Source organism: Coptis chinensis, chromosome 3 (assembly GCF_015680905.1).
Source record: "Coptis chinensis isolate HL-2020 chromosome 3, ASM1568090v1, whole genome shotgun sequence".
In the NCBI taxonomy this organism is placed as follows: Eukaryota; Viridiplantae; Streptophyta; class Magnoliopsida; order Ranunculales; family Ranunculaceae; genus Coptis; species Coptis chinensis.
In genome coordinates, this window is record NC_141458.1 from 12,104,209 (window position 1) to 12,228,435 (window position 124,227).

The 124,227-nt window shown below is 37.6% G+C and overlaps 1 protein-coding gene and 4 long non-coding RNA genes across 7 annotated transcripts; 3 read left to right on the plus strand and 2 right to left on the minus strand.

Annotated features, from left to right (window-relative positions):
• Nucleotides 1–10,862: 10,862 nt before the first annotated feature.
• LOC147507968 (uncharacterized) lies at nt 10,863–65,339 on the plus strand. Its single transcript, XR_015217845.1, has 4 exons — nt 10,863–11,714; nt 11,835–11,923; nt 12,049–12,147; nt 65,230–65,339. It is a non-coding gene; the product is annotated as an uncharacterized LOC147507968 (long non-coding RNA).
• LOC147507969 (uncharacterized) lies at nt 22,124–25,024 on the plus strand. Of its 2 annotated transcripts, none has more exons than XR_015217844.1 (6): nt 22,124–22,501; nt 22,561–22,630; nt 23,339–23,411; nt 23,532–23,899; nt 24,551–24,714; nt 24,894–25,024. It is a non-coding gene; the product is annotated as an uncharacterized LOC147507969 (long non-coding RNA). The 2 variants fall into 2 exon arrangements; XR_015217843.1 differs by having other exon boundaries at nt 22,127–22,501; nt 22,575–22,630.
• LOC147507970 (uncharacterized) lies at nt 48,016–53,302 on the minus strand. The gene is made up of 6 exons (XM_086599609.1): nt 53,054–53,302; nt 52,883–52,967; nt 52,356–52,592; nt 51,663–51,754; nt 51,052–51,590; nt 48,016–50,889 (listed from the first exon to the last, which is right to left on the minus strand). Exons 1-6 carry the CDS (start codon nt 53,300–53,302, stop codon nt 49,674–49,676), a joined length of 2,418 nt encoding a protein of 805 aa, XP_086455735.1. The 3' UTR covers nt 48,016–49,673.
• A 13,670-nt stretch (nt 65,340–79,009) lies between the features above and the next one.
• On the minus strand, nt 79,010–79,908 carry LOC147507971 (uncharacterized). Its single transcript, XR_015216273.1, has 3 exons — nt 79,550–79,908; nt 79,414–79,464; nt 79,010–79,272 (listed from the first exon to the last, which is right to left on the minus strand). It is a non-coding gene; the product is annotated as an uncharacterized LOC147507971 (long non-coding RNA).
• A 37,601-nt stretch (nt 79,909–117,509) lies between these two features.
• LOC147507972 (uncharacterized) lies at nt 117,510–119,015 on the plus strand. 2 transcript variants are annotated; one of them, XR_015217848.1, is made up of 3 exons: nt 117,510–117,966; nt 118,060–118,148; nt 118,274–119,015. It is a non-coding gene; the product is annotated as an uncharacterized LOC147507972 (long non-coding RNA). The 2 variants fall into 2 exon arrangements; XR_015217847.1 differs by having other exon boundaries at nt 117,510–117,939.
• Nucleotides 119,016–124,227: the final 5,212 nt, after the last annotated feature.

Below are 124,227 nucleotides of genomic sequence, written 5' to 3' on the forward strand. Positions count from 1 at the left end.
ATATCCACCATATTCTCCACAACCATTCACTTTTCCACACTTATTTACTAGAACACCCACTCATTCAAAAATTAAAAAGAAGGTGCATGATAGGTTACATAATAGGGTAATCCGACTTCGTTTTCATTCCACTAGGCTCGTCGTAGAAAAATCTTGGTGCTTGATTGTGTTTGGATATGTTTTTCCGTGATATTTATTTATGGAATGATCCACAACTATTTAGGTTGTTGATATATGATCAACCTGCATGTTCATACATATATTTTAGATAAAGTCTCGAGTATCCGACTATAAACGACTCAATTTCTGTGTTTGGTGCACTTCCTTTTCACTTTAATATATTGGTGAGTGCACCATTAAGGTAACCGGCCCTCCCTATGGAGTGTGTGGTCAGAAGTACGGATCCTAAGTCCACGGTTCACATAGTTCACGTTTTCCACTCTTGCATGTTTTTCTCGGATTTTTTGAGTCATGTTTCTCTATGGTGTGAATTATGTCTTTATTGCTTATTGTTTTTCCTTCTAAAAAAAAATAATAAAAAAAAAAAATAAATAAATAAATAAATAAATAAAATAAAATAAAATAAAATAAAATAAATAAATAAATAAATAAATAAATAAATAAATAAAAAATAAAAAATAAAAATAAACATAGTAATCTAGGAAGTCTCGAATCGACTTTAAAAGACCCCATCTAAAACAAATTTTCTAAGCCGTTGTAAAAAAAATGTTTGGGGGGGGTGTTAAATGTTCCGTACTAAAATGTTTTATGTCCCATTAGAGTTGCTTAGGCCGTTTAATTGTATTACGATTCGGATTGACATAATCTATTAATTTAGAGTTCATTCGTTCGCATAACTTACGTCATGCACGCACTTCGAGGCGTTTTTCACTATCTCGTATGTCACCTGAAGTCGGAATAGAGTGTTTTATGGATCATTGGATAGGAAATTCTCTCCTGATCATTTCTATATCTCATTCGCAAAAATCGGACCGGTAACGAAGCGGGAATTTTGAATTGAAGTTCGCGAAAAAATCGAAAAAAAAATCAAAAATTTCGATTTTGGGCTTGGGCCCAACCAGCTGACCAACCCGCGGCCCGGTGGCGCTTCAGCGCTTTACCTTCTCCGCGAGCAGTTCATCGTTTTCATCTTCCATTCCGCCATTAACAAAGCTCCAAACCTAAACAAAATAAAAATTAAAAAGAAAATACAATAAACCCGCTTCAAAATCAAATCCTAACCCCAAATCTTCTCTAAAACCAAACCACCACAACCCCACCGATTTAAATCACTAAAACCACCGAAATTTACAAATTTTGGTGCTTTAGCGCCACACCACTCCACCACCACCACGCTTTCCGATTCGGTCAATTTAAACCACCACCACCACCACATCATATTTAAACCCTCACTCCATTCCAAACACTAGATGGCTCAACAACAACGCCGAATTATCACCGAAGCAAGTTTTCACCGCCCACCACCGCCCGTTTTACGGTGAGGAAATGGCTAGTAGAGACTGGGGTAGTTTGTGGTACTTTCGACCGAAGCTTTCTACCATGAAGACTTGGTCCGAAATGGTTCTACAACACCGGGGAATCGAGGGGAGTAGGATTTTGTGATGGTAAGGAAAGAAGAGGAGGGAGTTGACTCTTCGATTTGTTAGGTGAGATTCTAGGCATTCCGCCTAGAATCCATCCGGTTACCACTCTGCAGGAGCCCCAGGTTTGACGGGTAGAGCCTCCGATGGCGTGGTATCATCATAGGGAGCTACTGATACAAACTCCCATTATGTTCGCCAGAGGGCATCCACTCGGACCAACCAAATGTTCTGACCCGATGGATTGGTCGAATGTCCTAGGGAAGGACAAAGTCGGTGACATCGGTCTGACACGCCTCCACGTCTTATGGGTACTCCAGGAGCGTAAGTACGATTTCTGTATCTTGGAGTTTTGGCTTGAGCATGATTAGGGGTCGGAAAGTCTTTGGCACCTCTTCCCCGTGTTAATCACCAAGATCATCTTGAAGATGAAAGCAGACTCCGTCGATAGGATTTACATTACCCTGCACCGTAACACGCCGTATCTATAGGAGTGTGTCCAACAAGTTTGGAGGAGGGCTGAGGATAGAGAAAGAAAGAAGAAGAGGATGGTGGAGCCGAGAATGAAGAGGAGGCCGGGGACATCGGGATGCCTCCGGGATGAGGAAGACTTGACCTTTGCTTTGATCACGGATGCCTTCCGAGGTGTTTGGTTACGATCGCGAAACGCATGGCTGTGCTCATAGGGGCATCGTTCACTAAACACTATCTGTCAGACAGACTCCGGACTCGGCGAGCGACTATTCATCACAACCGAGATCCGCACCCGGAGAGGATGAGAGATGGGAACGGCGAGGGAGATGGAAGCCCAAATGCCCGGTTTAGAGTGGATATGCTTGCACGCTTCCCACCTCATACGACTCGCCGAGGACACAACTCTTTAGGCATGAGCGCGTCGACGAAAGACGGCTCGCCTGTTGGACCTTCCGAGCCCGTGAGCCACCACTAGAGAGTGTGCCCTCCGCCACCGATGGCGAGGTGTTTAGAAGTCCGAGGATTGATAGTGGTTGTTGTTTTATTTATTTTTGTTGTTTTTATTGTAATGTAACTTTTATTTTCAAGATTTTGAATTTTGTAGTGAAAGGTACTCGAATGAAATTTTAATATAAGGGTTATTTTCAGTATGTGTGGTTGTTTCATATTGATCCCACCTTCCCAACTTGTTTGGGGTGGTTTTATCAATTCAAGCTTTATTTTTATATATAACCCTAGTGTTAGACTTTATTATGAGTAAAGGTGAAAATATATGCCGTTTTAGGCATATCTATGAGTGAGAATCATTGTAGGATGAAATCTAGATTAAATAGGTACATTCAATCATAAAATCAACCTAAAAGATCTTGGGTTTGAATTAGAATCAAGAAAATGAGTTGTTTCCGTTTTCGGGTTTGGAAATTTTATGATCTCCGGAAACTGCCGTAATTAGTTTTGGCAACTTTCCGACCCATTTTTGCAACTTAAAACCTATATAAACTTGATACAATCTATCCTCACAACTCACACTACACCTAAACTCCATCACGCACCTTTCACACCCGCGATTCCCACGTTTCGTCTCCATTTTTGCAAATCTGCAACTTCGAGGTGCCTCTACCGGCTTCCGACGAAAATTTTACTCAGGGCGGCGCTAGCATCAAAGGCAAAAGCAGCGACTTCATGGCGAAAACACCGGAATTCAAAATACAAAGAGCGCTTCATTCGCCTAGTTGAGTTGATCAATACAATACGACTTCCGTGGACCAGAATTTTCCAGTTTTCGCCGTAGTACCGGTTGTTTTGCAGGCTGTTCCAGAGCGTAGTTTTGAGATGACATCTCTATAATAATACCGAACAGTCTTTTGAAGATTTGTTCCAAAGCACTACTTACGGTGCTTGGTTTCATGAGGTGATCACATCGTTGGTTGGGAACCTCTTATGGTAAGACCGGGTGAACTTTATTCTCCAAAGACTTGCATCTTATTTTTATAATAACTGCATTTTCTTTGAGAGACCGGACGGAGAACAAGTGTTCTCCATCAACATTGACGATGAACCAATGGAAATTACCGTGTTCTTGCTAGCATTTGTTCTTGGACTTGCTATGCCGGCCGAGATACAAGACCCATGGTGCTATTAGATTCGATAATATGCATGTCTACACTTATGAGTTTTTGCCACGAGGCTTATGGGGCATTTTTCAGTATTGAGGACCAAAGGGACTATAACGTTGCCGCTTGGTAGCTGTCCATGAACATAGGAGGCTGTTATGTTTTGGATTATGCTAAACATTTTAGGGGAATGGCGTTTTTCTTCCGTGAATGGCGCCACTTGCAGCGTTTTCCTTGCTTTAGCCACGGGGCCTTGGTTCATGACCTTCCCGGAACTTTGATGTCTAGTTTAGCACGAGCCTATACCATGAGGCATAAGTACCTTCTTATGCTGTTCTAATTTCACGTATTATGCTATGTTTCTTTCCTGTTTTTGTACGCGTTTCACGGATTGGATTAGGGTAGACCGCGGTCGCGACCCACCAATAGTCTTATTCGATCTTTCAGGTCGCAAAAACTTGGCAAAGGGTGGCGGATACAACCTCACCAGGTTGCACCCTACACCCCATCGGACCAAGTGGCACTTAATAGGTTAGCAACCATAGATGATAAATGGCGTGAAGCCCGGCAAATTATCATAGCATGGCGGGGCCGAAGAAGGAGCTCACTTCTTTATAGAAGTAGAGGATGACGAATATGACGAATAACGGCGAAGTGGAGGTAAGTTTTAGTTTACGTTGGTGTGCGCTTATGTCCCAAGCAATTTAATTCTGTTAACCCCATAATGGGTAGAACTTCATTATAGAGTTAGCGTCCGTTTTATTTCCTATATTAGTGCGTTCTAACCTTGTTTTGCGGATGTTTCACGAATTTCACGCAACTTGAATGGTATTTTTCCTACCCTCTTTTATTTAAATGCTTTGAGGACAAAGCATGCTTCTTGTTTGGGGGCATAGAAACGCGTGTAATTAAGACATCTGCTAGGATATAAATATGTATAATATGCATTTGTTTTCTAGTTAAAATTTCAAAATTTAAAAATATAAATAAATAAGTTATGCTATACACTTAGGAATATTAGTATTGTTTCTTTCTCCATGCTCTTAACAATCTAGAAGTCTCCAATGTGAGTGTTAGCGTCGAGAATAATTGTTAGAAACTTAGGTTAATATATAGGTAATAATCTTTACATCTATCTATAAATATATTACATGAGTATCTATGATTGTTAGCGATAAGTTTTGAAATCTAGGCTAGAGTACTTTATTCTACAAATCCTGTGAGAATATAGCCTAAAGCCTTATATGAGTGAAACATTTGAGAAATGACACAAGGGAGAAGTAAAATCGGATAGAAATCACACGTCCACTTGCTTGATCACTAAACCATATCCTAAAGCGAGAATTTAGGCCCTCTTTGGATCGATATAGCCAGAAATTCAAACCTATGAATTATTTTCCGCTAGTCGCCCCACTGAGCCTTTCATTAGCCCTTCCATAAACCACAATTCCTTTACCCTGTTACAAAAACAAAAAAAAATAAATAAATAAATAAATAAATCAACCTACCCAATTTAGAATAAGTCTGAGAATAGAATGATGAAGAAAGAAGAAGAGAAAAACCTGTGTAAACAAAAATTAGTTAGTGCTTCAGAAAATAAAGAAAATAAGTTTCCATCCAAAGAAAAGAAAAATAAAAATAAGAATAAAATAAAAACTCCAAAAATAGAATAAAAGGGAGTCAAAAGCCAAAGAAAAGAAAAAAAAAATATGGCTAAGGATGGAAACAAAGTGTAGAAGCAAAAGTAAATAACAAGGTTTTCTCTAGTTACATAATATGAAGACTCTATTATCTCGGACTTGTCCTTTTGAATATCCATTTCCTTCCTTCTTAAACCATCTCCTAATCCCCTCAGTAACACCTAATAAAGACCTCTAGCTCAATTAGGAATAGGTTAGTGTGATAGTAAGTGGCGGATGTGTTTGATCGACTCAGAACTTCCTCTGTGTGTCATTGAAGATTGTAAGGTAAAGTGTGCCCAATTGTACACCTTGGAGTAGCTTAAACTTGAGGAGTGGAAAAATCGAGAGTGTTGTTTCTTGACTATTATTGTGAGAACCTACTTAAGGGCGCTTATTCCGAAGTTCTCGAAAACAAACCTCGCTAAACATTTTATAGTACTACTCATTGTGTATATGTTTATTGTAGATGATAGATTATTATGCATATATTAGCTTAGGTTTTCTCGACTTGGTTATTCTTATTCAATTACTAGAGAGATGTATAGATAGTTGAGCATGAATAAGGAAACAATAGTTTTATTTTCTTAGTCGTTGTAGTATAGATGAAGTTTGTGAGTACCTTCAATTGGAAAACTCTCACGAGGCTATAACTTCGTCCACTAGGGAATTCCTAGTGGTTTAAGGCCTTGTTGCATATGGTCAATGCAATCGCACTCAAATAAAACGAGTAGTTAGAACTCCATTTTGGTCACTTATTCTAATTTCTCATCTTTGCTTGAGGACAAGCAAAATGTTGTTTGGGGTGGTTTGATAAGAGCCCAAAACTGTAGTTTTAACCCCTTAATAATCATACTTTATTAGACCAATTATGTGAATAATAAGTAAGAGTTAAGACTGATTATGTGTTTTTATGCATTTCGGGCTTCAAAGTCCATTATGTCTTGAAAATGTGCCATTTTAGCGAGATAAAAGGAGCAAAAAAGTCGTGAGAACTTCCAATGCCATATCTTTGGACTCAGACCTCGGATTGAGGCCTACCTTATGTCAAAACGACCGGCTCGGAAAGAGCTTCGCAATGGTCCAAGCCTTGACCCAATCAGAGGAGCAGAAGTGGACGAAAAGTCTGTGGAAGCCAACTGCAGCTGAAGAGGCCTTTTTGGACTGAAAGAATTGGGTTTTGGGCCTAATTCTCTGGCCCAAAACATGGCTCCAAGCCCATGCACGATTTTTGGATCTGAATGTATAAAAACAAAAGCTTAGCTCTTTGTTAATGGCAGTTAGGTTAGGTAGATAGTTAGACCTAGATTAGTTAGCCTCCATTAATTAGTTTTAGAACTTAGTTTAATTAGTTTCAATTCATTGTATTAGATTAAACCTTTGAATCTTGTTCTTCATTTGATTAGATCAATAAAGTAGTATTTTTTATCAATTTCGATTTTTGTCATTTCTATTTCTAGATCTAATTTCAATTCTTGTTCTTATTTCATTTTAGTCATTAATTTAGATTTCATTATTGTTTAATTAAGTAAATTTCAATGCTTTATATTATGTTTAGATTTAATTTAAATGGAAATGATTGCGGAATGATTCAAGGCTAAACCTCCATTAGAGGGGGTTGAGAAGCCTTGATGAAAGCTTGATTCCATTATCGGAGATTGTCGTAATTTCCTTTCCACTCTAAAACGTTTAGTTCACCATGAGAATGGGTTTAATCGTTCACATGCTAATTATTAATTGGTAGAAATGCTATGTGTAATTAGGGATTAGGAAGAACCGATTGTTCACATAGCGATTCAATTCGGATTACTTACGACTTCGCCGCTAGTGGATTAAGTTGAGTTAAGGTGGAATCAATCCCCTCTAACTCCTTAACATCGAATCAACGTAGCATTCCCTTAGTTGTCGGATAGTCGACTAGTTGCATTTAGGTTGGTAGTTGCATCGTAGTCTAATTCCCTTCAGAAAAGCTCTCATTGACTTAAGACCGATTTCTTAGACTTAGAAAACAATCCATGCTAGGGAACTAGGAGTGGAACGAACTTCTTACTCCACTTAGTGCAATTCGCATCGAGAGTAGAAGCTTTGATAATAGAGTGTAAAAGATTAGTTGTTAGTTTACTTACGTTGTGAATTCATCGTTCATTTCGTAGGTAGACTATTACATTTTACTTTTATCATCCTCACTCTTGACACACATTGTCATCTTACAATCTTGGGCACCTATCAGTTTCTATAACCAAAATTGAAGGGTTTTGTTTAAACACTTGTAGTTATGTATAAGATTATAAAGAATATGAAGAAATATAGGCTTATCCTAATATGTTTTTTTTTTATAAAAACATTGATCGAGTGTTCCAACTTTAAGAGGCAATATATTTAAAAGATTCCGAGTGTATGCCCAGGTCTAAAATCTAGTAAGATATTGATTATGAATACTTATTAGGGGGATACAACTTCTTCTATCAAAATCATAGATAAAATATTAACATGTTGGTATTGAACATAGAAAGAGGAGAGCATGTAGTAGCTTCACTGATGTTTACCTTCAGGGCAGTGAGCTCCTTCTCTAATCCTAAAAAATTTGTTTTTAATGACCTAATCTACACCAAACGAAAAACCATGACAGCCCAATCCATCCTTAAGTAAAATCTTTCCATCAACCATTTTTTCTGTAGATCTAAACTTATTCCAAAAATTTTTGATAACAAACATGGGTTTGGGGTGTCGTAGGAGTGATATTGCAACCGCTGCTAATATTAGATACACACTTAAAACCATAATAAGCTTCAAAAGGAAGATGACTAAAAACCTCCATATGGGAGTTTTCACGTGTGACTAGGTGAATATCCATATTAGTATGTTGGGATCGTTCTAGAATCCAACTTCAATTTCTTTTCGTCTATAACTCGGCCTCTCCATCATTTCCTTCCTTCGAGCTCTTATGAGATGCAAAATCCGTGTCTTTATTACCATTATTATAGCATATCTAGGTGGAGGTATCACTTGCATATTTGCCTCCACCATTCGGAATTTTGCAAAAAACAATCTCTAGGTAGAGGCAAATGTGGAGGTATCACTTGTCTAGCCGCATCCGTTGATACAAATTTGTGATTTCGGATGTGGATGTGGATGCGGCGCGGCAGTGACAATGTCGCGTGGGTTTTTTTTTTTTTAATTTTTTTTAATTTGGCGCGACAGTGGGAATGTCGTGTGGGTTTTTTTTTCCACTTTTTTCAACTTGGGGCGACAGTGGTAATATCGCGCGACAATATCAATATCGCGCAAGGTATACCCTATTCCAAATTTGCGACTATTATTTGCCTCCACCTAGAGTTGGTCAAATTTTGCAGATACTTACCTCAAATTTCGGCCTCAAACATGCAGGTGATACTACCACCACCTAGAGATGCTCTTATTGATTTCAAACTAGCCCCTTGGATCTCAAAAAGCAACAATCAAGGCAGACTAGAATAAAGCAAAGGCTTAGCCACTTTAAGCTCCCCACAGTCACTTATATAGACGATTTTAAGAGGTCTGTTCCATATATTACGTGCACTTGATTTGAGCTCTTTCGTCTCTGAAAAACTCAGCCAAATCGTTGAATTGGCGTATCCGATCAGATGGTTTGTAAGTAGGTATAGTAACTATGGTCGTTACGACATCCAAAATCACATTTGCCTCCACCATTCGGAATTTTGCGAAAAACCATCTCTAGGTGGAGGCAAATGTGGAGGTATCACTTGTCTAGCTGCATCCGTAGATGCAAATTTATGATTTTGGATCCGGATGCGGATGCGGCGCGGCAGTGACAATGTTGTGCGCCATTGCCTATGTGGCGTGAGTTTTTTTTTTTTTAATTTGGTGCGACAAAGGGAATGTTGCGTAGGGTTTGTTTGTTTGTTTTTTTTTTCCCAACCTTGGGTGATAGTATCAATGTCGCGCAAGGTAGACCCTATTCTAAATTTATGACTGTTATTTACCTCCACCTAAAATTGGTCAAATTTTGCAGATACTTACTTTAAAATTCGGCCTCAGATATGCAGGTGATACTCTACCACCAGTCACCACCTAGAGATGCTCTTATGATTTCAAACTAGCCTAGTCCCCCCCCCCCGCCCCCTCTTCTCTCTTCTCTCGTTTCTTTTATAACACCCCCCGGCCCATTGTAGACACCCAGGGCCCATTAGAATCATGACCGACCCATTAGAATGAACCGAATTTATGTGTGTATTTGGTGAATATATAAATTAAAAACCCGCTCAAGTAAGTTGATCAGTCTCGTTTGCAGCAAAGGACTTGTAGTAGCCATGGCGACCACTATGTTTTTATGAGCTTCTGTATTCTCAAGCTCGACTTATTTTGCAACTTGAGCGAGCTCAAGAGAGCCAAAAACGATTCGAGCTCTGGGCTGAGTCCAAGTAGCTCTGTTAGTTTACGTAGTAGTGATGCTGTGTGATCCGACTTAGTCGATCTTTAGTGTTTTCAAGCTCATATTTGTTTTTATTTTTAATGATTTGCAAAATCTGTTCGGGCCTTTTCTCGTATTGCAACACGAATGTGGTAGAGTGAGCCAAAGACTAGTTGAGCATTAGTAGCTCGCCTCGTTTACTAGTCCTATCCCCTGTTCTTGTTTAATTATGCGACAGAGGAATTGCGAGTGGTCAATGTCGCAACGTTGATGACATGTCACTTTTTTTTCTTCCCCTCATTGGCAAAATAATAGAATTTTACGGGGATACCTAGTTAGGGATGTCATAGGCCATTTTAATGCCGTCTTTTAGCCTTCGTTCTTGTTTACTTCTATAACTATGGTTTATTTTGATTTTTGCAATCATGTCGGGCCTGTGGCTTAGAAAGGAATAGAAGACCTTTCAAGGGAAAAAGGGAAAAAGGTCTACACTGTTAATTACTTGAAAAAGGACTTCTATTTAAGGAATATTCTTTCTCTGGATAATGGGATGCAGGATGCACATTGAAGAGAAAAATGCTTCATGACAATGTGATATGGGTGTCCTTGTTCTGTAATGGAGAACCAAAAATAAAATTCCACCATAGAAATTCCATTTGCTTACATTGAGAAGTTGATAAGGAGTTTACTTAGAAGAACAAAGTTCTGGTATTACTGCATTAGGTTACATAATGTATGTTTAGAATCACTGGAATCTACTTCTCGAAAGTGTTCACTCTCTTTTACAAGTTCTCCATGTCGCTTTGATGGCTAAGACCTTTCGGAACATGCTCATTCATGTGATGCGTTGAAGCGTGTGGAAGTAAATAGAACAGTTTAAGAACACTGTATCTCCTCATTGTATTGCAAAATGTTTGTTGTGGGGTGGGACATCATCAGATATTAGGATGAAAGGGTTGAGATATGAGAATCTCAACTTGGGGAAGAGACTTATTTCTAACATAGTGTATATGCAAATTTTCTGTTTGCAATATGACTTTCTGTCACAGTAACGAGCGTGGAGTTGACTACAAAATATGTTAGAAATATGTGAATCTTGTTGACATCAAGCTGTTCGGTGAAAACTCCAAGTTTTGGATCGTAACTGTTGTTATGTTTGTTTGTGTATTTTCTAAAATTTCAGAAAGTGTTATTGCTTGTCGGAGGGCTGCTGGTGCGGCTCGGTCCTTGAGATTATGTTTAAATTAGACTTTAGGTTAAAAAAGAAAGTAGGCTGTGGAGTAGAAATAGAAACTGTGGAGTTTATGTTTGAAGGGATTTTTACAGAAACTTTTGTGTCAGCACTTATCTGTATTGATCGGTTTTGGAAGGACCATTTATGGGGAGTATTTTCATGCAGTATTCATCTCTTTTATTTCTATACTATAGTCATGCTTTTTTAATTTGTGCTAGTTACTTTGCAATCAATATATGGGTACTTTTTCCTTATTGTGGAATATATTGATTAATGAAGTTAATTGATTCTGTGTATCGTGTATGTTACTTGATTCTCCATGCTTTTAATTCTGTCGATGTGAGTTTAATATATTAAATCATAGATGTATGTGTCGTAAATAGAAAACCACAATAGTTGAACTGGATCAGACCATTATCTTGGTGTTCCATCACGGGCAACGTCAACCACCACTTTTAGTTGTTCCCCTGGTTTGCAAGGTAGTTATCAAATGGCAAATCTAATTCGTAGTTCAGAAACCGACCAGACAGGTCTCCATTCTATAGTTCGAGGCAATGAAATAGGAACAGATTTGTTACATCCTGTGCAAGGGTGGCTATCTAGTTCGAGTCCAGCAGTTGGGCAGAATATTCAGGCTTCTTCGAATGAACCGATATGCACAATATCTGCTGCTTCAGATCAAGCTTCCACTTTCACAAAGAGGTGTGCTTGTTTTTGGCTTGGCAACTAGTGAGTGTGTGCATTCTCATTTTGTTGTACTTCGAGGATTTTTTTATTCATATACACTTATAAGCATTTCCTGATTAATTTAATTTGTCAAAGATGGGGAGCTTTTACTCAACAACATAGGACTATTGGGAGTTGTTTGTTTATGCCATGGCTTGCAAATGTCTGTCTCTAAATTTTGCGAGGTAAATCTTGGTGACTGCAGACTTTATGAGCTTTCTAAACAGATATATTCTTTAAATAATAGGAGATAATAGTATGTACTTTAACTCAAATGTAGCAGTACGTTACATACTAGAGTTTCTTAAAGCGCTCAGGATTTTGCATTGTTAACCCTGGAGATGCTGTCCGCTTAAAGAGTGGTGAGACTATAGCACAATGGCGCAGGATTTACTTCCCCAAGTATGGGGTACGAAGACTGTATTCTGTACTCTGTAGTAATAGTACTTATATTTGAATACATTTATTGTTCAGTATATCAATTAGTTATATGAAGGCGCATGACATAAATCATCTTATACTTTCTTTTGAACTGGAAGGTGAATCATTTCCTATGATTTGGAGCATGAAAAATGCTGAACAGAATATGAAACTAAGGTGTAACTTTTTTCCCTATTGGATACTTACGCACGACCAGCTGGTTTATTTGCTTTATAATAGTTGTTCTTCTATTCTGTATGGGCCTACATGGTTGTGATGTTTGACATCATTTCTCTTGATTTTTCTGATATTCCAACCGATAAAGGAAATCAATTCAGACATTGACTGTTAGAGAGGGAGTCCAATCTGACACAGACTAGTTCTGCAAGATAGTCCTTGACTGCCATTGGTGGTCAAATTCTACATTTTTTTAACTGTTGATCACACTATCAAAACGTTTTTGAATGTAACATCTCACTACGAAGGATATGACTGTGAAGTCAAATTCTTTGTTGGTGTTCTTCTGAGGGTGATATCTGGTTTGATGTGTTGCAGCCATTGTGATAGCCAGTCCATTAGATCATGTGTGCAGCAAGTTGATCATAATTTCTAATTCTGTTAGTTTGCAATATTGTCAGCTTATATGTAGTATTTTATTTTGTGAGTATATCATTCTCTGAGCGTCTAATTGTTACTGAGTATAACACCCCGGCTTTTATTTGTTTTTCCTATAATAATATTAATATTAATAATAATAATAATAATAATGTAAATAAATAACAGAGATAAGATATCCAGTAGTTTTTGGATAAAAGCCCGTAAGTAAGTAGATAGGTTTAAAACCCTTGTTTTCGGGGAGGTTTTAAAAACCAGAAAATAGGGGTTTCTCACGCAGAGTTTTTAGGGAAAAACAAAACGGGAGTTTTAGAAAAAAAAAAAGAGTTTTACTGAGAGAAAAAAAAAGGGGGTTTGAACAAGAAAGATCGTCCAGTTTCGCGCGACAGTAGACGTTGGGTTTTCGGGGTTTCGCTCTCGGGAAGCTGTTCGGTTTTAAACGGTGAGTAGTCTGACGATCTTTTTAAATATTTGTTTCTGCTACAGTAATGTTGGTTTTTTTTTTATCTGGTAAACTCTGTTAAAGGGTGCCGATTCTGTTAATGGTGTCGACTATGTTAGATACCATTTGGAAACACTGCAGTAAATAACTAGGACGAATTTTTGGCATTTAAACTGTCGAAGTCTGGACATCGGTGGGTAATGGCGTCGCCATCAGCACCAAAGCACCAAACCGTCCTTCCTGTTTTGTGGTTGAAGTATATTTCATTTTTTTGATTTGTGGAAATGTTGAAGTGTTAAATTTGAATGTTATTGATGATGTTTGGTTGTGGTAATGAAGAGTTGGGTATCGAATTGGTGTTTGGGTTGATTGGGTGAGGGGAAGCCTTGAAACAGCCATTAATGGCGTTCGACCAAGACCCCAAACCGTCCCGGATTTGTAATGTGTTGTTTGAATGTTGTTGTTGTTTGGATTTTGTTGAGACATGGTTGTTGGGTTGAGGTGAATATGTTAGGTGGATTGGGTCTTTGGAGAGGAGCCGAAAGCTCCAAAGGTTGTTAATGGCGTGGGATGTGATTTTTTACAATTATAAAGAATCATGAATTGTTAGGATAGGTGTGTAGGGGTTTTTGCGAGGATGAAAACCGCTGGGTTCTTTTTTGTCATGGATGGCCGGTGGTGGCTGTTGTGGTGGTCGGTGGTGGCTGGAAGTTGAATGAGGGAAGGAGATGAACAGTAGCAAAAACGAATTTGGGCTTGGGCCAAAATCGTGTGGGCTAATATCTTTTTACTTTTGGATTTTTATTTTTGGGCCTTAGACTTTGGGTTAAAAGAGTTTGTGGACTCTGACTTTGACTGTTGACCAGAGTGGACTCTGATTTTGACTGTTGACCAGAGTGGACTTTGACTTTGACCAGGGTTGACTTTGATCAGTTGACCCGAAAATTTGACTTTTTCCTAAAATTATGATTTGGTCTAATAGGATAAGTCTATGACTATTAACGTGTTTGACCTTAGGCTAGGACCTTTATAAATATACTTGTGTACGTGTATTTACTGCTTTGTGATTTTTCAGTCTTTTGCGATACACAACGTTATGACATTTATACATTCATGAAATTAATAACGCGTAAACAAAAAATAATTGAATCAAGATATTCCTACGTTCTCTGAAATAATCTATGCAATAAAGTACAATAATGCGTAAACAAAACTTACCGCACCCTTTTAGAATTCTCCACGCCTCAAGTTTTAGAATTGAATTTATGACTGATGAAGTCATATGTTAGGTGGGCATTTATTGAATGTGCCATAAATGGCCCGTTAGTGTTATATAAGGGTATTCATTGAATGTGCCATGAATGACCAGATTGCGGATGGACCTTTAAAAAGAGGAACTAAGGTATTAAATGCTCTTGCGGGTTAGTTGTATTCCTTGAGTGTCTGGGAATGTAGGATTGGGTATTCTTTGAATGTGGCGGAATGACCCGGGCATTCATCGAATGTGCCATGAATGGCCCGTTAGTGATATGATAGGTATTCCTTTGAATGTGGCGGGAATGACCCAAGGTATTCATTGAATGTGCCATGAATGACCGAAGTTTTTGTGCCCAAAAGGTCGCCGCTAAATATGTGTATGAAAAGCCCGAGAGATGGCTATGATATTGTGGTATTCGGGGAGAGAGGCACAGAATGTGTGATTTGGCAAATGTGTGGAGTGCAAATCGTGGAGTAGGTACTAAAGGGTGGGTGTATAAGAAAAGTAATTGATTAATTGATAAGAGAAATTGATTTGATTATGAGAGTGTGTTTGGGCTTACTTTTGAATACATATAGGATATCTACATAGGTTATATACAAGTTCTAACTTTCTTTTGCAGGAGGGTAGGACTTAATAATATTTTGTGCAGGGACGCGGTCCTACCCTTATACAGCAGCGGATATCGGTAAGTGTAATGCAATTATTTAGATATTAAAAAGAGTTATTTGAATGAGTTAATAAAAATGGAAGTTAATAAAATAGAAGTTTTGCTTGGGAAGAAACTATGCCGGTTGAGATGAATGGAACTACCGCCTTTCAAAGTCGAAATGATTAGGTGATGATAGATTTAAAGTGTTAGTTGGATAAGTAAAGTCCGAAAATGTTTATATGTAGTTAGTCTCATCTCATACCAAAGAAATTCCATTTTGTCGACTCATGTTTGCTTTGTTTTGGCAACGTGGGTGTGTTATTGGGAACATAGGTGGAAGGCGGTGGAACCGCTGGCGTGTGGATTGGGATCCGCGTGCACCGGAGCATCCGTTAGTTTTTCTTTTTAGGTCCGATTCTTTATTGGAAGAATGTAATAACGTAGTTTATCTTTTTCATGGCATGAGAACATGGTAGTGAGGAATTTATTTGGAGAGTTTGTTTGATGTTTTATTTGGAAGGATGTTATCTTAATAAAGAAATTGCGGATAATTGTTGGGAATTTTTTGTTATTTAAGTTGATTCTTTTATGACATGGCTGTTAGGGTTTTGTATGTGTAGTATCTCCTGTCATAGTCTGGGTTTTTAAACAAGTGAACCTAGTGATGTTTGAGATTTTCTTTATCTCAAATATTCACTTTGTTATTGTTTAGAAATTCGGGCTGTGACACTGAGAGTTGATATTTTACAATGGCTGATATGCAACTATTTACGTTCTCATGGATTGTCCTTTTTGTAGTAATTTATTTTAAACTCATAGTTTTCTCCCATATTTACATAAATGCTACTTGATTAGGGCCTCAGGACTTGCCGAGTTTGCTTTTTTTCCTAAGGAGGTTTTGACTCCGGCACCAAATTCTCAGGTGAGAAAGCACTGTTTACTCTTTCTTTTGATTCAGGGTGAGGTAACCTTGAGATCCGTTATGTTTAGGCCTCACTTCCAAGAATTAGGGGATGCCCTCTGAGTTTCTTTAGTAGACTACTTCACCGCATGGACAAATGCTCTATGAAGTACACCTTATTGGATTGAAGCCTGTTCTCAAATAACACAAGCCTATGTGCCAATATATGAAGGGCTGAGCCTTGCTACACAGGTCATCCTTGAAGAAGTTTCATAGGAACAGTCCTTGCATCTCTCAAACCTTTAAACTGAGTTCATTACCTGAAAGATCTATGAAAATATGCACTTGTACTCATACTTTACTATCTAGTGTCTTTTCCTCACAATCTTACTTGCAAACATTTTCTTAATTCATTCCATACTCCGTTGAATCAAAATCTATCTTATTATTTACAGTTTTTTAGCTCTCACAAAGTCACCAGTAACATGTAACATATTTCACTTTGGAAGTAGGAGAGAGAGAGAGAGAGAGCAGCAAGGGGTTTCATGAAGGATATATGATTCCTTTTCTTATAAGGCGAAAATGAAATTTTATGATCCTTCATGAAAGCCACTCTTTTGTTGACGAGAATTTGTTGTCAGGAGTCCCTCATATTATATTGTATCAAGAAAAAGAAAAGAAACACTTTTTGTAGATTATGCATGTAAATACCCATTAGAAGAGGAAGAGCTTGGGATAAAAAATTACTCAACTGTTGCAGCTTGTGCAATGATTACAAATTAAACAACAGAATACCTACCTTTTTTAAGAACGCACTAATCTTGAAAGACTGCCAAGTGCAGCTCACTAACATATGTGGCTGCCTCCAGTCTTTTACATTGAACCCAGCAGCGGCCATATGATGTGGGAACCCAGAGTAAAGCGGAGCTCATAAGAAAAGTCTTGACATCACATTGCCACCTTACAATCTTGGGCACCTACTGAGATAACAACCTCAAGATGTTGGTAGGTTCTTGTGATCCATCGACAGATGCTTAGGCCTCACGTCCATGATACAGAACAGTCCCTCACTGCTCCATATTAAACAGCCTTACCTCATGGTTAATGCTCAACAAAGTACACCTTATTGGAACTACAGTTCTTAAATAACACTAGTATACTGTGGAACGATGACGGAACGAGCGAATATCGCCTGAATTTCAGATGGAGAGGAAGTAGAAGAAAATGAATCTGTGGGGATAGGAGAAAGAAGGACTGTTAAAGAATCAGGAGAGAATTAGATTAAGAGAAGGGAAGATAACGAAGAGAAGGAAAATTTTGAAGTCAGATGGACTATTGGAGACACACGATATCCCTCTCCAATACAAGTTCACTGGCTTCGCTCGTTCCGGACAAGACTATCTGCCAATATATGCGTGGCTAAGCGCTTGGTTGAATACATCATCCATGAAGAAGTTCAGCATGAATATCAACGAGAAAGAACAGATTTTATCTTTCATGAACGAATAGAACAACACTCTAGCCAAGATTGCTTACGCCATGCTAAGAAGCAGAAGCCTACCTTGAAATCATCAGCACGATAAAATATACTTTTTCTTACCATTGACTATCTATTGTCTTTTCCTCTTGATCTTGCCTGTGACCATTTTCTGGATTTCTTTCCATGGGCTGATTTCTATAAAACTCCCTTATTCTGTGGTTCTGTGATTTTGCTCCCATATATACCATAATTTTAAGTTGGATTTAGTATAATGCATTTAACCTAATTAACTCGGAAAAACAGAAAATTGTTAGAACAATCATTTTACTGATATTATATCGAGTTACCATTTGACAAGAACAAAGCTAGTGCAGTTAATGTTGGACAGGGAATAACTGAGTTTTCTGGAACTTTTTCCTCTCAAAAGTCCGGCTGAGTGGCGACTCAACTAATGTACTCTACTTGGCTGAACGAAGTTGGACTCACCTCGGCTTTTGATCATTATTTTTGTAGGAATCAACTAATGTGGTGAATGCATTTGGAAGAGGGCACCAAATTGAGCTTCTAAGTGAGTCTGAGGTAAGATGACCTAACCGCTCAACCTCATTTTCAATTGGCCTTGACGACCTACCAACTTTGAATGTGTCTTACTTCCTCAGAGTATGAATAAAAAATGAGTATACCTGTATGAACCAAAACAGTGCACGGAACAATATAAAAGAAGGACTCGAGATCTCTACAACCAGGTACAGAGATCATCTCTGTAACCGTGTTATCTCGCCGTTGATCCGAATCCGAGATGTGTGTGTGTGCCTCGATACCTGTGTGTGTGCTCCAAGATGTGTGTGTGTGTGTGCGCCGAGATACGAGATGTGTGTGTGTGTGGTACAGAGATCAATCTCTGTACCCGGTTATAGAGGACTGCAATGTGTATGTCAAAGTTCTATCGAATGCACATAATGGGTGTCGAAGTCCTATTGAATGTACAGAATGGATACCCTCATCCTCGAGATCATTTGAGTTCTATAGTAGCACCCAGTAATTGTTGAGGAGGAAGAATTCTTTATCTACAATTTTTCCTAATCATCTATGCTAAACCTTTGAGCTCATTCTTGACTCACTCTCAACCATACAACTGAAACTTAATTCTGTAGTCTCTATCCTTCGAACATGATGGTTATGAAATTTGTAAATAATGAGAACTTGTAAGTATTTGACTCTCTAGGTCCTTTTTCTTTTTTCTTCCGTGGTTTTTTGTTTTTCCTCGTTGTTTTCCCATGTGGGATTCACTAGTGTACTAGCAGGGCCTTCTTCATATAATTTGTAGATCATTTTCCTCTATCTCATAAGAAAACTTAGTGAGAGGACACTCATATGTTTCTTTGTTGAACTTAGATTTCTTATTTTTATGCCATAGATAGCATGTTAACTGCGGCATTCAAGGTCGAACGAGTTTAGGATGAAATTCCAATTGTTTATGATAAAAGTTGTACTTAATCACATACTAATAGTAGTTTCTCCATTTTATGTGTGGATTATTTGCATCAGGGCAGCAGGACTTGCCAAGTTGCGCTTTTTTGCCACATGTGGAGATTCTGAGTTGAAAAGCTGCACCAGATTCTCAGCTTATAATGCATTCTACTTTTTGGATGAAAAGGTCAGGCTGCATCGATGTGTTTTCCCTTTCCATCTAGCCCAGTTTAACTCCTCATGGACAAATAAAATAAATTAAGAAAAAGAGAAAACTCGTCAAGACACCTCTGCACCATTTTCCCAACAGTAACCTTTATGGTTTTCAACTTTTTATAGTTCCTGGGAAAATCCTGGTTCAGATTTTTCTTTTCTTTTTTAGGTGGGATAATAAATAGATTGCATTCTCATTTGTTCGATTTATTTCTGGAAATCATTTTTTGAGCAATCAAACTCGCAACTATTTCTGCCAGGAAGATGAATAGAAAATACAGTTGTTCCTTACATCACTTTAGCTTTTACAGTCATGCACAAGCTAACTTTCACCTTTTTTTTTTTTCCTTTTCTTTATTTTGATAAGGCACTAGCTAATCGGGTAAAAATCTTGTTCAGGGTATTAGAATAAGATTATCGTTAGCTTGTTATTACTCACAAATAAAATATAGGACTGATTGGGGAACTGACGGTCTTCTATTAGAGTATCCAGGTCTTGGGTGGCCCTGCCTCAGAAAGGGTCTTAATAAGTGTAGAGATCATTAAGCTATTGGAAAGAATATGTACTTGTTTTCAGTTCGTCTTAAGCTGAGTTCTTTTGACAGGAGTGCCCAATGTATTACTTGTGATTCCTTCACGACCACAATTAAGCCACTCTACTCATCGAAATTGGTTGGCTGCCAAGTCCTTGTTGAGTAAAGAAAGATATAAAAGAAAAATAAAAATAAAAATTCATTTGCAGATCTTAGTTCTGAATAAATTTGGAGGAAAATGCGGAGCATAACTCATTAGAAGGAAGAGAAAGTGTTTAGAGATTTAGATGCAAAAAGAAACGAATTTTTTCACCTTCTGCAATTGCTTACAGTTAGACGAGATTCTCCTTCATTTGTCTGATCTTCCATTGCCAAAAAGCACAATACGATCAGCTTGTCTGAATGTGAAGTTCAGCTCTCTCACATGAATTGCAGCCTCTGGTGTTTTGCTTGGAATCAAGTAGGGGTTTTTGGTATGTTTAAAGCCCAGGTTACACTGAGGATCACATGAATAGTTGACATCAGGTTCTAGTTTAAAGTCTTGGGTGCCTTAGGATGGGTCAGTAATCGCTATCCGTCCCCAGAAGTTTACATAACACAGAGTTCAAGAATCACTCAAGTCTTTCTGCCAATGTATGATGAGTGGTTAGGCCTTGTTAAAGGTTGCCCATTGAAAAGTTTTTCAGCATCACCATTAATGTGAAAGAAAAGATCTCGTATCCTTCAACACTTGAACGAGTTCATGAAGGGAAAGAACAACTTGTTATATGAAACCTTATTATATGAAACCTTTTCTTTATTTTATACAATTTGTCATTTAGCTCCCATGAATAAGTAACATTATTTTCTCACTTGAGCAAAAAAAAACAGAAAAAAACTCTTTGTTAAACTACGACCAGTTTAGTAATATAATACTGATCTTCCATTTGACAAGAACAATGCTACTGCAGTGAATGTTAGGTAACGACTTGACTGAGTTTATTGCTCGCTAATTCGGGCCTGGGTGAAACTTGACTAATGAGTCACTCAGCTGAGCTGAAACCGAGTTAAACTCATCTTGGATTTTGATCCTTTCTCTTGTACCAGCTGAACCAAATAATGTGGCTGATGCAGCTTGGCTGAGGGGTTGGGAATGGGGCATTTAACGAGTTTGACGTAAACTCTTTGTTCCATCTCCATATCAAATATCGATATGCTTCCACTGTAGACACATTGAAGTAGCTCTCCTGCAACTCCGGTTTCCATTGTTTGGCACTCGAACACGTACTGTAGTGTGATTGTTTGTGTTAGGAGTGAGCTTGTGTGTTTGTATGTGTGTATGTTTGTATACGTTGGTGTTCCTTCTAAGTTGGCAGTGTTTAAATAGGAAGGCGCAAATGCTCTTTGTGACAGTATTGATGTTTTCGAGAAAATGTAATCGTGGAGTTCTAAGTTTGGAATCAGAAAAGTCTGTTGTCACGACTATTCATTATTTTGGCTTTCATTGACTCAAGTAAAGAGAGAAAGGTGGTGGGGACGGAACTTAGGAGAGAGAGAGAGAGATTGATTACTTGTGCAGTTCATTGTAGGGAGTGGCAATCACTAGGTTTGCCTCTTAATAAACGTTTTTGAATTTTTCAGAGTAGTTGTGTTATGTTGGAATTTACCACATCACTAAGTACTTGTTGTACTCTTTGGCAATCTATTCGATAAAATCATCGTCTGCGCAAATGTGGTTGGTTCAAGACTTCAAGTGATAGTGAACCTTAAATCTGGTATGTCGGAAAAGCTTAAAAAAGAGCTAATAGCTGATAGAGTCAAGATAAAAATGTTTGTTGATTTCTCTTTATTGTGGTAATTACTCTGTTAAGTCATGCATGTATTGATCGAGGTATTTGTTATTTTGTCATTGTGTGAGTTTTAAACCTTTTGAGCTTAGTATGCAGTTTCTCAGATCCCCAGTCATGGTGTTGTTGCACCATCCGCTGTATTCTCAATTTCTCAGTAGTCTAGTTAATATCATAACCAAGTGGGCTATTAGTTAGAAAATATATATATGGCTGTTTTATGAATATTTGACTATGGCTTTATATAACAGCTATTAGTCTTATTTTAAATGGTGAGTCATCTGGTATCCCTGTCCTTTTTACTATATTTAATTACCAAGTGAAGATTATTATTCTATCTTACACTGAGACAAGTGATTGTCGTTGACAGTATGCGAGTTAAAATGGCCGTTGTGTGGTCTCATTAGCACGTCCTTTTCTTAGTAGACTCATTTGGTATGTATAATATATTTTTAGCCAAACATTATATTTATTTAAACTCAGTTAGCTATGTAAGAACTCCTTAACAGTTAATTATACAGTAATTGTTGAACACAGTTGATTAGTATTCTTGCCCCAGCTTGCAGCCCGAAAAGTTTTACTAAATCTGGCAAAATACTACTAGGTAACTTCATTTAAAACTGGAATCTGTCATCCAACTTCAGATTCTAAACATTAGATTAAGTTTTCCTGGTGGTGACCCTGTCCCTATAGGAGAATCCTTTCGTAAATGTATCCCACTATTCAGTCTTTCTTTTTGTATTTAATTGTATAAGACCAACCTGCTGTTGTAAAAGGCTGTGCGTAAAAGAACCAATCTCAAGCATATGCATGTTCTGTTTTCCGGTTCTGTATATGAATTATTCGTGGAAAAGCATACAGGGAACTATATTGATGAAAACCCTATAATGAAGGTGATAAAGGGGTTAAATGAGACTATTGGTCTGGTTTTGGAGTTCTTGCAAGATGCGAAGGTAAATTTCTTAACAAAGTTTGATTCAAAATATGCAAGTTCTTACTTCTGAAATTACAGTAATTATTTTCTAGGAAGATGGACAAAGAAAAGGAGCTGATCTTCTTGCTTCAGTATGGGTTGTTGGAAGGTCTGCACATGTGCAATCTCTTCTACTACTTTCTATTTATATTCTTCTTCAGTAATGGTTTAAGAATGATATTAAGTACAATTAGAAACTCAAAACCTTGATAATGCACTGCATTCTGCTAATCAGTCGTGCACATTTGTTGCGCAATCTTTCAAGTTTTAGCAGGATTTTCGGTTATTGAATATATAAACAGTACAGATTTAGATGTAATGTGAAGACTAGTTGTTAGAAGAAAGAAAGAATTATATTAAGAACTAGTGTTCTCACATTTCTAGTAACAGTCAAATCCTGATATTTCATCAGAAATTCAAGAGTAACCGACATACTTTGCCAAGCCACTTCTTATTGAACTTAATATATTTGCCATAAGAATAGAATACTATAGATGATCTGTTGGAACATAGAAAGTCTCTCTAAACATTTCAAAATTTATGTGGAAGTTCCTTATTCTTAAACTGCCAATTTTTTGTGTTTATAATTTATTTGATATCTGCAAGAACCAGAGTGTTTCACAGTTTATCATAGTTTTTATGAATCTATGTTAATCATCACCATGACCCGAAGGAACATTCATGAAAGGGACTCAATACGGTGAACCATAGTCTCCAGTCATTTGGAGCGAAAGTCGAGACCCATTTTAATCTAAAGAATGTAGACCTCATCAAATTTATTTTCTTACGTATCCTTAAGATTTTGTCTTTTCACTAGATACATTTCTTGAAGGGCTCCACCATCAGATCCCAGATGGTTTAAGACACAGCTACAACCATAGAATTCTGAGGTATGTCAAAATGAGCTTGTCAACTTAAATCTTGGTTGTCCCCGACATCAACATTATATAGTCCATTTTCTGTAGTCGTTTTGAAGTAATGTTAATTATCTTGTTTATCTTTAAAACTAGGCTGTTTCACATACCTCAATAATGCAAAGGCAGTAATTTGCGTCAATCCTAAAATTACTCTCACAAGCATATTTTCTGAAGCTACTTGGCCGAGTCTCCATTCGTGTGCAAGGAAAAGGTTCAGGAACTTCTCGAGTACATTCTTTCAGTTGAGGGTGAAGATGAATCATGGTTTATTTACTACCTCATTAAGCATACTTGGTTGGTTGGTTATAATTGTGCTTCTACTGTGTAAATACTATATGAAAATTGCTTGATTTGTTAATAGCCCATTCTTCTCTGTATGCTTTATGCTTCCACTCTTGTGCCAAATAACAATGGAGATTGAGGGATGTAGTATCTTGACCTCAAACAAAGGACTCGAACCTGTAAGTATATTTAAGCTAGTCTTTTATAAATCACATCAATATCTAAAGTGCTCGTGTTTCGTTTTTTCTGTCTTTAAGATTATTATAAACCATGCTTGTACTATCAATCTTAGTAAGAATGGTCATGATTGAGAGAGTCTACCCAAGGACTAGATCCTCCAGGCTAAGCTTTAGTTGATTCAGCTTATTTATTTGTGGACCTGAGGCTCTGATCTGGCTATATTCCAAAATGCTAGAAAAAGTCTTGTGAAAAAAAATAAAATAATCTAAATCACAATGAATAAGGTTTAACATGATGAATTTGGTATTTTGACAAAACAGATTCAATTCTCTAAAAAAAGGCTTTTTTGGCTTTGGGGTGTCTAAACTCTAGCCTTTAAGAAGTTTAGATTGTGTTTTTTTTTATTTTGTACCTGTGAGATCGTCTTATGTTCTTATATATATGGAGTGATGGGTTGTGTTCTTTTACTTTTCCTAGGTTGTTCTACACCCCTTCCCCCTTCTCTTTGTAATGTAGGACATCTTAGTCTGCATTTTTTTTTCTTTCAAATAGGCAAGTAAACAATTGCTTGTATAACCCCAATTATGATCTAAGATGAGAAAGTTTTTTTATTTCTTTTTCCTGATCGAGATTTCTTGATATGTATCCAGACTTTATCACGGACCCATCTTTCATCATGATGGCTTCAAGCATTTGCACTCTGATCTTTGACTCAACATCAGAAGAGGCTCTTTTAAGTCGCCCCGACTTCAAACTGAGTACTTTGAATAGTCTTGCTCGGCTCATTGCAAAAGGTTTAAGAACATCTGGGCAGGTAATATGCTCTTCTACTTGTATGCAAATTTTTGTAATCTGTGGTAGCTCGACTCGCTTCTGAATGATCTACTTATCTCCATCTTCTGTGTGCAATTGTGCATCATTAGTCAATAAAATGAGGACTTCTTAACTATTTTTCAATGATCTCACCCGACTAATTTATTTTTAAAAATGCAGGATCAAATGTCAGATGATGCCAAAGCTGAAGGGGATGAAACCTCATAAACCTTAAACAGCGAGTTAAAATTATTATCAGCAATTACTCTCTTTTCAACACTGTTGGTCCAAAAGAAATCCATATTTACATCTCTTGTTGGATGCGTCCTGAACCCTGACATTTAATAAGACGTACTGGCTGCAATCGCACACACGAATGACATCTTACACAGCCTATTTAGTAATATCCTTGCTTCCACCGTATTCCACATGACAAGTTTACGTTAGTAACTCTGAAATGGTAGGGATATTGAAATTTGTTATTCTTTAAAGGTATATATATTCTATACCATACTACCTGGATCATTATGCAAGTTATTGGATATGTAATGGTTAGAGCTTCTAAGGCTGAGTCCAATGGCTCCCTATCCCTTTAAAAGTAGTGTTAAAGTCAATAAAGTAGAGCTAAAGTCAACAAAATAGAGCTAAAGTCAACATATTTTTACTCTATCATTATTTTTACTATGTATATATCTGAAAGGATTTTTCTTTTTATCTTTATTTTACTCTATATATATATATATAGAGAAGAAAAATAGAATAAAAATAAAATATGTTGACTCCAGCTTTCAACTTTATTGACTTTAACACTACTTTTAAAGGAATAGGGAGTCATTGGACTCAGCCTAAGGATCCAATCTCCCCTTTGATGGACACGAGGATATAAGTTACAGATCTTTGAATGTTTATTAATAATAAAAACAACAACCCTGAAAAGGGGGCAGGGAGAGCGAGTTAAGTTCAGCGACGTGAATATTATTTAAATAAGCTCCACTTTGTGATGATTCCTTACTCTTTTTTAGGGTGTTAAACATGTAAGGATTATAAGATGTTGATGTGGATGCGTTTTTACTCTTTCTAGAGTTTTTGACTTTTTTGTTGTTTATGTTATCATTCCAATTCTCTTTATTTTTCTTTTTCTCGTGATCAGTTTATAAGCTACTTGCTTTGGGCAAATTTTGTGGGTTGACCTTCATCGAAGAGATTTCTTTGTGTGTGTTTTTTTGGTAATCATTTGCAATATTATTAATATGAACAAGAGATTACAATAGCATTTTCTTGCTCCAAGATTTGTTGCATGACTTGCATCCATATTGGAGCTATATTAGTTGGTAGTACATACTGAAAATCCCCCTCCAGCACTTTTATAAGCCAAATTGGAGAGTCATTTGTCCAATCATCGGATTGTGGGTTACATGAAGCATAAGTTGCTAGCTTATGTGCTACCGTATTACCACTTCTTTGAACATAGGATATTATTACAGAGTTAAAAAATACAAAAAGACTAGCTGCATCCGAGAGCATTAGTTGTGTTGGCCATGCTATATTGCAGGGCTTGTTTTCCAAGTAATCTATTGCAGCCTTTGCATCCATTTCCACTAGTAGATTGTCGGAGTGATAGTTTGAGCACCATCTAAGGGCTATGAGTAGTCCGCGACATTCTGATTCCTCTATACTTGTTGGCCAGCTGGTACAGCCACAATTTTCCCTTAGTGATCTCTCAGTATATAACCATAGCTTGCTGAATTTTGTTTATCATTAAAACTGGCATCCACATTTAATTTAAGGAACTCAAGTGGGGGTGGTTTCCATTGGGCAGGAAGAGTTAAGTTCTGACAAGTCATTTCCTAATGTTGGTTGTTCTGAGTGTCAAAGAACAAGGAGATGAGCTTACAGATTCTAGTAAGAGATGGTTTATTTTTATGATGCAAGATGTTATTGCACCTTTCCAACCATACATTGGAATAAAGTAATAAACATAACTTAGTCCATATTTCAATCTTTATAGGTCAATATTGTGGAGTTTTAAACCAAAGATCAATCCAACTTTTGGTGGTGTAGTGCTGATAGGCTTCCAATTTAAATAACCATAGTGTATGAAACCATAAAGCTCTTGTGGAAGGGCATACAAGAAGAAGATGATGAACACTTTCTTTTGCATTTCCACACAGTAAACATGACTTATCCTTTATATACATGATGCATGCCAAATGGTCCCTAGTTGGTGTAATGTCATCATAAAACTTCCATGCTAGAAGAGCTTGTCTTGGTAAATTTGAATTTTTCCAGAAAGATAGGGTGGTAGTTGCGTTACCAGTATGACCTATATGCATGCTAAGTTTATGATACATGGATTTTACACTATAGATACATTTTTTGTGAGATTCCAATGAACGTAATCCACCAAATTTCTACAGAAATATACACATTATTTACATTCATGGCGTGTTTATATCAAAGATAGAATGAACAACAACATTTAAGTTTCATGTTCTAAGAACAGATTTATCAATTGTGACATAGAAGTAAAATTTATATCTACATGGTGTGTGTGTCGATTTTTACCATGTGGTAACCCAGGTAACCAAGAATCATTCCAAATATTTATATTGTCACCTGTACCAACATGCCATGCAGAATTATCCTTAATGAGGGGTAGGATGTGCAACATACCTTGCTAGCTAGAACCATAAAGTGCCTTGTCTTTTATTGATCTGTAGCACATTATTATAAGGGAAACACTTACTTTTGAACTGCGAAGCCAGCAAAGAATTTAGGTTAGTCAAGATTTGCCAAAAAATTTAGTGAGATGAGCTAAATTATTCAATTTAGAGTCTCTTATACCAAGACCGCCAGCTCTCTTAGATTGACATATGAAAGACCAAGTTTTGAGATAGCAAGGGTGATTTTTATCATGTTGTTTTCCCCACCAAAAATCTCTCTGGATAGAATTCATCTTTTCCAGAAATAGTCATAGGTAAGAGGAAAGTACTCATGTTATAAACAGGAATGACTGTGGTTATGGACTTAATGAGGACAGTCCTAGCTGCTTGAGAGAGTAACTTGCTCTTCCAATCAGCTATTCTCCTATTCACTTTATTGATAAGATCATTGAAAATTTTAGACTTAGGTTGCCCTAAGAAGAGTTTGGATCCAAAGTATTTTTCCCCTATCTCAATTTTTTTCATATTCAAGATCTTTTGAATGTCCACCACAAGAGAGCTGTGTATGTTCTTGCTAAAATGTACACCAGATTTGTCAAAATTTATTTCTTGTCCAGTTATATTACATAATTCATTAAGAATAACAAGAACCGACTTTGGTTCTCCAATATCACTTCTACAAAAGATGAAAGCATCATCTGCAAAAAGAGTAGATGTGCATGGGTTCACTAGTCTTAGCAATCTTTATTCCATGAATGTTGTTTTCAGCAACATGCTTGTTTATGAGTCTAGAAAGAACTTCCATACATAAGATAAAAAGGATAGGAGACAAGGGATCCCCCTTTCTAACTCCTCGCTTAGATTTGAAGTGACCTTGAGGAGAACCATTTACAAGAACAGAAAATTGGGTGAGGATATACACTTATATACAAGAGAACTCAAATGTGGATCAATACCCAGAGAGTTCAAAATATCAATCAAAATGTTCCAGTTGACTCTATCGAAAGCTTTTGACAAGTCAACTTTGATCGCCATAAGGCCAGAAATGCCTTTTTTCTTTTTCATAGTATGAAAGATTTCATGAGCAAGAATAATGTTATCCGAAATCTGTATGCCAGTGACAAAAGCACTCTGGTAAGGTAAAATGCAAGGAAAGAGAACAGGCTTGAGCCTATTAGCTAAAGTTTTAAAAATGATTTTGTAAGAGAAGTTACATAAGCTAATAGGCCTAAAGTCTTTATTCTTTGTTGGATTTTTAATTTTGGGTATTAGAGCAATGTTTGTGTGGTTGAAATTTTCAAGGCTGTGTGCAGAGCTGAAAAAGTTTGAAACCATATAAAAAATATCATTTTGTAAGAGTTCCCAAGAGTTTTGGTAGAGCAAGGTTGGAAATCCATCAGGCCCTGGGGCCTTTAGGGCTCCCATCCCAAAAAGGATAGATTTGATCTCATCTTTTGTAACAGTTTGGAGAAGAACTTCATTTTCTGTTTGTTTGACTATCTCTGGGAACAAGGAGGTGATAGAGGTAGAATTTACAGCAGTGTCATCATTTAGGAAAATTTTGAAATGAGAAACCAGATGATTTCCAATGAGTTTAGGAGAGGAAACCCAAGAACCATCATCACAACATAACCACTCAGTCCTATTGTATTTCCTGTGTCTTAAGGTCTTTATGTGGAAGTAGTGTGTATTCCTATCACCTTCTTTTATATCAACATCCCTTGATTTTTGTTTCCAAAGATTTTCCTCATATTCAAGAAAGGTTTCAAGACGATTTAAAGAATTTTTTTCATGAGAGATATTTTCAGCAGTAAGAGGCAAATTTTGGTAAAAAACAATTGTTAGACACAAGTCTTTTATTTATTGAAAAATATTTCCAAAAGATGTTTTATTCCATTCCCCGAAGACTTTTTTTTTATATAAAATTAAGCTGTTTTGAGAAGAAAAGATGATTTGGGTGATGGAAATCTTTATGTATGTTGTTCTAAGCAGAGGTAACCACATTTTTGTAATCCACATGTTTTATCCACATAGATTGAAATTTGAAGGGTTTGGGAGATGAGCTTGGGTGGGGATTGGTATCTAGAAGAATGGGGGTGTTGGGACCCTATCCCTATAGCAGCCTTTTATGTACAAGGGTTGTTTATGGGAAGAGAGTGTACCATGTTGTATTAACAAGGGATCTATACAATGAAGTTGTTTTATTGATTTGCTTTAAAAGTGAAACCGCTCGACTTATATAGACTCCATACGTATAATCTCCGAGGATATCTAAGAGTTATCTCTTAAGTTATTCTGATAATGATCTCTTTAAGTTGTTACAGAAAATGGGATCTCTGTGACACTTGTATAAGACCAAGTCTTCCAAGTCTTTGAGCTGTTGTAGATTAACAGACCAGTGTTTTCTGTGCTCTATTACTCCCTTCAAACTTGACGTGGGTTGGAGCCAAAGTCCAAGTTTGCTTTTAAATCCTTTAAAGACAGCTTGAGTCAGAGGTTTCGTGAAAATATTTGCAAGTTGTTTTGCTGAAGGAACAAATCTAGTAACGAGTGTGTCGAGAGCAACTTTCTCACGAACAAAATGATAATCAATAGCTATGTGTTTGGTTCGAGCATGGAACACTGGATTGATTGACATGTGAAGTGCTGAGATATTATCACAGAATAGAACTTGTGGTTTTGACTGGAAAATTCCAAGGTCACGTAGGATGAAAGAAATCCATGTGAGTTCAGCAGTTGTAGATGCCATTGCTCGATATTCGGCTTCCGTGCTGGAACGTGATACGGTAGGCTGCTTCTTAGCACTCCAGGAGATACAATTAGACCCCATAAAGGTACAGAAACCAATGGTAGATCGTCTAGTAAGGGGGCACCCAGCCCAGTCGGCGTCGGAAAAGGCATAGAGATCAAGACTGCTGTGCTTGAGTATGCGCAAACCAGTAGAGATAGTTCCTTTGATGTAACGGAGTATTCTTTTAACCATCTGGAAGTGTGCATTGGTAGGTGCATGCATATGTTGACAAACATTGCTCACAACATAGTTCAAATCAGGTCGTGTCAAGGTGAGATACTGAAGTGTGCCGACAATCTTTCGATACTCGGTAACATCATGATAGAGAGCTTCACCATTTGAAATGAGAGCAGGTTTAGCAGCCATAGGAGTAGATGTCGGTTTGCAGTCAGTCATCTTTGTATTATGAAGCAAGTCCAACATATATTTTGTTTGAGATAGAAAGAGTCCATCTTTGAAATATTGTACTTGTACTCGAGAAAGGCCGAGAGGGCCAAGATCCTTGATGGAGAATTGAGCCCCGAGTTCTGCAACAAATTCATCTAATAAAATATTATTGTCACCAGTGAGTATTATATCATCAACATACCATGATATTAACACCATTGTTGAAAATGAATAATGATGAGTCAGCTGGGCTGTATCTAAAACCATACTCAATGAGATAAGAACTGAATATGTCAAAACAGGCTCGTGGAGCCTGTTTTAAACCATACAACGTTCGTTGGAGCTGACACACATGATTTGGCAATAGTTCATCTACAAAGCCAGGGGGTTGCTCCATGAAAACTGTGGTTTGAAGATGTCCATGTAAAAAAGCATTCTTAACATCAAGTTGCCGGAAATTCCAGCCTTTAACAGTTGCAATGGTGAGAACAGTCCTGATAGTAGCAGGTTTTATTACCGGACTAAATATTTCGAGAAAGTCGACTCCTTCCCTTTGGTTATAGCCTTTCGTTACAAGTCTTGCTTTCATCCGATCCAATGAACCATCAGAATTGAGTTTGGCTCTAAACACCCACCGACAATCAATGACATTCATGTAGAGTTGTCGTGGAACAAGTACCCATGTCTCATTGTGTGAGAGAGCATTCATTTCTTCTAGCATAGCAGAATTCCATCCTGGGTGACTAAGAGCACTTTTTGTGGATTTTGGTGTGGTGGGGATAGGAGGAGTAGTAGCAAGTAATCCATACTTCGGGTTTGGCTGGCGAATGCCGTCTTTCATACGAGTTATCATTAAGTGTGGTTGTGCAGGCCTAGGAAGGGTGGAAGAAGATATGTGTACTGGTCTTGGGGATGTTTAAGTAGTATTAGGTTCATTTGGAGGTGGATTATTTTGAGATGGAATAGGTGGTTCATTTTGATGTGGTATGATAGGCGACTGTTCATTGGGTAGTGAAGGATTGATAGGAGTTGAATTAAATAGCCTAGCAAGTTCTTGGCCAGCAGGTGAGCAAAGTTGAGTGGGAGGATTTTTGGAATGAGTTTCAATAGGATGCAACCAATTCTGAAAATGAGTTGTGTGACTTGTGTCAACGAGTGTATCTTGGGATTGTGTGGGCCTGTGAAGGGAAACCAACACTCATCAAAGACGACATGGCGTGAGATATAAACACATCCATTTTGAGGATTGAGGCACCGATAGCCTTTGTGTTTTAACACTATAACCCATAAATACACAAGGGAGAGATCTTGGTTCTAGTTTATCCTTTGTATATCCTTGTAGATAAGGATAGCATAGACTGCCAAAAGTTCTAAGGAAATCATATGTGGGCGGTTTTTGATGTAGTAGATTATATGGAGTGGCCATGTTAAGAGTTGGGGAAGGCAATCGGTTTATTAGAAATGTGGACGTGTTAAAATCCTCGACCCAATATTTCTTAGGAACTGACGCATGAAACATCATAGCTAAGCCAAGTTCAACAACATGACGGTGTTTATGCTCTGCTACGCTGTTTTGTTCAGGAGTACCTGGGCATGATAGTTGATGAATTATGCCTTCACCACTAAGATGATCAAGGAACTCTTGTTTCGAGAATTCACCCCCATTATCTGACTGAATTTTTTTGATTTTCTTCTCAAATTGTTTTTCCACCATCATTTGGAACAATAGAAATACACTGTAAAAGTCAGACTTTTGCTTGATAGGATAAAACCATGTATATTGCGAAAAATCATCAACAAAGACAACATAATATCGAAAGCCTTGATTAGATAAAACTGGTGTAGCACCCCAAAGGTCACAATGAACTTTAAAGAGTGGTTCAGACTTCAGAAGACCTACTGCCGATGGAACAAATGGGAGTTTGGAGCTTTTACTCATCTCACAGCTCATACATAAGCCAAAAGAACTTTTATTAACTGAAATAGAGTTATTCTTCTTAAGAAAAGCAATGATTCTGGAATGAAGGTGGCCTAGCCGACTGTGCCAAGTACTTTCATCTGTAACTCGAAATCTATTTGAGAAGAAAGCTTTAGCTTTTGCATTGGCTAAAACATATAGTCCTGCTTGTCTACTCCCCGATGCCATCACCTGGTTCGTTTTTCGATCCTTAATCAGAAAACCATTTTTGTCAAACTCAAAATAACACGGATAATCATATGTTAATTGAGAAACAGAGAGCAACTTCTTCTTAATATCAGGTACCACAAGAACATTTTTAATTTGTAGTAAAAAGTTATAAGTGGCATCACCAGTATGTGTGATGGGTAGACGATCTCCATTACCAACCATAACATAATCAAATCCAGTATATGGTTTGTAAATTGCAAATAGTACCTAGATTATCAGTCATGTGTGATGTAGCTCCAGTATCTGGAACCCACTCGCCATCATCAGAGTCATTCATATGGAGAGCAACTAAGGCTTGTGGAACGTTCTCATCTTGAAAACTGTTATCGAATCGGTGCCAACACTTGAGAGCATTGTGTCCTCTTTTGTTACATATTTGACAGAATAAGATAGCAGGTTGAAGCGGGGGGAGGTTGAGCCCGGCGGCGAGTAGGATTCCTTGGTGATGTAAGTTGTGACCTGTTGTTATAGTTAGGCATATTGCTAGTCTGTGTAAAGCCACGACCTCTAGAGCTAAATGATGATGAGTCACGCTCCCATTGAGGTCGAATGTTACGACGTTGCCCCACAAATGCCACATTAGGATTGACATTTTCAGAAAAGATTGACTTATTTCGGAGTTCATGACTTTGCAAAAGTGAAATAAGATCAACATAAGATGGAACTGGAGGTTTTAACATAGCAGTTGCAAAAGATTCATAATCACGACGCCCACATTACATACCACGCATTCTCCTCGCTAACGAACTCATTAGGGACTTAGTCTTTATAGTAAGTCTAAGTGACCGATCCTCGGCTACGGACGGCTCACATGTCCACTTAGCCACTTGGATGGCTCACATGTCCACTTAGCCACTTGGACGGCTCACAGTTCTAGTTAGCCACTTGGGCGGCTCCGCATATGAAGTAGACATCGGGGCGGCCGATCCGATCCACCGAGCGGTCACATGTTGATTAACTTGGTCCTATCTAGTAAGAGTCCTTGTGTTTGTCCGGGACTCTTATTTTTTGTTTCTATAAATAGGACTCTTCACTTAACAAAGAACTACGTTTTTAGAGACTTGATTCGATATACATATTCGGATAATGAGGCAGCCATTAAGGCCTGATCTCATTCTTTATACAACATCTCCCCTTGCAGATTCAATAGTGTGTCTGGGTGAATTCATACCCAAACATAATTGGCGCCGTCTGCGGTTCTTGTTAACGTTCTCTCTTCCACGTATCTCTCTCAATCTTTGTTAATGGCTACTATAACAAGATCTCTAGCGAACAAGCAGGCAAGAGCACAACCATCAGAGGGAAACAATCAACAAAATGTTGAAGTTCGTGTCGATCAAGTTGCATCAAACCAACAAGCTCCACCTTTGTTGCTTCCAAACCAAGGCAGTAGCGGATCTAAATTTCCAAGGTCACGGGCTCCATTATCTTCTCCTCCTAATGATACTAATTAAGCGGATCATCCGGATCGGATCTGAGATCGATCACGGATGCAAATATGGTTGCATCCAAATGATAACGACCACGGTGATGAAGAAATGACTCGAAGCTCTGCTGCAACAAACTTAGAAAGGAAAAGGAGCATAATCGCGGACTTGCGGAAACAAATAGATGAAGGGAAGCAAGTACGGATAGACAACAATGATACCTTGCTTCATCTATTCCATCAAGAATCCCAAGATCGGAGAAAAAACAGCCGATGTATTCCACCGTTTGCAAAGCAATAGCGAAAGATTTCGAACCAGCGATGATGTCCCCGAAAATCGTCCCAAATCAATCCAGCCACGACATATTTCAACCAATTTATTAAAGGCGATTGAGGACTCCCCGATGTCAACGGTCGTAATAGCGGTGATAGACAACATCACAGTCACATACTAGTCGTCGTGATCTCCCCTGCGTGAGTCCGATTCACACCAACAAGCCACCAGCCATACTACCGAGGTAATACAAACCTCATAAGCCAGGATAGCAGCACATTACGGCGGTCAGATCGGAGGATACCACCCAACATTAGAACTCACTTGGGGCATTCGAGCTGTGACCTCAAGCAAGATCTGAATCACGACCTAAGACTTCGACTTGAACGAAAGGAATCGGTGTAGAAGACAACTGGAAGACCGACATAGAGATAACACTCATCATATAGATTACTCTCCAGTGCACCGAGACATTTCAAACTTCCGTCATAGGTCTCGCAGTCCAGAGCACCCAAGGTTTCCAGATATGGGCAACAACTGGGGGCAGACGCATATGACACAAGGTCAAGAAGTTCAACCACAAGTCGTCCGTCGCCAAACAAATGAAGGAATAACATATACTGAGCAGCAGATTAAAGACATCGTTAAAAAGGCAATGAATAATACTGATCTAAAGGAAAAACATTGGAAAGACTTAGCGGTAAATGAAGACATCGTTGGACGTTTTTCCTGGCGTATACAAAATGCAGAACATCAGGAAGGTTTCAAACAGCCAGAATTGCCTAAGTACGATGAAACAGAAGGCGATCCAAACAACCATGTTATGGAGTTCAAAAGCAGGCTAGTTCTTTGGCGTAAGGATGACCCTCTCTTATGCAAACTTTTTCCGGCAACCCTAAAAGGGGAAGCTTTGCGATGGCTATCGGAAGTTCCAGCTAGATCTATCGAATCTTTCCAGGAGTTAGCAGATCAGTTCATGGATCGATTTCAACATAATTGGACTCGGCCCAAAGATGTCAATATCTTGCTAAACACAAAACAACAGAAAGATGAAACACTTGCAAAATTCGTTTTGTCGATTTAAGCCAAATCCAAGCAGGGGTCACAGATGTGCCAGCAATGATGATCATTCATGCATTCAAAGAAGCTCTCCGTTTTGATTCTAACGGAATATATAACTCACTGGTAAGAGATCCTCCCCAGACGAAATCTGACTTGTTCACATGAACGCTACAGTTCATCAATGTTGAAATAGATCTTGGGCGAGACGAGCTTCAAGGGACAAAGATTTTAGAGGAAAAGAATCTATAGATATCAAAAAGCAAAGCGTAAAACAAAGCACAATGGAAACTCAACAACCGGCGGGGATCTTAAAAGACAAACAATTTTCGAGAAGAAATGAAGCTCACTCCACTGAATGCCAAATATGCCTCAATCTATGAGAAGATTAAAAAGTCGCAATCTGCTTTTCCCTCCAATGCCTTTACCCGGGCGTACAAAGTCTACGTGATAAAAATCTATGGTGTCTTTTCCACAATGACTTTGGTCATGAAACCGAACAATGCAGATCCTTACGAGGAAAGATACAAAAGCTAGTAGAGAAGGGACAGCTAGAGGAATTCTTAAGCACTAAAAAGCCAAACGTAATTTGTCAATCTCAAGTTACAACGTCATCAAAGCCGGTCACACCGAATCAACGACGGTCACGCGCGCAAAACAAAAATGTGAGCAAAGAGAAAAGTTGGGATTTTTCGTGAGTTATATCACATAAATAGCTTTGATTTTATTGAAGGAACTTCGCGATAGAAACCATCGAACCAAGCCCACTATGTTTTTAATGAGAGACCTAATTGGCATTCATCACCCTCATTCACGATGCGGTCGTTATCACGGCTTACATTGGTCTATGGCGAAAGTACAAAAATGTCATGATAGACACCGGAAGTTACGCTGAGTGTAATTTTGCAGGTTGTTATAATGACATGAAACTCTCAGAAAATTTGATTGTCACGGATAACAACCCGATAATCGGTTTTGATGGAACAGCAGCAACTCGGCCGGAAGAGTTTCTTTACCGGTCAAACTCATGGATAAAGGCAAATCAACATTGATTTTCTTTTAATGAACGCAAATCTTCCTACAATGCAATTTTAGGTAGGGATTGGCTCCATCAGATGGGTGTTGTTGTCTCTACCTCCACCAAGCAGTGAAATTTCCATCTTTAGACAAAATTTGCAAAATACGAGGAGATCGGATGGCTTCTAGCGTTGTCACGAAAAGAATATTAGATGATTACCGTCAACTGATATGCATGGAAACACAATTTTAAGCAATTCACAAGAAGTCATTCAAGCACAATCCCGCACCACAAATAAACCGTTCCACCATATCGCCAAGTGAAGGACCACCGACTATGGGCACCGCCTCTTAGAAGTTCAAATTGGAGAATCTAGCAAAGAAACAACCTTCATATCAGCCGAAGCTGGAAAAATGAACAAAGGGATATGGTTACTCTACTCAAAAAGAACAAAAGCATTTTTTGCTTGGTCTTTGAGCAAATGCCGTATACACCCAAATGTTGCCCGTCATAAAGCTTGACATTGATACAAGTGTTAAGCCCGTGCATGCGACAAAAGCCCGCATCGTATGGCTCCCCGATAGAAAGCTAAAGGTTAAAGAAGAGATTGATCGTTTACTCTCTCATCGATTTTATTAAGCCCGCTTCATACCCTAGATGGTTGTCCAACGTGGTAGCAGTGCCGAAGAAGAATGGCAAGATGAGAGTATGCATCGACTTCACCAATCTTAACAAAGCATGCCCTATACACCCATTCCCTCTTCCGCGGATATCAGAACTTGTTGATGCCACATCTGGATTTCCACGCTTATCATTTATGGACGCTTCTTCAGGATACTATCAGATCCCGTTGTCTGGTGAAGATCAGGAATTAACATCATTCATAACTGATCAAGGTATTTTTTGCTATCAAGTAATGCCTTTCGGGTTGAAGAATGCTGGCGCCACTTACCAGCAAATGATCAATACTATATTTGGAGACATGCTAGGCAAGATTATGGAAGCATACATTGACGACATGGTTGTTAAATCCAAAATCAGTAGTGATCATCTGATGGATTTACAAGAAGTATTCACAAGAGTGGAAAAGTTTAATATGCGGCTCAATCCTTCAAAATGCTCTTTTGGCTTGATCTCAGGGAAGTTCTTGGGTTACTTGATGACTCGCAGAGGTGTTTCGCCCAAATATGATCAAAACACCAAGTGTTGATGAAAAAGACGAAGAACGTAGAAAAGTAATTAGAAAAATGATGGTGATCGGGGGAATGATGAGACTGTACCTTGCGGTTGCCTACGTACCCAAATTATCAGTGGGATCAAGTCTCAAGAACGTAGTTCTGAATGAAAAATAGTTTGGTATTTATATAGGTAGAGTAAAGAGTCCTTGTAGCTCAAGTAATCTTGTAGCTTGAGTAATTGTGATATACTATAACTTTCAACCGAAATTATCTCTTTGATAAGAAATCGAATCGGACATAAATCAACGCATATTAGTGGCAAGCATATGGCTAAGGTTCACCTTTAGCCACATGAGATAATGGGCCCCGTACATTGATCCATGATATTGTGAATTGGGCTTTAGCCCCGCGGACAAAACGAATAAAGTGGAGACTCTACCAATGGACGCTTTGCCAATGAGGTGGGGTCGAACATCACTTCTTTGGCATGCGAACAAAGTTCATATGGCAAAGAAGAAAAAAAATGAGCGGAATGTATAACGGCGTCGTCGCGAAAAAGAAATAATTGGAAAATTGATTGTCGAAAAAAATAAGTGGAATTATCGGAACTAAATAATGTCAAACTAACGATACGGGACGAATGTAGTTAAATAAAAGATGGCGAAAATGCACGTAAAAAAAAATATGCAATGAAATAAAATTGCAAAAAAAATCGATTGGCGAAAATCGGACCGAACGTCACGCGTAATAATCTGAAAATTTGAATTCGACGATGCGTGCCAACGAAATAGCGATACTTGGATTATACCGTTGAAAATTAAACGTATGGGCGGTTTAGTAATAATAATAATAAAAGGAAGTTAAATCTTAATTGAGTCGAAGTGAAGACTTGCGCCAAGTAAAACCGTCAGATTTCACCCTGAATTAGATAAGAATCGAATCCGTGTTAGATAAGAATCCACCCCGTAAAACTTATCTACTTAAATATTATAAAACCATATTCATAGACCAAACGAAATCTAAGAATATAACAAAGATATTAACAGACGAGACAAAGTTTGCTTGTTTTCATATCAAAGAACCCAAAGAGAGAAAACAAGGTTTGGGTAACGAAGTCTTGAGAGGCTTCAAGCTCGCAAAGCGTGAAAAAGAAGATTTAACGGCGATTGATCTTTTTACGGCGCCCTTTAAATTAGCATGCCTCTCCACGATTTTTTTTTTAGAGTAAGTGCCTCTACGTATCTTTGCTTTTGCGGCCCGAATTCTCAATAGTTTTCTTTGATATGATTTTTGAGCATGTTTTGAATGAGAAAATTTGGCGGTTATCTCAGATAATCCTCCTCCATAACTATTGCATGATTTCATATATTCCTTTTCTCAAAATAATTGGAAATGCAGGGATCCAAACTACCCTGAGTTTGCTTGGGGGCCACCGCACCTTTTTGCTTAGAAATTTGCATGTTTTCGGTTTTTTTCTTGCATGAATCATCAAGCCTTGCAAGGTCTTCTAAGGATCTCGCATTCGATACAGATGTGAAGGATTGCGACTTTCCTTGGTAATGCTCTGACAACCCTTTCTTGAACGGAAGTTGTTGCATGAGAGATGCTTTCACACAAAGGACCACCTTTGATATTATTAATTTGGCTGCAAAGTGATGTCCCACTTTAGACCCAGAGTCATCTGGCAATAAGGCCATACTTCTTTGTGAAGGCTATGGAGGAAACGCCGAGGGAGAAAGATGATGGCGCTTTTTACGCAAAAAAACTTGATGTTAACAAAACATGATACGGTGCACCGACATCATATCAAAGGAAGGGCACCGTAACTGCTATTCTTAAATCTGGCCCGGTACACCCTTGTGGACCAAGTGAACTCAGTCGTTGACCTATCTGACCCAATTCACCCTCGTGGAGTTAGCAAATCCGGTTTTTGAGCAATTTGACCAGTTTTTTTTTTTTTTTTTTTTGGGTAAAACGACCGTACTATCTAACGCGAAATATAATCGAAGAAGAAGAAGATCGATGACGATCGCAGACTTGGGGAGTGGAAAGAAGGTGACGGATATATCGAATATCTGAGGCCGCGGCATAATCTAGCTCAGTATCGAGCAGCTTCAAATTGGATCGGCTAGGATATTAAACTTAAATTATTGAGTTTCAATAAAAATTAAATTTGGCCTGTCGAAGAAGACGAAGAAAACGGAGAAAAGTGCGGAGAATATAACAAAGCGGTGTCGGAAACAGATATGTTAGTATATTTTTTTTTATCAGTTATCGTAAAATTTTGGTTAAGTCTGAAAGAGTGACGAAAAGTTTATTCTTGTCGTCGCAGGTAGAAACGGAGGAATTACGAGCAAAAGATATTGACGAAAAATTTCGAGTGGAAAGATCTCAATGCCTTAGAAAAAAATAAAGAAGCTGAAGAAAGGTTTTGCTCAAGGTGATCGCGCCGCAATGCCGTAGAATAAATAAAGAAGTCGGAGAAAATTTTTGCTCAGAAAAATCGACGAAAAGTTTCTCTCAGAAATATCGGTCCAATGCATTAGAAAAAATAATGAAGCTGACGAAAAGTTTCTTTGAGAAAGAGCGGCGCAATGCCTTAGAAAAAATAATGAATGCGGAAGATAGTTAACCGAAAGTGCTAAGCGAAGCGAATGCAGATTTCGAAGAAGAAAACGAAGATTTAATCGAGCGACCGTAAGATAATTGACAGAGACAATTGATTAGGTAATTGTGTGAATGTAATACCATAGAGCTAAAACTTCTTTTGATGAAAAATAAATAAAAATAAAGTATGCGTTTGCTATTGAATGTTGTTGTTGTGACAGATAACATACCTGTGGAAAACTGACAATGTTGTTGATTTATGTAGTTGAAATGAAATAGAACGAGACGCCCCCAATGCTAACTTTAAGCTTGCAAAATTAGATTGAGCGAAAAATGCACCGACGCAACCCATTTAAACGAAGCGGGATAACTTCATCGATGTTGACATAAGCCGAAAGTAACCGACTAAGCGGCGTAAAATCGTTCAATTTAGGCGATCGAAAATTAAATGTGGTAAGTTCGCCGATTTTGTCGTAGCGATAATATCTTCTAAAAAGCGTAAATAAATAAGTCAACTTAGAGGATCAAAATTAAATGTGGTAATTTTGCCGATTTTGTCCGGAGCGATAATACGACTAAAAAGCGAAGCTGCGTAAAATTCAACTTAGACCCAAGCTAAACCACGGTAACTTCGTCGATTTTGTCGTAACGATAGTAACGAACTAAGTAAGCGTAAAAGCATTCAAACTTAGGCCGACGGCTAAACGTGGTAACTTTGTCGATTTTACCGTCGAACGATAATAATGACTAAGCGAGCATAAAAGCGTTCAACTTAGGCGGATCTAAATTAAACGTGGTAATTTAACGATTTTAATCGTGATAGCGATAGTAACGAACTAAGTGAGCATAAAAGCATTTAACTTAGATTGATGAAATTAAACGTGGTAATTTCGCCAGATTTTGTTGTAGCGATAGTAACGACTAAGCGGTAAAAAGCGTTCAACTTAGACCCATTTAAATTAAATGTGGTAATTTTGCGGATTTTGTTGTAGTGATAGTAACGACTAGCCGAAGCGTAAAAGCGTTCAAAGGACCCATGAAAATTAAACGTGGTAATTTCGCCAGATTTTGTTGTAGTGATAGTAAAGATTAAGCGGCGTAAAACGTTCAACTTAGGACCGACGAAATTAAACGCGGTAATTTCGTCAGATTTTGTCGGAGCGATAGTAACGACTAAGCCCGGCGTAAAAGCGTTCAACTTAGGATCCATGAAATTAAATGTGGTAATTTTGCCGATTTTGTTGTAGTAATAGTAAAGACTAAGCGAGCGTGAAAGCGTGAAACTTAGACTGACGAAATTAAATGTGATAATTTCGTCAGATTTTGTCGGAGCGATAGTAACGACTAAGCGAGCGTAAAAGCGTTCAACTTAGACTGACGAAATTAAACGTGGTAATTTCCCCAGATTTTGTTGTAGCGATAGTAATGAACTAAGCGAGCGTAAAAGCGTTCAAACTTAGACTGACAAAGTTAAACGCGGTAACTTCGTCAGATTTTGTCGTAGCGATAATAACGAACTAAGTAAGCATAAAAGCGTTCAAACTTAGATTGACGAAGCTAAACGCGGTAACTTCGTCAGATTTTGTCGTAGCGATAATAACGAACTAAGCGAGCGTAAAAGCGTTCAAACTTAGACTGACGAAGCTAAACGCGGTAACTTCGTCAGATTTTGTCGTAGCGATAGTAATGAACTAAGCGAGCGTAATAGCGTTCAACTTAGACTGACGAAACTAAACGCGGTAACTTCGTCAGATTATGTCGTAGCGATAATAATGTTGCGATGGAAACATAATTATACCATTATAACTGAACTGAAAGAAAGACTGTATTGATCACCAAATCTTGAAAAGTGCAAAGATAATAACAGAAAAGAAACAATTGAACTGGAAACAGACTAACAAATTTTTGTCCGGTTTTTCGTTCAACTTGTTAATTTTGTCCGCTCACTTAGTAAAATAATTTGTTGCGACGAGCAAGAAATGAACACTGTCAGGGGCTGTCAGAAATAAACCAAAAATGTCAAGGCCCCATTTCGCAAAATGACCAAGGTTTATGGATTGGATGACGCTTAGTCGGTGGGAAGTTGACCCATATCATATATTATGTGTTTGACAAGGCACACACTTCTCGGACAAACGCTTAACATCCTTTGGCATGTATGGCCACCAATACCATTGGGTCATTGCTATGTGAGCGAGACTTCGCCCCCGGGAGTGGTGTTCACATAGTCCTGAATAAATTCCTTCGAGGCCTAGTAAATTGTTCGTTCTGTCCAAACAACGAATGATAGGATTGAGACTTGTGCTGCTGTGATAGAGTTTTTTAGTCATCAGGAATTCCTGAGCATCGTCAGCTGCATGATCGTCGTCGGTAGATACCGAGACATTATCAGTGCCAAGCTCGTTGGAATCATCTTACAGCATAAGTGGTTAATCCAGTGTTGTCATAACAGTGACGACTTGATTTTCCACGGATAAGTATGCAATAGAATCAGGATGCCTTACATCATAACACGGATACTGTACAGTAATGATAGATGTAAAATTTCATGCAATTCGTTGAACGAAGTCTAAATAAACGTCCATTCTATCATTGCGAGCTGCATATTATCATTCAAATTGGCTAACGACTACCTTAGAATAATTAAACATAACTTAGTCGCCCCCAGCTGAAAAGTTGTGCGTATACCACAAATGACGCTTTGGACTTCGGCCATATTATTTGACGCGTCAAATCCCCAATATAGAGACCTCTCAATTATGTCTTCATTCAGCTTCAAGATGACACAAACAAGACCGGAGGCAGACTTAGTATGCAAACTATCGGTGTAAATCTAGCAAGTAGCTGATATATCCGATAAATATTTCAAGTCATCCCTCCCACAGGAGTAATGACAATTAGAGATCGACGTTTTTCCTCATTGAGTAATGCTTTAAGACATAGGAATATCATCAATATGAAAATCAGTCATTAGTGAAACCAAAGTTTGTCTCTGTTTAATTGTATGAGTGTCAGAGACAATATTGTAAACGCTAAGATAACTTTTCCATTCTGCGACTCGATCCGTAGACGTTGCGAAAAAACTTGCGCAGCGGATATTCGACAAGTATAAACTTCGACTATTCCTTCTTTGAAATAAGCTTAAGACATCTGACAGCATGAAACAAGGCCAGTGTAATATTTTCAATACAAGAATGCCTCGAGACATATGACGGATATTATCTGCAACAGATGACGAAGAATTGTCAGAGGCAATAACTTCGTGCTGAATAATTTGGCGTATCGGTGGAATAGTAGCCGGGTCGTATGCAATCGGATGTTGAAAAGGAATAGGAGGGAGTAGTTCGATACCGCCAGGTTGACCTGGAACCGCACATTCACGATGATCGTCAGTAAGTGCATCGAGAACTTAGGTTCGTCGAGTATTCATCATAACTTTTGTAGAACGTGATCTTCGATTTTGCATAAGAACCGCAGACGGCACCAATTATGTTTCGCCCAAATATGATCAAAACACCAAGTGTTGATGAAAAAGACGAAGAACGTAGAAAAGTAATTAGAAAAATGATGGTGATCGGGGGAATGATGAGACTGTACCTTGCGGTTGCCTACGTACCCAAATTATCAGTGGGATCAAGTCTCAAGAACGTAGTTCTGAATGAAAAATAGTTTGGTATTTATATAGGTAGAGTAAAGAGTCCTTGTAGCTCAAGTAATCTTGTAGCTTGAGTAATTGTGATATACTATAACTTTCAACTGATAATTATCTCTTTGATAAGAAACGAATCTGGACATAAATCAACGTACATTAGTGGCAAGCCATATGGCTAAGGTTCAGCCTTTAGCCACATGAGTTAATGGGCCCGTACATTGATCCATGATATTGTGAATTGGGCTTTAGCCCTGTCGATTAAACGAATAAAGTGGAGACTCCTACCAATGGACGTTTGCCACGTAGGTGGGGGTCGAAACAAGAGGCATTGAAGCAAACCCTGAACAAATCAGAGCAATCCTCGATATGCCATCACCAAACAAAAAGAAGGAGATACAACAACTCACTCGGGCCTCGGCAAAGAATAAATCGTTTCATCTCCAAATATTCTCGATAAATGTCGTCCTTTCTTTTCGGGCGTTAAAGACTTCGCCGATGGAATGATGAGTGTGAAAATGCCTTTCAGTCAATTAAAAAATATCTGGTTTCACCTCCCATTTTGGCTAGTCCAAATTCTGGGGGAACTCAGAGGAATTTACTTGGCTGCCACAGACACGGCGGTAAGTGCCGTTTTATTTGTTGATGGCGAAGATGGGCGTCCAATTTTTTTCATTAGCAAAACTCTAACGGGGGCGGAAACTAGATATTCAAGAATTGAGAAAATTGCTCTTGCTTTAGTTCACTCTGCAAGACGCCTTAAGCCGTACTTTCAAGGACGATTGGTCAAGGTATACACTGAGTACCCTATTCGCAAAGTGCTACATAACGCACAAGAGTCGAGTAGACTGGCTGAATGGGAAAGTTACTTGAGTGCATATAGCATTACTTTCGAACCGCGCACTTCGGAAAAAGGTCATGTTCTTGCATCTTTGATGTCGGATTTTCCAATTGATGATATGGTCCCTGAAAATAATCAAGACGAAAGCCCATCCGTTGATGAGGCAACAATTGGGGGCAAGCAGGTATCATCCACATCTATTACCCCGCCTTCGACGCCCGATAGTCTACACGCACGGTTCACATAACAAGTTTGATCCGGCTCGGGTGTGTTTTATTAATCCCGGATGATTCAAGAATTGAAGCGTCGGGCCTCGTTTTGATTTCAAAGCATCTAACAATGTAGCGTAATATGAAGCAGTCCTTTATGCCATGCGCATCAGCTTTAGAATTTCACGCTCGAAAAGCTTCGTGTTTTTACAGACTCTCGATTAGTATCAAGTCAATTTGAAGGCTCTTTTGAAGCACGGGATGATAAGATGGCAACATATCTAGACTTAATCCATAGGCTTGCTCGTCAATTTGATGACATTTCAATCATTCAAAGACCTCGAAACAACATAAGACATGCGAGGCCTTTAGCATATCTCTCTGCAGCAGTCGCTATTGATGGACCAAGAAACGCCGCGATTGACTTCCAAAGAAGACCCAAGTATTGACTTGTCAGTTGAGCAGCTCACTGACATATACATCAACGCGTGCTATTTTTTCACTGCTTCTTCAGAGCCATCACCTTCAAGTATTCATGTTGTGAACACCAGAAAAAGAAAATATGACAATGATGACGTTTTGTTGCCTAACAAATTAAACATTGACTCCTTGCCAGATGGAGGAATGTGTACTGAAGGAAATGACACAGAAATTGTTCAAGGTGACCAGAATGTCGACAAATCAACAGAGGAGCCACACGTCTTTAATCTACCTATGTTAGAAGCACCAACTGAAGACTGGCGAACCCCATTAATTACCTTTCTGAGCATCGGCATCATCCCTTCAAACCCCAAACTCGCTGAAACGGTAAAGCGAGACGCTTGGAAATTTGTAATAGTATCTTCGTCGAATGGTGTTCTACAATTGTACAGAAAAGGACATCCCTTGTCTCCCATGCTCGATGCCTCACCAAAACCGAAAGGTCTACTTGTGTTGCAAGAAATTCATGCAGGCATTTGTGGCAATCACGCTCCGGGTCGAATTTAGCTCATAAAGCAATGACATTACGGGGATATTGGTGGCCTCATATGCGCGACTAGATGCCAAACATATTTCTCGACATCGTTCCTTTGTCGGGCACTACAATATAGGCATCCTACCTGCCACGTAATTACATCCAATTTTTTCTCCATGGCCATTTGCAAAGTGGGGTTTAGACATCATCGGCCCTTTCCCTAGAGCTCCGTGAAATGTGCGTTTCTTCTTTGGTTGCTACTGATTACTTTACTAAGTGGGCGAAGTACAACCTTTAGTGCACATTCAAGCTTCCGATGTCAAGCTTTTTGTGGAAAGATATAGTTTGTCGCTTTTGGCATCCCCGCCGAAGTTAATATCCGATAATGGCAAGCGGTTCGATGCAACCGAAATACACAATTTCGTACAATCTCCGATCGGCAGATAATTTTTCTCGCTCCATATCACCCTCAAGCTAACGGACAAGCTGAAGCAACAAACAAGTCTATCCTAGCTATCCTTAAACGCCGCCTAGAACAAGCTAAGGGGAAATGGACAAGAAACTACCAGCCGTGCTTTGGGCATACGTAACCACTCCAAAACGCCAACCGGTTTGTCCCCATTTAACTTGGCTTATGGTGCGGATGCAGTCTTACCCACTGAAATATTTGCTGAAACGACTCGCACCGCTGCAATTAAAGTCGGTTGTAATGACGAAATGGTGGCTCACTCTAAAGCCAATTTAGATGAAATTCGCGAAGAAAGTATATAGCTCGCCTACTCCACTACCAGCTTCAATGAAAAGACAGTATGACAAGAAACTTTGCCTAAAAGTTTTCCAGGAAGGAGATTTGGTGTTATGCAGAAAACCTAAAATCATCGACATGGGGAAGCTATGTGAAAATTGGGAAGGACCATTTGTGGTTGATCATCCTGCCTCGAAAGGATCATATTTCCTTCGCACCATTTCGGGAACACCTTTCCCTAAACCATGGAATGCACTCCATCTTAGGCGTTTTTATCGTTAGGTTTTGTTTGGTATTTACCATATCAATAAATTAATTGTTTCGTTTTCTAGTTTTCATGGTTCATCAGAAAATGACATCGTACATCTTTTCATGTTTGCTCAACATATCAATGATTAATAAAAGTTCATTTGTTAGCATTCATTTCAATCACCGCTTACACTTCGGGGTATATATTATTACTATTTTTGTTATTATCGAGTTTGCGCTTGCAATACCAAACTCGTGCATTCAAAGTCATGGAGTTTGCGCGCAGCAATACCAAACTCGGCATTCAAAGTCATGGAGTTTGCGTTTGCGATACCAAACTCATGCATTCCAAGACATGGAGTTTGCGTTTGCAATACCAAACTCGTGCATTCAAAGTCATGGAGTTTGCGTTTATGATACCAAACTCGTGCATTCCAAGACATGGAGTTTTCATCCGCATACCAAACTCTATGCATTCAAAGTCATGGAGTTTGCGTTTGATACCAAACTCGGTGCATTCCAAGACATGGAATTTGCGTTTGCGATACCAAATTCTGTGCATTCAAAGTCATGAAGTTTGAAATTACAATACCACACTTTATACATTCATATCATGGAATAAGTAATGCAGTAACAGACTGTATACATTCAAGCCATGAAATTTAGTCTATGATACCAAAAGATATACAATTAACGCCATAAACAGGTTAACATTTCAATGGTTATGCTTGAGTCAAGTAAAAAAGTTATATGAGCATTACGTATTTTATTTACTGATTCAAACAAATCAGTGATAAGATTCCATTTTCGGCATACGTGCAATTGGATATACGCAAAATGACGTCTTAGACTTTTTCAATACATGATCAGTGGAATATCCAAGTTAATTGGCTTATTCATATCAATCTCTCAAACAATATCAACAACAGGAGAGACAATTTTTTTGTAGGTTCTCGTCGAAATTTATAGTTTACCTTAATTTGTTACCTTGAAACCAACAAGAGGTTATTCCGTTATTCAAAAATCTCAAAATGAAAAAACTTCTACGGTTAGATACTGTAAAAGTGCAGAGAACATCAAAATTGATTGATCAACATGTACACAAATCTTCAGTCATAAGCTAATATCACTGGTTTGGAAATGTAAAACTACTGTAAGTTCGCCTCCATTTTGTTGTATTACCCTTGCTTTGGCAACAATCAGCCAATCACGTACTACTTACATAACAAAGCTAAAGGCGAAACGTTACTCTGCCCTTGAACAATGATCGTAGCTCCACAAACTTACCAACAACAACTTTGCTGCCACTACTCCCAGACTGTTCTTTCTGCTTGTTCTCAAACAGATTGATCCGGTCCTGCACACTGAGCCGCCTTGTCGGCTGACTGATCGGAGCTGACTCTGGCAGCGGTTCCTCATCCTTCTTTTTGTTGAACCCATCACTTTCTCGTCTCTCATCCCTCTCACTGCTTGGTTCTTTCAAGGAATCATGTACTGCAGCAACAAATGAATTGGGTTCTTGGCGCATTGATGGTTGATATCGGCCAGCATCTTGATCTTGGCTTGTTTGCTGATCACTCCGCAACTGGTGCTGATACTGATGCTCGGGTTGGGGTTGGAATTGGTTGAACCCATTAGGTCTGACAGAGAAATTTTCTTCATTTGGGTCATCGATGGACATATCTGATTCAGAAGATACCGAGCAGCTCCGTCTTGTCTTCTGACCTTCCATTGGTTCACTAAGTCCGGCCTGTTTTGACTCAGATGGATGAACTTGGCACAAGCTTCATTCAAGCGATGAGCACCAAAACGATCTGCAAAAGATTGGAGTTCTGAAATAGTGTCAATGTTAAAACCAGCAGATGATGCTCGGGCACAAGCTGTAGTCAGATCTTGCCGAACAGCAACAAGTCACACATCAATAGCCCTCAGAAGTTCTTTCTTGGTTATGTCTGCTGAGGTGGAAGCTCCAATTCCATCACCACCTTTTGCACTGGAAATCTGATTTCCTGCTCCCTGAAGATAAATTCTCCTGGCTGCTTCCAATTGAGACATCTCTACATCAAATGTAATGACCAACTCCAATGCCTCAGGTGTACTAACAAACCGCACAAACCTTTCAAGAGTTCCTTTTGTGAACCAAGTACCCTCATTCTGTCGTCTATTCACTTCGAGTTTTATCAACTGAACTTCTTGAGCAACCTGCTCTTCTGCAACTGTTAAATGACTCACAAACGGCTTTAGCAACCCCGACGCTAACTTCTCAGTTTTTCCATCTCCCGAAACAAATAATTCACAACGTGAACGTTTCGGCGACAACTGGAACACTGCATAATCAAGTTGAGTATCTGACCTCATTGTCCAAGGGCAGAATAACCCTTCGACATGTCGGCAGCAGCTTGTTTTGCGTCTTTTGCCACAAGGGCAGAGTAACGTGCAGTCTCAGGCATTTTCATACGCCAATAGTACGTCAGAGCAGCTGGAATAGCTCCAACCATTAGAATAATACGCCAAACGTAATCAGCCTGTGGGACAGTTGAGCCTTTTGGATCGATCAAGTAAGAGGGAGCTGCAAATGCACCGTTAAATGCTGATGATACTATAATTCCAACGATCCTACCGGCTAAAATTCCAAAACCTTGCATGGCAAAGACAGCAGCAATGAATGCACCGCGAGTTTTCTTGTTGGCATACTCAGACATGATTGTAGGTGAATGGTAATCACCACCAATGCCAAATCCAAGCCAAAACCGAAAGGAGCAAAGAGTAGCTATGACACCTTGGAATTAATTGCTTAACATCTGTTGTGATTAATTCAAATTGTCTTTTTTCTAGTGGGTAATGATCAGGACTGTCTGCAACCACATTAACCGCGTCTGGTACAATAAAACTATGTTCTGGTGTATGCTCGACCTCCATGCATTCGAGGAGAAGATTTCTGGTTTTGCTTCTTTTTCCAGTAGGATGTATAACTGTCCGGTTTTGTGGGCGACCTGCATCAATGGAATGGACCTCTTTAGCCTTTGAGAAGATCTCTGATCTCGAATGTGCTCGATTGAGCAAATTACTTCTTGAAGAGGGCTTCTCATATATCGACTCATGCAGTGTTCTATATTTCTGCATCTCAAGCTTCGCTTGTTTTCTCTTTACGTTGGAGATCCTCACTTCCTTCAACAACATTTCTTTTTCTACTGTGTCTAATTTGGATTTCCTCAGCATGGCGGACAGAATCTTATCCTTCTGTTCCGAGTGCTTACGCATCTTTATAACTGCTTGCGATAGCTGTTGAACCATCATGACTGACTCATCCTTTTTCTTAATTACTGAGTCAAGCTCGTGTTTTGCTACTTCAACTTGTCGGAGGGCACGACCCATTTCAGCTTCAAGCTGACGCTGGTTTGAGACAAGCTCGAGGAATGTAGTTTTATGCTTCCAAAGATCAGAGTTATGTTTTTGAGCTTCTTTCTTTATAGTTTCTCTGAACTCCTCTGCAATAGCCTCAGCTCTTTGTGACTTTTCTTCACCTTCTTTTCTCTTAGCCTCTGCTTCCTCCAAGGCCTTATCTTTAGACTGTATCATAAGCTCTTTCTCCTGGACCTTTCCTGTCAAATTCAAAATAATTTCTTCTTTCTTTATTTTTGTAATCTGTAGCTCATTAACGAGGGCACCAAGTTGATGTTTGAGCTGCCTTTTTTCAGTGAACCAGCTCTGTTGCCGTGTTGCATAGATACTTACAACCTTCTCGATTGCTTTTGCATCTTCGCTTCTTTGCTTCTTCAACTCTTCCACTTCTATTCGTGCTTTTTCTAGCCTGTTTAGAAGATCATACCTCCCTTCTGCAACTTCCCTTCTCTGAACTGTCCAGACAAGCAATCCGAGTAGGTTAGCACTTCCTTGAAGCATTTTATCTATTACTTGTGACCATAGTGTCGACTTACTCTAAAAGGGAATAAATCAAACGATACAAACATATACGATCAAATTGTAACAAATAAATAATATATTATTGAAAGGGAAATAAACTAGTAACAGGTAGATGAGTCGATGACTATAACGTAACTACTAAGTCTACGACAAATAGATAACAATTTAAGTCGACTGTTCGTCTTCTTCTTTAGACGGGGTAGAATCTCCTCCTAAATCATCTTCTAAGCCGAGATCTTCAATGGCGTCTTCTATAGCACTAGGAAGAAGTATACTATCATTTTCTTTCAATGGACGAGAATCATATAGCAAAGTATAGTGTTCCAGAGCGTTTTTTAGCACATCACGCGTTCCATTCAGCAAGTCGACATTCTTCTTTGCTGAAGACTCCAGCTGAGCATTTTCAAACGCAAGGGCGAAGCTTTGATTCAATGCAGCTAGCGTACCTTTTTCAACGCGCAATTCTCGCGCAATTTTCTTATAATCTGTATCTTTCACTTTTAATGCTTTCTCCATAGCCATTTTCAAACAACCTTTTTCATGCTCTAAAACAGCCACTCGTTCTTTTAAAACCGACGACTCATTAGTGACTTTGGCAACCTCAGCTGTAGCCTCATCTTTATCGTTCTGAAGCTTCTCTATCATCAGTGGTGATAGACCCCGTTCTTTTTCTTTACCAATCATTATCATTGCTTTAGCAAAACTCTCTTTAGCCTACAAAAATAAATTTATTACTACAATAAACTATGATAAATCCTATAATTTAAAGTGCAATGGAATACTAACCTCTTGCAACTTTTGCATCCCCATATTGCAAAAATCTGAAGTATCACCTATACACATCAAGTTACCAGATAGAGGGTTCTCTCCGTAAGGGGCTGCATCAAATGTTTGTTAACATAATCATCGAAAGCAAATCAAAATCAAGAACTTCAAGAGTTCTTAACGCGATCTATCATGTCTTCTTCCAAAACCAATTGACGGGTGCAAAGCAGCCTTCCATTATTGTGGTGTTTACAGCTTGTGAAGGGGGCAACAACATCTTGCATGAGCTATCAACAATAGCATGAACCTCATTGGCCTGGAAGGTCCACTCCTTGAAGGCTGCAGTTGGGTATCTTCAGTTTCTAAGCTAATTTCTATAACAGGTGAAATTGTAGTTGCTGCATCTTTGTTAGTTGCAACGAGGAATGCTTTAGCAGCACTTTGAGGAGCATTATCTTTACATGCTTTGGGCTCCACAACATCAATAGAACGGCTTTGGGAGAGTGTGGACTCAACGCTACCGCTAATAAAGTTTTCGTCAACTTTTTGTTTGTTCCTTCTACCTTCCTCTTCGGATGCCTTAGTTGACACTTCAGGCGTTTTCCAATCTTCCCAACCATCATCTTGCACTTCATTGGTTAGTTTTCACTTCTTTTGATTTGAGCCCTCTCCAGAATTGAGGCAAGCAATCACTTCTAAGATTCGTTCCATTACTTCGGCGCTTATCTGTCAATTGATCTTTGGATGCAACATATTGCTCTTGATGCGTTTTTGGCCCAGAAAGTTTCTCACGATCATTTTGTCTCTCGCTACGCCAACCCCAATAAGCAACCTCATTAGGCCAAGTTAAATCAAGAATGTGTTCCTCATGCACGGTCACTACTAAATAAAATTGTAAGTTCTCTGCAGCTCGTTTTCCAATCTCAATATTTGGAATAATAGGGCTTTCATCTATAGAGCATCACAAAACGGCATTTAAACATACAAATTTACAACAATCAAATCAATAAAATTCAATGTGAGAATTTAATGCTTGTCGTACCTCGAATTTTATTTGGAACACGTATTCCATGGGGATTCCATGGTCCTCGGAGGAGAAAACAATATTTATCCCAGTCTTTGTAACCTTTCGGTAAGCCTTTAAACTTCTTCTCGGTCTTCCAAATTCACGGTAAAATATGACGACCCATCTGCCTCAATGCGACGTTGCGGTCGCAGCAAAAGAAACAATTCTTCAAAACCAAAGGGACGATTGTAGCTTTTTGCCAAAGCTTTAGCTCGTGCAAATACCAACCATAGCGGCATCCCGATTTGTATTGGTGCAATCTGCCATAAAGACAATAATCGTGCAGCGTCATAATCTAGCGGGATTGTTAAACCTTGGTCCATCTCACGCAAGACACGCTATTTACCATTTCTCCCTCTTCCACAGGATGATTTGTGCGGAAATTTTCAAGTTGCTTGACATCAAAGTTCTTCAGCTGGCAAAGACCCTTAATTCCTTCCGTACCAGTTACGCGAATAATAGATCTTGGCACAGGCGAACGCTCTAACCATCGCCGTCGAATAATTTCACCAGTACATGTTACCATCGTCATTCTCGCATCTTCACGGCTACTTCGGACTTTCACGTCATCTTTATTTCCACTCATAATAACCATTATACGATCGGGTATGTATGTTTTACTTTTGTTACTCTTACTTAACAAAAGTGTACGTACTATATAAATCCTTATTAAATAGATAAGGATTAATCCTTTTCTAAAGCTGCCTCCTGGTAAAATGGGATAAGTGCTCCTAATTCAAGCCTTGAAGTAATCTAGTTTCACAGTCCCTATTAATCAAAACACCAATTTCACTTTAATCCAAATTAATCCTTATCTTTTTAATTATCAAATCATAAGATTTGATATTGATTTTAAGGGGCAAGCTGATTTTAAATGTATTCGGTTTAGAAAAAGGACACAGGATGTACATGGCCGCGGATAATTATGAACACATGCTCCCCTTGCGATAGGTACATTAATTAATGAAACTATGGTCCAGAAATGAGCGATAATGAAACCCAGAACTCGCATAATATCTTTGTCGTAAACATCTCCCCCGGATGTACATGCAATGCATGAAACAAAAACTAGTGCTAATTAGTATTTTTCCTAAATGAATATATGAAACTGCGTGCAAGTTCTGGGTTTAAAGTTCTCATTCGGAGATTAAGCAATAATCCTTAGGCTTAGGCCTCGATTCTATATCAAATATTCCTAATTTTGCTTAAAAAATAATTGATTTCATCCTTTTATCTTAATCATGCCATATATTGTACATGGTCTAAACACTATACCGCTTATTATGGTTCCGTTTCTTTTTCCCCATTTTTTCTTTGCCACATCCAATCAATTCCATATGGCAAAGAGGGGGGCATGTACGTCGTCCACATTCGCATTCCCGCTAACGAACTCATTAGGGACTTAGTCTTTATAGTAAGTCTAAGTGACCGATCCTCGGCTACCGGGCGGCTCACATGTCCACTTAGCCACTTGGATGGCTCACATGTCCACTTAGCCACTTGGACGGCTCCACGGTTCTAGTTAGCCACTTGGACGGCTCCACGATGAAGTAGACATCGGACGGCCCGGTCGATCGAGCCGCGGTCACATGTTCGATTAACTGGGCCCTATCTAGTAAGAGTCCTTGTCTTTGTCGGGACTCTTATTTTCTGCTTCTATAAATAGGACTCTTCACTTAACAAAGAACTACGCTTTTAGAGACTTGATTCTCGATACATATTCGATAATGTGGCAGCCATTAAGGCACGATCTCATTCTTTATACAACATCTCCCCTTGCAGATTCAATAGTGTGTCTGGGTGAATTCATACCCAAACACATACCTTGGTCCAAGAGTATTAAGAAGCCAGAATACCTTTTTATCATCAGAGAGTGGCTTTCCAATGGCATTTAACTGATCACATATAGCCTTGAAGTCCTTGATATAGTCAGATAAAGGTGTTGAATCCTTTTTCTTCTCCTGAAGTTTGAGAAGTAGTTCTAACTCCCTAGCTTGAGAACCTTGAGAAAATGCATTTTGTAATGCAGACCATACATCATGTGATGTTTTCAAACCAACTACGACTCCCAGAGCTTCTTCAAAGATGGTTGCCGTTATCCATGCTTTTACCAATCGATCGGTGCGAGTCCATGCTGCCAAATCTGGATTCGGTATTATATTGGTGTTGTTAGCATCAGTAATCTCAGTATACGGTGGAATTGTATCACCTGTAACAAAACCAAGTAGGTCTTGACTTTCAATCAATGACAAAACTTGTGTTTCCCACAGAAGATAGTTTGTAGAGGAGAGTTTAAGAGAGACGAAATTGGCTACATTGAGATTTGCTGGATACGGATACTTTGGTACTGATGTGTTGGCCATTGGCTGAAATTGTTAAATGAATAAAAAACAGGATCTTACTTACTCGTTGGAGACTATAGAAGCTCTGATACCATAAAGAAATAGATAACAGTAAGTTGTTTTTATTGATTTGCTTTAAGTGAAACTGTTCGACTTATATAGACTCCATCTGAGTAAGCAATCTCGGAGGATATCTAAGAGTTATCTCTTAAGTTATTACAGACAATGATCTCTTAAGTTGTTACAGAAAATGGGATCTGCTGACACTTGTATAAGACCAAGTCTTCCAAGTCTTTGAGATGTTGTAGATTAACAGACCAGTGTGTTCTGTGCTCAATTATCTTTTATATCAACATCCCTTGATTTTTGTTTCCAAAGATTTTCCTCATATTCAAAAAGGGTTTCAAGACGATTTAAAGAATTTTTTTCATGAGAGATATTTTCAGCAGTAGGAGGCAAATTTTGGTAAAAAACAATTGTTAGACGCAAGTCTTTTATTTATTGAAAAATATTTCCAAAAGATGTTTTATTCCATTCCCCGAAGACTTTTTTTTTATATAGAATTAAGCTGTTTTGAGAAGAAAATATGATTTGGGTGATGGAAATCTTTATGTATGTTGTTCTAAGCAGAGGCAACCACATTTTTGTAATCCACATGTTTTATCCACATAGATTGAAATTTGAAGGGTTTGGGAGATGAGCTTGGGTGGGGATTGGTATCTAGAAGAATGGGGCAGTGGTCAGACCCTATCCCTATAGCAGCTTTATGTACAAGGGTTGTTTATGGGAAGAGAGTGTACCATGTTGTATTAACAAGGGATCTATCTAGTCTTTTTTGGATGTTATCAAGGTTAGATCTTTTATTTGACCAGGTGAATGGATAGTCTTTAAAACCAATGTCAATAAGACCCTGTTCATTTATGATTGTGTGTGTTGGTTCTCCATCATTGTATTCATAAGGTTTACCACCCTTTGTATCATTAGAGGAGAGTGCTACGTTTAGATCTCCTATAATTAACAGAGGTAACGAAAAGAGAGAGAGAGCTCTAACCGAATCCTAGCTTCTATATCTAATAGGTTTATAATTTAAGGACTTCCATAGAAAAAACAAGCAATCCAAGGGTGTTGGGATCCTTCATTTATTTGTTTGTGTTCATAGGCACCACTGCATGATGCTCTACGCTTGGAGTCAAATGAGATTTGGCCAATCTATGTGCGCGTTGGAATTGCTGCAATTTTAGTGTTGGTATATATGTAATCTGTTAATTCCTAGTTATTACAGAAGTATTCTTTTAGTAGATGTTGATTTCATCAGATTGTTTGTATGAAACACTCTGATCAGTCTTTATTGCAAGCCTAATATTTTGGTCTCAAGTGCAATACCAATATTGTTTGTGTACTCAATGACTGAGAGACTTCTAGATCTTATGGATAGACAATAACCTTGTCGTGGAATGTTTCCAACTGGCTAGGCCTGGGGGCTGTGAGGGCCTTGCTGGATGAGTTCTAACTCTGATGCAGCAGCATTTTCACTTTCACCACGATGTCAAGTTTTGCATAAGAGGCAATGAGGCACTATGCCTGGCTCATAATATATATTGGAAGACATGTAATTTGTTATGAATTTTATCTTGTATTGATCTATCTATGTCTTTTGCCGTCTAAGCTTAGGTAGAAATAAGTATGAAATTATTAATGGCAATAGTTTATAATCTTACAAATAGGGACACGTTATAGAATTCATGGGAAACTTTTATTGAATGTTTTTGAATCTTAGGAAATAATAGCCATTTGCTACTCTCTCTATGAATCAAAAGGTTCTTATGAAAAAGGTTTTTATCCTTTTCCTAATATATGGTTGATTCTAATAAGTGATGGCTACTCGTTACCTCTGTATTAGTACAAGGCCTTGTTAATCCGTTAAGTGACCTATGTCGCTGTTATATACGAAACGTTGTGAACCCAGGACGTGATAGTTAACTACAAAGTACACACACTCACACAAAAGGTGACAAAACTATGAAGCAATGGTTGGGGACCAATTGAAGAGACTGGTGGCAATAATCCCACCAAGAAAAGAAGTGTAGAATTAAATGTTCAAATACTTAAGTAGAATTTTTGAATTAGTAATAATAACACTTATAATCTAAAATTCTGGTTCGGTGAATTGGAAATGATTAATCAATACTTAAATCGGAAGCATAACTACTTTCTTGTCTGCAACTTATGGTAGATTCTAGCTCAGTATGTAAGCTTTTGTCCATTCTCGACTCCTGTTTCTCCACTTGAACCTGGCAAGCATCATGTAAGTTGTATTTGTAAGTTACAAAGACTGTAATTGAAAGTAAATGATCTGATCTTTTTTTCTTTTCTTTTTTTAAAGTTAAGCTATTACAATCTTTTTTAGGCACATTATTTAATTTAATAGGACAAATATTTAATATTATGAACAAAATTCTAGTTGCGGATCAAAAAGTAAAACTTAATAATACTCAACTTAAGGGCAGCCAACTCCCGTTCAAGGTCTCTAAAATTTGTCCTCAATTGCCAAATTTGAGCGCCTTTGGTGATAGGAATCGGATTAGCAGTGGCCTTACGAGTAAAATCGCTTCAAGATAAAGAGGATTAAGAAACTCCAAATTAGAGTTTTTGAATGTGAACAAGTGAAGGTCTACATAAGTACTGCGGATCGTTCCAGAATCCACCTCTAATTTCTTTTTCTCTTTCTATTTTACAACTCAGCATCCCCGTCTCTTTTTTCACTGTCCCTTTCTCTTCAGCCTTCATCACATGCCTGTTTCCCATAATAATAATAATTTCGACACCCTAGAAACACCAACGTGCCGTTTTATGGAAGCACTTTTGTATCGTTTATGACTAAGCTATTTATATACGGTATGAGATGCAACGTGCTGAACAAGTTTCAAGCCTGCCACTATATATATTAGTAGGTGAAAATCTAGGGGGTAGGGTGTACCCATATGCAGGCCTCTCAGCCACTCATATAGGCAGGGACTCATGTGTTAGAATATATCAGTATTAGAATATGTCAGTATTATAATATGTCTAATATGGAAAGTCTCATGTTTCTAAGTGTGGACATCCATATCTAGTAGTTTCTATTATTATGTTTTTAGTTAAGTATAAGTATCTAACTCTCTGGGTAGAGAACAATCTCTCTCCGGACTCTCTCAACCTTTTAACCCTAATAAATCTCTAGTCTTCTGGTCTTCTTCTTCGGTGTCTTTAATATATCAATATCACAACTCTCCCAAGCATCACCACTAACAACGAATTTAACATGGTATCGGAATGAGGTTCATTGGTATGCTTGGGAGAGGAAACCCTCATCAAAAAAAAAAAAAAAAATCAAAATCGGTTTGTTTTAATTTTCAAAGATAGTATTCAAGTCAAGTTTCAAGAAGAAGAAGGATTTCTCACAAGAAGAAGTTTTATATCTCAATTCAAGTTTCAATTTTTTTTTTTTTTCTGGCGGTTTTATCGTTCATCTAAGATCACTCACGGATTCTTCGCTCACGGAAGTCGCTCATAGTTACTATTCACTTCGCATCGTTCATCGTCATGTTAAAGTAAGTTTTGAGATTTTGCTAGTGTTTAAAGTTTGTTTGAAGAATGCTAGAGAGAGATCCAAGTTTCTCAAGATTGGTTTCTTAGTATTGTTTAAACTTCCGCGAATTGGTATTGATGCCGCCTTACGTCGGTTTCTAGAACATGATCAAGTTGTTTGTTTGAAGTATTATAGGGGCACATGACCTCTATCTCACGATGAATTATTCTTTCCATTTTCCAATCGTTCCGAAGTTCGCGATCATAAAAGTAGCGACTCACCCTCCACCCCTCTATCGTGAGTTGTGTTTGATCGAAGTTCTATTAGAATTTTTTTGTGAATTAGAATATGAAGTATTGTTTTTGAAGTGGGCATTGGTTGGTTGTATAAGTTGGTATTTAGTTTTCTCGGTTTCAAGTTCAAGTCGAAATAGACAAGCCTTTGTATGTTTCAACAGACTTGTATATTCCAACTCGAGAGGGGAATAGGGAGATATGAAGACATTGATAGTATATGAAGGAAGGAGAATATGGAGACGTGATGAGGAAGAGTACTCATGTCTCCATATTCCAACAAGCCTTGACGAACTCTTCATGACAAGGCAATCCACTATTCGATCTTTCAAGATGACATCCCCACTGCGATCTTGATATTCGTAGATCGAGCAAACTGCAAGTATGTTTTGGTGCTTGATCAAGCCTCAACCGCATATATGTTTTGGTAGCGATCAAGCCTCAACCGCAAAAGTATGTTTCGGTGTAGCGGTCGCCTCAACTCCGACGTTATGTTTCTGTGTAGATCAAACCTCAATCATGCGTATGTTTTGTGAGTGCCCATAATAGTATTTTGTTGACATTAACAAAGGATATTGATAGTAGCGACCAAGAAGCGCACATCAAGTCACATTTATTGTTTTCAATTTATATTATGACGCCATAACAACGAATGAAATGAGTAGTAGCCAAGCAAAGACGCGCCACTACACCGGTGTTATGATTTCGGTTGTGGATCGAGATACACCTTCAAGATTCGGGTTAGGTCATTGCCTACACCGACAAGGTTTTAACGCCTCAACAGTTGTTCGAAGTTCTTCAACTCAAGACAGTTCTATGCGAAAGGGGAGCAGTATTCTTATCTTTTGTTTTTTGTAATCCAAGTTGTAATTTACATAGTTTGCGTAATTACAGCTTGAGGGGGAGTGTTAGAATATATCAGTATTAGAATATGTAAGTATTATAATATGTCCAATATGGAAAGTCCTATGTTTCTATAAGTGTGGACATCCATATCTAGTAGTTTATATTATTATGTTTTAGGTTAGTATAAGTATGTAACTCTGGGTAGAGAACAATCTCTCTCAGACTCTCTCAACCTCTTTAATCCTAATAAATCTCTAGTCTTCTTTGGTATTCTTCTTGGTGTCTTTAATATATCAATATCACAATTCTCCTAGCATCACCACTAACACAGAATTTAACATCATGTGTATTGCAAAGTAAAAATATTGTAAACGGCTAGATGTCCTACCCACACGTACAGCAGGATACACCCTAGACGTCCTCTATTAGTAATACCTATATTTCTTCTTCTATTCATATTAGTATTTTGGCAAGAAGGTTGACACGAACTATGAGCGAGTCCTTACCAATTATTATTGTTTTTTTGCTGGAACCTTACCAATTCAATAGTGGAGTAACATATTCTTGTGTTCCACGTGTATTATATTTTCAGGTACAGTGGAAGAAATCATCCGGATCAAAATAATATGGAAAAACAATAATAATTTTAATAAGAATTTGCTGTCAGCTGTACTTGGCCGTAACGTTTGCTACAACAGACGGGCCGACAAAGTCTATCTTGTGTTCCTTTTTTTCCATACTAGTCACTGTGCAGGAGGTACCCACGTGGGGCTATATTGGAGTTTTTTCTACTTTTTTTTATTAATTTATACATTTAAAATTACTACTATCCCCTTAGGTATAAACCTTTCTCCCGACAAAAGGCACCGAAGCCCATACATTTATAAAAAAATTATTTTTAAAATAGCAAAATTACCATTTTACCCCTTTAAAAAACAAAAAAAATTAAAACTACAAAATGACAAAACTACCCCTATGACATAGTGAATCTACTATTCATCGACCCCCACATTTTTCTATACAGTAAAAATATAGATTTCTATATCTTATCGAGAATATGCCAGTATTGAGAATTGACCAAACTCACCTTTCATTGTAGTGCGAAGAGTTATACAAAGGGTATACTTGTGACATGATAGAAGGCTAGCCCTAATCAACAAACCCAAATTCATTAAGGTTCTAGCCATTGATTGGATTTGAACTTGGATCAGATTTAATATACCTCCTATAAATAATCCTATTTCTTCAATTATTATTCGCCGAGAATTGGCTTTGGTCAACTGACACAGAAAAATAAAGTATACCTTTTAGTGATGGCTCAGAGGAAGAACACAGTGGATCTTGTACACCAACAACGTTCTTCCTATGTGTCATCACCAAATTGGTTCTGCTTTTTCAGATACAACAAATGTTCTTAACCGTAGGAAGATAGGATTTTTTTTTCTTTCTCTTTTTTAGATAATCACAAAATTGGTCATTTTTTTAAGGGTTTTTCAATTCTCTTTGTTTTTCTGATTTTGGATTATTTTGTTTTTTCAAATCACAAAAGAATAGACTAGGCTCTACTCGCTTGGGCCTATCTCTTGAATCTCTTGAATAGAGGTCTTGTCTAGTAAACCCTCAAAGTTGCCTGGTGTAGTATATATTTAAAAGATATATTAGGGTTTTTATAACTTTTTGACACTCTTTCTTGAGGTAATACTTTTTTTCTTACAATGCCAACATTAAGAACTAGTTTTGGATTCTGTGGGAAGATTTTTTTCTTTGCGGTTTTGGGGTACTACTCATCTACGTTCATTTCTCTTGGTGTTTCTGAAAAAGGAAAACTCTGGCCAAAGTCTATTTATACTTTGTCTTTGGAAGATGCTTTCAAGCTGTGGTGTGCATATGTTATGGATGGGTTGTTTTTAGGAATGTTTTTGGCTGTTCTGTTGTCATGGAAGTGTTTCGGAATTATTGGCTTTCTGGCAAGAATCTTCATATTTGGAGAAAATGACACTTGGGTGTTTACAACTTTTATAACTGTTATAGTACAAGTTGTTTTGTGATGATTCTGTGTTCTTATATATGTCCTTGTTTTTATGTGGACTAATGTGTGCTATTATGGAGGGATTCGAAAGAGATTTAATTGGTTTTGTTGAAGGTGTCATATCTTCTTACGTGAGTCTTGTTGACATCAATCTGTTCGGTGAAAACTCCAAGTTTTGGATCGTAACTGTTGTTCTATTTGTTTGTGTATTTTCTAAAATTTCAGAAAGTGTTATTGCTCGTCGGAGGGCTCAGGGACGGAGCCAGGATTTTAAGTCAAGGGTGCGAGATTATATGCACACCCCACCCAAAACAAAACAAAAAAAAATAATTAATTTTTTCTGTCAAAAGATCTAAATAATAAAGATCAACAAAATTATACATTTATTTCAATTCACAAAACTAGAGTGCATGTGTTGACTATTAAGAATTTAATATGGACTGATAAAGTTAACTACTTAAGCAGTTAAGATTTTAATTGATACTACTATGTCTATCTATATCTACATAATCTAGTCTACAACAATTCAATAACAAATTGTTAACTTTATATAATGTTATAAGTTTATGTAACATTATATAGACTTATAATGTTATAACATTATCATGTTATATATAATGTTATAATCTTATATAGACTTATAAAATATTAACATTGAAAATAAAAAAATTATCTTGTTTTGTTTTTGTTTTTTTTAAATGAAAATTTTATTGATAATGATAATGAGTTTTACAAATAATCAGGACAAACTTGCAACAAACTGCCGCCGCAATTTTTTTTTTTTTTTTTTTTTTTTTTTTTTTTTTTTTTTTTTTGGGTTGAGCTCGGACAGTTTGTTTAAGAATTGAGAGTAAAATAAAGAAAGGAGAACATACGAGTTTGTTATGGGTGATTAGAATTATACAGACGGACCGGTTAGGGCTTGGGCCTTTGGCTATTTGTTTTAGTCGCATCAACACATCAAACATTCAAAGACACATTTGTCCATCTTTAATGGTTTTGGATTGAAAATAAATTATAAATGATAATTTGGCAAAAAGAGAAGTAAAAAAAAAGTTGGTTTATTGGAATGTTTTTTATTAGTTTTTTTTTCATACTATTTTTTTTGTTGATTATATTTTTACTATGGTTGTGAAAATTGGGAGTGTAATTCCTTATAGTTTGAAGATTTTTCTAGACAATTAGTTATGTGGTAGTGAAGCTTTTCTAATCTCAGTGGAGATTATATTTAAATTAGACTTTATGTTAGAAAAGAAAGTAGGCTGTGGAATAGAAATAGAAACTGTGGAGTTTATGTTTGAAGGGATTTTTACATAAACTTTTGTGTCAGCACTTATATGTATTGGAGGGACCATTTATGGGGAATATTTTCATGCATTATTCATCTCTTTTATTTCTATACTATAGTCATGTTTTTTTAATTTGTGCTAGTTACTTTGCAATCAATATGTGGGCACTTTTTCCTTATTGTGGAATATATTGATTAATGAAGTTAATTGATTCTGTGTATTGTGTATCGTGTATGTTACTTGATTCTCCATCTGTCAATGTGAGTTTAATATACTAAATCATACAAAAATGAGGCTCATCCTCTTGGCTCTAACTCGGTTGTGTATAAACTCCCTCCCATCGACCCATATCACATAACCTCCCTATTATTTAAGTCTCGTTAAATAATCTCTCTGTTTTCCAAAAATGCATAAAATCTAGTATATTTCCCATTTTATCTTATTTCTTTTTTTACTCTTTTGGGATTGAAAATTTTCCGACTATATGTAAATGTATTTTTACGTAGTCATATATATATATATATAAACTATATTTGCATAGTCATTGGAACTATAAAAACTTAAATTTACATAGTAATTTTTGGGATCGAAAATTTTCCAACACTTGACAGAATATATGTAAATGTATTTTAACATAGTCATATATATGTAAAACTATATTTATATAGTCATTGGAGCTATGAAAACTTAAATTTACATAGTAACTTTTGGGATTGAAAATTTTCCCCGACACCATAAGCGAGATATAAATTTAAATTTTCTTATAAAAAAAATTTCATATGAAAATTTAAATTTAAATAGGTTAAGAAGACTGCGTAATTTTATATTGTCATATGTAAATACAAATTTACATAGGATGACGTTAGCCCAATTTGTCTTTAAGCCGAAATTATAAGTAAAGATTGATGACGTCCGATTTTTAGGTCTGTTTTGGCTTTGATGTTATGTTTTAAATAATAAGAAGATTTTATGCATTTGTTCGCTTACAGGGGGTTTTTGTGCAACCATTTAAGTACCAGGGAGATTAAACTCATTGTCTGTTAAATCATAGATGTATGTGTCGTAAATAGAGAACCACAATAGTTGAACTGGATCAGACCATTATCTTGGTGTTCCATCACGGGCAACGTGAACCACCACTTTTAGTTGTTCCCCTGGTTTGCAAGGTAGTTATAAACTTATAAAATGGCAAAAATCTAATTTGTAGTTCAGAAACCGACCAGACAGTTCTCCATTCTATAGTTCGAGGCAATGACATAGGAACAGATTTGTTACATCCTGTGCAAGGGTGGCTATCTAGTTCGAGTCCAGCAGTTGGGCAGAATATTCAGGCTTCTTCGAATGAACCGATATGCACAATATCTGCTGCTTCAGATCAAGCTTCCACTTTCACAAAGAGGTGTGTGCTTGTTTTGGCTTGGCAACAAGCGAGTGTGTGCATTCTCATTTTGTTGTAGTTTGAGAATTTTTTTATTCATATACACTAGTAAGCATTTCCTGATTAATTTAATTTGTCAAAGACGGGGAGCTTTTACTCAACAACATAGGACTACTGGGAGTTGTTGGTTTATGCCATGGCTTGCAAATGTCCGTCTCTAAATTTTGCGAGGTAAATCTTGGTGACTGCGCAGACTTTATGAGCTTTCTAAACAGATATATTCTTTAAATTATAGGAGATAATAGTGTGTACTTTAACTCAAATGTAGCAGTGCGTTACTTACTAGAGTTTCTTACAACCCTGGAGATGTTGTCCGCTTAAAAGTGGTGAGACTATAGCACAATGGCGCAGGATTTACTTCCCCAAGTATGGGGTAAGAAACTGTATTCTGTAGTAATAGTACTTATATTTGAATACATTTATTGTTCAGTATATCAATTAGTTATATGAAAGTTATACATGCTTAGGAAGGCGCATGACATAAATCATCTTATACTTTCTTTTGAACTGGAAGGTGAATCATTTCCTATGATTTGGAGCATGAAAAATGCTGAACAGAATATGAAACTAAGGTGTAACTTTTTTCCCTATTGGATACTTACGCACGACCAGCTGGTTTATTTGCTTTATATTAGTTCTTCTATTCTGTATGGGCCTACATGGTTGTGATGTTTGACATCATTCCTCTTGATTTTTCTGATATTCCAACCGACAAAGGAAAATCTATTCAGACATTGACTGTTAGAGAGGGAGTCCAATCTGACACAGACTAGTTCTGCGAGATTGTACCAACTACCAAAAAAGCAAAGTGGTTCATAACTCGTAAGCCTTAGAAATAAAATGAAACAAAGGATACATAACTCGTAAGCCTTAGAAATAAAATGAAACAAAGGATACATAACTCATTATATTGAGCAGTCATGTAGAGTAGGTCAGCATTTACGTACTACTTCATGAAGTGTGTAATAAATGCTAGGTCCTTGCATATGGCTTACGGTGATGGTTTGGACTGTAGGATATGATCCTTTGCGAAGATCGCTAAGATTTTGTCTTGATCCTTTCTCAGTTTACCTGGATTCTCGAGGATAGAACTTGCCAACCGATGTTGTGCTCTTCTTTTGGCTCTTGAGCATATGAAGAACCAAGGTGGGTTCCTGCAATGGCGTTAACAAAGGTGCTCCAGAGATCACTATTAAGCTGCTGCGAACATTCTTTAATCAATACATGGATGGCAATTATGAGAAGTTAAAAGGTGTGACAGGTAACACAATTACAAGAATGTACTTGGTTGGCCACTTTGCACTATAATGGGAACATTCTCCTTCATTACTGTAACTGTTTGGCTGATCCCTCAATGAAGGTGCAAAAACTCGACACCCTCTTTTGTAACTATATGATGTATTGCATACCGCAGTCCAAGATATCAACTTGTTTTGACTTACACAGGTTACTGATTGTCTTGTCAAACTGATGGATCTGAATAATCTGGTAGTTAGTGAGGATTTGGGACCGTATTCTTGGCGTGTGATACTGTCATGAATATCCTTTTGAAGGTACTCCCATACTGATTTTACGTGGGATTGTTTTTATTTTTTTATTTTTTTCCCCTTCTATAATTTGAAGGGTTAACTAGTATTACCCCCCCAACTAGATGACCCAATTAGGATTTCCCCCTCCCACTAGATGGGAAATTAGGGTCTCCCCCCTAAATACACACAAAAAAAAAAGTCAAAGTGGGTTGACCGAAATTTTTTTGTGTGTATTTAGGGGGGAGACCTTAATTTCCCATCTAGAGGGAATCCTAATTGACTCATCTAGTGGGGGGTAATACTAGTTCACCCTAATTTGAATTCAATGTAGAGAAGGAATTTTCTGGTGATTCCGCGTCCCTCTTTCTTTTAATCCTGCTGTGAATAAATAACTGCGGAAACAACGTTATCCACAATAAATAAATCAATCCTACACAATAATCGATCATTCTCAATAGATAAGACTTCAATACCTTCCAAACAATATCCCAACACTTCTCAATATCAAATAACAAGCATATAAAGTAAAACAATTAATGTAAAAGAAGAGCAAACCACAAGACGAGATATATTGTGGTTCGGCAATTTGCCTACGTCTACACTACGAGTTCCAAACTTTACTAGATGTCCGGAGTAACAGATTACAAATCACTCAATTCACTCACAAAGAATGAACACTCAACTTACAAAGAATTGCTCTCTTATAATTTCTCTCTTTCTTGGTTTTGGAAAAATTAGGTTTCTACAGAAAAAACCTATATTTATACTATTTCAGAAAACTTCCGAAATAAATCAAATTCGTGCTGAAATACGGTGGGGTGCGACCCGCGCTCTCGGCAAGCCAAAGTTGAGTGTAGAGTGCGCTGAAGAGCCTGGAGTTCGACCAAGACATGAGCGTGACCCGCACCCTTGTCCAGGCAAAAAGGAGCGCAAGGTGCGCTCAAGCCTAAATAGAGAAAACCTCGTCTTTTTCTCTACATTCTCCACCTCAGTGAGGTTTTAACACATAAAACCGAGCTGAACATATCCAGCAAGAACACATCTAGTAGGAACACATCCAGCACAGAAGACTCGCAGTCAACTACCCCGAAGGGCCATGCCCACAAAGGGCTCATTCAAGCATGTAGGATTTGGAGCAAGTCCAAACAGTATTGGAACTTAACTCTAGTAACAACATTTGTCAACATATCAGCAGGATTGTCATGGGTGTCCACTTTCTCAAGTGCTACATCACCATCCTCAACGATATCCCATATAAAGTGATAACAGACATCAATATGCTTGGTCCGAGCATGATGAACCTGGTTCTTCGCCAAATGAATAACACTCTGACTATCACAATACAAAGCAACACTTTTCTGCTCAATACCCATATAATCCAGAAGACCTCGAAGCCATATTGCCTCTTTCACTGCCTCTGCCACTGCCATATACTCTATCTCAGTAGTAGATAGAGCAACTGTAGCCTGTAGCATAGACCTCCAACTAACCGGTGCACCATGCATCATAAACACATAACCAGTAGTCGATCGTCATCTATCTAGATCACCTGCGTAATCTGAATCTATATACCTACTAACATAACAAGTGCATCCACCATAAACTAATCTCACATCCAAGGTACCCTTCAAGTACCTTAGTACCCATTTCACTGCCTCCCAATGCTGCTTCCCAGGATTTGCCATATACCTGCTTACAACACTAACTGTCTGTGAAATATATGGGCGTGTGCACACCATAGCATAGATCAAACTGCCCACGACACTTGCATAAGGAACATTAGACATATGCTTTTGTTCCTCCATCGAACTAGGAGAGAACTTAGCTGAAAACCTAAAATGCTCAGCTAAAGGTGTGGAAACCAACTTTGCATTCTCCATATCAAATCGAGAAATTACTTTCTGAAGGTATTTCTTCTGAGATACAACTATCCGTCGCTTCTTCCTATCTCTGTCAATCTCCATGCCCAGTATCTTCTTGGCTCCACCTAAGTCTTTCATCTCAAACTCAGAGCTAAGTTGAGATTTCAACTTGTCTATCTCCACCATGCTTTTGGAAGCAATAAGCATGTCATCCACATAAAGCAGGAGATAGATGAAGTCATTACCACGAAGCCTTCTAAAGTAGACACAGCAGTCATACTTACTTCGGGTGTACTCATGTTACATCATGAACGTGTCAAAGCGCTTGTACCATTGCCTGGGTGATTGCTTTAACCTGTACATTGACCGATTCAATTTGCATACATGATCTTCTTTCTCAACAACGAAAAACCCTTCAGGTTGTCTCATATAGATCTCTTCCTCCAAGTCCCCATGCAAGAAAGCAGTTTTCACGTCAAGTTGCTCTAACTCCAAGTTGAAGTGAGCAACTAAACTCAATAACACACGAATGGAAGTATGTTTGACCACCGGGGAAAATACCTCATTGTAGTCGACTCCTTCCTTCTGTGAGAAACCATTTGCTACTACTCTTGTCTTGTACCCAAGATCTTTGGACTCGGGGAAGGACCTCTTTCTTTCTGAACACCCATTTACTGCCGATAGTCCTTTTGCCCTTTGTCAATAAAACTAGGTCCCATGTGTGATTTTTATCAAGAGACTTCATCTCTTCTTGCATAACAACCAACCAATCTCTGTAATGAGCGTCTTTAACAGCTTCCTTGAAACTATCTGGCTCATCATCTTTGATATTCAGTGCATATGCCACTAAATCCACCTGACCATCGTGTTTCACCGGCTTCTCGTGCCCATACTTGTGCACTTCTTTAACTTGTCTCTTTGGCCTAGGGTCAGCCAATACAAGTTGTGGATGCTCTTAATTGCTCTTCTTCCTATTGCTGTGTGGTTTCATGATTTGGTACCTCATCATGAACCAACCAGTCATCTGCTGCATCAAACAACTCAAGCTCAGTGGCTTGAACTTCTATAGACTCACCATTCTACCCAGCTCTTTCCGGCTTACTGAAAAATTACACGAAAGTCTCATCAAATGTAACATCTCTGCTGACCAAGAACTTGTGGTTTTCTAGACACCACAATCTGTATCCCTTTACCCCATTTGCGAAGCCTAAGAATATGACTTTCTTAGCTCTAGGATCTAGCTTGCTCTCCCTCACATGGTAGTAATAAGTCTATCTAAACACTCGCAAAATACTATAATCAGCTGGGTTACCTGACCACACCTCATAAGGTGTCTTGCAATCTATAGCTGGAACTGGTGACCTATTATACAGGTAACACGCCATGGACACTGCATCTGCCCAATACTCTTTACCTAGACTGGCATTAGACAACAAACATCTCGCTCTTTCAAGCAAGGTTCTATTCATCCTCTCTGCCATTCCATTCTCAAATTGGTGCCCCCCCTAACTGTCCGGTAATCCGAAAATTCCCTATTAGCGCAAAACTCTTGGAAAGGCCCATAGGTATACTTCGGTACCATTGTCGGGCCCGTAGTGTCTTTACCTTCCTATCTGTGTGATTCTCAACCCTTGCCTTCCACAACTTAAATGTCTCAAACACTTCATCTTTCATTTTCATCATATACACCCACACATAGCGGGTATGATCATCTATGAATGAGACATAATAACGGTTATCTCCTTTAGAAGCCACTCTAGAGGGTCCCCAAACATCTGTATGCACATAGTCAAGGATGCCTGTTGTCGTGTGCTTGCTTGATTTGAACTTGACTCTGCACTACTTCCCATAGGCGCAATGCTCACAGAACCCCATACTTGGCTTCTTCAAGTCCTTCAAGATTCATCGCTTGCACAACTCAGACAAACCCTTTTCACTCATATGCCCTAGTCGCATATGCCACATCTTAGTGCATTCAGAATCATTACTACATGCAACCACTACTACATCGCCTATCACCGTACTACCCATCAAATTATACAAGGTTCCATGTCTTTGACCCTTCATAACAGTTTTATAAAGAGCCACTGACAATCTTTAGGACTCCACCTTCACCTACAAACTTGTGGCTTTTGGAATCCAAGGTACCAAGAGAAATAAGGTTTTTCTTTAGCTCAAGAACATGCCTCACATCAGTTAAAGTCCTCACTACACCATCATGCATCTTGATCCGTATAGTTCCAATTCCTACCGTCTTACAAGCAACGTCATTACCCATCAAAATGGAACCACCATCAATGCTCTCATAAGAAGTAAACCACTTTCTATTCGGGCACATATGGTAGGAACATCCGGAATCAAGAATCCACCTTTCGGCCATATAGTCTTGTGTGGACACACAGAGACTCAACTCATCCCCTTCAGAGCCTGAAGCATAACTTGCCTCAATTTTTGCCTTACCTTTCTTCTTACCATCTCTCTTGTTCTTTTTCTTCGGGTGAGGACAATTACTTGCGTAATGTCCCTTTTCATCGCAATTATAGCACTTCACATGTGTCAAAGGCTTCTTTGACTTGGACCTAGACTTCTTATTGCTTGTAGAAGCCTTTTCATACGACCTTTCTCTTGCCACTAGCCCCTGACCTGCATTAATATTATTCTCTACATGAGTCTTCTTCATCAACTCATAAAAAAGAAGAGCACTCTGAACTTCGTCAAGATCAACGTCTTTTCTGTTCATAAATATAGTCATTAGATGTTCATAGCTTTCTGGCAAGGAGAATATTAAACATGCAGCTTGATCCTCATCATCCATCTTCATGCCCACATTCAAATATCCGTTAGGCGCCGACGGAACTCACTAATGTGCTATTGCATTGTTAAACCATCCACCATCATGTACCGATAAAGACGCTTCTTAAGGTACATCTTGTTCGTCATGCTCTTGGTCATATACATAGACTCTAGTTTGAGCCAAATACTGGCAGCGGTATTTTCTCCCATCACACTATACATGACCTCATTAGCAAGACATAACCGGATTGGTGACCAAGCCTGAAGATCGAACTTTTCCTAGTCATCATTACTCATACTCACCGCCTTAGATTTAATCTCCTTTAAAGCCTTGTGCAAACCTTGTTGGATGAGGATGTCCTTTATTTTGACTTGCCAAATCCCAAAGTTATTCTTCCTATTAAACTTCTCTACTTCAAACCTTGCGTTTGACATCTTGGGAGCCATCTTTCAGGTTACACACAATAACCCAAAAAACAATTTTACCTCGAAATTTAATTGAACATCTTGTCTACACAAATTTCGAGCACTAAACTCAAAATCCTAGGTCGTATACCTACGCTCGATCTTTAAGTTTCGATGAACTTTCAACACAACGAGAGCAATGGTAACGAACGCACTAAGAAACAGAGGAATTTAATGTTAGGGGAGATGAAACTGAACCAAATAATGGCTGCCTACGTACCCAAGATCTATTCTCTAGGAATCAAGTTTTAACGTAGTTCCTTATGAAAAATAATGTGGTATTTATATAGGTAGAGTATAAAGTCCTTGTAGCTCAAGTAATCTTGTTGCTTGAGCAATTGTGATAGAATATAACTCTCAACTGATAATTATCTCTTTGATAAGAAATGAATCACGGACATAAATCAATGTACATTAGTGGCAAACCATGTGGCTAAGGTTCACCTTAGACACATGAGTTAATGGGCACTGTACATTGATCCATGATATTAATGCGAATTGGGCTTTAGCCCCTGTTGATTAAATGAATAAAATAGAGACCCTACTAATGGGCGTTTGCCATGTAGGTGGGGTCGAAACAACTACCTCTTTGTCATGCAAACAAAGTTCACATGGCAAAGAAGAGAAAAAAATCAAGGAAAACTTGAAATAATAAAAAAGAGTAAAAGCGGAGTGTATAACAAAGTGTCGTGTGTGAGCGTAAACGATAAGAAAATGGACAACCGGAAAAAATTAGGTGGATTAAGCGGAAATGAAAAAATGTCAAATTGGCGATATCACGAGACACAATGGCGTAGTTAAATAAAAATGGCGAAAATGCACGGATAAAATAAAAGATGCACATAAATAAAATACGGTGAAAAAATATCAAAAAGAAATTGAGTGCGAATCATGTACCAACGCATTTAAGTAACAAAGCGAAAAGTGATGTCGGCGGCGCGTACCAGCCGGAATAGCGATACTAGGATTAGACCGTTGAAAACTGTTGAGAAAAATCCACGAATTATCCGGCGGACGGACATAAATCGGTAATTATTGTGAACGAAATAATTGGAATCCGAAAAATGTACAAGAGTCAAAACGTTGGTCCGAAATATGAACACGAGTAGCTTGATAAATGAGCATAAAGAAAAATAAAAGAAGTGTACAGCACATAAAACTAGGACTCCAAAATTCAATCCGGATTGGATAAAGCTTAGAATTGCGTCACCCATCTTAAGTCGGTTTGTATAATAAAAGAAGCTTAGAATTTTTTTTTGTGTATTGGAGTATGAAGTATTATTTTTTGAAGTAGGCATTGGTTGGTTGTATAAGTTGGTATTTGGTTTTCTCTGTTTCAAGTTCAAGTCAGAATAGACAAGTCTTTGTACGTTCCTACTCAGCCTTGTATATTTTAACTTGAAAGGGGGAATAAGGAGATATAAAGACATTCAGTAGTATATGAGGGAAGGAGAATATGGAGATGTATGAGAAAGAGTATTCATGTCTCCATATTCCAGCATGCCTTGACGAACTCTTCATGACAAGGCATATCTACTATTCGATCTTGATATTCGGTGGCTTGATCAAGCCAAAACTACAAGATTCGGTGCTTGTGATCAAGCCTAAACTGCAAGTATGTTTCAGGTAGCAGTCACGCCTAAACTGTACATATGTTTCAGGTAGTAGTTAAGCCTAAACTGCAAATATGTTTCAGGTAACAGTTATGCCTAAACTACATGTATGTTTTAGGTAGCAGTCACGCCTAAACTGCAAGTATGTTTCAGGTAACAGTTATGCCTAAACTACATGTATGTTTTAGGTAGCAGTCACGCCTAAACTGCACCAGAATTCAGTATTCAGGAGTACCCATAAAAGTATTTTGTTGAAATTAACAGTGATATTGATAGTAGCAGCCAAGAAGTGCACATCAAATCAGTATTAGTGTTTTCAATTTATATTATGACAGCCATAACAGTGAATGGAGTGAGTAGTAGCCAAACAGCGCGCCACTAAATTGGTGTTATGATTTCAGTTTGTGACTGTGATACACTTTCAGTATTCAAGTTAGGTCATTGCCTATACCAACAGTTTCACCTCTAAAACGTCTCAATAGTTGTTCTAGTTTTTCAACTAAAGACAGTTCTATACGAAAGGGGGAGCAATATTCTTATCTTTTGTTTTTTTTTGTAATCCAAGCTGTAATTTGTATAGTTTGCGTAATTACAGCTTGAGGAGGAGTGTTAGAATATGTCAGTATTAAAATATGTCCAATATGGAAAGTCTCATATTTCTATAAGTATGAATATCTATATCCAGTAGTTTCTATTATCATGTTTAATGTTATTATAAGTATGTAACTCTGGACAGAGAACAATACTCTCTCTAAAATATAAGAACTCTCTAACCCTAATCAATCTCTACTCTTCTCTGTTCTTCTTATTGGTTTCTATAATATATCAATGTAATAACTCTCTTAGCATCACCACTAACATATAATTTAACAAGGATGATATAAAAGAACCCAAGATTAGTAATTAGGCTAATATCATACATATAAATGGACTTAATGTTCGAAAAGTATGATAGAAAGTATTGAGTTTACCTGAAACCATTGAATTATTGCAGTTCGAGGAAATGAATAAACAATGGAAAAGGTCCAAGAGTGAGCTAGTTTTAGAGAAGAGACTGCCTTCAAAGCAACGCAATGAAAAGAGGAATTCTGACATGCATAGCGACGTCGTCCTCAAGCTTGCTTTGATGTTTGAACTTTATGGTCATTCCGAGTTCCGACATTCCCCAGTCCTACATGCTACATTGCTAGTGAAACATTTAAGAGTTTTTCTCAAAGCACAACTCGATCAGTTTTCCTGCTATTCTCAACATCATATTTCCTGCTTCCTCACCATAATTCATTGAGATTAAACTTAACAATGCTGGACGCACCGTAAGTCCATAACAATAACTACGCATTCTTTTCTAATATTCTGCTTTTGATTAGGCTGATTTAAACTTGCACCGTACTTAAATCTAAAGACTCAGAGGTGTGTGAAAATGGCACCTAGATGAGCTTATGAAGTGAAAACCAAATGATTAAGGCTTGCCCATAGGACAAAAACCTGCCAAAAGTAGGCTTGGCCGTAGGACAAAATTAAACCTGCCAAAAGTAGGCTTGGCCATAGGACACCAAGCAGAGTTTGTTAGGTCGTATCATGCAACATGAAAATATCGTACGTTTCTCAAATCAAATACTGGTGGCAAAAATATTCCAGACAAGCTCGATCAAAGACCTCAAAACAATAGCATGACTACCAAATTCATGTGGGAGAGCCAACTGATACAATTTCATTCAAGACAATGATACGCCTACTGTTGGAAAACAGGTACTGACTATGTATAAGTATATGGGCGCACGCCCCCTCGCCTTCATTAGCAGAGTTGCTCCAGGAAGTGCGAACATCAGTACTATCCTTCGCAAGAGACCCACGCCCCATAATATGCCTTGGTGAAGGGGTGCATGCGGCATGCCCCTTGTTTCTACTAGGGCAGGGAATCGGGTCGGCTATACCCGAATCCAATCCGACCCGATTACCGAATACATTGGGTTCGGGTGCATTTTCATATCCGTTTATTTATTCGGGTCGGGTTCAGGTATGTTGGGTTCTGATTCGGATATATTTTTTGGGTTTTTTTTTAAATTTTTAGTGTTATCCGATCGGGTCGGTCGGGTTCGAGTCAAATTTGGATATTAAATTTCTGTTTTATTCGGGTTCGGATATTGTCAAACTATTCAGATTCGGATTCAGATATAGCCATATCCGACCCGAACCCGACCCGTTCCCTGCCCTAGTCTCTACACAACCAAAGTTCCAGTTTCTCACAGATATTTCAACATGACTCGGAATATCGGTGTCACCGAAATTCCAATAACTATATCAAGAAAAAGAAAAGAGATATTAGTGAGAGCACTTGTCAAGTCTCAGATTGAGTGATTCACTATTTGTGAGTGATTGAGAGCTCTTCTTGTAATCTTCTTGTTCATCTAGTGAAATCATCGATCTCATCGTGTGGATGTAGACATATTGCCGAACCACCTTAAATCTTTGTGTTGTGGTGTATTCTTCATTACATCTCTTTACTTGTTTATGTTTTGTTAGTTTATAGAGATATTGGGTTGTGCTTGGGTATTGTTAAGAACACTATACCAAAACAAAATATTCTTAATGGCACAAAACCGTTACTAAAAATATTTGTAACGGTTTATTTCCGTAACTGTTTGGGGGTTACTAATATGTTAAGTTATTTACTTACAGTTTTTAACCGTTACAAATTCTTTTTAGTAACGGTTATTCAGCGTCACTAAAATTAATTACTAACGGTTTTCTAAACTCAATCGCATTAAATATTTTAAAAAATAGTAACAGTTTCTTTCAATTTCTAACGGTTTGTACCGTAGCTTAATGAAGATATTAGTAGCGGTTATGAGAAATTAATAGCGCTTTTTAGGTGTAGTATGTGTTGCTAATTGAATCATTTACTAACAGTTTTGCACCCATTTCTAACGTTTTTTCTTACTTTATAAGTGTTATTTAATGAAGAGCTTAGTAACGTTTTTTGCCGTTACAAAACAATTTCATATTAGAAAAAAATTAATTTTCTCGTGCCACCGTTTACCACCTTCACCAATCACCTGCACAAAATGCCCCATTTTTTTGAAAATTCCACAAAAGTTACCAATAAATAAAAAACCTCACAAATACATCCAATCAAGTACGTACTCCTTTATATTACTACAAATCAGTGAAATCACAACCAAAAAGTCATACACATAAAGAACATGTGAATTCGGAAATTTGATGCACAAGAAAATAAACATTTTAGATTTGTCAGAGAACTCATCCTCTTTTTCTTCAACTATCTAGGCCTCCACACTCCATAAATCTTGAGTCCTGAGAATAAAATAAATTAAAATACGTAAGACAGGCAAAATGAAAGAAACATCCATACCTGAATTCAGTGAATGCTAATTTTAAGTCTAATTCCAAATATTACCCAAGACTTCAAAAACTTTTCAGCCAAATGATTTTTTGCAAGACAAAACCTATATGAGTGCATAATGCCATAATCATACTATTTAGTGTTGAAACAGTACCAAATATTCGCTAAAGTGAAAAGTCTATTACAACTAAGAACGTAAAAAAAAACATCCCAGCCAGTAAGGCGTTTGACTACTGACTAGTAATAGTCCCAGTTAACTAATGTAGTAACAACTAAACTTTTTTTATTTGAAGGACCCTGGTAGAACAACAACCAATGCACCTTAAATAGCATTTTAATACCTTACTAGGCCACAACATACCATTGTGTGTAAGCCAGCATAGTACACAATGTTGGCACCTAAACAACATTCCATACGATAACACTTTAATAAACCACAAACAACTTTCACCCAAGTCTTGCACGTTATTTAACTTTGAAGGAAAAAAGAAATAGAGGTGATCCACAAAATGTATAAACATTTGTTCGTTGAAAGCTAAAAAAGGTGTTAATGTTACCGCATCAACAATTCTCTTCACTACATTAATTAGTGGTACCCAAAATTTTCTCTTAACTTTCAAGACCTAAATTAACATCAATAACCATCACTATCTCACCATAGTCAACAAAACAAATAACAAGACTTTTACACACCTTTAGTAGCAGATTCCCAATGTTGAGTGAAAACTATCCAAGGCACCGCCATCCTCCCTCCTTTATCTGGGCATGGGACTAGCATTTCAAACCAATAATATTGATTATCAGCAACAACAAAAGAGGCCCTATTTTGAAGGATCTTTTTTATCTCAATAATATTGATATAATCATGACATCCTCAATAAGCTAGATTACGTTTTCATGACACCCGTTTATCACAATTTTGAATTTTCCTTTTTGAAGGTAGAAATTTGATTTCCTACCAAGCAAAAGTAGTCTAAAAACCCAAAATCAATACCTATGTTACATGGACAAGCCATTTTAAATGACTCGAGACCAAACATAATTCAGGAATGTAGATCACACAAATTCAAAACCAAATTTCATAATCTGAAGACAGAAATATAATTAAAAAATAAAAAACGAGCACAACTAGAAGCAAAAAATCTGCCCATTTTCAGAAAAGACCACCAAAGTACTGGAATTAATAGAAAAAAACATAAATATAAAAAGAAAAAACCGTACCTTTGTTGCAAACCACAGTTATAATACTGAACAAAGAGAAAAATATACATAACCTTCACAGTAATCGAGTAAACGAAAGAAATAGAGAGATTAGTTTACTGAAAAAATTGCCAAATTTAAATGGCAGTGAAACCCTATGTAATAAAAGGAAGACAAAAAGAGGATTACACAGTATTTACGCGACAATGAGAATAGCGGAGAAACATAGTGTACTTGCGGTGGCAATAATACAACGATATTTTGACAGATCGCAGTTCAAGCTTGCATTATTGCATGAACATATTGTTTCTGGACCACATCAAATAAAACTAAATCAACACTATTAATCAACTCCCTTATTAGACTTGTAAAAGGGAATAAATTTCAGCAGTTAAATTTAAAATAATAACCATCGAAAAAGCAATAAAGAAACCCAATAAAAGCTAAATAAAGGAAAATAAAATCAAGAATTAAAAGGATTGAAATTAAGAACTTCTCAATGGTAGTAAAACACTCTAAAAGTTACAAACCAAGTCTTTTCATCATTCAAATTGAGGGGTTCTGCTAATCGACGAACCATTATTTGAAATCCAAAGAGAATTAGAAATAAGAAAAGCTTATAAAAGACTCTAATTCGTTTCAAAATCCTAATACTCTAAAAGCTTAATCGCCAGACCCAAGATTTGGAAGATATCAGCACTTTGTTCTATGTACTTGACTACTCTAATGCAAGACACAAAAGCTTACACAAGAGCAGACATCCATGTACTTCCATGGATCTTCTTTTTCTAGTTTAAACAAATCTCAAGAGTCTTGTACAATGTGGTACCGGTTTTATTAGTTAAAATTATTACAGGAAAAAGATTCAAGCAAAAACAGGTCTTATAAGTATATAACACTTTAAAAAACAACTAACTACTAACTTGAAAGTAGGGGCAATAGATGATGCAACAAACCTTATCAACGACTTGTCCAATATCACATGGGTCATCTTGTCCATTCAGGTCATCACCATTCACCCATACTAATTACAAGATCCACACATTTTGATCCATGTCGATACCAGAGAAATTCTCCCAAGTAATCATATAACGGACCTACAAATAAGTGGAATCATTAGTAAGGAAAACCTCTGGACTGCTTCAAGTACGTAAATAGATTGATACTGCTACTTGCACAGGTCATTCATATAGCGGCATAACCCGACTGGAATTGACTTATAGAATGTATCGACAACATGATCTAGGAACTTAGTTAGATGCAGCGACTTGTCCCATAATAGGCACAAATCAATGATGGAAATACAATGCGGGAGAAACTAATCTGCAAAATTATAGTATAGAAGTCATTGTTTGGAGTCTTCTTGGAAAAATATTCTTGCTCAAAGTTACCAAGTGAAAGAGATTGAAAACTTTGCCCCCAGCAGTACAAAACTTCTCGATTAGCTAAATCGAAGTTTATGAAAATCCATCTGAGACAACACACTTTACTTACTTGAATTGAGCGGACGAGAAAGTGTCCAAGATCGACAAACATTGCTTCCGTTCGATCACGGTTTACTTATAATTACTTGAAGTAGATCTAAGGACAAATGTATAGATAATAAGTAAATAAAGAATGAATGCGAGCCGGATGCAAACTTTCTAAACCGTATTATTGCTTACCTGTAAATCATGTAATACACAATACGACTCCACCAAGAGATACCCATGCGTGCTTATGATTTCGCTGAAAATAGTCTACTATGTATTTTGGATTAAAAGCGCGCAAGATACCAATATCATACTTGAATATGTTGTAGAGACCAATGCCGGCTATAAAGGAACACCACAAGATGATGATTGGGGCAAATGAATAGCCAACTTTATCAGTCCCAAACTGTTCAGCAGAAAAGAGAAGGATCAAGATTACCACAGAGATGCCAACAACAACATCTAAGAAGAAAAAAGTTGGAGAAATGGTTCAGTCAAGTTTCATTAGTTGCAAAGTTACATTACATTCATATAAGACAGTATAAGTTGATATAGTTAGTGCTTGATAATGAGTGGATGCTGCAAGTTTTAGAGTACAAGTACTTTGATCAAGGGACTTTGCTGACTGCTTGATACCACTCACTGCAGAAAGCACTGCACGACAAAGATATAAACTAGTCAAATTCGAACTATAAGCATTTGTATTGGATGAAAATAGCTGGTAGTCTATACAACTTACCCGAGATAGATGGAGTCAAAATTGCATCTCTAATCACCAAGGAACAGTCTAGAATCGTGACAAGCAAGAGCATAACTTGAGCCACTTCACTTTTCTCCAGCTTTTCTTTTATTTTTCGGGCTCTCCTTAACTGGTTTGATGGTGTATCTACAAGGAAAACTAAAGGGCTTGTGCATTAGGCTTTAGTATATTTTAGCATAACAAGGGCAAGGAGACGTGCTCAATGTAGGGTCCTCGAGCTTACAATATGACACATACACATACACCTATTTACTAACCTTCATTATAAGAAATATTTACATACGCCTTCCACAGTTATTAAACTAGGTCAAAATATTTAATCATCAAAATTAAAAAATTAAAAAATTAAAAAGGAAAAAAAATACACTTTAGTGTGAAATATTGCGAACAAAAACACTACATCTTTTCTAGGTTATCTGTATTTAGTGTGAAATAAACATGCATAATTTGTGGTATATATTACTCTGACCTGTTTGAAAAATACTAAACATGTATGATGCCCAATCAATTAGTACCTTTAAACCAAGTTGTGAACTTACCCAACCAGTAAACATTTCCAAGACACATGGTGCATAATGTATATACAGTAAACAAAGCACTTTATTGTATGGTGTAGAAATTAATATATGAAATTAGGGAGTTCCTTCAAATATGCAGGTCTAGTGGGCATTGCACAGTAGCAAATCACAAAGGAATATTGTCAAAGTGCAAAGACTTCATATATAAGTCATAGCAGTGAAGCATTGTTCATGCACGTTCAAAACCTATGCAAACTGATGGTCATATTATCAAAGTATGCCTTCAATAATACCCTCCCTATCATATGCAGCCATGACGGCACAACACTCGACCATTGACCACACCAATCACATGGGTGGTGAGATCTTGTATGATAGCATCATCATTATAAGTAGGGTTGTTTCTTTTTCTGGGGTTGGTGGTCTAAAATACTATCAATAAGGTAATAAAAATACAAAAGAACAAAATAATTAAAAGCATGTGCAAACGAAGAACACAATTATAAGTCATTAAGCTTTTAATGAAAAAACAAAGTTTTCAGAGAAGCATGTTGAGAATTTCAGACATGAACACAGGTACAAGTCATTAATCAATAAAAAACATGTACAAACAAGAACAATAATCAGACCATAAGATGGTAGCTTCAGTCGAAGAACACACAAACCAAAAGTAAAAATCGTACCTTTTGCAGCAACTCGAACCGAACTTGGACTGAATTAGACCAAACAAACCCTACATAGTGGAGTAAAATTGCAAGAGAAAAGTAAGTGTGACTGACCAATTATAAAACCCTAGGTAATTGAACGGAAGAGGAAGGCGTACTTACAGCGGCGGCAGCAAACATCAGTGAGAGATTGAAAGAGATTTGAGAGGCGTTTGATGGAGATTTGAGAGAGATATATTCGAGAGAGAATCAATGAAAGAGAGTTTCTTTCCTTAAGGAGAGTTGTGAATTAGCTAAAAACTTCACTTGAGCGCGAGTATTTTCCTGTTTCCTAAATTCCCAAATTTCTCTTTTTTTTGTTTTTTTTTTTTAAATCGTTCACACTTTAGCGGTATATATATTTAAAAGAAAATAATAGCGAAGACCGTTACAAATTAATTCAATTTTAATAAAAAATCATTGTAACAGTTTATCATCATTCCTCACGGTAATAAAGTGTGAGGAACTCTTTCACGGTAAAAAACTGTTACTAATTAAAAAAAGTAAGCGTTACTGATTTCTAGTTTTGGTGTAGTGGAACATTTGTCTTGATTAAATGTCACACCTTTATGATTGATCTTGTTATTGAACACTCGTTTCTGCTTTGTGGTTATGACAACACCTACAATGACCAAAAAATAGTACTGCAGATGCATTTCTAAGATCACAAGAATGATTTACCACTAGAAAACTAGTACCAAAAAGGTAAAACTACATTTTTTTTTATTCAAATAATGCCTACATTTTCTTGAATTGCATAAACACATGATTTTATCACCCTCGTCTTCCTGATTAAAATGGTAGCAGTAAGTTATCTCTGTAAGAATTTTATGTCCCACATTATAGCATGTGACACGAGCCAAATACTTAACAATAATTAGGCTTTACGTTTTATTAAAATACGGGCTTATTATATTGGCAATTAGAATATATTGTAATATGCATCCAGTCCATCTAGAATACATTGGCAATTAGAAGCGTTCCTATTTAATAAATAATCTAATTATTATGGCTAATTAGAAATCATGGTTAAAATGGGAAACGATCCTCTCTCCCTGCTTTATAAATACACGATATCCCATAAGTGTGTGTGAAAAGTTTTAAGTTACAACACATTAAGAATAGAGAAGGTTTAGAAAGAGAAACATTTTTTCTCCATTTGCAAGCATGAAACTATGGATTTAGGTGTGTGTTTTAATTTATATTATGTTGGTAAAATACCCGTGATTTAAGATCTAAATAATAGTTTACATTTGGTATCGGAATGGGTTATGAATCACGTTTATTTTCCACTAAAATTAAATTTTATCTACTGTTAGCAAGTTGTTTCTCTCTGTTGTACTTACTTTTATGATGTTAATATTAAGTCTGTTTATGATAAAATTGCATATGTCACCGTTATCAGACGTTCTCAAAATCCTGTATTTAGTTTGGTTTTGTATCGATGTCTTACATATTCTGACCAATAAATATTTGTGTTCGTGAACATAAAAACAACTTATAAGAGAAACATTCAACAAATTATGTATAGCTAAGTTTTCATAGCTTTTAGAATATTGATCGTTTTATTAAATCAGTTGCTTGGCTTTCACATTATGAGAATAAGGAATTTAGAAAGCTTCTTCTAATCATGTATAGAAAGCTTTCACGTTATTATATTCTACTATTCTTTTTCGGATTTCGACGAGTCACCGATGGATAGTGCCGAAATTGTAATGTTTAATTTGTTGGGATCCATTAATTATAGTTACAGGATTAATATTTATGGTATCTAAGGTTTCTTAAACCTGAAACTTATTTCCATCTAATTTTGGCGAATCGGTGATATATGGTACGAATTTGATGTACATTTGATATGTTAGAAGTTGTGGGTTTGGTTACTAGTGATTTTCAAGTTTTAATCGCCAATTATGGGTAATAGATCATCCCACTAATGGCTGTTTTTTGGGTAGTCTATGTGTGGTGCTAGATGGGACAAGGATTTCATATCTATTAGAGCATTCCCAATGCAAGCAGCTTTGATCAGCAGCTTGTTACCTCCACATAGGCGCCACATATGACTATTTCCCCTCGATCATAGCTACTTTGTTGGTGAAAAACTATCAGGGGTTGACCAATGCAGATGTGACTTTAAATTTCGGATGGAATGTTCCATTCTGTCTAAATGTTAAAAACGAAAAAATATTGAAAAAATGGTCGGATGGAATGAAACATCTTGTTCGAACTAAAAAAAACCCAAAAAAAAAATCTAAAAAACATGGGGGACGGAATAAAACATTCCGTCCAGAAAAAAAAAATGAAAAATTTCAAAATAACACACGAGACAGAATAAAAGGTTCCGTCCGAAGCTCACAACTCGATAACAATCTCAGTAGTAAGTGCTACTCTGATTATTACGTAGTGAAAAACTACCCTTATTGTCACCCTTGCATTGGGCCCTTGTTTTTCGCTCAACAAAAGTGACAAGTCGTTATTTCCCCTCAAAGCTGCTTGCATTGGGAATGCTCTTAAGGTAGGTTCCTGTTGGCGTTGGTTGACAGGAAGAAGGCGATGATGTCATCATGACATCAACCATAATTAGACTTCTTTTTAGGCTTTAAGTCTTATTTAAGTTTGGGCCTTATTTCTTTCTACTTTTTTTAGACCAGTCCATAAGGACCTAGTCCAAACATAATGATCTATCCAACCCATTAACAGAACTGGGTAAGGATCTAACACAAAACCCGAACTGGATTAATGAACCAACCAATAACTAGCTAGATTGACCCAGACCGGCTTCCTGACCCGAACCAGGCCCAGTTTACAGACCCACATAACTTTGTTTTTGTCATATATAATTCATTTTAAGTCCGAATTTAACGCACAAATAGCCGTTATGTAGGTTTTTACAAATCCCACATTATAGAAAGGCTTAAAATATTATTTGAATTTGTTTGGGAACAACCTTAGGTATATGAATACATGCACTATTTAACGAATAATACATGATGATATTCATTCGATCCTTTTCCGGTGCATATCACGTTTTAATTATACGAACATATTTATGATATTAATGTTGTTACTCATTATAATATTGATGTCAATTAAGAACATGGTATATACACAATCTGTTTTGATAGCCGCCAAAGTGGCCTAAAACCTTAAGATATTGTGAATGTCATATTATTGTTGATGACAAACTTAAATTCATTTTAGATATTTGAAGTCATTTTTTATAACGTTGTCGGATATATCTATATGATTTTTAAGGTTTGTCAAGTTGGATTTATTGACTTAATGAGCTCATGAGCTTGCATGCATTACTTGTTCTTTGTGTTCAATAGCATGCATACGATAGGATGATTATTTATATTATGTTATTAATAACGTTGTCTATTAATTCCCACTTTAATGATGGTTGCAAAGTGAAAATAATTTGAACCCGTTATTAATTAGGTACATTATGATAGTATGTTTGTTTGTTGTTCCGTTGCATATTTATATATATTTCACTATAATTATAAATTTTTTATCAATGTCATTCCATAATTTGGTACTCTCAAATTAACTTTGGAGTTGCCAAAATGGCCCATATTATGATATTGTTAATATCTTATTGTATTATTGTTATTGACATTAAATTGTTGCTATTTATGGTAACAAATAGCGATCCATTAGGATTATCGTGGTGATTCTTTGTCATTTCCGCGAGTTGATATTTGCAAATATTATCGTTTGGTAGTCACCTAGATTACAAATTCTTATTTTCATGGCTCACGTACTGCTTTCCATTATATATACGGTGCACATTGTTAGTATAATCTTTAATCTTTAGTTATCATTCTTCTTCTTAGAAGTACATGAGTATGTAAATAAAACTTTATCTAAAAAATGAATTCAAACTTAGATAAAAATTGTTGTCATCTTCAAAAAGAAATCTAACGATTCATAAATGTCGAGTTTTTGCAATCATCCTTTGCCTAGGTTATTTTATTTATTTTCTTTCTTAATTGAAGTATCAAAGTTCTTAAGGGACGTATAAAGAAGTTGGTGCTCTTATGTAGAAAAGCTCGTCTGAGCTACATTATTTTCAGTATGCATCTCATGTGAGCTTTTGTCCATTCTCAATCTGGCAAGCATCATCAGGTAATTAGTATTTGTAAGTTACAAACAATGCAATTGAGAATGAAGGATCTGAACAAAATTATAGTTGCCGATCAAAAAGTATAACTTAATAATACTCACCTTAAGGGCAGCTAACTCCCGTTCTAGTCCTTGAAAAATAAAGTATACCTTTTAGTGCGTGATGGCTCAGAGGAAGAACACAGTGCATCTTGTACACCAGCAATGTTCTTCCTATGTGTCATCACCAAATTGGTTATGCTTTTTCAGATACAGGAGTTGCAAATGTTCTTAACCGTCGTCAATGAACTCATCAACAAAAATATGACCTTTTGTGACGGCTTGGAGGAGGAAGACAGGTGGCCGTGAATGTCATATCCCAATTTTTCACAGGTTGAATATTCCGGATAAAAGAGCTCGATCCGAATATTCAACAATCTAATAACCCAAGATGTGAGTGGGTTTGACCACAGGAGTCCAAATTAGAACTAAAATATAAAACAGCCTCTGAACATTGCATTCTAAAAAAAAATTGACAGAGTTTCCTTTGTATTTCCAACATTTCATAAATTTAAAACCTGTTATAACTTGAAAATCAAATAATATATTTCCATTTAATATATTAAAATCTCAGCCGTAAACCCAACTACTAAAAGATATACTGATACGTGAAACTGGATACTTAACCATCTCGACAAATGCCAGCTAAATCAAGTAGCCAATCCTCAAATCAAAAGAAAATGACTAATATACGAACAACATCCCAGATACCCGAATACATGTCTTATACAATACAAATATAATCATGAAAACAATAAATCGTTATTCAAACAGAATATAACTTTATCCAATTTCATTCTCCAAGTCTACTTTGGAAACCCGTAGTTTCTTTGTGTATCATAACCACTAGCAATATATAAACATTTAGTACCATTTCGACATATATAAATAGCATGGTATGGTCTCAGTTTAATTTCAACAAAAGAAGTCATTAATGCTATTGAACTACTCACGTGCATCAAGACGTGTTGTTCCTCTTAATTACTTTTCGAGACTCACTAGATAGTTTCTCGTTTAAGTAGAGACATGTAGTTTCTTTCCACGTAAGCATGACATTTTACATCATATATTAAATGTCTAACTATCATAAGCATTGGTTATACCAATAAATACACTAATTACATAATATCTAATATAAAGGCTGCACTTTACTATAAAGTTGCCTACGTATCCAAATCTTTTAATTTAAGGTTTGGAATCAAGCCTTACGTAGCTCTTAAATTAGCTAATACCACAACTCTACAAACAATATAATATACACGACTTCGATTTCATTGATAAACCCAACTCTAAGGTTTATCAAAACAGAGTAGCAAATATGAATTTCTAATTAAAAATAAATAATCAATCACAAACAATACTTGAGCAAATATATATAATTAACCACATCCAAAGTAATTAATCATACAAGCTTATCGTAACTTTTCACACCTAAATAAACCCCTTTATAAAAGGATGCATGGTTATCGGGAACCAACTGTTTTAATTACCCATTCATACTACAAACATATATCAAATAAGCCAAAACAACACCGCATCACCTTTAGCACCCCACAACAACAACCTTGCTTCAAAAATATATATACAATCTTATTATTAAATTCACACATCAAAATCATATGTTTTTAGTCCTAAAATTTTAAAATCAAAATTTGAATTTCACTGTAAATATCGAATTACATACAATTCATGTAGAATCTAAAACCCCCAAGTTCTAGTGTTTAAACAAAATAATAAATCAATCCAATTAAACTTTAACAAACAAAAACAAAATCAACTCACTTTGTTCAGAGATAAAAAACTGTCGCATGTTCGAAAATCGAGAACCAAAACTCATAAAATAATTTTCCATTTACTACTTAACCAATACCAAAATGCTTGTCTTTCCATGCCTCGACTGACATCCCACCGTCGGATATGCCTGAAATCTTATTGGGTATTAGTGTATTACTACCATGTATGATGAATATACAGATCAAATTTGAAGAAAATCTATGGCTGGGTCATCCTTCATCTACGCCTAAACTTATGACTATGCAGTGCAGTTTTCTGGCGTAGTTTATACTACGACCAGTCACACTTATACATGCCTCGACAAATATCCAACCGTTGGATCTATCTATAATTTTGGTATGCCATACTATAGTGTTTTTGGAAGCTATAGATGAAATTGGAGATAATTACGAGTTTAAGAAGGTCTCCATCCAAGAAATACTAAAATACTGCGTTGTATAGATTTTGAGTGTACTATCACTGTTCATCTTCCTCTGTTTTTTTTTTGCTAAAGGGTAATTTTAATTAGAAATGGGAAAATTACATGGAAGTTAAAAAACAGCAAAAAAGAAGAAAGAAGATGCATAAAGCCCAGGTCATTGGAGTGTCTCTAAGAGCTCAATAACAAATAAATCTATAATATGTGGCAGCAGGGTCCTCATGCCTTGTAAGAACTTTCGATCTACTGTTCAACCATTGTTTAGTTACTAAAGCTAGTGCACAACCTTGTCGAGCACATGTGTTTCATCTTCCTCATATAAACCCCTACATTCTAATATGGCTTCCTACTTCTACATTCATATAAACAATAAATATAAGAGCAAAATATCATGTTTCTATGAAAAACCAAAAACCTAATTCACTTTGTTGAAGAAATACGAAACAAATACAATAAAATTAATCTTTTACCTTCCTTTTTCCTTCTTGGTTTATTCTTCTTCTTCATAAATATTTTTTTGTTCTTAGAGGCTAGGGTTTTCAACTTTTCGAAAATAATAAAATAATAAAATCTATTTTCAAATTTAATTAAAACTTAGATATTAAAACATTTTTTCTTGTCATTATGGACCTCCAAAAAGGGCCCAAGGTCCATATACCAACATTGTTTGGGTTTTCTCACTAACGTGGGCTAAAAATACTGGTTTTTAAACATATTACAACAATATATATTTTATTTAAATAATTATATCAATATATAAAATGTGGGTGTTACATTGAATTTTTTCTTTCTCCTTTAGATCATCACAAACTTGGTCATGTTTTTTTAGGGTTGTTCAATTCTCTATTAAAAGTTTGTCAAATTTCTATGAATTAGTTCGATATTATTTGTTTTTCTGATTTTGAATTATTTTTATATTTTGTTTTTTTCAAGTCACAAAAGAATGGACTAGGCCCATTTTAGAAATACTCGCCATCTCTTGAATGGGCCTTGTCTAGTAAACCCAGACCCTCAAAGTTTTTGTTAAAAGCAAACCCGTCTGGTGTAGTATTTAAAAGATGATATTAGAGTTTTTAGAACTTTCAGACACTCTTTCTTTAACTGGAACCGCGCTCGAGGTAATACCACCATCTTTTATCTCATTTTATAACCAGAGTTTATGTGGTCTTGATATGTTTTCCATAATTTGTTTTTTTCACGGATGCCAACATTAAAAACTATTTTTTGATCATGTGGGAAGTTTGTTTTCTTTACCCCTTCTACTTTCGTTTCTCTTGGTGTTCCTATAAAAGAAAAACTCTGGCCAAAGTTTTTTTTATAGTTTGTCTTTGGAAGATGCGTTCTATGTTACTTTTCAGTTGTGGTGTGCATATGCTATGGATGGGTTGTTTTTAGGAGTGTTTTTTGTTATTCTGTTGTCATGGAAGTTTTTGGACATTATTGGTTTTCTAGCTAGAAAGTTTACAATTGGAGAAAATGAGACTTGGGTATTTACAAATGCTATTGCTATTATGTTGTAATGGAAGTCTTTGTACATTATTACTAATATTAAAAAAACACTCAAGACCATAATAATCTCCAAATCAGAGTTTTTGAATGTGAATAAGTGAAGGTCAAGATAAGCACTGTCGGTCTGCCGAATCAATGATTCGTCATGAAACTTTTATTGCAAAAAGTAAAAAAAAAAAAACAAACAAAAACAAAGTAAATTTAGCCATGATCCATAATGCCTTACCATCCTGTATGTTGCTTATGAAGTTATGATTGGGAAGTCCCAACCTCTTACTTGAGATATTGTATTTAATATTGTTGGAAGTATTGAGGCAATTCATTTTCATAACAATCGCAATTCGTGACATCAAATTTTGGGCCTAATATACAACAAATTTTAAGCCTGAGAAACTCCTGGAGTCTTGGAAGCACTATAAAATAGTATGAAGCGCAAGCGTGCTTGAATGACTCTTGAGGACGATCATTCCACATTCACATAGAGGAAAAACAAGACTTCGGGATGAGGTGTTTGTCTAAGGAATTTCATTCTAAAGCCAATATCATTGAAGGTAATCCCAAAGAAATCTAACAAAACCTCTAAGAGCTTGAAGTCAAAAAAATAAAATTTCAAGGTCAAAGGCACTATGCTTTTAAAAGGAGTGGCACCGGGTGATGGAAATTGTTATTTTGTAGTAAACCGACATAGGGCTTTTTCAAAGGATAATAAGAAAGACACTCCATGATCCTCCCCAATGCTAATCTAGTTGAGGGAGATGATATTGTTCTTCTTTGTAAATGTCACAAGTGTTCATAGCACCGGGAAGAGGAACTGGGTTACTAGATTCCGGTGCCACCCGGCCACCGTGTGGTGATGTTGAAGCCTTCTCCAGTTACATACTAGTGAAAGATGAAAAGGTCTATATGGGTGACTCTAGGTCTGTTCCCTGTTGAGGGAACAGGCAAGGTTCTTCCTCGTTAACCTCAGGGGAAAACCCTTTCACTTAGTAATGTTCTTCATGTTCCACCGAGATTAAATTGAATCTGATTTAAATGTCTCACTTGGGAAAAGCCGGGCGTCAAGGTGACTTTTGAGAGTGACAAGTTTGTTCCGACAAAGAATGAGGGTTTTGTTGGTAAAGGTTATTGTAATAAAGTGGTCTTTTCATGTTGAATGTATTCTGACAACATTATTATTAATAAGAATGAATCTCGGGCCGCTTTATTTGCTTGACTCTTTAATATATGGCATGGTAGACTAGGGCATGTGAATGTTCAAGATATGAAAAAGGATGAAAGCATGTGGTTTATTGTCTAATATTTCGATTTTTCTAATGATAAATGTGAAATATGTGGCCGGTGACTAAAGCCACGAAAGAAACCCCTCGTAGAATCGCTGTGTCTAGAGATAAACCGGATTACTAACTCTTTATTCATAATGGATTTGGGTGAATTCAAAAGTACCCCATGTCTAGGGGGAAGTTTTATTATATTACATTCATAGATGACTTCTCTAGGTACACCATGGTATATTTACTTAGACACAAGTAATGGCAAAGCGGAGATGTTTTCAGAGTACAAAGCTGAAGTTGAAAAACCGAGCAAACTGAAAGATTAAGAGACTTGATTCCGATAGGGGTGGAGAATATGAAGTCTAACCCCTTCCGGACTTTTGTGACAAGAATGGCATTATTCATGAGACTACTCCACCATACTCTCCCCGAAGTCCAAATGAGTAGCCGAACGGAAAAATGTAACACTAAAAGAGATGATGAATGCTATGCAGCACAAAGTTCGAGCTTCCCTCTGAACTTGTGGGGGAAGCAATCTATCTCGCCGCCATATCTGAATAGGATACCCAACAAAGAAAACAGGGAATAAGACACCATAAAGTTATGGAAGGTCATGTACCCACGACATACTTAAAATGTGGGGGTGTCTTTGCTAAGTTCTTGTGAGCGAACCTAAAAAGAGAAAAAAATCGACCTAGAACTGGCTGATTGTATGTTCATTGGTTATGCTCATAATAGTGCTGCATATAGATTTTTAGTAGTAAAATCTGATAATAACCTTGTCGATGCTAACACTATTATAGAGAGTAAAAATGCTGATTTCTTTGAGAATTTGTTTCCTTTGAAAATTGGCATTGAGGTTGGTAGCTCTAATGAACAACAATCAATGCGGATCCCGGGAATTTCAACAAGAAATTCGGAAGAGTAAAAGAGACGTGAAATCCACCAATTTTGGTGATGACTTTACACATTTCTTCTTGATGATCCTGCGGACGATAATGAGGCAATCGGTTCTCGAGGATGCACCTTTCCGGAAGGATGCTATACAACGAGCTAGATTCGATTATAGCTAATCACACATGGGAGATAGTTGATCTACCTCCCCTCGCTTAAACCCCTATCGCCACAAGTGGATCTTCAAAAGAAATTGAAACTAGATGGTTCCATTTAAAAATACAAGGCTGGGCTTGTAGTCAAGGGTTCTCTCCCGGAAAAAGACATTGACTATTTTGATACTTATGCTCCGTAACTAGGGATTTCTTCTATAAGAGTTCTATGGCCTCTAAGTCGCTATTCATAATTTATTTATTCATCAAATGGATGTAAAAACTGCATTTTGAATGGTGATCTTGATGAAGAAATATATATGATGCGTAGGAGTATCATTTAGTAGTTAGGAATGAGCATAAAGTATGCAAGTTAGTTAAGTCTTTATATATGGGTTGAACAAGCAAAACAATGGCATGAAAAGTTTGATGTCATGATGTCTAATGATATCCACATAAATGATGCCGATAAATGTATTTACTTCAAATCGTTTGATGTGAATTCATATGTGATTATCTGTCTATATGGGATGACATGTTAATCATGAGTCCCCAGCCTTTGATGTTGTGAGAAACACCAAGATGTTTTTTATCCTCCCAATTTGAAATGAAGGGATTTGGGAGAAGTCGATGTGATTCTTGAATCAAAATCATCAAATGATGATGGCTATCATTTCACAAAGAGCATTATGTTGAGAAGTTTTTGAAGTTTAACTTTTTATGATAGTAAGCCCGTAGCCTACACCTTTACGAGGCAAATAGTGAACTTCCAAAAAATGCTCAACATGGTGTACTTTCGTCTCAGATATGCCCAAATTATCGGTAGTCTCATGTACTTGATGAATCGCGACTAGACCCTGGCTACTGCTTTCGCGCAGTTAGCGTGCTAAGCTGCATACACTCATTGTCCCCTAGTCGTGAACATTGAGAGTGCGTTAGGATTAGCCAAGTAATTTGAGAGGTACAATGAATTACGCATAAGGTTTAGACAAACTCCACCTGTGATGAAGGTTATTGTGATGCAAACCGGATATCCGATTCTCATGATATCAAGTCCACTAGTGGTTATATTTTCACCTAGGTGGAGGTGCCGCTTGAAATCTTCTAAGCGGACCTTGATAGCTCGTTCAACCATGGAGTCCGAGCTTATTGCTTTAGATAAAGCAAGTCTGCTGAAATTTGGCTTAGAAACCTCTTGGCGATCTTCCTATTGGTACAAAACCGCCTCCACCGCATACCTATGCATTTGGACTGTCGGCAATAGCAAAGGCAAAACAAATTGTATAATGGGAAAAGCGGGGGCATATTCGCCCAGACTACCTCTAAAAGCATTCTTTGGAATCTGGAGTTGTGGCTCTAGATTATGTGAGGTCGAGTTAAATTTGGCCGATCCTCGACAAAGCCACTTAACAGAGACAAGTGGTTGATCACGTCCGAGGGATGGGACTTTTACCTTAGATAGGGCGGCTTACACCGGGACAACCCCACCTATGTGGATTGGAGATCCCATGAAGTAGGTTCAAAGGGGAAAAACAAGTCACCTAGTCGCCTGTGGTATGCTATTGTTTCTTTATTTGGGACGCCCCACCCTATGACTAGATAGCATTTTTTTATATACTTTGTATAACTTGAATAGCAATGAGAAAAGGATGAGTTATTTTACTCTTAATGGAATCCATAGTCCATTATTTTTATGAGATAGTGTATTTTAACTACTATGTACACTTGATGGATATCCACCCACGTGAATGTAGAACTGGCCTGGTTCTTATGGGTATTCGTGCAAATACTCTAGAGCATTCCTTAACACACGTGTAGCCTTGAACCAAAAGCATAAACACCGCTGAAACAGGCATATAATGAAGGAGCAATGGGTGCATGTCCTCTATTTTACTACAAGGAATGTTGGTTCAAAAGATTTTTAATCCACCACTTTCACGCATTATAAGACATGTTACCCTACGGATCGGGTTCAAGCCCGAAAAGCACCCTCAATATCTTATGCATTGTTTTTCTCGATTCTCTCGGCATTTTGTAAACCCGTTTCTTTTGTAATATCCTATTCCAAAATAGTAATGGGACTATAAATATTTTGAAATACCGGGATTGTTGAATCTTCGTGTGTATTTCAAATACTTGTGTGTCATTTTAGTCCCACATTGGTGAACCACCACTAGGTAGTGAGGTATTTGAGGTGAACCTCTAGCATAAAGGCGTGCCCTTTAGGTACAAATGCTTTTGTGTTAGGAGGGAGGACTCACCCAAAGCCACCTGCGCTGCTCCCATCCAGACCGAGTTGAAGTCGACGGGCTTGGGGCTTGTTATCTCTAGTGGGTAGTGGTTTACCTATTCCCTAAACTGATTTTTTAGTGTTGCAGCAAGTTTCGGTTTGCTTGAGTTCTACTCCAAGTTGGTTTTGTGAAACCGACTTTGTGAGGTTTCCTTCTCCCATCTGGTAACCGGATCACACCTCTATATAAACACTCACTGCTGTGTCTATAGAGGGGATCACAGAACAGAGAGAGAGAGAGGACGCAGAGAGATAGAACTTGTGTGCTGCTGCTGCTATATCGACTAAGATAGAAGTCGCGGCAAGTTTTTGCTATAGAACCAAATAAACGTAAACTTCGTCGCGGCGCTATCCATTCATCTCACCATACCCGAATCAGAGAAACAGATAAGTCTATCATTGCTTTCTTTATTCTCTTCTTCCTCTGTCGGCCCATATATTATATTAGCTTCTAGAGGGTAGTCTATTCTATAGTGCAAAGTTAGGCTAACATAACCATTGAATCCTGTGGAGGAAGACATGCTGCCGCCTTTACGCACCATTGGAAGTGGGCTTTTCCTTAAGGACGAATCAATCCGCCCTTGGTTATTACCGTTATTCCTCGTCCTTGTTTTCTATAAGTTTCTTTTATCTGCATACAACAATCTTAAGGAAAGAACAAGATGTCTACACCTGCTGACACCCGATCAAAGAAACTAATTAAGAGTCATGGAAGTAACTTCGTCTATGACGAGATCTTTTGCACCTATTCTGAATGCTTTCGCCGTTACCTAATGTGTCAAAGATTGAATCCTTCAACGGTTCACACTTCAAGAGATGGAGAGAAAGGGTGTTCACAGCCCTAGATGTACTCAACTATGCAAAGTATCTCAATCGACATACAAAGACCTACTTAGTATTCTAATGATTTGAAAGAAATCAAGGTTGCTTAACTCAATGGGAATAAGGTATGTCGTCATGCTATTTTGAGTACCTTGTCCACGAGATTTTGATATTTATTGTTCAAATAAGAATGCACATGATATTTGGGAGAGTTTGAACAAGAAATACATAATAGAGGATCTTTGTACTTTCGAAATATGCTATTAAGGGAATTTTCTAAAGTTCCATACGGAGAGGATAGAGATGTAACGCCTCAAATCCATGATTTTCATGTGCTGATTAATGATTTGAAAACTGAGGGTATTAATTTACCCGAATCCTTTGTTGCCGGATGTTTGATTGAGAAACTCCCCGAAGTCTTGGAAACACTATAAAAATAAGATGAAGCATAAAGCGCAAGCGAATGACTCTTGAGGATGTGATCATTCACATTCACATAGAGGAAAAAGAACAAGACTTCGGATGAGGTGTTGTCTAAGGAATTTCATTCTAAAGCCAATATCATTGAAGGTAATCCCATGGAAATCTAACAAAACCTCCAAGAAGCGTGGTCCAAAAAATAAAATTTTTTAAGGTCAAAAGGCACTTCTTTTTAAAAGGAGTGGTACCGCAATGGAAATTGTTATGTTTGTAAAGTAAACCCGACATAGGGGCTTTTCGGTCACGCACACAAGAAAGACACCATGATCCTCCCAATGCTAATCTAGTTGAGGAGATGATATTGTTGTTTCGCCGTCGTGTCACAAGTGTTCATAGCCATCGAAAGAGGAACCGGGTACTAGATTCGTGCCACCCGCCAATGCATGTGGTGATGTTGAAGCCTTCTCGTTACATACTAGTGAAAGATGAAAAGGTCTATATGGGTGACTCTAGGTCCGTTCTCGCTGAGGGAACAGTAAAGGTTCTTCCTAAAGAGTTAACTGGGGAAAACCCTTTCACTTAGTAATGTTCTTCATGTTCCCGAGATTATCACGAATCTGATTTTAAAATCTCTCTTGGGAAAAGCTAAATCCAAGGTGACTTTTGAGAGTGACAAGTTTGTTCCGACAAAGAATGAGGGTTTTGTTGGTAAAGGTTATTGTAATAAACAAGGGTCTTTTCATGTTGAATGTACTTGACAACATTATTATTAATAAGAATGAATCCGCTTATTTGCTTGACTCTTTTTAATATATGGCATGGTAGACTAGGACATGTGAATGTTCAAGATATGAAAAGGATGAAAGCATGTGGTTTATTGTCTAATATTTCTGATTTTTCTAATGATAAATGTGAAATATGTGCCGAGACTAAAGCCACGAAGAAACCTCCCCGTAAAGCGTGTCTAGAGATAAAAGCGGATTACTAACTCTTATTCATAAGTTTGGGTGAATTCAGAAGTACCATGTCTAGAGGGGGAAGTTTTATTATATTACATTCATAGATGACTTCTCTAGGTACACCATGGTATATTTACTTGAACACAAGCATGAAGCCGGTGAGATGTTTCTCAAGTACAAAGTCAAGTTGAAAACCGGCTTAATCAAAGATTAAGAGACTTCGGCCCTGATAGGGGTGGAGAATATGAAGTCTAACCCCTTCCGGGACTTTTTGTGACAAGAATGGCATTATTCATGAGACTACTCCACCATACTCCCCGAGTCTAATGGAGTAATAACGGAAAAAACAGAACACTAAAAGAGATGATGAATGCTATGCTTGGTTCGAGCTTCCACTCGAACTTGTGGGGAAGCAATCCTATCTATACCATATACTGAGAATAGGATACCCAACAAGAAAAACAGGGAATAAGACACCATATGAGTTATGGAAAGGTCATGTACCTACCCGACATACTTAAAAATGTGGGGGTGTCTTTTGCTAAGGTTCTTGTGAACCAAACCTAAAAAGAGAAAAAATGGGACCTAGAAATCATTGATTGTATGTTCATTGGTTATGCTCATAATAGTGTCGCATATAGATTTTTAGTAGTAAAATCTGATAATAACCTTGTCGATGCTAACACTATTATAGAGAGTAAAAATGCCGATTTCTTTGAGAATTTGTTTCCCTTTGAAAATTGGCATTGAGAGGTTGGTAGCTCCTAATGAACAACAATCAATGTATCCTGAAATTCTCAACAAAGAAATTCAGGAAGAGTAAAAGAGACGAAATCCACCAATTTTGGTGATGACTTTTACACATTTCTTCTTGATGATGATCCCGCGGATAATAATGAGGCAATCGGGTTCTCGAGATGCACCTTTAAGAAGGATGCTATACACTTCGAGCTAGATTCGATTATAGCTAATCACACATGGGAGATAGTTGATCTACCTCCCGGCTTAAACCTATAATGCTACAAGTGGATCTTCAAAAAGAAATTGAAACTAGATGGTTCCATTGAGAAATACAAGCTAGGCTTGTAGTCAAGGGTTCTCCCCGAAAAAAGGCATTGACTATTTTGATACTTATGCTCCCTGTAACTAGGATTTCTTCTATAAGAGTTCTATCGGCTCTAGCTGTTATTCATAATTTATTTATTCATCAAATGGATGTAAAACCGCATTTTTGAATGGTGATCTTGATGAAGAAATATATATGATGCGGCTGAAAGAGTACGATAGTAGTAGGAATGAGCATAAAGTACGCAAGTTAGTTAAGTCTTTATATGGGTTGAAACAAAGCGCGAAAACAATGGCATGAAAAGTTTGACGATGTCATGATGTCTAATGGATATCACATAAATGATGCCGATAAATGTATTTACTTCAAATCGTTTGATGTGAATTCATATGTGATTATCTCCGCTATATGTGGATGACATGTTAATCATGAGTCCTAGCCTTGATGTTGTGAGAAACACCAAGATGTTTTATCCTCCCAATTTGAAATGAAGGATTTAGGAGAAGGCGATGTGATTCTTGGAATCAAAATCATCGAAAAACGATGGCTATCTGACGCTTTCAAGAGCATTATGTTGAGAAGTTTTTGAAGAAGTTTAACTTTTATGATAGTAAGCCTCTGCAGGTCGCACACCTTATGAGGCAAATAGTGAACTTCGAAAAATGCTCTCAACATGGTGTACTTCAGTCTCTGATATATGCCCAAATTATTGGTAGTCTCATGTACTTGATGAATTGCACTAGACGACATTCTTTTCATGCAGTTAGCGAGCTACAGATACACTCATTGTCCCTAGTCGGGAACATTGGAGTCGCGTTAGAGATTAGCCAAATACTTGAGAGGTACAATGAATTACGCATAAGGGTTTGAACAAACTCCACCGTGATAGAGGTTATTGGATGCAAACCGGATATCTGGATTCTCATGATATCAAGTCCACTAGTGGTTATATTTTCACCCCAGGTGGAGGTCGATTATGGAAATCTTCTAGAGACCTTGATAGCTCGTTGACCATGGAGTCCGGAGCTTATTGCTTTAGATAAAGCAAGTCGCCGAAATTTGGAAATTGGCTTAGAAACCTCTTGGCGATCTTCCTATTGGTACAAAACCGCCCTCACCGCATTCTATGCATCAGGGACACCGTGTCGCCAATAGCAAAGGCAAAGAGCAAATTGTATAATGGGAAAAGCGGCATATTCGTCCCCCGAGACTACGCCTATAAAGCATTTCTTTGGAATCACGGAGTTGTGGCTCTGGATTATGTGAGTCGTCGAGTTAAATTTGGCGATCCTCACAAAGCCACTTAACAAGACAAGTGGTTGATATATCCGTCGGGGATGGGACTTTGCCTTAGATAGAGGGCGACATGCAAGAACCCCACCTATGTGATTGGAGATCCCACATGAAGGAGGTTCAAAGGGAAAAACAAGTCACCTAGTCGCCCGGTATGCTATTGTCTTTATTTGAGACGCCCCACCCTATGACTAGATAGCATTTTTGTATACTTTGTATAACTTGAATAGCAATGAAAAAGGATGAGTTATTTTACTCTTAATGGAATCCATAGTCCATTATTTTTATGAGATAGTGTATTTTAACCGCTATGTACACTTGATGGATATCCACCTACGTGAATGTAGAAACTGGGTCGGTTCTTATGGGTATTCAGGGCAATACTCTAGAGCATTCACTTAACACGTAAAGCATGAGGGCCAAAAAGCAACACCGCTTGACAGGGCATATAATGAAGAAAGCAATGTGGGTGCATGTCCTCTATTTTACTACAAAGGAATGTTGGTTCAAAGATTTTTTTAATCCACCACTTTCCGCATTATTATAAGACATGTTACCCTATGACCGTTCAAAGCCAAAAAGCACCGATATCTTATGCATTGTTTTTCGATTCTCTCCGGCATTTTGTAACCCATTTCTTTTGTAATATCCTATTCCAAAATAGTGGGGACTATAAGTATTTTGAAATAGTGGGGGATTGTTGGAATCTTCATGTGTATTTCAAATACTTGTGTGTTATTTAGTCCCACATTGGTGAACCACCACTAGGTAGTGAGGTATTTGGGGTGAACCTCTAGCATAAGCGGCCACCTTAGGTACAAACGCTTTGTGTTAGGAGGGAGGACTCACCCAAAGCCATTACACGCTGCGCCCACCGCACCGGTTTGAAGTGGTCGACGTGGGCTTGGGCTTGTTGTTGTCTAGTGGGTAGTGGTTTACCTATTCCCTAAACTGATTTTTTAGTGTTGCAGCAAGTTTCGGTTTGCTTGAGTTCTACTCCAAGTTGGTTTTGTGAAACCGACTTTGTGAGGTTTCCTTCTCCCATCTGGTAACCGGATCACACCTCTATATAAACACTCACTGCTGTGTCTATAGAGGGGATCACAGAACAGAGAGAGAGAGAGGACGCAGAGAGATAGAACTTGTGTGCTGCTGCTGCTATATCGACTAAGATAGAAGTCGTGCAAGCTGCTGCTATAGAACCAGCGAAACAGAAACAGAACTCGTGCAGACTATCCATTCATCTCACCATACCCGAATCAGAGAAACAGATAAGTCTATCATTGCTTTCTTTATTCTCTTCTTCCTGTCAGCCGCCAGAGAGAGTTATATTGCTGTTCTAGAGGGTAGTCTATTCTAGTGCAAAGTTAAGACTGCTGCTTAACCATTGAATCCTGTGAGGAAAGGCGCCACCGTTGCCTTTCTCGCACCATTGGAAGGGCGAAATCTTTCCTTAAGGACAGCCTAATCCGCGCCTTGGTTATTACCTGTTATTCTGTCCTTGTCTTCTATAAGTTTCTTTTATCTGCATACAACAATCTTAAGGAAAGAACAAGATGTCTACACCTGTTGACACCACGCCGATCAAAGAAACTAATTACGGAGTCATGGAAGTAACCGCCTATGGGAGATCTTTTGCACCTATTCTGATGCTGCAACTTACCTAATGTGTCAAAGATTGAATCCTTCAACGGTTCACACTTCAAGAGATGGAGGAGAAAGGGTGTTCACAAACCTGGATGTACTGCTAACTATGCAAAGTATCTCATCGATACAAAGACCCATGGAGGGTTCTAATGATTTTGAAAGAAATCAAAGGCGCTGGCTCAATGGGAATAAGGTATGTCGTCATGCTATTTTGAGTACCTTGTCCAATGAGATTTTTGATATTTATTGTTCAAATAAGAATGCACATGATATTTGGGAGAGTTTGAACAAGAAATACATAATAGAGGATGCTGGTACTTCAAAATATGCTATTATCGAATTTTCTAAAGTTCCATATGAGAGAGGATAGAGATGTAACGTCTCAAATCCATGATTTTCATGTGCTGATTAATGATTTGAAAACTGAGGGTATTAATTTACCCGAATCCTTTGTTGCTGGATGTTTGATTGAGAAACTCCCCGAGTCTTGGAAACACTATAAAAATAGTATGAAGCATAAAGCGTAAGCGTAATGACTTCTTGAGGATGTGATCATTCACATTCACATAGAGGAAAAAAGAACAAGACTCGGGATGAGGTGTTGTCTAAGGAATTTCATTCTAAAAGCCAATATCATTGAAGGTAATCCCATAAAATCTAACAAAACCTCTAAGAAGCGTGGTCCAAAAAAATAAGAATTTCAAGGTCAAAGGCACTTCTTTTAAAGGAGTGGTACCGCAATGGAAATTGTTATGTTTGTGGTAAACCTGGACATAGGGGCTTTTCGGTCGGACCAAGAAAGACAATCGATGATCCTCCCAATGCTAATCTAGTTGAGGAGATGATATTGTTGTCGCCTGTCGTGTCACAAGTGTTTCATAGCCACCGGGAAGAGGAACCGGTACTAGATTCGGGTGCCACCCGCCACGTATGTGGTGATGTTGAAGCCTTCCAGATTACATACTAGTGAAAGATGAAAAGGTCTATATGGGTGACTCTAGGTCTGTTCTGCTGAGGGAACAGTGAGGTTCTTCTCGGTTAACCGGGGAAAACCCTTTCACTTAGTAATGTTCTTCATGTTCCGAGATTAGGTCCGAATCTGATTTCTGTCTCTTGGGAAAGTCAAGGCGTCAAGGTGACTTTTGAGTGACAAGTTTGTTCGACAAAGAATGAGGGTTTTGTTGGTAAAGGTTATTGTAATAACAAAGGTCTTTTTCATGTTGAATGTACTTGACAACATTATTATTAATAAGAATGAATCATACCTTATTTGCTTGACTCTTTTAATATATGGCATGGTAGACTAGGACATGTGAATGTTCATTATATGAAAAGGATGAAAGCATGTGGTTTATTGTCTAATATTTCTGATTTTTCTAATGATAAATGTGAAATATGTCTTTGAGACTAAAGCCACGAAGAAACCCCCCTAGTAGAATGTGTCTAGAGATAAAACCGGATTACTAACTCTTATTCATACAGTTTGGGTGAATCTGAAGTACCATGTCTCTAGAGGAAGTTTTATTATATTACATTCATAGATGACTTCTCTAGGTACACCATGGTATATTTACTTAGACACAAGCATGAGGGCGGTGAGATGTTTCTCAAGTACAAAGTCGGTTGAAAACCAAATTAATCTGTAAGATTAAGAGACTTGGTCCGATAGGGGGTGGAGAATATGAGTCTAACCCTTCCAGGACTTTACAATGACAAGAATGGCATTATTCATGAGACTACTCCACCATACTCTCCTGAGTCTAATGGAGTAGCCGAACGGAAAAAAAACAACACTAAAAGAGATGATGAATGCTATGCTTGTAAGTTACGGAGCTTCCCTCAACTTGGGGGGAAGCAATCCTATCTGCTTGCCATATCAGAATAGGATACCCAACAAGAAAACAGGGAATAAGACACCATATGAGTTATGGAAAGGTCATGTACCTACCCGACATACTTAAAAATGTGGGCTCTTGCTAAGGTTCTTGTGAACGAACCTAAAAAAGAAAAAATGGGACCTAGAATTTGTTGATTGTATGTTCATTGGTTATGCTCATAATAGTCTTTAGCATATAGATTTTTAGTAGTAAAATCGATAATAACCTTGTCGATGCTAACACTATTATAGAGAGTAAAAATGCTTGATTTCTTTGAGAATTTGTTTCCTTTGAAAATTGGCATTGAGAGGTTGGTAGCTCCTAATGAACAACAATCAACGATCCTCAAATTTCTGAACAAGAAATTGGAAGAGTAAAAAAGACGGAAATCCACCAATTTTGGTGATGACTTTTACATTTCTTCTTGATGATGATGATCCCATGGCGATAAATGAGGCAATCGAGTTCATGAGATGCACCTTTTACGGAAGGATGCTATACACTTCGAGCTAGATTCGATTATAGCTAATCACACATGGGAGATAGTTGATCTACCTCACGGCTTAAACCTATAACGTTACAAGTGGATCTTCAAAAAAGAAATTGAAACTAGATGGTTCCATTGAGAAATACAAGGCTAGAGCTTGTAGTCAAGGGGTTCTCCCAAAAAGGCATTGACTATTTTGATACTTATGCTCCACGTAACTAGGATTTCTTCTATAAGAGTTCTAATGGCTCTAGCTGCTATTCATAATTTATTTATTCATCAAATGGATGTAAAAACTGCATTTTTGAATGGTGATCTTGATGAAGAAATATATATGATGCGACTGAGAGCATCTGATAGTACGGGAATGAGCATAAAGTATGCAAGTTAGTTAAGTCTTTATATACTGGTTGAAACAAAACCAAAACAATGGCATGAAAAGTTTGGCGGTCATGATGTCTAATGGATATCACATAAATGATCTTTGATAAATGTATTTACTTCAAATCGTTTGATGTGAATTCATATGTGATTATCTGTCTATATGTGGATGACATGTTAATCATGAGTCCTAGCCTTGATGTTGTAGAAACACCAAGATGTTTTATCCTCCCAATTTGAAATGAAGGATTTGGGAGAAGTGATGTGATTCTTGGAATCAAAATCATCGAAAACGATGATGGCTATACAACTTTCCACAAGAGCATTATGTTGAGAAGTTTTTGAAGAAGTTTAACTTTTATGATAGTAAGCCCGTGTCGACACCTTATGAGGCAAATAGTGAACTTGAAAAATGCTCAACATGGTGTACTTCGATCCTAGAGATATGCCCAAATTATTGGTAGTCTCATGTACTTGATGAATTGCACTAGACGACATTGCTTATGCGATTAGAAGCGGCTAAGCAGATACACTCATTGTCCTAGTCGGGAACATTGGAGTCGTTAGAGATTAGCCAAGTACTTGCGAGAGGTACAATGAATTACGCATAAGGTTTAGACAAACTCCACTGTGATAGAGGGTTATTGTGATGCAACCGGATATCGATTCTCATGATATCAAGTCCACTAGTGGTTATATTTTCACCTAGGTGGAGGTGCGTCGCGCTTGAAATCTTCTAAAGCGGACCTTGATAGCTCGTTCAACCATGGAGTCCGAAGCTTATTTACTTTTAGATAAAGCAAGTCTTGGTTTGAGTGGCTTAGAAACCTCTTGGCGATCTTCCTATTGGTACAAAAAAACCTCCAAATTGTACCATGCATTGTATTTGTCGGGCCCCATAGCAAAGGCAAAGAACAAATTGTATAATGGGAAAAGCGGGCATATTAGATGCGAGACTACGATCTATAAAGCATTCTTGGAATCTGGAGTTGTGGCTCTAGATTATGTGAGGTCGAGTTAAATTTGGCCGATCCTCGACAAAGCAAAGCCACTTAACAGGAGACAAGTGGTTGATCGTCGAGGGGATGGGACTTTTGCCTTAGATAGAGAGGCGACACTCGCGGCAACCCCACCTATGTGATTGGAGATCCCATGAAGTAGGTTCAAAGGGAAAAACAAGTCACCTAGTCGCTCGGTATGCTATTGTCTTTTATTTGAGGCGTCCCCACCCTATGACTAGATAGCATTTTTGTATACTTTGTATAACTTGAATAGCAATGAGAAAAAGGATGAGTTATTTTACTCTTAATGGAATCCATAGTCCATTATTTTTTATGAGATAGTGTATTTTAACTGCTATGTACACTTGATGGATATCCACCCTACGTGAATGTAGAACTGGGTGGGTTCTTATGGGTATTCAGGCAAATACTCTAGAGCATTCACTTAACACGAAGGTAAGCCTTGAGGGCCAAAAAGCAACAAATACCGCTTGAAACAAGCATATAATGAAGGAGCAATGTGGGTGCATGTCCTCTATTTTACTCTGAGGGAATGTTGGTTCAAAAATTTTTTAATCCACCACTTTCCGTGTTATTATAAGACATGTTACCCTATGGTACCAAAGCCCTAAAAGCACCAATTATCTTATGCATTGTTTTTTCGATTCTCTCTGGCATTTTGTAAACCCATTTCTTTTGTAATATCCTATTCCAAAATAGTGGGGGACTATAAGTATTTTGAAATAGTGGGGGATTGTTGGAATCTTCATGTGTATTTCAAATACTTGTGTGTTGTTTAGTCCCACATTGGTGAACCACCACTAGGTAGTGAGGTATTTGAGGTGAACCTCTAGCATAAGGGCGTGCCCTTAGGGTACAAATGCTTTTGTGTTAGGAGGGAGGACTCACCCAAAGCCACACACGCGCGCGCCCGCCCGCACCGAGCCGAGTCGTGACGTGGGCTTGGGCTTGTTGTCTAGTGGGTAGTGGTTTACCTATTCCCTAAACTGATTTTTTAGTGTTGCAGCAAGTTTCGGTTTGCTTGAGTTCTACTCCAAGTTGGTTTTGTGAAACCGACTTTGTGAGGTTTCCTTCTCCCATCTGGTAACCGGATCACACCTCTATATAAACACTCACCGCGTGGTTTGGGGGATCACGAGAATCCAGAGAGAGATAGAACTTGCGTGTCTTTCTTTGCTATATCGACTAAGATAGAAGTTCAGTGCAAGTTGCTGCTATAGAACCAATGTAAAGCAAAGAGGAACTCGTCGAAAATCTATCCATTCATCTCCATTCATACCCGAATCGGAAAACGGATAAGTCTCATTTGCTTTCTTTATTCTCTTCTTCTGTCAAGCCGCCCGAGAGAGAGTTATATTCTTTGTTCTAGAGGGTAGTCTATTCTAGTGCAAAGTTAGATCTACTGTTAACCATTGAATCCTGTGAGGAAGACGCCATCGCCGCCTTTTTTACCATTGGAAGGGGCTTAAATCTTTCCTTAAGGACCCACTAATCCGCGCCTTTTATTACCTTGATACATCCTTGTCTTCTATAAGTTTCTTTTATCTGCATACAACAATCTTAAGGAAAGAACAAGATGTCTACACCTGTTGACACCCACGCCCGATCAAAGAAACTAATTCTGGTCATGGAAGTAACCGCGATACATGAGAGATCTTGCACCTATTCGAATGCTGCGCATGACTTACCTAATGTGTCAAAAAGAGATTGAATCCTTCAACGGTTCCACACTTCAAAGAGATGGAAGAAAGGGTGTTCACAGCCCTAGATGTACTCAACTATGCAAAGTATCTCATCGTCCCAAAGACCCATGGAGGGTTCTAATGATTTGAAAGAAATCAAACCTAACTCAATGGGAATAAGGTATGTCGTCATCTATTTTGAGTACCTTGTCCAATGAGATTTTTGATATTTATTGTTCAAATAAGAATGCACATGATATTTGGGAGAGTTTGAACAAGAAATACATAATAGAGGATCTTTGGTACTTTCGGAAATATGCTATTGAAATTTTCTAAAGTTCCATATGAGAGGGATAGAGATGTAACGTCTCAAATCCATGATTTTCATGTCTTTGATTAATGATTTGAAAACCGAGGGTATTAATTTACCCGAATCCTTTGTTGGATGTTTGATTGAGAAACTCCCCGAAGTCTTGGAAACACTATAAAAATAGTATGAAGCATAAAAGTAAGCGGATGACTCTTGAGGATGTGATCATTCACATTCACATAGAGGAAAAGAACAAGACTTCGGGATGAGGTGTTGTCTAAGGAATTTCATTCTAAAGCCAATATCATTGAAAGGTAATCCCAAAGAAATCTAACAAAACCTCTAAGAAGCGAAGTCCAAAAAAAAATAAAATTTCAAGGTCAAAGGCACTTCTTTTAAAAGGAGTGGTGCTTGCAATGGAAATTGTTATGTTTGTGGTAAACTGGACATAGGGCTTTTCGGTCTGCTTAGACACAAGAAAGACACCGATGATCCTCCCAATGCTAATCTAGTTGAGGGAGATGATATTGTTCTTTTTTGTCGTGTCACAAGTGTTCATAGCCAGGGGAAGAGGAACTGGGTACTAGATTCTGGTGCCACCCGCCACGTATGTGGTGATGTTGAAGCCTTCTCAGATTACATACTAGTGAAAGATGAAAAGGTCTATATGGGTGACTCTAGGTCTGTTCCTGTTGAGGGAACAGGCAAGGTTCTTCTGAAGTTAACTTCAGGGAAAACCCTTTCACTTAGTAATGTTCTTCATGTTCCCGAGATTTAGTGAGAATCTGATTTAATGTCTCTACTGGGAAAGTCAAGGCCAAGGTGACTTTTGAGAGTGACAAGTTTGTTCTGACAAAGAATGAGGGTTTTGTTGGTAAAGGTTATTGTAATAACAGTGGTCTTTTCATGTTGAATGTACTTGACAACATTATTATTAATAAGAATGAAATGCATACGCTTATTTGCTTGACTCTTTTAATATATGGCATGGTAGACTAGGACATGTGAATGTTCAGTATATGAAAAGGATGAAAGCATGTGGTTTATTGTCTAATATTTCTGATTTTTCTAATGATAAATGTGAAATATGTCTTTGAGACTAAAACCCCACGAAGAAACCACCGTAGAAGCGTGTCTAGAGATAAAAAGCTGGATTACTAACTCTTATTCATAATGCAGTTTGGGTGAATTGAAGTACCATGTCTAGAGGGGAAGTTTTATTATATTACATTCATAGATGACTTCTCTAGGTACACCATGGTATATTTACTTAGACACAAGCATGAAGGGGTGAGATGTTTCTCAAGTACAAAGTTGAAGTTGAAAACCAAATTTTTAGCTGTAAGATTAAGAGACTTGGTCTGATAGGGGTGGAGAATATGAGTCTAACCCCCTTCCGGGACTTTTGTGACAAGAATGGCATTATTCATGAGACTACTCCACCATACTCTCCCGAGTCTAATGGAGTAGCCCGAACGGAAAAAAACAGAACACTAAAAGAGATGATGAATGCTATGCTTGTAAGTTAAGAGCTTCCACTGAACTTGTGGGGGAAGCAATCCTATCTGCTTGCCATATCTGAGAATAGGATACCCAACAAAAAAACAGGGGAATAAGACACCATATGAGTTATGGAAAGGTCATGTACCTACCACGACATACTTAAAATGTGGGGGTGTCTTGCTAAGGTTCTTGTGAGCGAACCTAAAAAGAGAAAATTGGGACCTAGAATCTGTTGATTGTATGTTCATTGGTTATGCTCATAATAGTCTTTGCATATAGATTTTTAGTAGTAAAATCGATAATAACCTTAATCGATGCTAACACTATTATAGAGTAAAAATGCTGATTTCTTTGAGAATTTGTTTCCTTTGAAAATTGGCATTGAGAGGTTGGTAGCTCTAATGAACAACAATCAATGAGATCCCAAATTCTGAACAAGAAATTGTCGGAAGAGTAAAAGAGACAGAAATCCACCAATTTTGGTGATGACTTTTACACATTTCTTCTTGATGATGATCTGTGGCGGATATAATGAGGCAATCGGTTCTCGAGATGCACCTTTACGGAAGGATGCTATACACTCGAGCTAGATTCGATTATAGCTAATCACACATGGGAGATAGTTGATCTACCTCACAGGGAAGAAACCTATCGTTACAAGTGGATCTTCAAAAGAAATTGAAACTAGATGGTTCCATTGAAAATACAAGGCTAGGCTTGTAGTCGAGGGGTTCTCGGAGAAAAAAGCATTGACTATTTTGATACTTATGCTCCCTGTAACTAGGATTTCTTCTATAAGAGTTCTAATGGCTCTAGCTGCTATTCATAATTTATTTATTCATCAAATGGATGTAAAACTGCATTTTGAATGGTGATCTTGATGAAGAAATATATATGATGCGACTGAGAATCTGATAATAGTACCGGGGAATGAGCATAAAAGTATGCAAGTTAGTTAAGTCTTTATATGGGTTGAAACAAGCGCCAAAACAATGGCATGAAAAGTTTGACAGTGTCATGATGTCTAATGGATATCACATAAATGATGCTGATAAATGTATTTACTTCAAATCGTTTGATGTGAATTCATATGTGATTATCTGTCTATATGTGGATGACATGTTAATCATGAGTCCTAGCCTTGATGTTGTGAGAAACACCAAGATGTTTTTATCCTCCCAATTTGAAATGAAGGATTTGGGAGAAGGCGATGTGATTCTTGGAATCAAAATCATCGAGAAAGCGATGATGGCTATCTGACTTTCACAAGAGCATTATGTTGAGAAGTTTTTGAAGAAGTTTAACTTTTATGATAGTAAGCACATTATGCCGACACCTTATGAGGCAAATAGTGAACTTCAGAAAAATGCTCAACATGGTGTACCAGATCTAGATATGCCCAAATTATTGGTAGTCTCATGTACTTGATGAATTGCACTAGACGACATTGCTTATGCAGTTAGCGGGCTAAGCGCGATACACTCATTGTCCTAGTCAGGAACATTGGAGTGCGTTAGAGAGATTAGCCAAGTACTTGAGAGGTACAATGAATTACGGCATAAGGTTTAGACAAACTCCACCTGTGATAGAGGGTTATTGTGATGCAAACTGGATATCTGATTCTCATGATATCAAGTCCACTAGTGGTTATATTTTTCCCCTAGGTGGAGGTGCGATCGCTTGGAAATCTTCTAAGCAGACCTTGATAGCTCGTTCAACCATGGAGTCCGAGCTTATTGCTTTAGATAAAGCAAGTGCTGAGGCTGAGTGGCTTAGAAACCTCTTGGCAGATCTTCCTATTGGTACAAAACCGCCTCCAGCTGTACCTATGCATTGTGACTGTCAGGCCGCAATAGCAAAGGCAAAAAGCAAATTGTATAATGGGAAAAGCGGGCATATTAAATGCGAGACTACAGTCTATAAAGCATTTCTTTGGAATCTGGAGTTGTGGCTCTAGATTATGTGAGGTCGAGTTAAATTTGGCCGATCCTCGACAAAACCAACTTAAGGGAGACAAGTGGTTGATCGTCGAGGGATGGGACTTTTGCCTTAGATAGAGGCGACAATCGACGGCCCCACCTATGTGATTGGAGATCCCATGAAGTAGGTTCAAAGGGAAAAACAAGTCACCTAGTAAATCTGGTATGCTATTGTCTTTATTTGAGACGTCCCACCCTATGACTAGATAGCATTTTTGTATACTTTGTATAACTTGAATAGCAATGAGAAAAAGGATGAGTTATTTTACTCTTAATGGAATCCATAGTCCATTATTTTTATGAGATAGTGTATTTTAACTGCTATGTACACTTGATGGATATCCACCTACGTGAATGTAGAACTGGGTCGGTTCTTATGGGTATTCAGGCAAATACTCTAGAGCATTCACTTAACACGAGAGTGCCTATGAGGGCAAAAAGCGCAAATAACCCTTGAAACGGCATATAATGAAGGAGTAATGTGGGTGCATGTCCTCTATTTTACTACAAGGGAATGTTGGTTCAAAGATTTTTTAATCCACCACTTTCACGTATTATAAGACATGTTACCCTATGACTGGTTCAAGCCCGAAAAGCACCAGTATCTTATGCATTGTTTTTTCGATTCTCTCTGGCATTTTGTAAACCCATTTCTTTTGTAATATCCTATTCCAAAATAGTGGGGGACTATAAGTATTTTGAAATAGTGGGGGATTGTTGGAATCTTCATGTGTATTTCAAATACTTGTGTGTTGTTTAGTCCCACATTGGTGAACCACCACTAGGTAGTGAGGTATTTGAGGTGAACCTCTAGCATAAGGGCGTGCCCTTAGGATACAAATGCTTTTGTGTTAGGAGGGAGGACTCACCCAAAGCCACACACGCGCGCCCGCCCGCCCCGCACCGAGTCGTGTCGTGACGTGGGCTTGGGCTGGTTGTCTAGTGGATAGTGGTTTACCTATTCCCTAAACTGATTTTTTAGTGTTGCAGCAAGTTTCGGTTTGCTTGAGTTCTACTCCAAGTTGGTTTTGTGAAACCGACTTTGTGAGGTTTCCTTCTCCCATCTGGTAACCGGATCACACCTCTATATAAACACTCACTGCTGTGTCTATAGAGGGGATCACATAACAGAGAGAGAGAGAGGACGAGAGAGATAGAACTTGTGTGTTCTTCTATATATATGTCGACTAAGATAGAAGTCGTGCAAAATTATTTGCTATAGAACCAAATGAAACAACTCGCGGTTCGTCTGGATACTATCCATTCATCTCACCATACCCGAATCAGAGAAACAGATAAGTCTATCATTGCTTTCTTTATTCTCTTCTTCCTGTCAGCCGCCAGAGAGAGTTATATTGCTGTTCTAGAGGGTAGTCTATTCTAGTGCAAAGTTAGACTGCTGTTAACCATTGAATCACTGTGAGGAAGGCGCTGCTTTGTTGCCTTTCTGCACCATTGGAAGGGGCGAAATCTTTCCTTAAGGACAGCCTAATCCGCGCCTTGGTTATTACCTGTTATTCTGTCCTTGTCTTCTATAAGTTTCTTTTATCTGCATACAACAATCTTAAGGAAAGAACAAGATGTCTACACTGTTGACACCGCCCGATCAAAGAAACTAATGCGAGTCATGGAAGTAACCGTCGTCTATGAGAGATCTTTGCACCTATTCTTGAATGCTTTCATGACTTACCTAATGTGTCAAAGATTGAATCCTTCAACGGTTCACACTTCAAGAGATGGAGAGAAAGGGTGTTCACAGCCCTAGATGTACTCAACTATGCAAAGTATCTCAACGATCGGCAAAGACACCCATGGAGGTTCTAATGATTTGAAAAGAAATCAAAGCTGCTTAACTCAATGGGAATAAGGTATGTCGTCATGCTATTTTGAGTACCTTGTCCAATGAGGATTTTTGATATTTATTGTTCAAATAAGAATGCACATGATATTTGGGAGAGTTTGAACAAAAAAATACATAATAGAGGATCTTTGGTACTCGAAAATATGCTATTGGGAATTTTCTAAAGTTCCATATGAGAGGGATAGAGATGTAACGTCTCAAATCCATGATTTTCATGTCTTTGATTAATGATTTGAAAACCGAGGGTATTAATTTACCCGAATCCTTTGTTCTTTGGATGTTTGATTGAGAAACTCCCGAGTCTTGGAAACACTATAAAAATAGTATGAAGCATAAAGCGTAAGCGATGACTCTTGAGGATGTGATCATTCACATTCACATAGAGGAAAAGAACAAGACTCGGGATGAGGTGTTGTCTAAGGAATTTCATTCTAAAGCCAATATCATTGAAGGTAATCCCAGCAAATCTAACAAAACCTCTAAGAAGCAGAAGTCCAAAAAAAAAAAAATTTCAAGGTCAAAGGCACTTCTTTTTTAAAAGGGTAGTGCTTGTGATGGAAATTGTTATGTTTGTGGTAAACACGGACATAGGGCTTTTTCGGTCTGGACACACAAGAAAGACACTGATGATCCTCCCAATGCTAATCTAGTTGAGGGAGATGATATTGTTGCTGCTGTCGTGTCACAAGTGTTCATAGCCACTGGGAAGAGGAACTGGGTACTAGATTCTGGTGCCACCCGCCACGTATGTGGTGATGTTGAAACCTTCTCGGATTACATACTAGTGAAAGATGAAAAGGTCTATATGGGTGACTCTAGGTCTGTTCTGTTGAGGAGCAGGCAAAGGTTCTTCCTGAGTTAACCGGGGGAAAACCCTTTCACTTAGTAATGTTCTTCATGTTCACGAGATTAAATCCGAATCTGATTTCTGTCTCTCTTTGGGAAAAGTCGTCAAAGGTGACTTTTGAGAGTGACAAGTTTGTTACGACAAAGAATGAGGGGTTTTGTTGGTAAAGGTTATTGTAATAACAGTGGTCTTTTCATGTTGAATGTACTTGACAACATTATTATTAATAAGAATGAATCATACCTTATTTGCTTGACTCTTTTAATATATGGCATGGTAGACTAGGACATGTGAATGTTCAGTTATATGAAAAGGATGAAAGCATGTGGTTTATTGTCTAATATTTCTGATTTTTCTAATGATAAATGTGAAATATGTCTTTGAGACTAAAACCCCACGAAGAAACCACAATAGAAGCTGTGTCTAGAGATAAAAAATGGATTACTAACTCTTATTCATACAGTTTGGGTGAATTGGAAGTACCCATGTCTAGAGGGGGGAAGTTTTATTATATTACATTCATAGATGACTTCTCTAGGTACACCATGGTATATTTTACTTAGACACAAGCATGAGGCGGGTGAGATGTTTCTCAAGTACAAAGTTGAAGTTGAAAACCGGCTTAAGCGTAAGATTAAGAGACTTGATCGATAGGGGTGGAGAATATGAGTCTAACCCCTTCCGGGACTTTTGTGACAAGAATGGCATTATTCATGAGACTACTCCACCATACTCTCCACGAGTCTAATGGAGTAGCCGAGCGGAAAAACAGAACAAAAAGAGATGATGAATGCTATGCTTGTAAGTTACGGAGCTTCCACGAACTTGTGGGGGGCAATCCTATCTGCTTGCCATATCTGAGAATAGGATACCCAACAAGAAAAAGGGGAATAAGACACCATATGAGTTATGGAAAGGTCATGTACCTACCCTCGACATACTTAAAAATGTGGGGGTGTCTTGCTAAGGTTCTTGTGAGCGAACCTAAAAAGAAAAATTAGGACCTAGAACCGCATTGATTGTATGTTCATTGGTTATGCTCATAATAGTCTTTGCATATAGATTTTTAGTAGTAAAATCTGATAATAACCTTGTCGATGCTAACACTATTATAGAGTAAAAATGCTGATTTCTTTGAGAATTTGTTTCCTTTGAAAATTGGCATTGAGAGGTTGGTAGCTCTAATGAACAACAATCAACGAGATCCTGAAATTCTGAACAAGAAATTCGAAGAGTAAAAGAGGCGAGGAAATCCACCAATTTTGGTGATGACTTTTACACATTTCTTCTTGATGATGATCCCGTGGCGTATAATGAGGCAATCAGTTCTCGAGATGCACCTTTACGGAAGGATGCTATACACTCGAGAGCTAGATTCGATTATAGCTAATCACACATGGGAGATAGTTGATCTACCTCACGAAGCTAAAAACCTATCGTTACAAGTGGATCTTCAAAAAGAAATTGAAACTAGATGGTTCCATTGAGAAATACAAGGCTAGGCTTGTAGTCAAGGGTTCTCGAGAAAAAAGGCATTGACTATTTTGATACTTATGCTCCTGTAACTAGGATTTCTTCTATAAGAGTTCTAATGGCTCTAGCTGCTATTCATAATTTATTTATTCATCAAATGGATGTAAAACTGCATTTTGAATGGTGATCTTGATGAAGAAATATATATGATGCGACTGAGAATCACGATAGTACCGGGAATGAGCATAAAGTATGCAAGTTAGTTAAGTCTTTATATGGAGTTGAAACAAAGCCAAAACAATGGCATGAAAAGTTTGACATGTCATGATGTCTAATGGATATCACATAAATGATCTTTGATAAATGTATTTACTTCAAATCGTTTGATGTGAATTCATATGTGATTATCTGTCTATATGTGGATGACATGTTAATCATGAGTCCTAGCCTTGATGTTGTGAGAAACACCAAGATGTTTTATCCTCCCAATTTGAAATGAAGGATTTGGGAGAAAGGCTGATGTGATTCTTGGAATCAAAATCATCGAAAACGATGATGGCTATCTGCTTTCACAAAGAGCATTATGTTGAGAAGTTTTTGAAGAAGTTTAACTTTTATGATAGTAAGCTTTATTATGCACACCTTATGAGGCAAATAGTGAACTTCAGAAAAATGCTCAACATGGTGTACTTCAGTCTAGATATGCCCAAATTATTGGTAGTCTCATGTACTTGATGAATTGCACTAGACCTGACATTGCTTATGCAGTTAGCAGGCTAAGCAGATACACTCATTGTCCTAGTCAGGAACATTGGAGTGCGTTAGAGAGATTAGCCAAGTACTTGAGAGGTACAATGAATTACGGCATAAGGTTTAGACAAACTCCACCTGTGATAGAGGGTTATTGTGATGCAAACTGGATATCTGATTCTCATGATATCAAGTCCACTAGTGGTTATATTTTCACCCTAGGTGGAGGTGCAGTCGCTTGGAAATCTTCTAAGCAGACCTTGATAGCTCGTTCAACCATGGAGTCAGGAGCTTATTGCTTTAGATAAAGCAAGTCTTGAAATTTGAGTGGCTTAGAAACCTCTTGGCGGATCTTCCTATTGGTACAAAACCGCCTCGGTATACTATGCATTGTATTTGTCGGGCCCTTGATAGCAAAGGCAAAGAGCAAATTGTATAATGGGAAAAGCGGGCATATTAAATGCGAGACTACGGTCTATAAAGCATTTCTTTGGAATCGGGAGTTGTGGCTCTAGATTATGTGAGGTCGAGTTAAATTTGGCCGATCCTCGACAAAACCACTTAACGGGGAGACAAAGTTGGTTGATCGTCGAGGGGATGGGACTTTTGCCTTAGATAGAGAGGGCGACATCGACGGCAACCCCACCTATGTGATTGGAGATCCCATGAAGTAGGTTCAAAGGGAAAAACAAGTCACCTAGTCAAATCACGGTATGCTATTGTCTTTATTTGAGGCGTCCCACCCTATGACTAGATAGCATTTTTGTATACTTTGTATAACTTGAATAGCAATGAGAAAAAGGATGAGTTATTTTACTCTTAATGGAATCCATAGTCCATTATTTTTTTTGAGATAGTGTATTTTAAGCTGCTATGTACACTTGATGGATATCCACCCACGTGAATGTAGAAGCTGGATTAGGTTCTTATGGGTATTGAGGCAAATACTCTAGAGCATTCACTTAACACGTATAAGCCTTGAGGGCCAAAAGCAACACCTTGAAACGGGCATATAATGAAGGAGCAATGTGGGTGCATGTCCTCTATTTTACTACAAGGGAATGTTGGTTCAAAGATTTTAATCCACCACTTTCCGTATTATAAGACATGTTACCACATGGTAGTTCAAGCCCGAAAAGCACCCGATATCTTATGCATTGTTTTTTTCGATTCTCTCCTGGCATTTTGTAAACCCATTTCTTTTGTAATATCCTATTCCAAAATAGTGGGGGACTATAAGTATTTTGAAATAGTGGGGGATTGTTGGAATCTTCATGTGTATTTCAAATACTTGTGTGTTGTTTAGTCCCACATTGGTGAACCACCACTAGGTAGTGAGGTATTTGAGGTGAACCTCTAGCATAAAGGGCGTGCCCTTAGGGGTACAAATGCTTTTGTGTTAGGAGGAGGACTCAAAAGCCACCACCGCCTTGCCAGCCGCCCATACCCGAGGCGTCGTGACGTGGGCTTGGGCTTGTTGTCTAGTGGGTAGTGGTTTACCTATTCCCTAAACTGATTTTTTAGTGTTGCAGCAAGTTTCGGTTTGCTTGAGTTCTACTCCAAGTTGGTTTTGTGAAACCGACTTTGTGAGGTTTCCTTCTCCCATCTGGTAACCGGATCACACCTCTATATAAACACTCACTGCTGTGTCTATAGAGGGGATCACAGAACAGAGAGAGAGAGGACGCAGAGAGATAGAACTTGTGTGCTGCTGCTGCTATATCGACTAAGATAGAAGTCGTGCAAGCTGCTGCTATAGAACCAAATGAAAACGAAAAGCGAGAACTTCGTCTGGCGACTATCCATTCATCTCACCATACCCGAATCAGAGAAACAGATAAGTCTATCATTGCTTTCTTTATTCTCTTCTTCCTGTCAGCCGCCAGAGAGAGTTATATTGCTGTTCTAGAGGGTAGTCTATTCTAGTGCAAAGTTAGGCTGCTGTTAACCATTGAATCTGTGAGGAAGGCATGCTTGTTGCCTTTCTGCACCATTGGAAGGGGCGAAATCTTTCCTTAAGGACAGCCTAATCCGCGCCTTGGTTATTACCTGTTATTCTGTCCTTGTCTTCTATAAGTTTCTTTTATCTGCATACAACAGGATGCAGGATGCACATTGAAGAGAAAAATGCTTCATGACAATGTGATATGGGTGTCCTTGTTCTGTAATGGAGAACCAAAAATAAAATTCCACCATAGAAATTCCATTTGCTTACATTGAGAAGTTGATAAGGAGTTTACTTAGAAGAACAAAGTTCTGGTATTACCGCATTAGGTTACATAATGTATGTTTAGAATCACTGGAATCTACTTCTCGAAAGTGTTCACTCTCTTTTACAAGTTCTCCATGTCGCTTTGATGGCTAAGACCTTTCGGAACATGCTCATTCATGTGATGCGTTGAAGCGTGTGGAAGTAAATAGAACAGTTTAAGAACACTGTATCTCCTCATTGTATTGCAAAATGTTTGTTGTGGGGTGGGACATCATCAGATATTAGGATGAAAGGGTTGAGATATGAGAATCTCAACTTGGGGAAGAGACTTATTTCTAACATAGTGTATATGCAAATTTTCTGTTTGCAATATGACTTTCTGTCACAGTACCATATCCATTAAAGATTTATTGTTTTTCCTTTGAAAGGAAAAAAAATATAGTTTGTTTATTATTCGTTTATTTAAATTTTGAAAAGGTTTACTTTTAAGTTCAATATCAATGCAACGATAGAGCTAATAGTAGTTCACACACTTTATCACATATTCAGATATTCTAGATATGAATTTATCTCTTTGGAATTATTGCTAATTTGGTGGTAGGTTCGTGTATCTAACACCATTTTTGAGGGATACCTGCTTTATATGGATTTTGAAAAGAATTTTGTAATCAAACATATAAGTGTACTGTTTCGTTTTCTTCTTCATTAGGCGGGATACATGGGTGCACATCTGTACATGTGCTGAGTCTTGTCATTTGATTACATCGGTCCTTTTTGGGTGTTGATGTAATGTCCCAATTTTATCAATACAAAATGTTTAATCATTATTATGGTCTTGATTGCCTAAAATTATCATTTTTATTAAGTGAGTGACTTTAGTCTGTATTAGCAGTTGTAGTGAAACACTGAATTCTAAACTGCCTTTCCTAGGAAAGTCGTCCAACAAAACTCCATGACCATTACAAAAAAGAGACTGTTTTTTTCTTCCTGTTTGGGGGGGGGTTGGGTTTGCATATGTACGATCTCTCTCTTTATCATTTGACAATGATATGTTTTTCTTACAATTTTTATTATCTTATACATATATGCTTGGTTGAGATAGTTTGATTTTTTGGGTTGCATTAGCAGATAGGTATTTAGACTTTTGTCTTCTAGACAGTTAGGAAGTTTAGCATTAGAGGCAAACGAGCGTGGAGTTGACTACAAAATATGTTAGAAATATGTGAATCTTGTTGACATCAAGCTGTTCGGTGAAAACTCCAAGTTTTGGATCGTAACTGTTGTTATGTTTGTTTGTATATTTTCTAAAATTTCAGAAAGTGTTATTGGTTGTCGGAGGGCTGCTGGTGCGGTTCTTCAGATTATGTTTAAATTAGACTTTAGGTTAAAAAAGAAAGTAGGCTGTGGAGTAGAAATAGAAACTGTGGAGTTTATGTTTGAAGGGATTTTTACAGAAACTTTTGTGTCAGCACTTATCTGTATTGATCGGTTTTGGAAGGACCATTTATGGGGAGTATTTTCATGCAGTATTCATCTCTTTTATTTCTATACTATAGTCATGCTTTTTTAATTTGTGCTAGTTAGTTTGCAATCAATATATGGGTACTTTTTCCTTATTGTGGAGTATATTGATTAATGAAGTTAATTGATTCTGTGTATCGTGTATGTTACTTGATTCTCCATGCTTTTAATTCTGTCGATGTGAGTTTAATATATTAAATCATAGATGTATGTGTCGTAAATAGAAAACCACAATAGTTGAACTGGATCAGACCAATATCTTGGTGTTCCATCACGGGCAACGTCAACCACCACTTTTAGTTGTTCCCCTGGTTTGCAAGGTAGTTATCAAATGGCAAATCTAATTCGTAGTTCAGAAACCGACCAGACAGGTCTCCATTCTATAGTTCGAGGCAATGAAATAGGAACAGATTTGTTACATCCTGTGCAAGGGTGGCTATCTAATTCGAGTCCAGCAGTTGGGCAGAATATTCAGGCTTCTTCGAATGAACCGATATGCACAATATCTGCTGCTTCAGATCAAGCTTCCACTTTCACAAAGAGGTGTGCTTGTTTTTGGCTTGGCAACTAGTGAGTGTGTGCATTCTCATTTTGTTGTAGTTCGAGGATTTTTTTATTCATATACACTTATAAGCATTTCCTGATTAATTTAATTTGTCAAAGATGGGGAGCTTTTACTCAACAACATAGGACTATTGGGAGTTGTTTGTTTATGCCATGGCTTGCAAATGTCTGTCTCTAAATTTTGCGAGGTAAATCTTGGTGACTGCAGACTTTATGAGCTTTCTAAACAGATATATTCTTTAAATAATAGGAGATAATAGTATGTACTTTAACTCAAATGTAGCAGTACGTTACATACTAGAGTTTCTTAAAGCGCTCAGGATTTTGCATTGTTAACCCTGGAGATGCTGTCCGCTTAAAGAGTGGTGAGACTATAGCACAATGGCGCAGGATTTACTTCCCCAAGTATGGGGTACGAAGACTGTATTCTGTACTCTGTAGTAATAGTACTTATATTTGAATACATTTATTGTTCAGTATATCAATTAGTTATATGAAGGCGCATGACATAAATCATCTTATACTTTCTTTTGAACTGGAAGGTGAATCATTTCCTATGATTTGGAGCATGAAAAATGCTGAACAGAATATGAAACTAAGGTGTAACTTTTTTCCCTATTGGATACTTACGCACGACCAGCTGGTTTATTTGCTTTATAATAGTTGTTCTTCTATTCTGTATGGGCCTACATGGTTGTGATGTTTGACATCATTTCTCTTGATTTTTCTGATATTCCAACCGATAAAGGAAATCAATTCAGACATTGACTGTTAGAGAGGGAGTCCAATCTGACACAGACTAGTTCTGCAAGATAGTCCTTGACTGCCATTGGTGGTCAAATTCTACATTTTTTTAACTGTTGATCACACTATCAAAACGTTTTTGAATGTAACATCTCACTATGAAGGATATGACTGTGAAGTCAAATTCTTTGTTGGTGTTCTTCTGAGGGTGATATCTGGTTTGATGTGTTGCAGCCATTGTGATAGCCAGTCCATTAGATCATGTGTGCAGCAAGTTGATCATAATTTCTAATTCTGTTAGTTTGCAATATTGTCAGCTTATATGTAGTATTTTATTTTGTGAGTATATCATTCTCTGAGCGTCTAATTGTTACTGAGTATAACACCCCGGCTTTTATTTGCTTTTCCTATAATAATATTAATAATAATAATAATAATAATGTAAATAAATAACAGAGATAAGATATCCAGTAGTTTTTGGATAAAAGCTCGTAAGTAAGTAGATAGGTTTAAAACCCTTGTTTTCGGGGAGGTTTTAAAAACCAGAAAATAGGGGTTTCTCACGTAAAGTTTTTAGGGAAAAACAAAACGGGAGTTTTAGAAAAAAAAAAAAAAGGTTTTTCTTGAGAAAAAAAAAGGGGTTTGAACAAGAAAGATCGTCCAGTTTATTGCGGACGCGATGAGAGCGTTGGGTTTTAGGGTTTTAAAAAATACCGAAGCTGTTCGGTTTTAAACGGGTGAGTAGTCCGACGATCTTTTAAATATTTGTTTTACCTTACGGTAATGTTGGTTTTTTTTATCCGGTAAACTCTGTTAAAGGGTGCCGATTCTGTTAATGGTGTCGACTATGTTAGATACCATTTGGAAACACTGCAGTAAATAACTAGGACGAATTTTTGGCATTTAAACTGTCGAAGTCTGGACATCGGTGGGTAATGGCGTCGCCATCAGCACCAAAGCACCAAACCATCCTTCCTGTTTTGTGGTTGAAGTATATTTCATTTTTTTTATTTGTGGAAATGTTGAAGTGTTAAATTTGAATGTTATTGATGATGTTTGGTTGTGGTAATGAAGAGTTGGGTATCGAATTGGTGTTTGGGTTGATTGGGTGAGGGGAAGCCTTGAAAGCGACCATTAATGGCGTTCGACCAAGACCCCAAACCGTCCGGATTTGTAATGTGTTGTTTGAATGTTGTTGTTGTTTGGATTTTTGTTGGGACATGGTTGTTGGGTTGAGGTGAATATGTTAGGTGGATTGGGTCTTTGGAGAGGCCGAAGCTCAAAGGTTGTTAATGGCGTGGGATGTGATTTTTCTGAAGATAAATGAATCATGAATTGTTGGATTAGGATAGGTGTGTAGGGGTTTTGCGAGGATGAAAACGCTGGGTTCTTTTGTCATGGATGGCGGTGGTGGCTGTTGTGGTGGTCGGTGGTGGCCGGAAGTTGAATGAGGAAGGAGATGAACAAGAGCAAAAAGCGAATTTGGGCTTGGGCCAAAATCGTGTGGGCTAATATCTTTTTACTTTTGGATTTTTATTTTTGGGCCTTAGACTTTGGGCCTTTGGGTTAGAAGAGTTTGTGGACTCTGACTTTGACTGTTGACCAGAGTGGACTCTGATTTTGACTGTTGACCAGAGTGGACTTTGACTTTGACCAGGGTTGACTTTGACCAGTTGACCCAAAAATTTGACTTTTTTCTAAAATTATGATTCGGTCTAATAGGATAAGTCTAGGACTATTAACGTGTTTGACCTTAGGCTAGGACCTTTATAAATATACTTGTGTACGTGTATTTACTACTTTGTGATTTTTCAGTCTTTTGCGATACACAACGTTATGACACTTATACATTCATGAAATTAATAACGTGTAAACAAAAAATAATTGAATTAAGATATTCCTACGTTCTCTGAAATAATCTATGCAATAAAGTACAATAATGCGTAAACAAAACTTACCGCACCCTTTTAGAATTCCCCAACGCCTCAAGTTTTAGAATTGAATTTATGACCCATGAAGTCATATGTTAGAAGTGGGCATTTATTGAATGTGCCATAAATGGCCCGTTAGTGTTATATAAAATTATTCATTGAATGTGCCATGAATGACCGTGATTAGGTGGACCACCCTAAAGAGGAACTAAGGTATTAGCCTTTTGCGGAGTTAGTTGTATTCCTTGAGTGTATGCGGGAATGTAGAATTGGGTATTCCTTGAATGTGGCGGGAATGACCAGGGGCATTCATTGAATGTGCCATGAATGGCCCGTTAGTGATATGATAGGTATTCCTTGAATGTGGCGGGGAATGACCTAAGGTATTCATTGAATGTGCCATGAATGACTGAGTTTTGTGCCCAAAGAGGTCGCGAAATATGTGTATGAAAGCCCCGAGAGATGGCTATGATATTGTGGTATTCGTTGGGAGAGAGAGGCACACAGAATGTGTGATTTGGCAAATGTGTGGAGTGCAAATCGTGGAGTAGGTACTAAAGGGTGGGTGTATAAGAAAAGTAATTGATTAATTGATAAGAGAAATTGATTTGATTATGAGAGTGTGTTTGGGCTTACTTTTGAATACATATAGGATATCTACATAGGTTATATACAAGTTCTAACTTTCTTTTGCAGGAGGGTAGGACTTAATAATATTTTGTGCAGGGACGCGGTCCTACCCTTATACAAAGAAATGATATCGGTAAGTGTAATGCAATTATTTAGATATTAAAAAGAGTTATTTGAATGAGTTAATAAAAATAGAAGTTAATAAAATAGAAGTTTTGCTTGGGAAGAAACTGTTAGAAAAATGATTTGCTCAAATCCATTTAAATATGAATGAGTAGTTTGTCTCCCCAAGTTACCCCACTTAAGATGAAAACGGGTTTTTTCTTGAAACGAAGACGTAATGTGAGAAAAACCTTTTCAAAATGATGCATTTGTTTGAAACAAAGATTGCATTATGCGGAAAAAGGTGCGACCTTTTTTCTAAATGTGCACCGGGTTTGAAACAAAGGCATCATGCCGGTGCTGGTGCAACCTTTCGAAATAGGCACCGGTTCAAACAAGTGCTATATATGCGAAATGGTGTGTCCTTTCTCAAACATGTGACTTTTCAAAGAGTTGCTTACTTTTTCCCAAGAGTCAGCGTGTTGTTTTGAAAAGGCACCACTCACCTATAAAATAGTGGATGAATTTGGAGAGAAAGGGATACCGTCATCACCTGAGTTTCGATCTTTCTCTTCTCCCTCGCTCTTAGTCAAATACTATGTTGTGTTCACCGAGTCTATAGAATTGAAGTGCTAGCTTTCTATAGAAGGAAATCCGTTCTATCTTGGGAGATAGTTTCCCATCAACCTTCAAGCACCGTGAGGGGGAAAATCTGTCTTAAGGACATAGTGTATCTAGACTTAAGTTTGTATCGAGTATCCTACAATACTCCACTTGGATAACATAACTTTCCAAGATATAGTAAATCATTAAAAGCTTGACTTATCCTGGTTCTCGCGGCAGATATGCCTTTATCCTTATATAGGAATGGGTTAGAGTATATTATTACACCCCGCTTAACCGAAGTCACAAACATAATTCAGTTGGCCCATTGAACCTAGATCTTGGGATCTCCAAATAACTAGGTTGGTTTTTCCATTATGATGACTCTTGGTTGATTATCTCAAAAGCTTTAAGCCCATTCCCCTTGATAATCTTTCTACTTGCTCTCTTGTTAAACCTTTTGTAGGCGGATCCGCAATGTTATCTTTTGACCTTACATAGTCGATTGAGATAACTCCATTTGAGAGCAATTGTCTAACGGTATTATGTCTACGACGTATATGTCGAGACTTCCGTTATACATTCTACTACTGCTCTACCAATAGCAGATTAGGCATCCACAAAGTTGTATACACACTACTGGCACAGGTTTAGCCCTGTTTGAAATATCCTCTAAGAAATTTCGAAGTCATTCAGCTTCTTCTCCAGCTTTGTCCAACGCTATGAATTATGATTCCATAGTGGACCTTACTATGCACGTTTGCTTTGAGGATTTCCAAGAAATTTATGCATCTCTCCTAGAGTAAAACACCACATTTGATGTCTTTTGAGTAATGCTTCAACAAATTTCCAATTTTGAATTAATTAATTCAAGAAGATACATAATCTCCCACATTTTTCCAATTTCTCATGACAAAGTCAATAAATTGGAAAACCATGTAGATATATGTTTTTCAAGTGAGGCTTCTTCTTAAAGAATGTCACATATCATTCATATAGTGTCGAAAACACTTCTAAGACCTCAATTTTGCTGACAAGTATGTTTATAAAATAATATCTTAAGAAATCTTCTTTATTGACACTCTGTGGCGCAATAGTAAAACACATATATCTTACAAATAATACAATATTTTTAGAACCTTTTTAGCACCCTCCATTCCTAACATCTGGAATGAAGCAAGGATTCTCGGAATCTTGGATCATATTCCCCCCAAGTGTGGCATTACCACCACCTTGTTTGCTTTCAAGAAGTCCATTCCAAGAATGACTTGAAAATGGTCTAAGCGAGCTACCATTAGGTCCACCTTTCCTCGCCAGTTGTGCATCTTAATGTCAACTTCCAAAGCGAAGTCCTTTCACCGGTTCGGCTTCTTGGTTCAAAGCCTCTCATAGAGCCTGTACATTCTGCTAGTTTCAATCCAATAGCCTCGTATATACTTTCGAGAGATTAACGTTATGAGTTGAACCAAGATTCTACCATTGCTGTATACACCCGTTGTTATTGAGTTCCACTTCTACGAACATAAGGTCGCCATCGGGACCAAATGTTCATACCATTCAACGAACTAGTAGGTCTAGCAAATGAAATAGGAACAACATGAATAGGAGAACCTGGTGGTGTTGTCATTTCTATTCTAAAATAGAAACACACCTTCGTTATTTCCTTAAACCAAAAAAGAAAAGAAAACAAAAACAAATTCTGTTCGGTAAAGAAGAAGAAAAAAAAAAAATCTGCCTTAAGTTGTTAGGAATATACAACTTAATTGTATTTCTTTACCCAATTACCAAACTATACAAACCTTTTTGTCTTGTAAGTATCTTGTACTTCTTAATTAAATCCGAGAGCCTAGTGTAGATACACTATGTCCTTAAGACAGATTTTCCCCTCACGGTGCTTGAAGGTTGATGGAAACTATCTCCCAAGATAGAACGGATTTCCTTCTATAGAAAACTAGCACTTCAATTCTATAGACTCAGCGAACACAACATAGTATTTGGCTAAGAACAGAGGGAGAAGAGAAAGATCAGAACTCTGTGTGATCTGGTGTCTTTTTCTCTCCAAATTCATCCACTATTTATAGGTGAGTGGTGCCTTTTTCAAAAACAACACACGGTGACTCTTGGGAAAAAGTAAGCAACTCTTTGAAAAAGTCACATGTTTGAAAGGACACACCATTTCGGCATATAGCCTTTGTTTCAAACCGGTTGCCTATTTCGAAAGGTTGCACTTTTTCGGCATGATGCCTTTGTTTCAAAC

What these genes read in the sequence shown, in the direction of transcription:
- LOC147507970 (XM_086599609.1), bottom strand. Translation starts at nt 53,302, where the DNA reads ATGGTTATTATGAGTGGAAATAAAGATGACGTGAAAGTCCGAAGTAGC. An exon ending in CTGTGGAAGAGGGAGAAATG is followed by an intron (nt 52,968 to 53,053) that starts GTAAATAGCGTG and finishes TCTTTATGGCAG; the next exon opens with ATTGCACCAATACAAATCGG. An exon ending in TCTAAAGAAGAAGACGAACA is followed by an intron (nt 50,890 to 51,051) that starts GTCGACTTAAAT and finishes TCCCTTTTAGAG; the next exon opens with TAAGTCGACACTATGGTCAC.